General features: G+C 43.7%; 5 protein-coding genes across 5 annotated transcripts; 3 read left to right on the top strand and 2 right to left on the bottom strand.

Moving 5' to 3' along the window:
* The first annotated feature begins 131 nt into the window (after positions 1 to 131).
* LOC135555018 (leucine-rich repeat-containing protein 3B-like) lies at positions 132 to 5,843 on the top strand. The gene is made up of 2 exons (XM_064987393.1): positions 132 to 457; positions 4,104 to 5,843. Exon 2 carries the CDS (start codon positions 4,151 to 4,153, stop codon positions 5,003 to 5,005), a length of 855 nt encoding a protein of 284 aa, XP_064843465.1. The 5' UTR covers positions 132 to 457; positions 4,104 to 4,150; the 3' UTR covers positions 5,006 to 5,843.
* An 11,406-nt stretch (positions 5,844 to 17,249) lies between these two features.
* Positions 17,250 to 27,581, top strand: LOC135555822 (26S proteasome non-ATPase regulatory subunit 3-like). The gene is made up of 12 exons (XM_064988581.1): positions 17,250 to 17,320; positions 17,417 to 17,581; positions 18,248 to 18,438; positions 18,634 to 18,771; positions 18,962 to 19,098; positions 19,261 to 19,451; positions 20,202 to 20,305; positions 20,918 to 21,032; positions 21,114 to 21,233; positions 21,371 to 21,474; positions 22,995 to 23,201; positions 25,026 to 27,581. Exons 2-12 carry the CDS (start codon positions 17,422 to 17,424, stop codon positions 25,101 to 25,103), a joined length of 1,545 nt encoding a protein of 514 aa, XP_064844653.1. The 5' UTR covers positions 17,250 to 17,320; positions 17,417 to 17,421; the 3' UTR covers positions 25,104 to 27,581.
* A 2,104-nt stretch (positions 27,582 to 29,685) lies between these two features.
* Positions 29,686 to 33,564, top strand: LOC135555017 (uncharacterized). Its single transcript, XM_064987392.1, has 5 exons — positions 29,686 to 29,718; positions 30,066 to 30,202; positions 30,695 to 30,826; positions 32,876 to 33,013; positions 33,178 to 33,564. The coding sequence occupies exons 1-5, from the start codon at positions 29,703 to 29,705 to the stop codon at positions 33,370 to 33,372; spliced, it is 618 nt and encodes a 205-aa protein (XP_064843464.1). The 5' UTR covers positions 29,686 to 29,702; the 3' UTR covers positions 33,373 to 33,564.
* A 16,242-nt stretch (positions 33,565 to 49,806) lies between these two features.
* Positions 49,807 to 106,660, bottom strand: LOC135555821 (neurabin-2-like). The gene is made up of 11 exons (XM_064988579.1): positions 106,514 to 106,660; positions 102,495 to 104,021; positions 63,880 to 64,012; positions 62,753 to 62,873; positions 62,538 to 62,642; positions 59,937 to 60,072; positions 58,148 to 58,291; positions 57,928 to 57,981; positions 57,556 to 57,785; positions 53,633 to 53,729; positions 49,807 to 53,456 (listed from the first exon to the last, which is right to left on the bottom strand). The coding sequence occupies exons 2-11, from the start codon at positions 103,956 to 103,958 to the stop codon at positions 53,403 to 53,405; spliced, it is 2,538 nt and encodes an 845-aa protein (XP_064844651.1). The 5' UTR covers positions 103,959 to 104,021; positions 106,514 to 106,660; the 3' UTR covers positions 49,807 to 53,402.
* An 11,703-nt stretch (positions 106,661 to 118,363) lies between these two features.
* LOC135555820 (collagen alpha-1(I) chain-like) lies at positions 118,364 to 140,220 on the bottom strand. The gene is made up of 47 exons (XM_064988578.1): positions 139,992 to 140,220; positions 137,748 to 137,939; positions 137,200 to 137,222; positions 136,923 to 136,958; positions 135,714 to 135,806; positions 134,958 to 135,029; positions 134,402 to 134,446; positions 133,851 to 133,904; positions 133,159 to 133,212; positions 132,926 to 132,979; positions 132,696 to 132,749; positions 132,402 to 132,455; positions 132,242 to 132,286; positions 132,038 to 132,091; positions 131,441 to 131,485; positions 131,248 to 131,301; positions 130,609 to 130,707; positions 130,439 to 130,483; positions 130,162 to 130,260; positions 129,942 to 129,995; positions 129,672 to 129,779; positions 128,160 to 128,213; positions 127,893 to 127,991; positions 127,673 to 127,726; positions 127,429 to 127,527; positions 127,016 to 127,123; positions 126,681 to 126,734; positions 126,512 to 126,565; positions 126,279 to 126,323; positions 125,838 to 126,044; positions 125,457 to 125,618; positions 125,076 to 125,129; positions 124,694 to 124,801; positions 124,255 to 124,308; positions 124,062 to 124,115; positions 123,522 to 123,683; positions 123,224 to 123,331; positions 122,758 to 122,919; positions 122,433 to 122,540; positions 122,052 to 122,105; positions 121,797 to 121,904; positions 121,547 to 121,600; positions 121,301 to 121,408; positions 120,913 to 121,195; positions 120,473 to 120,663; positions 120,113 to 120,355; positions 118,364 to 119,703 (listed from the first exon to the last, which is right to left on the bottom strand). The coding sequence occupies exons 1-47, from the start codon at positions 140,071 to 140,073 to the stop codon at positions 119,557 to 119,559; spliced, it is 4,350 nt and encodes a 1,449-aa protein (XP_064844650.1). The 5' UTR covers positions 140,074 to 140,220; the 3' UTR covers positions 118,364 to 119,556.
* Between the last annotated feature and the right edge of the window lie 3,959 nt (positions 140,221 to 144,179).

Below are 144,179 nucleotides of genomic sequence, written 5' to 3'. Positions count from 1 at the left end.
ATGAATCATGGAAAGGTTTCCCGCCTCTAAGAAGTCACGACGTGGGTTCATGGACACAGCAGAGCGCACAGCGCAGCAGTAACAAATAGCCGTGTACTGTAGCAGACAGTGTGTGTGTGTTGTGAGGAGATGATATGCTTCGACGCCTGTGCCTGCGTTTGACGGCTCATATTCCAATTTAAGCCGACAAGAATAGGTTACCAATTCCCCTGTGCCCCTCTTTATATTTACAGTCGTGTTAATTTCTTCAACAACTAGATAGCGGGGAGCGGAGAGGCAACAACCATCGGTATTGAATGTTGGTAAGCAGGCTCCAGTCCATTGGGCTTTGACGCGGATTCTCGGGCTGCGCTGCATTGCTCGCGAGTACTGTAATCGCAGCTGAGATATGGACGCTGTTCTGTGAAGCATGCTGCACTGACAAATGTTCTCCTCCCGGACAACAAAAACTGAAGTGGTAAGAAAGCTCTTATGTTTGCCAGCCTTATATTTACATCTGATGATAGAATTAATGCATATGTCCTTTATACATAAGAAGCAAAAGTTTCATGGAGGAGTACCATTATATTGCATTGAGAAATATTGAATATTGTTGTCTGAAACATTGCATTGCTTTATTGTTGGGGACCTTTTCATTGTTCTTTGTCATGATGGAATATTGAGGTGCAGCTTACATAATCATATCTCAGGGGGATATGATATGCTTTTGTAAACTACATATCAATATTCATAATTAATCAGTTATATAGGGTATCCATAAAACACTTCCAAATGTAGGTCAGTGGCCTAATGAATTCAGAATTGTCTACTGTATGTGCCAAAGGAATGAACCTTTGGCACATACAGTATACTATTATGAATGCATCAATTTAGCCTGACTGTTGAGAGAGTAATGGCATATAAATGTAGGCCTACCTCTGTGTACATGAATATTTGATTATGTACATTCATATTTTGCCATATCAACATTTGATTTATAAAGTTCCCACATTTTGAATGGTTTAATGCATCAGAACTTTGTCTGCAGGGGATTTTGTGGGATGTCTGGCAGTCGGGCAGAAAGGAACTTTAATTGAGAACGGATTCAGACCAACTAATTCACATGCATAACAGAAGAATAGAGATACTTTAGCCAAAGTTGGTAACTTACACAGCTATTAAAAACCCTCATTTGAGTAGAAGGTCCATGCATCATGTACTAGGAACAAGCTGAGTATTTGTTTTTTTCTCTCCCAGTATTCCTACAATAACACTTCTAGGGGTTTTCTGACTGTGTAAACCCTGCTCGTATAGCGGCAAGCCCCGTGAGACAGGTTCTTCTATTGCACAAAGGTTAACCATGTGAACGTCAAACCAATGACTCGAGAGTATCCATCACTGCTCTGAGGAGGAGGGAGGAGGAGGAGGGAGGAATCAATAGAGGATAACAGCACGAGGCCTTCCTTCGCTCGATAATTGCAAGTTCCCCCATATCACTTACTGGGAGGATAGTCTAATCTAATGCATTCAAATTTTATTCTTGTGGTCAGACAGTGAGTGCACATTGTACACCAGGCCCTGTGGTTTGGCTGTAATTTTGCTATACTTTAACAGTTTATACAGTTGGAAATAAGTATGTAATTGCAGGACTTATAAGTAACTGAGAGAGTTAGTCAATTGGGACCAGCACATTGGTGGCATGGCAGAGTTGCAACATTTATATTCAATACTCTCTTGGCCTATATAATACTAAGCCGTTAGTATTATACTAAAACAACGGATGTAACCGAGTAAATGAACTACTGAGTCTACTCTCGGTCACACACATACACACAGTCGCACACTGTAGTACAAACACTATAGTACAGTCACACAGTATATCAATCCATTCCATTTAGATTGTGGGGTTCTGTATCGTTTGGAATTAGTGCTTGTCAAGTTAATGGTGCTATGTTGAGCCGCTCGTCATTTTCTTTATTAGGTTGTACCCCTCTCCTCCTTACGCATTCAGCAGAACCCTAATAAACCAGACTTGTTCTGATCAACTCAGACAGGGAAACTTACTGTATCACGATGACATGCTGTGACAGGTACCACTAATACGGTTGTAATATGGTCCACCCGGGCCTCCCAGACACTCGGCCATCCCTCACCCTGACTCTGAGAAGACGGTGTGCGAGACACAATCCTTCTTATTGAGCCGTGCTGCCTTTGTAATGTGAATTTAAGAGCCGCTCTTAGATTATGTCATTTGTAAACCAGCCTAAGTGGAGTCTGTCTGGCCAGATAGAGCTCATTTCCCAGAAGCTGAACGAACAGTACATTATGTTACAGTACATTATGTTACAGTACATTATGCCCATATGCAACAGGCCAATCTGATGGGATGGGAGCCAGGTTGGATATAAAGATGCCAGTTACTGTTTTATGTCTTTTCAGTTGTCATTCTTTTCTTTGACTCAGCTGGTTTTGTAAATTGGTGAATACTTTAGGAAGAATATATGTTTCCATTTTAACGTGCAAGATTTGCAATTCCATTTAACCAACATACGACGAATAAGAGCTCTCTTAAGGTTGTTAGACCTTTTAGGTCAGGGTTTTCCAAACTTTATATCCCGCCAGATCGGCCTGTTGTGTACAGGCATAATGTACTGTAACTGTTCTCATCAAGCTTTCATTATTTGAATTCGGCTGTGCAGGGCAAAAATCTAAACGTGCACCCAGGGAGTCCTCAGGACCGAGTTTGTGGAACCCCGCTCTAGGCTACAGTTGTGTTGCGGTGCAACTGTGAGCATCCCGCCCAACTCATACACTTTCTCTGGGGTTTTGTGTCAGTGGAGAAACACATTCTATGTGGCCTTTAGAGAAGATTAGTAAGATGATACTGGACTGTGGCATTTACTGCGCCTCAGCCTGCCTCAGACAGCGCTGCTCCAGAGTCTATTACCTGAGTCGGGCAGAGTACTGATGGGACCGGAAACATTACATTGATTGACCCAAGATGTACTTCCACTAAATGGTCCAAAGATTACCTACTTACCGTTGCAGATATAGCCTGCACCCAAACAGACTTAGGCCTAGATTCAATTAGTTCCAGCATTAGGGCTCTATTACAGAGTGATTGAAATGTTCCCGTGTTAGCGGAGACTGCATTCACGGTCAATGTGCATATGTCGGCTCAATCGGAAATTACCTTTACTTTTCTATCGCAACAATCTGGAACGCCGCAGCGGTACAGATTGAATAGAGCCCTTAACTTGCGATAACCGACAACTGCATAGCAATTTTATTGCTTTTATTTAGGCGATGTTGGAGGTGTAACTGCGTTGGGGCTGTCGAATCGGTGAGCGGCTGCCCTTGTCGTCATTGTCACGAAACAAACACCTGTCCTTAAATCCTACGTGTTAGACGTTCCGAACGAGAAAGTGTAGGCTATATAGAAATGACACTCATTCAATGACTTCGCCTACATAAAAGATAATACTGCTATGCAGTTGGTTATCGCGGGTTAAGGCGCGTCTGATTGAATCTAGCCCGTAGCCTACATCCAAACAGGGTTGGTGCTGTACAGTAGGTGCTAGAGGCCCAGAGATATTCACTCGGGATCCATTAGAGGCTGACAGCACTTTGCCATCTGAAATAAGCATGACCATATATCTTTTGAGCGTCAATCTCTCTAGTTCCACTGAATCCGAGCAGGATTATGGTAATGCCAAATCCCTCCACGGCAACGTTGAAGTAGGACAAGAGAGAGAAAAAACATGCCAATCAATGAGAGTTCCATCTTCCATCACAGCACTGCCAGGAAGCACCTTATCTGTAATCTGTATGCACGGATGACGCCGTCGCTGGTCACCATCCCACTCCTCCTCTACACTACAGCTGTGTTTTGTCATTTTCTGTTCGTCAGGACACAAGTGCCAATTCATTACAATTAGCCCAGTCAAGATCAAAGTGGGCCAAAAATAACACCTGGCACTTGTATGGCTATTAGGATTGCTCACACAGAGATGGTTCTGTGTTGCTTCTGCCACACTGATATTAGTGTCATTTGCAATCACTTGTTGTCCTCGTTCCTTTTCTCCATTATTTTCTCTCTGACATTTTTCCTCATTGTCTCTCAGGCTGGCTGGTTGGTGAAGCTGTGACCTATGCAGGGTTGTCTTGGCTAATGGTCCAGGGGCTGTGTCCTTCTAGGAGGGTATGCCTGTATCCCACCATGCCGCTGCTGGCAGAATGGCTGCTGTGCCACTCCTTGGTGGCATGCCTGCTGCTGCATAGCCTGGTACTCAGCTCCACCACCGCGGACCTCCACGGGGCGAACACCGGCTGCTCCGAGAGCTGCTACTGCTCCGAGTCTGCAGATGGCGGGAGGGTGGTGCGCTGCAGCAACATGCGCCTGGCGGAGGTGCCGCATGACCTGCCTAACGACACCCGCCGACTTTACCTGGACGGTAACCTCCTCACCACCATCCCCACCGACGCCTTTGCGGGGCTTCCTTTACTCAAGGAGCTGGACCTCTCCCACAATGAGCTAACTCGGATGGAGCCGGGGGCCTTCCGGGGTCTGGTCCCCTCTCTCAGGAGCCTGGACCTGTCCTCTAACAGACTGACCACCCTGGAGCCAGAGGTCCTGGGGGGCCTTAGGGCCCAGGCCAACCTCACCCACAACCCCTGGCACTGTGATTGCCGCCTCCAGGTGGCTATGCCCCGGCTGGACCTGGAACCGGCCTCACTGGCTGGCGTGGTGTGCCACACTTCGGAGCCCAAGGATGTCGGCGTAGATACAGGGGTGCCCTTTGTCATGGTGGCTGCCGACCTGGACCTGTGCGCAGGGCTCAAGAGGACCACGGACGTGGCCATGCTGGTGACCATGTTCGGCTGGTTCGCCATGGTCATCTCCTACCTGGTGTATTACGTCAGGCACAACCAGGAAGATGCACGGAGACACCTGGAGTACCTCAAGTCCCTTCCCAGCAAACTGGACAGACCAGAGGAGTCCTCTACACTGAGCACAGTGGTGTGAGAAGTAAAATACCAGACCTGGGTCAAATGCGTTTTGTCAAGTACTTTCATATTCTGAAAATGAGCATGATTGAGCTTGATTGTTGTACAAGGAGGTCGTGTTTGCACTTTTGGGTCTATTCTATTGTAGTCAGTAAGCTAAATCAAGCGAACCTGTTGTATTTAAAGTATTTGACATATATTTACCTAAGTCAGGTGGCGACAAAGGAAATAACAGCCAAACACCTCAAAAGGATCAAAAAAAAGAAATGCCCAAACTTGGAAACCGGAATACTAGTGTACTGTACAAGTTTTCAACCTGTTCATCACCAGTAATCCATTGGAAACACAATACCTCATGGTAACATTTCATTCAAACAAATTCACACTCTTTGATAAATTAAGGCCATTTAAATTAGACTTTTTTTTCCCACATAGCTGTTTGTTGAACGAAATAAGGAATTATTTGACACATACATTTGGAATATTCTACATGTATTTGCAAGTCAGTCTCAGTCTCTGTAAGATACTCTGTATTTGAAAATGATTTAATTCCAACAAGGTATTGAACGATTGTCAAATGCATAACTATTTCACAATGGACTGCCGAGGGCACCATTTTGTTGTTATTCAGGAATGCATGATGTCATCAAATGTCCCCATAATAGTGATAATACTGTGCTTGGCAGTATAACAGAGACTGTATTGTTCTTCCAGCAGCTGCACTCATTGAATGTTGGATCTTTATTTGCTGGATGAGAAGCCCCATGTAATCGTCAGACATTTTACCAGAAAGAATAAAATCATGAAATGCTCCTTCATTTTTATTTTGGCCACAATACCATATTTTTTCCACAGTTGTATTGCATGTAATGTTTCATTTCACACTAAGTCTGCCTGAACAAATCACATTTTCATTTATTTTTAAGTGAACAATGTGTTCATTATATTGACTTATGAATACTTGACAGACCGTAGTGCACGATGGCAAAACTAGTCTAGAAATATGAATTGCGCAACTTCAATCAGTGGGTCCAAAAAGTTATTTTTTTAAGACAAGAGTTCACTGTCTGAAGTCTTATTTCAATTTCCTCCAAGCCTCATGAATTCCTTTGATCTCACTAACACGTATGTCTTTTAGAATTATTCATCTGCTTTAGGGACAGACTGCACTAAATATGGCTTCTGACACACACACACACACACACACACACACACACACACACACACACACACACACACACACACACACACACACACGACTAATGGCCACAAAGCACACAGTAAAACTTCACACCCTCAGGCTGTAATAAAAATGATGGATTTGACCCTTGCTCAACGTTTGGAAACTGGGCCTGCCAATGGGATCACCCATGGCCACATTATGACGTAGGATGGGAACAAATACAGAATAGGGTTTTCCTGTCCTACTGGAACTATTAAAACCCTGCCCCTTGACCCTGGTACAGTATCTAGCCACAGTCTGTCTGCTTTCTGTCTGTCTTAGGTGCTCATTTGTGGAGGATGGGAAGATGGCTGTAACCTCTCTCTCCCTTGCGTTTATCTGTCACCCTGAGCTCTTAATGACCATGGGAACAGACACACCACCAATCTGATGCTGAACCCTGAAGGTCACTCTCACGCACGAACACACGCACACAAATAAATATAGTTTACATAATTATACAGTATAGCCTGTTCAATCTTAAAAATGTCAGTCATGAGCCTTACCAGACTCAAATACATTACCCTCATTAGCATGTGTTTACTTGCATGGACAAATGAACTCACTCACATTACCATACATCCTGTAATAGGAGAATGTTTGTACATGGGTGCTATTTAAGCAATATACCAGGGATAAGGGCTGTCCTTAGGCACGACACAGCCCTTAGCCTTGGTATATTGGCCATATATCACAAACTCCCGAGGAGCCTTATTGCTATTATAAACTGGTTACCAAAGTAATTAAAGCAGTAAAAATAAATGTTTTGTCATACCCGTGGTGTACGGTCTGATATACCACGGCTTTCAGCCAATCAGCATTCAGGGCTCAAACCACCCAGTTCTTAAGAGTGCTGAACATTATCATATTGGTAGTCTGACCTCGCCTCTGAGCTGAACATTATTACACACCCACACACACTCTCTCACTCTCTCACCTGGATGTAAGGCAGGCTTGACAGGTGACATTCAAACAGTGTCCAGGTGCCTGAGGACAACCCTGTCACCACTGTCACTGAAACCAAGTCATCGCTCTGCTCTTCAGTTACACCCTGTATTAAGTGAGAAGGCTTTCTCTCAGGAGAAGGAAACACAAATGTAATGTCTTCATTTTTAAATGCTTTGTCCTCTGGGAATTTCCTGACTGCTTTTGATTGTAAAGTGTAAAGTGGCTTATTGTCTTGTATTTAGACCTGCTGTAGTCAATTGGAAGGTATTGTTGTCTAATAAGAACTGAGGACTCATTTGCATTGTGTTAGTCGAATAGCTCATACTCCTGAAAAGTAGAAGGTGGGTATAGGAACACACAAACACACACACACACACACACACACACACACACACACACACAATGCTTCTGAGCTCATATCTAACCCTTTCAGAGTTACTAAACTCTCTCCTCCCCAGCTGGTTAATTGCAGGTGAAGGGAACAAGTCCTCTCAGTCCATCTCCCTGAATGAGCTTTGTTGTTTCACTGATTACTTCTGCAATGCAACACTCGCTCCATTGTTTACAAAAGGAAGATAATACGCAGCAGAGAGAATAACGCTTTGGTTTGCAGCTCCTGATTAGATCTCATAACCTTTTGTTCTCTGTCTCGCTCATTTCCTAAATTGCTTTGTGTTCTGTTTGCTTGATTTCACCTCTGTAATCAAGTCCGCTAATTGCTTCTAATTTCAATCTCCAGCTGTGTATGATATTATGCGGCATTGAAGGTTTAAAAATATATATATATCATTCTCTGAAAGAAACTGTCTCTCTGCGGGAGTTGTAAAGGGTCTCCACGCTTGGTGCAGCATTATCTTATTTCTTCAGATGCATCCCTAAAGTCCCTGGTTATCCCACTGACTAGCTAGCAGCATGAACACCTGCATCCAGTCAGTGTGGTGCAGTCAGTGGGGCTGCTAACCTGTGTGCGTGCGTGCGTGCGTTTACGCTCTGTCCATTGGTGTTCTGAGTGGCACTGATTCTGTATGTGCTGTTGTCTGAGATGAACTGTTTGTGTGCATTATCTCAGAGTTTGTACATCGTAGGCTTTCGTGAATGGCTGTGTATTTGTGTTAATGCCTTTGATGGAACTTGTATTTGGTGGTGTTTGTATTGGGAGATTGCATGTCAAAATACAGCTTGTTCTTTATTTATGATGTGAGCTTCAAGGAATGAGTGTGTGTGGTTTAAACTGAAAGTGTGTGTGTGTGCGTGTGCGTGCGTGTGTGTGCATGTATGGTAGGTGTGTATGTGTGAATGTGTGCGTGCGTACCCACCCTCTAAATGGGTAACCTTGCCTGGGGCAGTGTCACCACTGGGAGCTTGGCCGACCGCAGAAGCCAAATCATATCCTGCCACAGCCTCCTGCAGAACAAAACCCATTCCAGCTGGTAAGCGAGCCCACTTTGTCCCCACATCACTAATGCCATGCTTTAGCCTAGATTGATGTTATACTTACATTGTTCCCTAGCCAACGAAGAAGGAACAAGTCTTGAAAACGGAATCAAGGGTAACACCCAGCCTTGGCTAAGGACTCCCATTATCTTTTCTGTCCACCTACAATTACTGAATGGATGAGCGCTCTGACCTCATATCTCTCTCTCTCTCTCTCTCTCTCTCTCTCTCTCTCTCTCTCTCTCTCTCAGCCTTGCATTTAGACTGAATGTTGTATTTACTGCATGGTAGAACTGCAGACTCAAGGCTACAGCTCCCAGGTTTTGTGAGTGCTGGTATAATGACAGGTCTGTGTAATAATGAGCTTGGTCCACACTTCCCACACACTGTGGTAGCTGCTGTACTAGTCTGTGGCATTCCATCATCTTTGATAGATACAGGTAAAATAGCTAATCTAATCAGAATGGCCAGTGTAGTGTAGGGCTAGCCAGCCACTTAGCAATTCAAATCTAATTTTGCCTGAAGCAGCTGAATATCCTCAAATTGGTAGTAATTTCATTTTGGTTCAGCAAATGATTGCAAAATAATAATTTGTGTACTTGCAGCGTTAGGTTTTTGTGAAAGTGGCAGGATTAGTAATAGCAAATGAAGGATTACCTTTCTTGTAAAAGGTATGGGAAGGGGAATAGAATGAAGGCTGTCACTCACTGCAATTTCCTAGTGAAAAGCACGAGTTGACACACACAAACACAAATGTTTGTGAAGGGGCTGACTAAACATGAGTAAGCAGTAAAAATGTATATATATTTGTGGAAAGAAAGAAAGTTGCACACTATATGCTCCCAACAATTGAATGGGTTAACCTAACCTACTGTGAAGGCCTCTCCCCGCTCTGTCTACTGGGTGTTGCTGTGCTTACTTCCTGCAGGAGATTGGTGGGTGCAGCTGGGAGGGTCAGTCAGTGCTGATGGAGCACACCTGTGACAGCTCAGCTGTGGCATAAAGCCACTGTTTTCCTTATTCAGCTAGAGATTCCTCTCTCCATGCATGCCTTTGGTTGTTTAGTTGTGGTTTCGGCAGTTGACTCCTAATTTATATCTGTCATGCCTCATCTGATTATTATTGTGAGTGTTTACTTTATTTATGGAATAAATTCATTTTGTTATTCCTTTACCCAGTGTTTGGTTTCCCATTGTTTGTTACAATCTCGAGCCAGGTTGTAACACTACCTACCTCATTGCAAGAAAACACCACATCAGTGGTATTGTATTAAGAATTGGCAGTGGGTGCCGACCACAATATTAAAACCATGTTCCATTAATGCTGCATGTATCGTACTTGTTATCCTTGCCAAAATCATGTCAAATGTATTAATGCGTTGCTATTGTTCCCTTCATAGAGTTTCAGTCGATCCAAATGTCACGTTTGTAGAGGGGAGAGCATTTCCCCATCAGGTAATGAGACACAGGCCATTCTGGATAGGGTGTCACACATCCATCCAATTGAACGGAGCATGCTCTGTCTCCACCAACTCCCTGCTTCTCTGGCCTGCTCTGGATCAGGTGTCCTGATGGGCTACTGCAAGGTGGTCCTGCCTGTGTAGAATGACAACTGTATGTGCACTTGATTGTGTTATACAATGGTTGGGTCTAATCCTGAATTTATTTATTTTTCTTTTTATTTAACTAGGCAAGTCAGTTAAGAACAAATTCTTATTTTCAATGACGGCCTAGGAACAGTGGGTTAACTGCCTGTTCAGGGGCAGAATGACAGATTTGTACCTTCTCAGCTCGGGGGTTTGAACTTGCAACCTTCCGGTTACTTTCAGTTACTAGTCCAATGCTCTAACCACTAGGCTAGCTTGCCACCCCTGGTTAAAACCGCATTCCAGACGGTGTCTTTTTAAGCAATAAGGCCCGAGGGGGTGTGGTATGTGGGAAATATACCACGGCTCAGGGCTGTTCTTAAGCACTACGCAACGCAGAGTGCCTGGATACAGCCCTTAGCTGTGGTATATTGGCCATATACCACAAACCTCCAAGGTGCCTTATTGCTATTATAAACTGCTTACCAACATGAGAGCAGTAAAAATGAATGTTTGTCATACCCGTGGTAGACAGTCTGATATACCATGGCTGTCAGCCAATCAGCATTCAGGGCTCAAACCACCCAGTTTATAAGCAATCCACTATCCATAAAAATGATGCTCATTCATGATTTCGACTGTCTAATCCCAACTCCCAACTGGTTTATTACTATGTGACAGTTTGAGATCAAATTTTTATATTGAAACAATGTTGTAAATGTCCTAGAGACAAACAGCAAGGTTTATACAAATCAGCTTCAATTTGAAGTGATTGTGTTAGCTGTGTTGTTGGCTAGCTCCTCTGAATAACTGTCCTGACGAGAGAGCACATTTTCAAAGCCAGGCGAAGTCGCGCATCATTTGCTCATTGTTATGGATGTATCCAAATAAATGTCACTAGAAAACAGCTTAAACAAATGCAAAAGAAGCTACTGTTGTTATTCTGGCTGGACTTTTTGACGTGACTGTAAATTAGTCGTAGTTGGCTAGCTAGTTAGCAAGGGATAAGAACGTTGCCAGCCTGTATGGCAATGGAACATTTAGAACGAACGACAGGGTCGTTTCCATAGATACAGAACAAAATGAATGACTGGATTGTGTCTATAGAACAAAGGACCAGGCGGTTTGGAAAGCAGCACTAGTTCTGTGTCGGGACTATATCTTGTGGAAGGGTGCAATAGTAAGAATAAATTCATCAAAATAACGTTTTTTTTGTTGCTTCAAGTCTCAAATCAAATTGTATTTGTCACATGCGCCGAAAACAACAGGTGTAGACCTTAGTGAAATGCTTACTTACAAGCCCTTAACCAACAATGCTTTAAGTTCATACAAAAAATATAAGGGTTAAGTAAAAAATAGATAAACAAAAATAGATAAAAGAAGTAAACATTTGGAAAATAAAAATAACAAATAATTAAACAGCAGCAGTATGTGTGGGGGCACCGGTTAGTCGGGGTAATTGAGGTAATATGTACATGTAGGTAGAGTTAAAGTGACTGCATAGATTATAAACAGAGTGTAGCAGCAGCATAAAAGAGGGGTCTGGGTTGTCCTTTGATTAGCTGTTCAGGAGTCTTATGGTTTAGGAGTAGAAGCTGTCATTAATCCTCCTTGAGCTAATTTATTCTTGATTAAGGGTATTGCAGCCCAGTTGTACATGTTATGTTCTTTACACATTGTGTTGACATTGCTGTTCTATAATCACAGGATACACGCACATACACTACATGACCAAAAGTATGTGGACACCTGCTATTCAAACATCTCATTCCAAAATTATGGGAATTAATATGGAGTTGGTCCCCCTTTGCGGCCCTAACAGCCTCCACTCTTCTGGGAAGGAATTCCACAAGATGTTGGAACATTGTTGCAGGGGCTTGGTTCCATTCAACCACAAGAGCGTTGGTGAGGTCGGGCGCTGATGTTGGGCTATTTGGCCTGGCTCGCCGTCGCTGTTCCAATTCATCCCAAAAGGTGTTCGATGGGGTTGAGGTCAGGGTTCCATGAAAAACAGCCCCAGACCATTATTAATCCTCCACCAAACTTTACAGTTAGCACTATGCATTTGGACAGGCAGCGTTCTCCTGTCATCCGCCAAACCCACTTTTCTGGCTGAGCCGTTGCTGCTCCTAGACGTTTCCACTTCACAATAACAGCACTAGCAGAGCAGAAATTTGACAAACTGACTTGTTGGAAAGGTGGCATCCTATGACGGTTCCACATTGAAAGTCCCTGAGCTCTTCAGTAAGGCCATTCTAGAGCCAATGTTTGTCTATGGAGATTGCATGGCTGTGGGCTTGATTTTGTACACCTGTCAGCAACAGGTTTGGCTGAAATAACCAAAATGTATTAATTTGAACGGGTGTCCACATACTTTTTTTTACATATAGTGTGTCACACACTTTGAGCAGCAAACTGTATTATTTGACCAGATATTAATAATCTGTTTTTACTTTTCATTAAAAATATTGCCAAAGGTTATATTTGTCTGGAAGTAGGTTAATTAATTACTAGCAGCATTATGAGTATTGAGCCACTGACCAGACCCTAGTTGCTCCTTATTACTCAGATGACATTAGTAGTTATGGCAATGACCGTGTCCACTCTGACGATAGCGACACACCCCTACTGAGAAGATCTGCTGAAACAAGGTATGATCTCTCAAAGACCCCCCCCCCCCCCCCCACTTCGCCTACCCCCTCATTCAGACATGAGGAAGTCCACAGCTAGGAGGTGAACAACCCTAACCAGGACTGAGGTAATGGGCAATGATGTGATTAACACACCTGAGGCCCAATGCATTGTGGTAGAACATATTATTAGGAGTGATACCACTACAAAATAGCAGCTACGCTCCTTCTCGGGGAAAGTACCAAAGTACCAAAGCCCCCAGGTGAAGCTGACTTTGAGACATGGTGTCTGCATGTTGAACTGATGTTTCATGATTGCCCCACTACATACCTACAGGGGCGGTGGATCCTGGAGAGTCTGCTTCCTCCAGCTTCAGACGTGATGAGGCTACTTGGCTCCTCTGCATCCCCAGAGAGCATACATGAAGCTACTCGATTCATTTTATGGACTAGTAGAGGATGGTGATGAGATACTCGCCAGGTTCATGAAGAAAATCAAAGTGACAGGGCATCAGAATATCGACAGAGGCTGCAGTTGCTTCTAAGTACTGCTGTGAAGAGGAAGGGAGTGAAACGGGCTGATGCAAACCATCAGCTAGTGAAACAGTTTAGTCGTGGCTGCTGGGACCACTAACTCTAGGCTTGGGCACTATACTGTATATACCATATAACGGGGTGATGTTTTTTTCAATACCGTTTAAACTATTTATTTGAAAAATAAATTTTAATATTTGTGGCTACTTTTTGAATAAATACCTGCAGTCAAAAGATTGCGTTTTTCATTTCACCTATCATATAATTTTTTTCATTATCAAGCTAACCGCACAAAGATGAGAGACCGGAGCCTTGTGAGTCACTCACTCTTCCAAAATCAAGTTGTGAGTCACTCACTTCCAAAATCAAGTTGTGAGTCATTCACTCTTCCAAAATCAAGTTGAGTCACTCACTGTTCCAAAATCAAGCTTTGCTTGGTAACAGCAGAGAGCCCCTCCTGGATCAAGATATTTGTTTTGTGCGTACAGCAAACTGTGAGTAGCATTTTTTTGTTTTGTTACTTGTATAACTTTATGAGCTGGGATGTCAGTCCTGCAAATACTTCAAATGTTTTGAATGCATTTAGTTAGTTGTTGGATTTTACATATACTCGTTAGCATTGCTAACCTTTGAATTACTCAGTGGGGTTTGTTCAGTGCCGGTATTACTGAATATCCGGTATGGCACAAGGTCAGTATGAAGGTATGACAATCTGGATACCACCAGTTGTCGAAAAAGTACTCAATTATTGTACTTAAGTGAAAGTCGCTCATTAAAATACTACTTGAGTCTAAAATTATTTGGTTATAAATATAGTTAAGTATCAAAAGTAAATGGAATTGCTAAAATATACTTAAGTATCAAAATATCACATTTCTTATATTAAGCACCATTTTCAAGTTTTTTAAATCTATGGATAGCCAGGTGCACACTCCAACACTCAGAAATTATTTACCAAAGAAGCATGTGTGTTTAGTGAGTCCGAGAGATCAGAGATAGTAGGGATGACCAGGGATGTTCTCTTGATAAGTGCGTGAATTGGACCATTTCCCTTTTCTGCTTAGCACTCAAAATGTAATGAGTACTTTTGGATGTCAGGGAAAATGTATAGAGTAAAAACTATTTTTTTAAATTCAGGAATGTATTGAAGTAAAAGTAGTCAAAAATATAAATACCCCCAAAACAACTTAAGTAGTACTTTAAAGTATTTTTACTTAAGTACTTTACACCACTGGATACCGCCAGAGCCTAACTCACTCCTCGTTAGTCTGCAGCTGGACGTCAAGACAGAGACACCCCTTGACTCTTCAGAGCTTTGACTCCAGATGAGAACCAAAGAGGATAGGAGAGCCACCAAATTGACCCAATGACCCGCCACCTCAGGAGCACCAAAGTGAGGCCTATTGTCGGGGTCTACTCTGTGATGTCTGACGTCTCTCCCTACGATGACATTCTGTACAGTTCATTGATGGATGTATAAAATTAATGCTTGTGACAAAAAGAAAATAGGAACATTTATTGAGCTGTATTGACACAAAGCATACAAAAACAGACAATTTATAGCTTGAAACTCCATGTCAACAGTCCTATCTGTGTCTGTACCTGTTTCTCTCTACCTGTCTCTGTCCCTCTGATTCTGTGTCCCTGTTTCTCTGTCACTGTTCTGTCCCTGTTTTTCGGTCGCTGTTACTCTGTCCCTGTCACTGTTTCTGTCCTGTGTCTGTTTCTCTGTCGCTGTTACTCTGTCCCTGTCTCTGATTCTCTGTCCCTATCTCTGTTTCTCTGTTTCTGTCCTGTGTCTGTTTCTCTGTCGCTGTTACTCTGTCCCAGTCTCTGTTTCTCTGTCTCTGTCCTGTCGCTGTTACTCTGTCCCTGTCTCAAATTCTCTGTCCCTGCCCCACTTGTTGTTGTCATTGACTTGAATGGCAGATGTCACACACCTTTCTGAACACCTCACTCTTCTTTTTTTTTATTGGCCATGTAAAACATTTTCCCAAAGTGCCTGTAGTCCACCTCCTCCTGCGATGGCCCATCTACTGCCACCCTGCAACACATATCCAGCTAAAGGTATTTTAGTCTGTGCCTTTGGGGTGTCTTGACCTATTGAAAATACAAAGTGCAGGAATGTAGAAAGGGACAGAGAGAGGGACAGCATGCATTTAATCCATTTGTCATTTGGTGATGCTGTAAAAACATACAATTATATTATTTACATTAAAAAGCTCTAATTGAATTTATTATGTAACCAGAGCTGTCACATTAAGATTTGCATATACAGCGAGGGAAACAATTATTTGATCCCCTGCTGATTTTGTCCATTTGCCCACTGACAAATAAACGATCAGTCTATAATTTTAATGGTAGGTTTATTTGAACAGTGAGAGACAGAATAACAACAACAAAAAATCCAGAAAAACACATGTCAAAAATGTTTTAAATTGATTTGCACAAGGTGCACCTGTGTAATGATCATGCTGTTTAATCAGTTTCTTGATATGCCACACCTGTCAGGTGGATTGATTATTTTGTAAATGAGAAATGATCTCTAACAGGAATGTAAACAACATTTGCGAGGGAAAACAAAGCCAACAATTCAAGAATGAAGAGTACATAATTGACATATTCTCATATTGTTGAACAGGTAGTGGGTCTCCCCTTCTACAGTCTGTTTAGGTACACACACCTTTCTTCACATACACCACCCACAACATTCATATTGGATCCTATGCCACTCTGGGCTCGTGTGGGTGGAACAGGCTTTGGTTTGTGAACCTCTCTCTGTGTGAGATCGCATGTCCCCTTCTTATTGGAGAGAGAGCCACACGGTGGCAGGAGATGGCACAGCATGGGACGGGATCAAGATCGCTGCATCGCCCCTCCACTACCTCCCCCACCATCCTCCCAGCCTTTGATCTGTCTCCCATTACTCTGCTGGCATGCTAGCACTTCCTCCATTTCCATGGTGACGGCTCATTCTTGTTTACCCCCTTGTGAAAACAATACCTGATCTATCCTCTCTGTTTTCTCTTTCAAGACTGTGAAGGGAGTTGTGATTATTTGACTTTATGGCACATCTCTTGCCTTTGGTTTGGTATCTTTACAGTAGATATGTGTGGCATGTGAACATCATCTGAACATCATACTGTTCAGATGATCAAAGAAATTATGTTGAAATAGCAATCAGTGTAATTACTATATGTGTGCGCCTAAGCTTTTTCAATGGTCATAAACGTTGTGAGTGGATTGGCTCACAAAGTAAATAATCCCATTAATGATGTATACTGATCAAAAATATAAGTGCAACATGTAAAGTGTTGGTCCCATTTTTCATGAGCTGAGGAGTATTTCTGTCTGTAATAAAGCCCTTTTTTGGGGAGAAAAATAATAATTCTGATTGGCTGGGCCTGGCTCCCCAGTGGGTGGGCCTATGCCCTCGCAGGCCTACCCATGGCTGTGCCCTTGCCCAATCGTGAAATCCATAGATTAGAGCCTAATGAATGTATTTCAATTGACTGATGTCATTCTATGAACTGTAACTCAGTAAAACCTTTAAATTGTTGTATGTTGCGTTTATATTTTTGTTCAGTATGCATGTGTCAATGTGAGAAATGGACTTCATATAAACGACCACATAGGCTACAACTCTGCAAAAGCACTGTAGGTTTACAAGACATCATTGATTTAATCACAGCTCGCCATAAATTGTTTGGATTATTTAAGGAAGATGAGTGGAGCTGTAAATATATGCGATTTCTCTCTCAATTGTATTAAGAAAATTATTATTGTTACCATCTCCCTGTTTTATATCTACATCAAAACAACAATTCGTACTAAAAGCAGCGTTACGTTGAAAAGTATCACTTTCATCAGCTATCTATTACTTTTGACTGCTCGATATTGTCAGGATCAACTGGTATGAAATGTCCCCATAATCCTTTGCGCGTCACAATAGTTGCCAGTCATTCTGCCGACGAGACGAATGTGAGTGTTGAATGGAGTCAAATAAATGTGAATTCTACGTAGTTTATTTTGACATGTCTTATTGATAGTTACGTTTACTTGCACGTTTCATTTCAGACAGTATGAAAGAGACAACAGCCAAGAGACGCGAGAAATCCAAGGACTCCAAAGCTGATAAACAGAAGGATGCGGGCCCCGAGCCGCAGGATGTGGAGATGCCGGAGGAAGACTCTGCTACTGCAGAGAAGAAACCCAAGGAACTTGATACCCTCACACTTGAAGGTAGCTAGCTAGATGGTTAGCTGAGCTATAACAGAAATGCTGAAAAGGATACATTCAACCTTAATTTCAGATACTGAATATTGCAACTGTTTCGTGTTTTTGCTACCTACTGTACTTAATGTTAGTTAGTTAGTTAGCGTTAGCAAGCAGTTGTTAGCCAATGTAACTAGCTAACGTTAGCTTATTTGCCCAGTTTAATTTTCAATATTTTGTTCAAATGTAGCTATACTGGAAGAATATAGTTAGCTGACCTAGTTAGCCTGCTTACTATATGGTCTGACTAACTGCGTTAACGCAGGTCTGACTTGTATTCACTCGCTGTAGTAGTAACATTAACTAGCTAGGTAGCTAACGTTAGTAGCTAGCTGGGTATCTAACAAAAACAAAAAACCCTAGTCATAGCTAGCCAGCTAGTGAATTAATCAGTTTGCTAACAATGTTTACTTCAATGTGTGTCAGTTGGAAATCACTACTGTCAAAGCAGTACTTTTATATTTTTGTATCTCCAATTGTAGCTACCTAGCTTGCCATGTCAGTAACTACATTGTATTTTAAATTATTTTCAGTTTTGAGATGAGGGAAAGAACTGACATTAGGTGTCAGATTTTTTTTGTATCACTCTATCATAAGTCTCTCCTTATGACCTTACTCCCTCTCCCTTTGCAGACATCAAGGAGCATGTAAAGCAGATAGAGAAGGCCGTGTCGGGCAAGGAGCCTCGCTTTGTGCTGAGGGCCTTGCGTGCCCTGCCCTCCACCAGCCGCCGCCTCAACCCCAACGTGCTGCACAAGGCTGTGTCTGGCTTCTACACCTCCAATGCCGCCGGCAAGGAGTTCCTACTCAGCTTCCTGGAGGAGGTACGATCAGCACAGATAGTATCAGATAGAAAAGACTCTGCTACTACTATTACTATTGCTGAGAAACCTTGGCTATAAACTATTACTCATTGCCTTTTTCGCTCTGTCTCCTTTGGTCACTTTCTGTCCGGTTCCGTCTTTCCTTTTCCCTCCTCTACCCACACCCTCTCCCCTCCATCTATTGCATCCATCCAGCCCATGGACACCGAGGGAGATGTCCAGTTCAGGCCCCGTACAGGAAAGGCAGCTGCCACCCCCCTGATCCCTGAGGCGGAGGCCTACCTGCAGCTGCTCCTGGTGGTTTACCTCACCAACAACAAACGCTACACAGAGGTGGGCTGACTGAGCTCACACGCTCTCTCTCTCTCATGCATGCACAGTACATATTTATATATGATTGAGCTCTGATTTCTCTTTGGTTTTACATTGCTCACCATCATACCATAGTCCTTAGATAAGTCATGACTGGATTAATGCCCGACTGCCTGTCTTGGTTGTTAGCTTCTCACTTTTCTCTCTGTAGGCCCAGAAGGTGTCAGACGAGCTCTTGCAGAAGATCGGCCCTCAGAACCGGCGGGCTCTGGACCTGGTGGCTGCTAAGTGTTACTACTACCACTCCCGCGTCTACGAGTTCCTCAACCAACTGGACACCGTGCGTAGGTAAGCCCACCAATACTTTCACTGACTGTTTTTGTTTTTTTCTGACTTAAACAGATGGGGAAAAATGGAATTTGTTTCAAAAGGCAATAGGCCCGTTTGGAACCTGTCAATATGTAATGCCTTTGCTCGATTTTTAAACAAATAAAAACCCTTCTTGCACAGTTTCCTGCACACGCGCCTGAGGACAGCCACCTTGCGGCACGACGCCGACGGCCAGGCCACGTTGCTCAACCTGCTGCTGAGGAACTACCTGCAGTACAACCTGTACGACCAGGCTGAGAAGCTGGTGTCCAAGTCAGTCTTCCCCGAGCTGGCCAACAACAACGAGTGGGCCCGCTACCTCTACTATACAGGTGAGGGGGAAGAGCCCTAAGCATACCAATTTCTGTTGAAATAAAGCATCACCTGTGATAAAACTGTAAACATTTTATTATTTGACGACATCAGAAGTTTAGTTTAATAACATTAAATTGAATTATCAGGCCACTATGCCTCTACAGATTTTGAAGTGACTATAAGAAACTTCCTCAGAATATTAATTAATTTGTAGTTATGGCCTTAGTTTGCTGCTTTTCTACTCTGATCATTCTCTCCCTCCCAGTGGTGTAAATTACTTAACCCCAAAAAAACTACTTCAGTATTTTTACTTATCTGTACTTTAATTTACTATTTATATTTTTTGACAACTTGTACTTTTACTTCATTCCTAAAGAAAATAATGTACTCTGTACGCCATACATTTTCCCTGACACCCAAAAATACTCGTTACATTTTTAATGCTTAACAGGACAGAAAATTGTCAAATTCACAGTTATAGAGACCTTCCCTATTATGTTTCAGTGTTGGAGTGTGCCCCTGGCTAGCAGTAAACAAAAACATTTTTTAAAGTTATTCATACTTTTACTTTTGATACTTATGTAGATTTTAGCAATTACATTTACCTTTTGAGAAGTAATTAAGTATATTTAAAACTAAATATTTTTACTCAAGTAGGTTTTTACTGGGTGACTTTTACCTTAATAGAAAATTACTAAAGTATCTTTACTTTTACTAAACTATGACAATCGGGTACTTTTTCCACCACTGCTCAATCGCCCCTCCAGGTCGTATCAAGGCTATCCAGCTGGAATACACAGAGGCCAGGAGGACTCTGACCAACGCCTTGAGGAAGGCCCCCCAACACACAGCTGTGGGCTTCAAACAGACAGTCAGTATACACGGCATGCAGTTTTTCCCTAAGTGCAATTATTACATTTTAGTCTTTTAGCACTCTTATCCAGAGCGACTTATAGAAGCAATTTGGTTTAAGAACCTTGCTCAAGGGCATAGCCGATAGATTTTTCACCGTCACACGCATTTGAAATGGCGACCTTTTGGTTACTGGTCCAACTCTCTTAACCACTAGGCTACCTTATTTTTTTTAAATAATTTTAAAAATACACTTAAGGTTTTACGGTTGTTGCTCAAACTTGATTTATATAGCACATTTCTTACAGGGAGTGATGCATTTATTTTTTTAAATATATAATATTTCATTTTACATTTATCCTAATTTTCTTTCTCCCCTTCATACACAAACCTACACACACAAACAACTTAGACGCACGCAATATCATCTCATCTGCCAAGACCCGCATGCTCACCCCCCCCACCCCTAAAGGCCTGCATTATTGGCTGTAAATTGTATCAATTTGTTTTTCTCAGTCACCTAATGTTATGTCAATATTTTAAATAATAATTCAGCAGATGCATATCAAAGGGCTTAACAAATAAAATAGCCCACAAAAAATGTTTGTTCACATCTCTCTATCCCTATCAGGTCCACAAGTTGCTGATTGTGGTGGAGCTGTTGCTTGGGGAGATCCCAGACAGGCTGCAGTTCCGCCAGGCTCCACTGAAGAGATCCCTAGCGCCCTATTTCCTGCTCACCCAGGGTAAGTTGTTGGAAAGCTGGGTCATGAGAATGCATTTTAAGTGTGAGTAAGATTTCAACCCTGGTCTCTGTTCCCACACAGCTGTCAGGACGGGAAACCTGGCCAAGTTCAACCAGGCCCTGGATCAGTTTGGAGAGAAGTTCCAGGCAGACGGCACCTACACATTGATCATCCGCCTGCGACACAATGTCATCAAGACAGGTCAGTGACCAGGCCTTTCACTTCGGGCTCTTCTTCCACATTCTCAGATGGCTTCCTCTTTTTAAGTGTTTGGTCATGGCTCTTCTTTTTTAATACCTGAGTGACTTGTTGATATTTAAAACCATCTCTCCTTGTAGGTGTGCGTATGATCAGCCTGTCATACTCTCGTATATCCCTGGCAGACATCGCTCAGAAGCTGCAGCTGGACAGTCCAGAGGATGCTGAGTTCATAGTGGCCAAGGTAACATGACATACTACAGCCATACTCAGTTGGTGGACCTTTATCCAAACCCAGATTGGGGTCAACACGGTCTAGGGGCGTGGATCAGAAAACCAGTCAGTATCTGATGTGACCATTTGCCTCATGCAGCGAGACACATGTCTTTCGCATACAGTTGATCAGGCTGTTGATTTTGGCTTGTGGAATGTTGTCCCACTCCTCTTCAATGGCTGTGCGAAGTTGCTGGGTCTTGATGGGAACTGGATCACACTCTCATACATGTCAATCCACAACATCCCAAACGTGCTCAATGGGTGACGTGTCTGAGTATGCAGGCTATAGAAGAACTGGGACATTTTCAGCTTCCAGGAATTGTGTACAGATTCTTGCGACATGGCATTTTCATGATTTAAAAAAAGAGGTGATTGCGGCGCATGAATGGCACAACAATGGGCCTCAGGATCTCATCACGGTATCTCTGGGCATTCAAATTGACATCGATAAAGTGCAATTGTTTGTTGTCCGTAGCTTATGCCTGCCCATACCATAATCCCACCGCCACCATGGGGCATTCTCTTCACAACATTGACATCAGCAAACCGCTCGCCCACACGACTCCATACACACTTTCTGCCATCTACTCGGTACAATTGAAACCGGGATTCATCTGTGAAGAGCACACTTCTCCAGCGTACCAGTGGCCATCGAAGGTGAGCAATTATCCACCGAAGTCTGTTAGGACGCTGAACTGCAGTCAGGTCAAGATCCTGGTGAGGATGACGAGAACGCAATTGAGCTTCCCTGGGACTCTTTCTGAAGGTTTATGCAGAAATTATTTTGCTGTGCATACCCACAGTTTTATCAGCTGCCCGGGTGGCTGGTCTCAGACAATCCCGTAGGTGAAAAAGCAGAGTGTGGAGGTCCTGGGCTGGCGTGGTTACATGTGGTCTGCGGTTGTGAGGCCAGTTGGACTACCATAAGCCACCTCCGTCATTTTAGAGAATTTGTCAGAGAAATGAACATTACAGCTCTGCTGGAAATTCCTGTAGTCAGCATGCCAATTGCGCTCTCCCTTAACTTGAGACATGGCTTTGTGCGCTTGTGTAATGATCATGCTGTTTAATAATCAGCTTCTTGATATGCCAAACCTGCCAGGTGACTGGACAAAGGAGAAATGCTCAATAACAGAGATGTAAATAAATTTGCCTCACATTTGAGAGAAGCTTTTTGTGCATATAAAAAATGTCTGGGGTCTTTTATTTCAGTTAATGAAACATGGGATCAACACTTTTTTTTTTTGCGTTTTATATTTTTGTTCAGTTCACATATTGTACCATTACCTTAAGATCATGGTGTATCCCCACCTGCTCTACATCAACACATGCAAGTATTTCCTAAAGATCATTAATAGAAAAGCACACCGCTTGCTTCTGTGTGGTAAATATGGCATGCAGTCCTCAACTGTCCTAAGTCACAGGTGGCAATGGAAAACTACCTCAGTCTCTTACTGATTTTTCTCTCCTGACATCCCTCTTTTCCAGGCTATCCGTGATGGAGTGATCGAAGCCAGCATCAACCATGAGAAAGGCTATGTTCAGTCTAAAGAGACCATGGATATCTACGGTACCAGGGAGCCCCAGCTGGCCTTCCACCAGAGGATCTCCTTCTGCCTGGACATACACAATATGTCTGTCAAGGCCATGAGGTTTCCACCCAAGGCTTACAACAAGGATCTAGAATCAGCAGAGGTGTGTACCAACCTTGTACTACTCTTTGTATTAGCCCCTGAAATTGACCCTCGTGAGAGTTCTATTGGAGACGGTAGGAAATTGTTCTTTATATCTGTTCTACTGAACTACCAGTATACTATATTTTACTGTTGTGACCACAAGGGGGTAGTGTAGTCAACTACTTTTTGTCAAATGTTATATTTGGGGCTAGAATTTCAGACGAGATGCATACTATCATTTTAAAATGATTGCTATTTGCGAACTTAATCGTTTTAAAGATGCATGATGCAGAAATTACTCCGCCATTTTCTGGTTGCTGAGTCTAATAGTTCGCCTAATTTCAGTTTGTGAGAATCATTGTACCATCTAAACCACTGAAAAAGATTTTCCATAACCAAAAATATTATACACTGCTCAAAAAAATAAAGGGAACACTTAAACAACACAATGTAACTCCAAGTCAATCACACTTCTGTGAAATCAAACTGTCCACTTAGGAAGCAACACTGATTGACAATAAATTTCACATGCTGTTGTGCAAATGGAATAGACAACAGGTGGAAATTATAGGCAATTAGCAAGACACCCCCAATAAAGGAGTGGTTCTGCAGGTGGTAACCACAGACCACTTCTCAGTTCCTATGCTTCCTGGCTGATGTTTTGGTCACTTTGAATGCTGGCAGTGCTTTCACTCAAGTGGTAGCATGAGACGGAGTCTACAACCCACACAAGTGACTCAGGTAGTGCAGCTCATCCAGGATGGTACATCAATGCGAGCTGTGGCAAGAAGGTTTACTGTGTCTGTCAGCGTAGTGTCCAGAGTATGGAGGCGCTACCAGGAGACAGGCCAGTACATCAGGAGGCCGTAGGAGGGCAACAACCCAGCAGCAGGACCGCTACCTCTGCCTTTGTGCAAGGAGGAGCAGGAGAAGCACTGCCAGAGCCCTGCAAAATGATCTCCAGCAGGCCACAAATGTGCATGTGTCTGCTCAAACGGTCAGAAACCGACTCCATGAGGGTGGTATGAGGGCCTGACGTCCACAGGTGGGGGTTGTGCTTACAGCCCAACACCGTGCAGGACGTTTGGCATTTTCCAGAGAACACCAAGATTGGCACATTCGCCACTGGCGCCCTGTGCTCTTCACAGATGAAAGCAGGTTCCCACTGAGCACATGTGACAGACGTGACAGAGTCTGGAGACGCCTGGAGAATATGCTGGTGTGGTTGGCCCTGGTTCCTCCTAATGCAAGACAATGTTCTGTTGCCTGCAACATCCTCCAGCATGACCGGTTTGGCATGCCCAGGCGTCCCTGGAGACCATCCAGGGATGCCCAGTCATACAGGCACGTGGAGGCCACACACACTACTGAGCCTCATTTTGACTTGTTTTAAGGACATTACATCAAAGTTGGATCAGCCTGTAGTGTGGTTTTCCACATTAATTTTGAGTGACTCCAAATCCAGACCTCCATGGGTTGATAAATTTGATTTCCATTGATAATTTTTGTGATTTTTGTTGTCAGCACATTCAACTATGTAAAGAAAAAAGTATTTAATAAGAATATTTAATTCATTCAGATCTAGGATGTGTTATTTTAGTGTTCCCTTTATTTTTTTGAGCAGTGTATTTTCAGCTATTTGAAGCTAATGTACATAACCAAATTTAAGATTGGGATTCATAGAAATAGCACGCACAGAACAGATCTACCGCTTAAACTTGCTTTCAATGAGAGTGACAGATCTATAACATACATTTCTGTGTGAATTTGGTCAGGTCTTCCAAAAAAGAACCTATTGCAGCTTTAATGTGTTGACATGTTCTTCTGTGTGTTTACATTTCAGGAGCGCAGAGAGCGGGAGCAGCAGGACCTGGAGTTCGCCAAGGAGATGGCCGAAGATGACGACGACAGTTTCCCATGATCCTCTCAGGGGAGCAAGTGCAAGGATGCCTTGACGTTTTTTCCCTTTCTCTCCCCCTCCATCCTCCCTCTTGTAATAGTTGTTTTTGTTTATTTCTCTGCAGGCAAAATGCCATTATAAAGTTATATATCTATGTTAGCATTCTAACATATAATAAGAACACCTCTATTCAACCCTACCACTGGTCCTCGTTGTCCCTGCTTTTAGACTTTGCGTTTCACTGTTAACTTGCTGGTGGAACCATTTGGTGTATCTGTACTGAGTTTGAGGCCAGCACACAAATAAACAGTCTTTGTCAATTTAATTTCTAATTTGGGGAACACTAATTTGTACAGTGAATGTCTGGAAAACTAAGAGCTGTTTGGCACAGAGCAGCTTGTATTTGTAAGCTTTTCTGTCAGGAATGATGTTGTGTCCTTGATTTGTTATTCTTGCTGCGCAATGCAATTCAATATCTTGACAGCTGCCCTTTCTAAAATGCATAAATGGAAACTCCTATTTCAAAATACCTTGAGGAAATCAATTAATTTGTTGACCCTCTTGAGAACTGCGTGCCATTGACCTCAACTAGTTAGATTTCTCTGCCTCATTGTTCACAGCTCCTGTTCCTTCCTCTGATTTCTTCATTTAGCGCCCTCTTCCTCCTACCTCAGGGTGCATCCCAATTATCTGTTTTTCAGGAAGTCTGCACTTGTTCCATTCGCTTCATGGATTTTAAAAGAAATGACTGGTATAATGCAGTGCATTCGGAAAGTATTCAGACCCCTCATCTTTTTCCACATTTTGTTACATTGCAGCCTTATTCTATCTACACACAATGCCCCATAACAAAGCAAAAGCACGTTTTTAGAAAAGGTTGCAAAATTATAAATAAATGGAAATATCACATTTTAATTAAGTATTCAGACCCTTTACTCAGTACTTTGAGGCACCTTTGGCATCAATTACAGCCTTGAGTCTTCTTGAGTATTACGCAACAAGCTTGACAACTGTATTTGGAGTTTCTCCCATTCTCTGCACAACCTCTCCAGCTCTGTCAGGTTGGATGGTGAGTGTTACTGCACAGCTATTTTCAGGTTTCTGTGCGATTAGGGTTGTTGTCCTGAACCTTTGCCCCAGTCGGAGGTCCTGAGTACTCTGTAGCAGGTTTTCATCAATGATCTCTATGTTGCTCTGTTCATCTTTCCCTCGATTCTGACTAGTCTCCCTGTCGTTTCTGAAAAACATCCCCAAAGCATGATTCTGCCACCACCATGCTTCACCGTAGGGACAGTGCCAGGTTTCCTCCAGACGTGATGCTGTGCATTCAGGCCAAAGGGTTCAATCTTGGTTTCATCAGACCAGAGAATTTTGTTTCTCATGGTCTGAGAATCCTTTCGGTGCCTTCTGGCAAACTCCAAGTGGCTGTCATGTGCCTTTTGCTGAGGAGTGGCTTCAGTCTGGTTACTCTACCATAAAGGCCTGATTGGTGGAATGCTGAGGAGATGGTTGTCCTTCTGGAAGGTTCTCACATCTCCACAGAGGAACTTTGGCGCTCTGTCAGTGACCATTGGGTTCTTGGTTACCTCCCTGACCAAGGCCCTTCTCCCCCAATTGCTCAGTTTGGCTGGATGGCCAGCTAAGGAAGAGTCTTGGTGGTTCCAAACTTCTTCCATTTAGGAATGTGTTCTTGGGGACCTTCAATGCTGCAGGAATGTTTTGGTACCCTTCCCCAGATCTGTGCCTCGACATAATCCTGTCTCGGAGCTCTACGGACAATTCCTTCGACCACATGGCTTTGATTTTGCTCTGACATCCATTGTCGTCTGTGGGACCTTTTATATAGACAGGTGTGTGTGCCTTTCCAAATCGTGTCCAATCATTTGAATTTACCACAGGTGGACTCTCAAGTTGTAGAAACATCTCAAGGATGATGAATGGAAACAGTCTCATAGCAAAGGGTCTGAATACTTGTGTAAATAAAGTGTTATTTTTTAATTATACATTTCTAAACCCCTGTTTTCACTTTGTCATTATGGGGTATTTTGTGTAGATTGAGGAAAACATTTCATTTGATCCGTTTTAGAATAAGGCTGTAATGTAACAATGTGAACGAAGGGAATACTTTCCCGAATGCACTGTATAAGCAAATCATATAATGCATTCATCTACCAGTCATTTCCTGTCAAATTAATGAAGCGAAGTGAACAAATACCCATGCCAACACCAATCCAGTGCTTTTCAATATGTGGAGACTAGTGAATGAGTCATACTTCAGGAGGTGGGAGAGATTATTGGGACACAACCGTAGACATACAGTTAAAGGCCCTTTGCAAGGTAAGGTCATTTGTGGAAAGTCAGTTTAATTTGAACACCAATTACCATTGCATCTATGAAAATAAGAAATGTTTGTCTTTGGTAAAGCGTGACAGTAGAACCTTGGTGCATGTTTTTGGCCATTTATCAATTCATTGTATTATAAAAAAATCTATACACCTACTGGCTGCTTGTGATCATTTGTCAATGTGTTTTCATTTGTTAAATTAAGATATAGAATTTGATAATACTTCAGAAAGTTGATAGGTTCAAAGTGGACAAGATTTCAAGAGCACAAAATCTAGAGCATCTTGCTTGATTACTCAATCGCTAAGGTGACAATTGAATATTAAAATGTCAAGGTGCTCTGCAAAATGGATTGATCATATTGTCAGGGACCAGTCATAATGATTCATTTAATATTCACGAGCTTAGCATTACAGGTAGGCACAACAACTGGAAAAGGCCTAGCCTACATTAGAAAAATTTTATACCATCAAAAGAAGCATAAAGCGCTGTCATGCCAATTCTTGCAGCAATATAGGTTATTCATGAACGGCATGGTAAATGGTACACTAAGACGCTGGGAATGAGGTCAGTTATTGCCTAAGAAAATTATTTGTAGTCAAGAACAGCGAGCACACCTTGCAATCAAGATGTGTGTGGGCCTGCTGTCATTGCGCAATGCACATAGCCTGAAGGAAGACGACTTGACTTGCTGCTGATAAAACGATTTCATAAATGGGGACATTCGGCTTTAATATTTTTGAGGCAATAAAATATGGACTAAGCATTTGGTAAAGCAACCTTATATCCTTTGTATATGCCTACTCAGAGGGTAGCATACGTAAAATGTCGAATTGCTACAACTAGAGTTGTGAAATTATGTACATATATTTTTCCTGAGTAATGTAGCCCCACATGAACGTCACTGAAAATGCCATGAGGCTGTTTGAGTCATGGCTCGCCATGATGTCAACAGCTACACGTGCGAATTTTCTCCGCAGTGTATTTGGAGCGCAGATAGCTACTTTCAAGCAAAGCCTATTGTCCGCAGCGCGACTGTTTACTTCAGGCTATCGAATTTAATAAAAAACTCATGTTACATTCTTTCTGAGTTATAGGCTACAACTAATTTCCCATTCACAAATGTAAAAAAGAGTAAAAAAATGATAGCAATTATAGCCTATAGGCCTGTTTATCAAGTCAAGTCACCAGCTAGGCCTTTTTAAAGTGGATTTCATCATTTTCAACACGCTTTATAAATAAAACGTTGTTTAATAGATGGGGTTAAGACACAGACAGTTAAACATCAGGGAGTGCTGTAGGACAGGTGCGACAGTAAGTCCAGACATTGACAGCCATGTGGAGGTGGAGGGATCACCGGGTAGGACAGTGGATCCAATCAACATAAGGCAATTCATAGCTTTGTTTCATTTATTTGATTCATTGTGTGCAGCTCAAAGTGCTTCACAATAAGAAATAGGAAATAAAATAATATCGGCCTAGTTAAATACAAATAATAGCATTATAATAGATGTAAAACAGCAAAATAAAACAATTAGGCTTAGTTTCTGTATTGATAGCCTAATAGGCAAGTTGTCCTTTTTTTTTAATCATAAACGCAGTTTTAATCACATGGATTATATATTTGCTCATGTTCTGATTTTCAAATCAAATTTTATTGGTCACATAAAACATGGTTAGCATGCGAGTATAGCGAAATGCTAGTGCATCTAGTTCTGACAGTGCAGTAATATCTAACAAGTAATCTAACAATTCCGCAACTACCTAATACACACATGGATGGAATAAGAATGTGTACATATAAATATATGGATGATCGATGACTGAGCAGCATAGGCAAGATGCAATAGATGGTATAAAATACAGCATATACATATGAGATGAGTCATGTAAGATATGTAAACATTATTAAAGTGGCATTATTTAAAGTGAATGCATGCCAAGCTATTACAAGGTCAGCCGGAGGTAGTCCTATTATCTCTCAAGGGATTTGATTCAATATGTAATGTAATCTCATTTCCGATTGAGCCTACAATAGGCAGCGTTTAGCGTGAATTTAGTCTACGCTCAAGCGAGAACATTGCCTGTAAATGTCAATCACGCTGTAAAAATGGACTTCCGCAATGTAGATTGAATACCAAATTATTAGTCACTTACTATTGCAGGTTTTACAATGACCCTTCAGTGGAAATTCCCATGAATCGTACTATCATTCATATAAATACTTCAAGTCTCCTTCAAGTCTTTAGCAAAATAGACTAACCATACTGACACGGAATGAACACTCTCAAAAGTAAGTGATATTTTATCTTATATTTGTATAAATACATTTGACTAGGACACTCTTAATGAGTGCATTTGTTCTGCTTGATGCAACTTTTTTTTACTTGGAAACAATATTTTGTTTTTTAAAATTATTGTCCGAAGAAAGTCATAATAGCTTGGACATATTTTGAGTGGTTGTCTCCAGGTATTTTTTTTATTGTGCATGGATACCGCGTAACTCAATGCACTATATTTGGCACGCGCTACTTTCTTGCTTACAGTTCTGCGCCGCACTGGCTGTACGTCATAGTTCAACTTGTTAAGGATCTGGAGCATTGTAGAGTCGTTTTGCAGCTGTTTTTTCCTTTCTCAAAGTTGTAGGTCTGCTCTGCTGTTCAGCTTTTCTGGTCCGGTCCGCGCATATTCCAGATAAGTCAATGGACGCAAGGAGTTTGGTCGAAAAAATATTAGGCAACATCCCTGTTGTTCACGAGTCTAGTGTCAAAATCATGGTAAGTCTATGGGAGGGCGATGGTGTCCTGTTCTTACCTGGTGTGTATTGTCTTTACTGCATGCAATTTATCGCAAACGTCTATGGGTAAAATTACGCAGCTTTGCATGGTCTTCAATGCTCAATTTGAGTAGAAATCACGTTGACCGTTTGATGAATTTGTATCATGCAAATATTGTGGTTTGTTTTTGCAAAAAACCACCCCTAGCACGCGTCAGGCCACATTTTAAACTGAAGAATGCAAAGCATGTATCTAACAAAGATCAATATCACCTTGAGCTGCAGCTACATTTAGTCAATTCAATCATGCCTTGTAGCTGCAGGCCGATGCCGATGCATTTCTTTGTGCATTTACACTTGCAGTGGTTGGTTTTACATCCAGTTTTACAACCACTAACACCACAGATTCCAAAAGTGCACTAACCATAACTTCTCTCTGTTTTACATTTACATTGGCTCCAGCTCTATAACCATACCACTCCTGTTCTCCTAGGGCCTGACCCTTGACCCGTCCAGCCAGTCTAGGAACATGCCGTACCAGTCCATGGTGACCTCCCTGGGCATCCCCGCAGCACCAGAACTAAGGACTGTCTGCAGACCCCTAAACCAAATCGATTTCACCCTGGTGAGTGTGCGTGTGTCAGTGCTGGTCAGTGCTGTTTAAGATGAGGGAAGACAATTATTTTTTTGTAATGAGCATGGCCTTATTTCTATTACAGCGTATCTGATTACTGTCATTCAATTCCATTCACCCAGCTCAATGTAACATCGCTAAGACTACTACATGTTACAACATTTTTCCATATTCCCATCTGGAGTTTGCTACAACCTAGTCTATTAATGTAAGTTCACAACATAGGTGCACAGGTCGAGAGCCGCCTTGCACACTCTTGCCTGCATCTAGCGGATCTAGGGTGTAATCATTAGTCCAACCGTTGCACATTAGTATCTATTGGACAAATTCAGGTATGTTTATCCATGTTTCGTTCTGTTTGCCTCTGTTTAAGAAACATTTTTCAACTGAATCGGCAGAATGAATACACCCCTGATCACACGCAAACGCAGTTCACTTTCATAGCAACCACATACAAACGGCATGATCACTTTTTTTGTTGTATGATTCTATCTCACGTCTACACAATCTCCTCTCACATTTTCCCTTTGCTTGTGGACTTCAGTGCACAACACATCAGCTGAAAAAACCTTTTCAAGCAAATATATATATCATAACCACTAAACGCTACACACAGCGTACATCGTTATCATCATATTAGCTGACGTCATAGTCAACATAGCTACTATAACTAACGCGCTAGTAAACCCGCTACAATCATGCAGTACAGTGTAAAGTCAGCAAGCAGTTTAGCAGTTATATCTGCCGGCCCTGGTGGCAGTAAATATTAAAACCAAATGCTAACCTTGACTTGGAAGAGTTTCAGTGTATTATACCCATAGCCAGCGAGCTAACATAGCATCCCTCTCTGTTTCAGTCGGGTGTTTTGATTAGGCTAAACTAGCTAGCTGCATTTTCTAGCTAAGCAAGTGAAAGTGAAAAAACTACAACAAAATATAGCGCTCTCTCTCTTGCTTCACCTTCACTTTTGAGGAAATTAATTTATTCAAAACTGTTCAACTATTGTCTTTCTCTTTGAGTCAACTACCCATTTAATGCACTGCAGTGCTGGCTAGCTGTAGCGCTTGCTTTCAGTTGTAGATTATTCTCTGATCCTTTGATTGGATAGACACCATGTCAGTTCATGCTGCAAGAGCTCTGATAGGTTTGAGGGAGTTGTCATAATTACTGTGTAAGTCTGTTTGGGGGTGAGAGCCGTGACTCTCCTAGGTTTTGTATTGAAGTAAATGTACCCAGAGAAGAATGGAAACTAGCTGTCCTCCAGCTACACCATGGTGCTACCCTACTAAGTGCTGTTGAGGCTACTGTTGGGTTATCATTTGAAATACTTGCAACACCAGAAGTTAATGGATGGTTATCTGTATGAGGAATGTATATGGTGGGGTCAATTAAGGGTGGATATGAGCCCTGGGCTTGGAGAGTTACTAAGTGAAAAAGCCAATCACATGGTTGTGGTCACTGATAAGGGTGGATAGCTGTGGATTAGTGAGGAATGGGGGCCGAGGTCAGGTCACATGAAGGGAAAATTTATTAACTTTTAAGAAAGTTTATTACACACCACACTTAACTTTCTGCCTAGCAACACCGATGTCATGTTTAGAGAAAAGGAGAAGACTCAGCCTAAAGTCGGGTGTAAATACTCGTGCTGGTGGGAACATATGTCTTTTCAGCTGTCTGACCCGTTGGGTAAATAAACTTGGTTTGAGCTTTTCCTAGTTGTCCATTTAGTTTTTACTCTGTTTATTTAGAACCTAACACTACTGTAGACCTTCTTTACAAAACAGTGTGTTTTAATAAATTATTTGGTGGCGTGAATATATTTTGTATTTTTATGAAACTCACTGAGACAATGTTCCTTCCCTTCCTCCACTGGTGTGTGTGTGTGAAGGGAAAACAATGCTATGGTTCTGCTGAATGTTACAGATAGATTAATAAAGCTGACATGATTAGTTCGGACACGATTCCTTATTGGGTTGTGTCCTAGCCTACTGGACATGGTCCTGGTTAGTTGTCTGACAAGCTGTGTGCTTCTGCCTACAGGAGGTGTGTCTGAGCAGTATGTCTGCAGGGCTGCAGCTGTATCAGGATGTGCTGGGTGAGCTGAAGGAACGTGTGACCACTGACAAGGTGACAGGACTCCTGGCTGATATCAGAGACCTGCTGGCCCAGGTCAACAAGGTGAGACTGACACACACACACAAACTCACTAAGTAATAAAAAGTAGACACATGCATGCACACTGGCGGCACAAGATCATAGAGGTCCTACAATCATATCATCACACTTGAGATGTTCCTTTAGGTTAATAACCTTCTGTATGTGTTTGTTTTTGTGTTGTTCAGATGCAGGATCCTGGCCAGATGAGCAGTGTGGCCCAGTACGAGGCCTCGGGACTGGCCTCACGCCTCCCAGGGGACTATGAGGTTCAGGTTGCAACTCACTTTACCCTGCTGCAGCTCCGTGACTTCACACAGAACCTAAAACGCAGCCTGCGCAACGTCGAACACCTGACTTCCAGGCAAGGACAGAGGGGCTGAACTGTACAGCAGCAGCAACACCTGTGCAGACATGGATGGGGGACCGGAGGGGTGTCGTTCGTGCCAGAAGCCCATCAATTGGGACAATAGCAACTGGTCAAGGACTGAGTGCCTGCTTTTTTTCATCTCTTTCTCCCCATGAGGGTTTTGTTCTTAGCTTGTTCTGCCACTCATCAACACCTCTGATTGCTTTCTCAGACTTTCCTTGAGATAAAGCAACACCAATAGCTGCCATATAGTGGCAAGTCCCCGACTGTCTCTGAGATACTTATTTATACTTAAAAAATATATATATTTATGAAGTACTGCGATATCATTTGTTTGTGTATTTGAATTCATTTGTTGTGTATGCAGGTATTTATTTGTAATGTATTTATGTATTTATACTGTATGTGTTTGTTTACTGATTGATACTGTCATTCCTAGAGTAATTTCCTGATGGGTGTCAAGAGATTTGTACTGTATGTGGTTTTGCAGAGGTCATATTTATTTATATACCAGGAGCTCCGATCTCCTTCTCTTTGTTTTATTTATTATTATATATATTTTTACAGGACAATAGGAAGTTGGAAGACATGTATAGAACAAACAGTGAGGAAGGGCTTTAGACGAACGGCCGAGTTGAGACTTGATCTCGTCGCCTTGGAGGCATGTGTGTTACTGCTCGAACCAGACTCTGGCACTAGAGGGTTATTGGTCAATACAGTCACCCCTCGAGTCATTTCCTGGTAGGTGTGTTATTCCCTGTTTAGGAAGATCATATTCTAGTTTTTATTAACTCAAGTGTGAGAAGTGTGACTTGTTGTTAACTGACTGTGTGTGTTTTTTAGTCATTGCTTATAGTGTCGTAAACCTCACACTTGGTGAAAGCCTAGAAAGTTATCTATTTATTTTGTCTAACCCTGATGAACTATACTCTTCACACTGAAGTTTGTAAGACATTGAACATGTTCTAATGTGTGTAGTTTAAGAAGGTTGAATGGTACTTGTGACAACGTACTGTATTTAGATTTTAGACTGTATTTATGTCTAGTGTGTATCAAGCGTGTCCTTGTTTAAAATGGTGATGTCATCTTATTAACAGGTTTTTGTTAGTAAACCCTATGGGAACATTTACTTTCTACAATTGTACTATACTAGATCAGTTACTTGCGTTAATTGGTTGATTCCATATATTTTGCACTAAAGTGTTTTTTTTCTCCAACAGTAATAAACCTTTAAAGTGTAACAAGAAATGTGTTACTTTTCTAGTCTCTATTTCGTCAGAATGGAAGTTACCTGGAGCAATACAGTGTACTCAGTTAAATAAAGGTAAAAAGTGTGTGTGTATATATATATATATACTCAGGAAGGATTTCCTGCAAACACACTTGTGTGAAGCGTCCAGGCTGTTAGAATGTGATTTTGGCTATGAACTCCTCTCATAAATTTACAAACATTGAAAGCTTCCAGGCTGTTCACTGTTTACATGCCTTGTTGTTTTCTGGGAAGAAACAGGGAGCGATCCCATTGTTACAGCTATGGTAAGCACTTTGGTCAATCTTGAAAGCCAGAGTGATGATTCAGATGTTTCTTGCTTTCTAATGTTGTCCATGACTTGATTGACCATTTTGAACAGATTCACAACACTTTGGAGACGGCAGAGCTTTCACAAGAAGCAGGGATGTGAAGAGGGAACAAATCAAATTATATTTGTCACATGTACCGAATACAACCGGTGTAGACCTTACAGTGAAATTCTTACTTACAAGCCCTTAACCAGCAATGCAGTTTTAAGAAATTACCTACAAAAATGTAAGAGATAAAGCATAACAAATTATTAAAAAGCAATGCATAGTCTGGGTAGCCTTTTGATTAGCTGTTCAGGAGTCTTATGACTTGGTGGGTAGAATTACAGTGCCTTGCGAAAGTATTCGGCCCCATTGAACTTTGCGACCTTTTGCCACATTTCAGGCTTCAAACATAAAGATATAAAACTATTTTTTTGTGAAGAATCAACAACAAGTGGGACACAATCATGAAGTGGAACGACAACAAATCAAAAACTGAAAAATTGGGCGTGCAAAATTATTCAGCCCCTTTAAGTTAATACTTTGTAGCGCCACCTTTTGCTGCGATTACAGCTGTGTGGATTAAGTAAACAGATAAGGTAGTTAACCTATGGTTGAACCAACGAAACTGAGCTCTGGGGTGTTTTAGGTAAGGAAGTGAGTGCATTCCTAGGTTTTCTGTTAATTAGAACTGTCAGCTCAGTGGTGATCGATAATGTTGAGGGGTCAAAAAGTTAATTCAGTTGTGTTGTGTGTCCTGTGTATGTGCTGGGGTGGTCAGAATGAACTCAGAACCTCATGAACCTTTAAAGTTCCCTTTGACCCGGTATGGAGGAGGAGATTCATTTTAGGAGCAATGAAATGATGTCATGTTATTGTATATAAACTGTTGCTCGTGGTAAAGTGGCAGCGCACTCCGAGAATAAATTCTGTTACCTATTATTGAAATGGCTGGTCTCCGTCTATTTTATGCAAACAAGAATCTTACAAATTCTCATAAAATAGATTAAGGGTTTTCAATTAATGAAAGCACATTGGCATAATTAAATTACAGTAACACTGTCTTGGTGTGCTTGGACCATGTTATTTTGTTGGTGGTGTGGACGCCAAGGAACTTGAAGCTCTCAACCTGCTCCACTACATCCCCATCGATGAGAATGGGGGCATGCTCGGTCCTCCTTTTCCTGTAGTCCACAATCATCTCCTTTGTCAAATTGACAAATTTCTTCAGCCTACTGAGGTTGTGTGGGTGGACCATCAGTAATGGTTTCGCCACCCATTGGAGGGTCTGGGACTGTACCATTATTCACATGAATAATTGTACTTCATACAATCAGGCAACTATAGACAGGTAACTTACTAGGAATGGGAGTCCCTGGGAGCAATATTCCCTTCAATATTTGGGGCACTGAGCAAATTGTTGGTCTTTTGAGCGGATACTTGAACTTTGTGCAACTTCTGTACCCTTACATTTTTAGACAGTAGCCAATAGTCTATTGTGGCTATTTGAGCATAATGTAGGCCATGACAGACCAACCCTCTTCATGGAGATCTACTGTCCTGTATGTTTTCAGTCCAGCCCTAATTTAACACACCTGATTCAGCTCGTTAAGGTCTTGTTGAGCAGCCAATTAGTAGAATCAAGGTTAAATTAGGGTTGGACTGAAAACCCATAGGACGGTAGATCTCCAGGAAGAGGGTTGGGCAGCCCTGATCTAGGCCTTCCAGCAAACCAATGGCGCAAATCCCATAACATTTTCACATGGAAATAGATTTTGACTTCTATGATTTTCAATGTAGGCCTAAATTGCATGATACTTTTAAAAACATTTTTACATTATGAAGGGCTTGACATCAATTAATGATTTTTTACTTGGTCTGTAACACCATGGGCCAAATAGGTGACTGTAAATTGCATTGTATTGTGTTGAAGTATGCAAGACACCACTTTAAAAAATGTAATGTAATGATTAATTATTACCATACAGAGAATAAGGCAATGTAGACTACCCCTCTGCCTATAGGCTTATTTGCATATTCGAGCCTTTCTAAAAATAAAACACTGCCCCTTTAATTAAGACATGAGCTTTTTACCTGACTGGCTATTCAAAAACAGATTGCAATGTAGCTTACACATTTTGTGCTCTTGTAGGAAGCAGTAACTCCCCATTGCTGACCTATACTTATCTATTACTAGGCTAATAACTCGCTAATTAGCGAATAATATCAAAAATGTGTACTCGTGGGTGATTGAAAGACCACTAGTGGACCCCCTCCTTAAAATAGAATGCTACTTCGTTGCGCTCTGGCTCTGCCTACAACAAAATCACAGACTCAATCTTGCAAAGTTAGATTTGTTTCGGTTTGTTGCATTGAAAAAAGGCTGATAAAGTTGATTCAAACAGAGAAAAAGGGAAGCTCATCCAGAGGTGGCATGTTAAATGTGCAACCAGAGGGGAAAAAATTATAGACCACCTTTACTCCACACACAGAGACTCGTACAAAGCTCTCCCGCGCTCTCCATTTGGCAAATCTGACCATAATTCTATCCTTCTGATTCCTGATTACAAGCAAAACTGAAAGCAGGAAGCACCAGTGACTCTGTCTATAAGAAAGTGGTCAGATGAAGCAGATGTTAAACTACAGGACGGTTTTGCTAGCACAGACTGGAATATGTTCCGGGATTGTTCTAATGACTTTGAGGATTACACCACATCAGTCGCTGGCTTTACCAATAAGTGCATCGAGGACGTCGTCCCCACAGTGACTGTACGTACATACCCCAACCAGAAGCCATGGATTACAGGCAACATTTGCACTGAGCTAAAGGGTAGTGCTACCTCTTTCAAAGTTTGGGACTCTAACCTGGAAGCTTATAAGAAATCCCGCTATGCCCTCCGACGAACCATCAAACAGAAAAACCATCAATAAGTGGACTAAGATCGAGAAGTACGACACTGGCTCCGACGCTCGTCGGGTGTGGCAGGGCCTGCTAACTATTACAGACTACAAAGGGAAGCACAGCCGAGAGCTGGCCAGTGTCACGAGCCTACCAGACAAGCTAAATATCTTATATGCTCGCTTTGAGGCAAGTAACACTGAAACAAGCATGAGAGCATCAGCTGTTCCGGACAACTGTGTGATCACGCTCTCCGCAGCCGATGTGAATAAGACCATTAAACAGGTCAACATTCACAAGGCCACAGGGCCAGACGGATTACCAGGACGTGCACTCCGAGCATGCGATGACCAACAGGCAAGTGGCTTCACTGACATTTTCAACCTCTCCATGTCTGAGTCTGTAATAGCAAGATGTTTCAAGCAGACCACCATAGTTCCTGTGCCCAAGAACACTAACTGGATCCTGGACTACCTGACGGGCCACCCCCAGGTGATAAGGCTAGGTAACAACACGTCCGCCACTATGATCCTCAACACGGGGGCCCCTCAGGGGTGCGTGCACAGACCCCTCCTGTACTCCCTGTTCACTCATGACTGCACGGCCAGGCACGACTCCATGATGAGATAGCCTATAGTGAGGAGGTCAGAGACCTGACCATGTGGTGCAAGGACAATAATCTCTCCCTCAACATGATCAAGGCAAAGAAGGTGATTGTGGACTACCTCAAAATGAGGACCGTGCATGCCCCCATTCTCATCGACAGGGATGTAGTGGAGCAGGTTGAGAGCTTCAAGTTCCTTGGCGTCCACATCACCAACAAACTAAGATGGTCCAAGCACACCAAGACAGTCTTGAAGAGGGCACAACAAAACCGATTACCCCTCAGGAGACTGAAAAGATTTGGCATGGGTCCTCAGATCCTCAAAAGGGTTTACAGCTACACCATCGAGAGCATCCTGACGGGTTGCATCACTGCCTGGTATGGCAACTGCTCGGCCTCTGATCGCAAGGCACTACAGAGGGTAATGCGTACGACCCAGTACATCACCGGGGCCAAGCTTCCTGCCATCCAGGACCTCTATACCAGACGGTGTCAGAGGAAGGCTCTAAAAATTGTCAAAGACTCAAGCCACCCTAGTCATAGACTGTTCTCTCTGCTACCACACGGCAAGCGGTACCGCAGCACAAAATCTAGGTCCAAGAGGTTCCTAAATAGCTTCTACCCCCAAGCCATAAGACTCCTGAACAGCTAATCAAAAGGCTACCCAGACTATATGCATTGCTCTTTAATCATTTGTTATGCTTATCTCTTACTTTTTTAGGTAATTTCTTAAAACTGCATTGTTGGTTAAGTAAGGGCTTGTCAGAAAGCATTTCATTGTATTGTATTCGGTACATGTGACAAATACAATTTGATTTGATTTGTTCCCTCTTCACATCCCTGCTTCTTGTGAAAGCTCTGCCGTCTCCAACAGGTCTTCGCAGCTCTCTGGCAATGTTGTGAATCTGTTCAAAATGGTCAATCAAGTCATGGACAACATTAGAAAGCAAGAAATATCTGAATCATCACTCTGAATCATCACTCTGGCTTTCCAGATTGACCAAAGTGCTTACAATAGCTGTAACAACAATGGGAGCACTCGCTGCTTCTTCCCAGAAAACAACAAGGCATGTAAACAGTGAACAGCCTGGAAGCTTTCAATGTTTGTAAATTTATGAGAGGAGTTCATAGGAAACTTAGTCAACCAAAATCACATTCTAACAGCTTGGACGCTTCACACAAGTGTGTTTGCAGGAAATCCTTCCTGAGTACATATATACACTTTTTACCTTTATTTAACTGAGTACACTGTATTGCTCCAGGTAACTTCCATTCTGATGAAACAGAGACTAGAAAAGTAACACGTTTCCTGTTACACATTCAACGTTTATTACTGTTGGAGAAAAAAACACTTTAGTGCAAAATATATGGAATCAACCAATTAACGCAAATAACTGATCAACAATAGTACAATTGTAGAAAATTATTTTCCCCATAGTGTTCACTAACAAAACCTTTCTGTTAATAAGATGACATCACCATTTTAAACAAGGACATGATTGATACACACTAGACCTAAATACAGTCTAAAATCAAAATACAGTATGTTGTCACAAGTACAACATGTTCAATGTCTTACATACTTCAGCTTGAAGAATATATTTCACCATCATTGCTAGACTAAATAAATTGATAACTTTTCTAACTTTCTAGACTTTGTTTTGTGTTAATAAAAACTAGAATATGATCTTCCTAAACTGGTGATGACACGCCTACCAGGAAATGACTCTAGGGGTGACTGTATTGACCAATAACCCTCTCGTGCCGGAGTCTGGTTCGAGCAGTAACACACATGCCTCCAAGGCGACGAGATCAAGTCGCAACTCGGCCATTCGTCTAAAGCCCTTCCTCACTGTTTGTTCTATACATGTCTTCCGACTTCCTATTGTCCTGTAAAAAAACATATAATAATAAATAAAACAAAGGGAAGGAGATCGGAGCTCCTGGTACATAACATATGACCTCTCTGCAAAACCACATACAGTACAAATCTCTTGACACCCACCAGGAAATTACTCTAGGAATAACAGTATCCATCAGTAAACAAACACATACAGCATAAATACATTACAAATAAATAAATAACTGCATATGCAAGCAAATGAATTCAAACACACTAACAAATGATATCCCAGTACTTCATAAATATATATATTTTTAAGTATAAATAAGTATCTCAGAGACTGTCGGGGACTTGCCACTCTCTGGCAGCTATCGGTGTTGCTTTATCTCAAGGAAAGTCTGAGAAAGCAATCAGAGGTGTTGATGAGTGGCAGAACAAGCTAAGAACAAAACCCTCATGGGGAGAAAGAGATGAAGAAAAGCAGGCACTCAGTCCTTGACCAGTTGCTATTGTCCTAATTGATGGGGAACAGATAGAGCAAGGCTTGAACCAGCTACCTGCAGTTATACTATGAGGTACAGACCTTGGCAGATATAGGGACGCTACGCAATTGGTTTTGGTGCCATCCCCTATCTCAGATAAATAAAGTGCTCCATTTGCTTCATGTTTTCAAATGTCCCGTTTGACCTTGATGGACAGATTAGATAGAAAGACTGAAGCAGGCTCGAACAGAAATGAAACATGTTTCAGCAAGACTACATCACTACGCAGTTGCTTTAGAAGTCCAATAGGCTTCTGGCACGGACGACACCCCTCCGGTCCCCCATCCATGTCTGCACAGGTTTTGCTGCTGCTGTAGAGTACAGTTCAGCCCCTCTATCCTGGCCTGGAAGTCAGGTGGTCGACGTTGCGCAGGCTGCGTTTTAGGTTCTGTGTGAAGTCACGGAGCTGCAGCAGGGTAAAGTGAGTTGCACCCTGAACCTCGTAGTCCCCTGGGAGGCGTGAGGCCAGTCCCGAGGCCTCGTACTGGGCCACACTGCTCATCTGGCCAGGATCCTGCATCTGAACAACACAAAAACATACATATACAGAAGGTTATTAACCTAAAGGAACATCTCAAGTGTGATTTATGATTGTAGGACCTCTATGATCTTGTGCCAGTGTGCATGCATGTGTCTACTTCTTATTACTTAGTGAGTTTGTGTGTGTGTGTGTCAGTCTCACCTCGTTGACCTGGGCCAGCAGGTCCCTGATGTCAGCCAGGAGTCCTGTCACCTTGTCAGTGGTCACACGCTCCTTCAGCTCACCCAGCACATCCTGATACAGCTGCAGCCCCGCAGACATACTGCTCAGATTCATCTCCTGTAGGCGGAAGCACACAGCTGGTCAGACAACTAACCAGTATGCTAGGACACAACCCAGTCAAATCAAATCAAAGTTTATTTGTCACGTGCGCCGAATACAACAGGTATTCCTCTTCCCGAAGTCGGATGGAAAGCAGTTGGATTTGAAAGAGCAACAGGAGGGAGAGAGATGGAAGAGGATGAAGATTCAGTAGTCCAGCCAAAGAAAAACAGGATTGGCAGTGGAAAGACAACCTGGTCTCAGAACCTTTTGTCTTATTCTGTAAGACACTCCATTTAGTTTGATATGTTAAGTTTGGTATGGTTACATAAGACAGATGTTTACTTAGTAGGGTGGTTGGTCGGGGGTATAATGCAAATGTCTAACAACCCAAAGGTTGTGAATTCGAATCTCATCATGGACAACCTTAGCATTTTAGCTAATTTGCAACTTTTCAACAATGTACTATTTTGAGCTACTTTGCAACTACTGAGCATTTTAGGTAACCCTTCCCCTAACCATAACCTTAACCCTTTTAGCTAACCTTTCACCTAACCCTAACCTTAACCATTTTTGCTAAACCTTCCCCTAACCCTAATCTTGACCCTTTATCCTACCTCCTAAACTTAACCTTAACCTTACCCCTAATCCCTAGCCTAGCTAATATTAGCAAGCTAGAATTTGTAACATATCATACATTTTGTAAATGTGTAACATACTGTGCAAATTCGTAACATATAACATGAATTGTAATTTCTAACATATCATACGAAATGGGTGATTGACATCCACAAATGTACAGTCGTAGCCAAAATTAATTCTCACAAAGTCTGCTGCCTCAGTTTGTATGATTGCAATTTGCATAAACTCCAGAATGTTATGAAGAGTGATCTGATGAATTGCAATTAATTGCAAAGTCCCTCTTTGCCATGCAAATGAACTGAAGCCCAAAAAACATTTCCACTGCATTTCAACCCTGCCACAAAAGGACCAGCTGACATCATGTCAGTGATGCTCTCTTTAACGAGGACAAGGCTGGAGATCACTCTGTCATGCTGATTGAGTTCAAATAACAGACTGGAAGCTCAAAAGAAGGGTGATGCTTGGAATCATTGTTCTTCCTCTGTCAATCATGGTTACCTGCAAGGAAGCATGTACCGTCATCATTGCTTTGCACAAAAAGGGCTTCACAGGCAAGGATATTGCTGCCAGTAAGATTGCACCTAAATCAACCACTTATCGGACCATCAAGAACTTCAAGGAGATGCTGTTCAATTGTTGTGAAGAAGGCTTCAGGGCGCCCAAGAAGGTCCAGCAAGCGCCAGGACCGTCTCCTAAAGTTGATTCAGCTGCGGGATCGGTGCACCACCAGTACAGAGCTTGCTCAGGAATGGCAGCAGGCAGGTGTGAGTGCATCTGCATGCACAGTGAGGCGAAGACTTTTGGAGGATGGCCTGGTGTCAAGAAGGGCCGCAAAGAAGCCACTTCTCTCCAGGATAAACATCAGGGACAGACTTATATTCTGCAAAAGGTACAGGGATTGGACTGCTGAGGACTGGGGTAGTCATTTTCTATGATGAATCCCCTTTCCGATTGTTTGGGGCATCCGGAGACCGGAGACCAGAGACCTTTCCGATTGTAAAGCATCCTGAGACCATTCATGTGTGGGGTTGCTTCTCAGCCAAGGGAGTGGGCTCACTCACAATTTTGCCTAAGAACACAGCCATGAATAAAGAATGGTACCAACACATCCTTCGAGAGCAACTCCTCCCAACTATCTTGGAACAGTTTGGTGACAAACAAGGCCTTTTCCAGCATGATGGAGCACCTTGCAATAAGGCAAAAGGGATAACTAAGTGGCAAAACATGGATATTTTGGGTCCATGGCCAGGGAACTCCCCGAACCTTAATCCCATTCTGAACTTGTGGTCAATCCTCAAGAGGTGGGTGCACAAACAAAACCCCACAAATTCTGACAAACTCCAAGCATTAATTATGCAAGAATGGGCTGCCATCAGTCAGGATGTGGCCCAGAAGTTAATTGACAGCACGCCAGGATTGCAGAGGTCTTGAAAAAGAAGGGTCAACACAGCAAATATTGACTTTTTGCATCAACTTCATGTAATTGTCAATAAAAGCCTTTGACACTTATGAAATGCTTGTAATTATACTTCAGTATTCCATAGCAACATCTGACAAAAAATATCTAAAGACACTGAAGCAGCAAACTTTGTGAAAATTAATATTTGTGTCATTCTCAAAATGACGACTGTATTACATACTGTATTACATACCATACAAAACGTAACATATCATACTAAATGGAGTGTCTTGGATTTACTTACAGAATAATGTGAAATCCTCTGAGACCAGGTTGGGAAAGAAGGTAAGTGAAAATGACAACAAATACTGGTTCCTTCCTGCACTGTAACATAATAATATGAATATGAATTCAATCTTAACATTTGAGTTGGCTCATTATTGGAAATAGCACATTTACCCTCCTCTAATGCTCCATAATTTCAACAGGACCTATTATATCCAAGTATTTGAATGGATGTTAGTTCTGCATGGATGTCTGTCATAAAGTGAGATTTGTTTTCTTCTAGGCGACAAGAAAGTCAACTGTCAGGAAGCGCTCGACTGAGCAGCATGGCACAAATAGGCATTTATTTATTTGAACCTTTTTTTTAACCAGGTAGGCAAGTTGAGAACAAGTTCTCATTTACAGTTGCGATCTGGCCAAGATAAAGCAAAGTAGTTCGACACATACAACAACACAGAGTTTTCACTATTATTCTACAAATTAGAATTGGTGTTAAATTATGTGTTATTTCATAGTTCATAGTTATCCAAACTTTTGACTGCTACTGTATATACAATACCGGTCAAAAGTTTTAGGGTTTTCTTTATTTTAACTATTTTCTACATTGTAGAGTAATAGTGAAGACCTCAAAACTATGAAATAACACATATGGAATCATGTAGTAACCAAAAAATGATGTGACTTGATCTGTGTCTCACAAAGACACAGTGGTCGGAACCAAAAATCTCCAATTTGGACTCCAGAACAAAGGACAGATTTCCACCGGTCTAATGTCCATTGCTCGTGTTTCTTGGCCCAAGAAAGTCTCTTCTTCTTATTGGTGTCACTTAGAAGTGGTTTCTTTGTAGCGATTCGACCATGAAGGCCTGATTCACACGGTCTCCTCTGAACAGTTGATGTTGAGATGTGTATGCTACTTGAACTCTGTGAAGCATTTATTTGGGCTGCAATTTCTGAGGCTAGTAACTCTAATGAACTTATCCTCTGCAGCAGAGGTAACTCTGAGTCTTTCATTCCTGTGGTGGTCCTCATTAGTGCCAGTTTCATCATAGCGCTTGATGGTTTTTGCAACTGCACTTGAAGAAACTTCCAAAGTTCTTGACATTTTCCGGACTGACTGACCTTCATGTCTTAAAGTACTGATGTACTGTCCTTTCTCTTTACTTATTTGAGCTGTTCTTGCCATAATATGGACTTGGTCTTTTACCAAATAGGGCTATCTTTGGTATACTGTTGCAGGAATTAAATTGCTCTATGTTTTAACACCCAATTAAAATTAAACACTCTGTCAATTCATAAGGATTTGTAAGACCCTTATTTTATAGTAATGGACAGAGCCCAGTCTTAAAGTCAAACAGCAGATTTTATTCACAAGAGTACTGCCCCTTACACATTTTACCACAGGTTATAAACTTAAAATGACATCATTAGTTCCAGTACCAACCCGTGCCATCTCTGTTCTAGTACAAAGGCTGCATGGTTCTCACATCGTCTCTCCCTATTAAGATAATATACGACCGAGCCAAGGACATGCTTCTGAAGATACGCCTTCTGGTGATATAGTTCGTTAATTTCTACCAAGGAGCAGACAGTCATTGTTCTAATTCTTGATTATATATGCACACATTATATTCAGTACTAAGTTTAAAAAGAAAATTCATACATATACAGTAACATAATAGTATTCTGATTAGTACATATACAGTAACATAATAATATTCTGATTAGTCAGTTCTGATTGAAATGTATACATAATTAGTCATCATTGATAAAAAATTCCCTTAACATATACACCCCCCAACCTTGTCACAACACAACTGATTGGCTCAAATATTAATATATATATATATATATATATTGTCGATGCTGATTCTGATGGTATAATGGCATTATAATACTTTTTTTCTGTCAAACTGCTAATCTGTAGTTGTGTGGATTTAAAACTGTCTTGAATCTCTAACCTGCTTCTGTAGGCCTATTTGTGCCTTGCTACTCAGCCAAGCGCTTCCTGCCAGTTGACTTTCTTGTCACCTAGAAGAAAGCAAATCTCACTTTATGACAGACATCCATGCAGGAATAACATCCATTCAAATACTTGGATAGAATAGGTCCTGTTTAAATTGTGGAGCATTAGTGTAATGTCCGGGGTGTAGTGGAGGAAGGAGTCAGACGCAGGAGACATAGAGTTCAGAGTAGGCACGTCTTTAATACACCGACCAGGTGAAAAAGCAGACGCCACTCAACACAAATACCTCAAACCACAGGGGAACTAAACTGTATTCAAAAAACCGCTCACGTACACGAAACAGCCGTGACATACATGCGTGCACGACAAGTACACATAGAACAATCCCGCACAAAGAGCAGGCGGGCCGGCTGGCTAATAAAGCCCAACTAATAACCAAATTAACAACAGGTGTAACCAATAAACAGACAAGGAGGGGGAGGAAAAAAATCAGTGGCAGCTAGTAGGCCGGTGACGACTACCTCCGAGCGCCACCTGAACGGGAAGGGGAGCCACCTTCGGTAGGAGTCGTGACAATTAGAGGAGGGTGGATGTGCTATTTCCAATAATGAGCCAACTCAAATGTTGAGCTTGAGTTCATATTCATATTATTATATTACAGTGCTGGAAGGAACCAGTATTTGTTGTCATTTTAACTTAACCTCTGAGACCAGGTTGGGAAAGAAGGTAAGGTTAGGGTTTTTATTTTTATTAAAACATTTTTTTGGTAAGGTTAGTCAGGTGAAGGGTTAGCTAAAAGGGTTAAGGTTGGTGTTAGGGGAAGGGTTAGTTCAGTAGTTGCAAAGTAGCTCAAAAGTAGTACATTGTTGAAAAGTTGATAATTAGCTAAAATGCTAATGTTGAATTCACAACATTTGGGTTGCTATATGTTTGCGTTATACACCCGACCAACCACCCTAAGTAGTAACCATCTGTCTTAAGTAACCATACCAAACTTAACACATCATACTGTCAGGATTCACCTTGGGGTCATGATTTGGGGCTGTACAAGTGTTTGATGTATTAGAATAATTATGCTTATGTTATATTAATAGAAGAGGACCACTCCCTCCTTACATTTTATAGGGTCCTAGACTACAGATTAACAATAAATATTCATTATATAGTTTTAGAATTGTTCCACAGTGTCACGCCCTGACCTGAGTATTCTTTGTTTTCTTTATTGTTTTGGTTAGGTCTGGGTGTGACATGGGTGATGTATGTGTTTTTGTACTGTCTAGGGGTTTTGTAGGTTTTTAGGGTTGTTTAATATTGGTTCTCAATTAGAGGCAGGTGTGTATCGTTGTCTCTGATTAGGAACCATATTAAGTTAGCCATCTTCTTTGGGTATTTCGTGGGTTATTGTCTATGTTTAGTTGCGTGTGTCTGCACTAACGTTTATAGGTTCACGTTCGGTTTGTTGTTTTGTATAGTTAAGTGTTCTTCGTTTCATTAAAAAGTATGTATTCATCTCACGCTGCGCCTTGGTCTCCTCCATACATCGAACGTGACAGAATAACCCACCTTAAAAGATCCGGGTAACAACCTGGGAGGAGATCGAGAGTTGGTCAATCGATCCAGGGAGAGTGCGAGGAGGGATACAGAAGAATGGAGGAACGGCGAAGATATAAGGGTACATGGCTAGTACGAAAGCCCAAGAGGAGATTTTTGTTATTTACCAAATACTTATTTTCCACCATAATTTGCAAATAAATTCATTAAAAATCCTACAATGTGATTTTCTGGATTTTTTTTCTAATATTGTCTGTCATATAGTTGAAGTGTACCTATGATGAAAATGACAGGCCTCTCATATTTTTAAGTGGGAGAACTTGCACAATTGGTGGCTGACTAAATACTTTTTTGCCCCACTGTATGCATTCATCTCACGCTGCGCCTTGGTCTCCTCCATACATCCAACGTGACACACAGTTGTTTCTCTTATGTGTGACTGAGACAGAACTCTGCAGGGGAGTGTGGGAGATAAGAGACTACTCAGACATTACACAATAATGGGAGATAAGAGACTACTCAGACATTACACAATAAATCAACTTTGGGGAGAGGGCATTTATTGCCTAGCTTTTAGATAAACACTGAAACTCTGTTTGTATAGCTACAGATGCAGGGTTTTGGTCTCAGGAGTAAAAGGGTAATGAAGTAGTCAGTGACATCACTAAGGCAGGACTTGGGTTTAATAACAACTCGAGACCTTTTGTATGATGCAGAACTTACTCAAACATGCGTGCCATGTTTCTGTTTCAACTTCTGTCTGCAATTGCATTAAGGTTTTTGAATGATTTAATTAAAGATAGTCAATGAACTAATGATTGACAAGGTAGGACGTAAAGAACGAACCTAACAATACTAAATGGAGTGTCTTGGTTTTACATTATTTTACAATAATACAAAAGGCTCTGAGACCAGGTTGTCTTTCCACTGCCTGTCCTGTTTTTCTTCGGCTGGACTACTGAATCTTCATCCTCTTCCATCTCTCTCTCCTCGTTTTTTTCTATTTGCTAAAACATGTACAACCAGTACAAACCTGTTTAAACTGCACCCTGAATTTGAGAATTGCAGGTGTCATAAAGTGATCATGATAATGTCATATAGTCCTACTGCACCTGATTGGCTAGGTGCTATTCTATAATGCAATCACTATAGATAGCCTATTAGCAACAGCACTAATATAGGACTATTATGACTAATATGCCTATCAATCAATATCAGTTATGATTATTACAACTTTTAAAAATGTATTCAGACTAATGACATAGGCCCACTGCTGATTATAAAATGTTATAAACTGAATGATTGACTGACAGCAGTGGTATATCAGACTGTATACCACAGGTATGACAAAACATTTATTACCACTCTGCGTTGCGTCGTGCATAAAGAACAGCCCTTAGCAGTGGTATATTGGCCATACATCACACCCCCTGTGCCTTATTGCTTAAATAGCTTACCGATTGAGGCTATAGAGGCCTAACAGTCATTAAAACATTTGAATTATGTTCGTAAACAGTTTGCTCCACCACGATGAGAATATATAGCTAAATATGAATGATTCATGTTTTTTTGTCAGCGGTCTCACTGTTAGAGACAAGATGATGCCTAAATGAATCCTGCTCTGCAATGGGCTGAGGGAGCTCATCCCTGCCCCTGATTGTTTTAGCTACAAAACAGGAATTTGAGAAGAGCACTTATCCAAGTAAAAACAATCCAAAGGCTTCAAGCCAGTAACCATACCGCTATTGCAATATTTTAGGGCATAGCAACTTATTTCCAATGCAGTCAGTCAGATTCATCTTTCATGAAGGCAACTTTTGAAATCCCTGGCCTATGTGTAGTTCAAGGACTAAGCCTGTCTTTGTCATCCATAAGTGATCCACTTGAAGTTTCTGTCCTTGTACGTCTCAGCTCCATGGAAGAACAGTAATTACTAATGATGACTGACGAAAGGTAACAGACTTTATAACGGTATTACGTCATGCAACCTAATGTTGTGCATGACCTCATCAAGGTAGTTTTTGTTCGTGAGGAGTTGCAGGGGCTGGGAACAACATGGGGGGGGGGGGGACAAGGATATAGGCATGGTGCTGTGATAAGAGCAATAATTCAAGGATGTGTTGGCTATGTTCCTTGTTATACCTTTAGGCCAACTATTAGCCTAAAGCTCCTAGAGGACACTGAGGAAATCATTTAAAAGTGAAATAGCCTCTAATCTTTAAGAACCTCTTGACTTTTTGAACAAATTGAGTGCATAAAATTGAAACAGACACTAACGTTACTATACCTTTCATTTATGAAAATGATACCCCTTTCAGTGCATACAAAACAAGCCAACGTGACCCTTGAAGTCTTGTTCAACACATCTGCATTTATTAACAATGACAGTAAATTATGTGAGTCAAACATGATGAATTTCAGTACTTTTTCCCCCTCTTACTCATTGTGTTTGCAAACCACAAGGCAAGAATAAAAATAAATAATACAAAAAGGAATGTAACCAGTTTCCTTCCACCTCAGAGGAGGGCAATGCTATTACACTTACTAATGGGCCATGGTCAATAACGCAAGATCCTCTAGTATGAAGCAGAGATCTAGAATGAGTTTCCAACAGCATTTATCTGGCATATTGAATCTCGTGCACTCAAAGTAATGACAAAGTGTACGATGGAATGTGAAAAGATGAGACACCATACGATCAATCTGGTCTCGATCACAATATAAAGCTCCTGTTTCATGCTCTCATTGGCGTGGTTTATGTGGTTCCCCTTTCCTATTCTGAAGTACAGATATGAACATGCATTGCCCAGCATATGTACTGTATTCTAATACTGCCTCGAGGGGTACTATCATAACTGGAATCACAAAGATGCTAAATGTCGTGTCAAATTCAAAGATCCACTTCAGTAAACCACAAACCCTTTTTCACCCAGTCATTTCATTGGTCAACTATCCCATTTCTGACACGTTTCCCATGGTCGTAACTTTACTGACAGCATAGCTAGCCATGGAATGTTCATGGATGAACATATTTAATTTAGTTCAGTTTGTAGTTAAATGATACTTGTCCAGTGTCTGGCCGCCATCTGAGAGGTGAGAGAAGGAGTCCATTTTGTGATGAAGACTTTACAGGCAAGTCCGTTGGTTAGGTCCGTTTGAGAGTCATACATTAACAGACACAGTAGCAGCGTATCTATCTGAATGTGTTCTACGCAGTTCTCTCTCTTTTGGTTAAGTAGAGGTCAACAGTTTTGATTCACAACTGTAGGCAAGGTATTCACTATGAAGATGGATTTTAAAAAAGTAAACATTTACTGCATATAGCCAAGAGGAAAGCGCAAAGTAGCAATAATACCATTGGGGACAGTGGAGAAAAAAGGTCTTGTGATGAGAGAGGCACTGCTTATCTCTAAATTGGACCATGTGTGTTCCATTCTGGCACACTCACTATGTTACCGCCAGCATCCTATACAAGCATACTGTGTGGAGTTAGTAGGCCATACAGGACAAACACAGAAAAGTCATTTTTTTTGGAATGGGTTTCCTTTTGCTTAAAAAAAAGGTCAAATTCCTCCATTTCATCTCAATATGAATTCATTTCTGGGTAACATCTAAGTACCTTACTGTGATTGTTTTCAATTCAAATCATCAAAAAGAAACAAAAATACTTTCTTAGCAAAGAGCAATTTCTCAAGCAATCCTTTTTCTAGGACTGCCTGGGAGTGGTCTGAGTGGGCAGGTGGAAACTGAAAACTAGCTGTTTGGAATTCTATTAGCTAATTAGGGCAGGCCTAAACTCCATCCCACCAAAACAGGCAGAAATTCCCAAGCAGTCTTTTCAAACAACTCTTACACTAAAAGGACATTATCAGAATTTAACATTTTACAGTATTATTCCAACCGCACAGTGTGGAAATATATAATTTTACACAGGAAATCATGTTTTGACTGCACTGGGCCTTTAAGTCCCTTTAAAGTTCTGTTCAATGCCATTTCTCAGCATGTGGAAGTTGTTCACACATCGACTCCAATATTACCCAATACTGCAAAATATGGTCATAAATGTGCCAGCTTATTCCAGAGATGGCAAACCAGGAATTGTTCACGACCTGATGACCAAGTATGCCTTCTCTCAATCAAAACGCACTGAAAGTGTGACACCTACTGGCTTAGAGCAGTACTGCAACATGACAGAGCTGTACAGTAACATTGGGCCCATGAAAACACTGTCAAATACATCTGTTTTCATAGTTAAAATAATACAAATTTGACATTAAAACAAATGATATAAGATTAAAATAATAATAGGGCCATTTTTAAGATTAAAAAATGAATACATAGTGGGGGCAAATGAGTCTGACCTGTTTGTGCTACTAGGGGACAGTGAAGTAAGTGATGACAGGAAGTTCCAAATGCCTAGTCTTAGATTAAAAAAAAGACACTGTTGACAAACATGAGCAGCAAAGAGGGAGCAAGGCAGCTGACTGGTATTATTGGAGAATCAAGTGAGAGCGTCACGTCTACAGACAAAGACCTTTTTACTGCACCTCAGTAGTCCACAGTGGCCTCCTCCGGTCTCCTTCATCTGCACTGACCTGAGATACACCGCACAGGTGACAGGAGCACCTCTGGTAGGAATCAGATCAGACACACTGCTTTGCTTTCATCTTCCCTGTGTTTTTCAGATCAGATGAAGTGAAGAAAAAGAGACAAGACAGGAAGCCACTTGAGACATGCTGGACAATCCCCCCCGGTCAATCTCGCTCTCTTCCATAAAGCTGCTATGTAACAACATTTACACAAAGATTGACATCTAGTCCCCAAATTCGAAGGGCTACACCGTCTGGGGGCTAGATTTAACCCCCTTTGCTAATCTAGCAGTGATTCCAGATGCAAACGTTAGAGCGCGAGTAAGACCTTACTGGTCGGGGCGGGAAAAACCCGGATTCTGAAACTCATATAGAGTGAAGCACAAAGTCAAATAATACTGACCCTCTACATTATCAGAACCCAAGGTGAGACATACGCAAGTAAAACCACTAGTAACACATTGAACTGTTAACCGTACACATATTCACACCCTGTTTGCCATGTTGCTAATAGAAAAGGAAAATGCACCCACTTTGCGTGTCCTATATCCACTTGGAATTAGACCATCTTCTGTATACCCAGTCTTCTCGATGCTTACGTCGATTCCATTCAACACCCTCCCACCCCCCAACCCAGCCACATTGCTTAAGCTTTTTTAAGCTATTTTAAATATATGTAAAGAATATATACAAAACAAGCATATCATCACTGTACAAATGAACTCGAACCCAACCTGAGTCTTTCCATCATACAAGGGGAGCAGTTTAGCAAAAAGGGGAAGCGGACAGTTTCCTTTGTTCAGTTAGTAGAAATCAAGAGAGATCATGCCATACAGCAGAAGCACTGTCTATCACCAGTATATTCAACAGTATCGGAGGAGAGTCTCTGTCATCAATACAGTTTCTTCTGTCCGGTTCTGTTCCCCATATCCAGTAAGTCTAGAATAGACTAGAAGCATTAAGTCAGTAGGGGCTGTATTCCCTGGTTAGTTATTTTACAAGTGATTAGACAAAAAGAAGAGCATAGAAGACAAGCAAACTCCTTCACAGATTGATCAGTTGGGTAGTTAACTCGTTGAATGTGGTTCAATGTAACAAGGACTCCAGGTACTGAATAAGGAGCATATTGGGATTGTTGACGCGGCTCGAAGCAAATGACAGACAACAGTAAAAAATAAAAAAAGTATTAAATTCCCCCCCTCCTCCCCCCCTCCTCCCCACTTAAAACTGCTGCCCCTAAAGTCTTCCTTTCTCCATTATTTTCTTCTTCTTTCGTCATTCTTACAATCCGTCAGGTGCAACGTGGATTGTAAAAGTGTGAAGGCATTGTCCCTCCTTTCCCTCTCTCTGCCAGAGGTTTAGGAGGGATCAGAGGTCTTCAGAGCATCCACCTTGGTCTCCAGGTCTGTGATCTGAGGAGAGTGAGAGAAGGGGCTTTTATTACACACAAAATGTCCAGTCATAATGATCATAACTCAGTAGCATCCTCTTGCTATGCATCTTGATTAACCAAAGCAAAATGTCTTACATAATTGTTGAGAATTTCATGAAATGTTTCCACATACAGTAGAACCTAAATATACAACACCTTGTCCTGGAGGTTGTCGGCCTCTTCCTTATGAGTGGCCTCTGTCTCCTCTTGGGCTCTGCGCTGAGCCGTCTCCTTCTTCAGATACTCAATCTCCCTGAGACACAATGCGTGGTTAGGCTGAATCCTGCCCATCCATCCTCCTACAAACCCCAGAACCTCCCATTCCTTTTCCTCCTACAAAACCCAGAAACCCCCATTCCTCTCATCCTCCTACTAGTGCTGAGCATTAGTGCTTTTTTGAAGTTGGTTCGGTTACGGTTCGATTATACAAAAATTGTTCATGGTTTTCAATTTCATTTTCAATTTAAAAAAATGGGAGGGGGGGAGTCAAACCAGCGAACAGGGAACATTCAATTGCCAAAACATTGAAAACAATTCATTGTCTCTGTCAGGTCCACATTGAGAAGACATCAATATAATTACTATGATATATCAGTTGTGTATACTATTTGGTTTTTATTTTATGACTATTATTTTTCATTCAGTCATCTCATCTCAGGCAATAGCAGCCAGACAGCCAAACAAACATCCAACGTCATCTCGGTGCTCCCCATACTGTACTGTCTGACGAACCTAGTAGCTATAGCTGCCTAATAGCTGGCTAAGTACGCTGTCTGACAAAAAATCATTTTACTAGCTCCATTTCCGCCAGTCAACTTCGGTACAACATACAATGGGGGACTCGCACTCTCGTGACTTCAGTTGAGGGATCTACAACCACGGCTGACAAGGCCAATGAAAACTGCGCCTCGCTGGAAGCCCTGCTTTCCATAGGTGATAAGCGTGAGGGTAGGATTCATTCTTTCAATTATTCCGCTCAGTGTGAACTGCAATGGTTCACGCTACTAAAACAAACCACCTGAAAATGAGACTGTCTTACGTTGCGCCAACTAAACTGTCCCATAGTGGTAGAGCCGGCATCTTGCCGGGGCGGCACAGGGCGTGCGGGCGCGGCAATGTGGATTTCTACATTTATTTTGCAACGCACGTGCGACGTGTCCGGTCTGGTCAGCATTTAAGACAGAATTTGTTGCTTTATGCGTGATGTATGTTACGCCATGACACGTAACGATGTAACGTACAGAGTCGGAGGGGCCAGTTTTTGTCAAATTTTCTTCAATACTATAGACCCATTACCATGTCAATCAATGCTTGAATAGAAATGTAGTTCACACCCCAAATTTTGATGTCAACACGGTCGATACAGTCCCATTAGTTTTCTTTGCGGCCTCGTTTGAATGTCGCGGTTGCGCACATTTGTACGGAATGGGGTTAGCGTACGTTACATCCTACCGCCTGTGTCTGCCTCGGTCAAGCACCGCTTGCCTCTTTTCCCAGACTTGTTGATGGAGAGTCCGGTCCCACCTCGGTTACCCAGTCGCAGAGTGTGAGCTAGTTATTACTAGCTATTCCTGCCTCCCCACAGTGGAGTTGCTGGGTAGCTCTTTTGTTTAGTATATGTAGCGTTAAGTCGCTTGGTTATTCTAAAATGGACCATGCTGCGGTCAAAGAGGCTAGCTAGCCTAGCTTATGCTAAAAAAAAACTCCTGGCTAATGTTGGTTAGCATGCTTAACTTCCTGCGAGTGAAACTTTATATATTGTCCCCTGGCGTTATGGTAACCTCATCCCCATTTCCCTCTGGAGTTGGAGGGAGTGAAGGAAACAGTGCCAAGGCCAAAGCCATGTCAAACGGGGTGATACGTCAGCCATTGCCAGAGCCCCCTATGCCCATAAAGGGTCCAGGCTTCATGTAGGCTATACAGTCTCACGGAAGCACAACTCATGTTGGAAGCGTGTTTAATGCTGCCCCTCTGTTACACTGCGTTCCATGGGGATCAAGGGGTATATCAATCTCCCCAGGGTAACCGTGACAAGTTGGGTCGCCCCTCCCCCATAGGTTGCTCATTACTGGGAATTATTGCGGATTCCTGCTTGTAGCTCACTAGTCCCTATGAGGTGTTTAGTGATACAGGTTATGGGCTCTCTAGGTGATTAGTGGGTTGTTGGTAGCAGAGTCAAGGGAACGATCAGGGTTTGACGCAATCATACTATTATCCCACATGCAGTCTCTGGTTCATATGAGCTGTCTGTCTCCAGCTCAACACTTTTCATTCTTGGGAGTTCGATTTAATTACGAATCGCCCCCATCTGTTACAACAGAAGGGGTTTGTTTTTCCCATTCCCAGCTAGGTTACAAGGCGCTTTGGTCGCCAGACCTATGACTGGTCGGTAGGGTAACCTCTATGATAAAGTTTTCCCTGTCTATTTTTTTATGCGTGCGGTCCAGCGCTAGATGCCAGCCGGTTACCAGAACACATCTTACCGCCTAAACTGACAGACGCTTGTTGTGACAACAGTACCTCCAAGTGTCCCGGCCAATTAACTTTGGCACATAGCCGGAGCCTGTGAACCTTGGCACATGAACACTGTTTTTTTCAACCGAGTTCGTGTTCACTGGCGTTGAAAGTGTTGTCTCCCATATGCGAGTTTGATGAAAAGCGTTCCTTCATGTTCAGACACACGGTTGTCAAGAGTGGTGGAAATGGAAGTACAACCAATCTCTCCAAGTCTACAAGATCTACTTCACGGGAGTCTCACTGTCTGCTCCAACAAATGGCGCAGTGTGGCCCTGGATCATGCCAACAGTGACGTCAGGTTACAGGCTACAATTTGTTGTGCTACCCCCACGCTTCTGCAGCCTCATCACGTCGACTGTTCCCGAGGCCTCAGTGCTCGTTTTGAGAGAGGAAATATCCTCCCGTCTCCAATCCGAGTGATTCCTATGTCGAAGATCCGGGACCGCTGGTATTCCTGGTTACTAAAAGGGACAAGCGTTTGAGCTCTGGTGCCAAGATAAAGGACTTGTTTCTTTTCAGTACTCTTGGTCTCAGACGGGTCTCTAAACCCATTGCGACTACATGGGACTTGGTGTTGGTTTTGGAGGCACTATGTGCGACCCACTTTGAGCTTCTCAAGTTGGTGGACCTGAAGATTCTTTCCTACAAAACCTCCCTGCTCATGGCTTTGGCCTCGGATAAACGTGTTGTGGACCTCCCTTCCTATACTCAGTTCACCCCAGGCGACTCTAAGATGACATTGTGTAAAAATGAGTCATTTCCCCGAAAGTCATGGCCATGTCCTACAGGTCCTTAGCTTTTGAGACACTTCCCTTTTCACCACCTCCTTTTGCATACGAAGAGCAACAGAGGTTACTCTCCCACTGGATTGTGGAGGCTTTCTCCCTGGCATACAGCGGCAAGTGGCAAGGGTTACCTAGCAGTGTATGTGCGCACTCAACCAGGGGTCTGGTGGATGTCACTGTTCCCGGTATAGCACACAGTGTTCTTACGGCGGGGACGGGGGAAAGTCACTAGGCAGTGTGCCGTGTGCGCAATACCCAGACTGCCGCATCTGGTGGGGTCAGGGGCCGTTTAATTTAGTATCCGTTGGAGTCGGCTTGGGGTGTGATTATTCTTCCCCATAGTATGTTGTACCGAAGTTGACTGACTGAAAGGGAACGTACGACGTATAACTACTGTTCACTGAAAGAAGGAAACGAGGTACAACACCTGTTTGGCGCAGCACCGACCGTTCCTGGGATCGGTGAAGAGCGGTATTAAATTGAAGGAATTAATCTGAGCCTCACGTTCATCACCTGTGGAAGGCGGGGCTTCCAGCGAGATACAGATTTCGTTGGCCTCGTCAGGCATGATTGTAGATCCTTCAACCAAATGAGTTTAAGTAACTGAACCGATCTAGGTCGTCTTAATAACAAAACCCTGCAATTTTGGTTAATTGCTCAGCACTACCTCCTACAAACCCCAGAATCCTCCATTCCTCTCCCTCCTACAAACCCCAGAATCCTCCATTCCTCTCCCTCCTACAAACCCTCAGAATCCCCCTTATTTATCAGCCTTACTTCTGCTGGTATTCCTTGATGAGGCGCTTGGCCTTGCTGTACTTGCGCTCCAGGGTCTGGTACTGGGCCTGTGTCTCCTTCAGGTGTTCGTCCACCGCTTGACACAGACTCTGGGCCTCCATCCAGTAGCCCTCCAGCTTCTCCATGCGCTCCTTGTTCTCCCGAACGCTCTGTTCCAGCTGGGCACGCTCCATGCGCCAGCGCAGCTTGTCCTGCTCTGAATGCGCCAGCTACATAAGGGAAGAAAGTGTCAAGTTTACTCCTGTATACTTCTAGTTTACTCCTGGACTGTGTGTTTTAGTCAAGGGTTAACGTGGGTCTTTGAAACCAGTCCTATGTTTGTTGGTTAATTGATTTTGGAGCAGGACTAACCTTTCTCTTCAGCTGTTGAATCTCAGCCTGGGTGACCGCATGCTTTATCTGTAGCTATAGAGGGAGAGAGAGGTATAAAAGGTTAAAAAACCCCCACTGTGGTTCACTCCAGCACAATGTCTCATCTCATACGCTCTCTCAACAAGAAGTTGTATTGACTATAACTTTTTCTCCATTTCGAGATGAACATTTGCCTTTGGAAACAAGCCTCCCTGCTCACCTCTTTGAACTTGTGGGCCATTTTCTCAGGGTCCATCTCCATTGGGGAGAGCATGTCCTCATTCTCCGCCAGGTCAAACACCTCTATGGCGTTGGGGAACATGGGGCTCGTCTCCTCCTCCTCGTCCGTGGCATACTCACCTGTCTGGAGGACATTCAGAAGATTCAGAGTACATTCACAATATATTCAGGGAGTGCATATAGACAAATTCCTGTCATGTTTCGGTCTTGTTGTGAACCAACAATGTCACACACTACCCTAAAATGGCCACTAGATGGTAAAGTTGAGCTTAGAGGAAAAAGCCATCCAGGAGTAGAATGCTAGTGGGCCAGAATTGACACCCTAGAATTGGGCAACCACCATTTTATGTTTACCAGGGAAGCCTGTCAAAAGGCAAAGCTTATCAGGGGACTCCGTGGCTGCAGTGACGGGAATCTTTGTTGAGAAATAGTTTATACAAATTTGTCTAGAATCGTTCTGTTGATTGACGCAATAAATCCCACTATACCAGGTCCATATAGACGGTACAGTAAGGTCAATAACACAAAAAACACACACACACACCTCTGTTTGAAAATCCCCCTTCACACACACACACACACACACACACACACACACACACAGAATTCCAACACATTCACTCTTAACACCTCCCAACACACAGACCGACACACAGCCATTCTAAATATTCCTTTAACAACAGCCGCCCGGGACAAGCCCCAACAAAGGCTTGTCATACCAATGAGTCACTCTCTGAGGGAATGCCCCCCCCCATCAACACTGGTCTGTCTGCCCATCTGAATCCTCCCAGTTGGACCAAGCATCGAAGCCCTGAATGCGCCTGTCACAACAACACTGTCTGATGTGTCAACTCTCCAAACGTGCTGAAAATGTTTACACTGTTTGAACGTTGCATAGCCAACCAGAGTTGGGGGAGAAACAAAGCACAGAGACTGAGGGATTAGCCGGAGGACAATGCCATCAAACGACGCCTACCCATAAAAACAAGACCAAATAACAACTACTATTGATTTTTAAACGTATTAGAAAGGACTTGTATGTTAACTGGTAATGCATCTTTAGCAGGAAAGTACATTGACGCAGGCTCAGATCTGCTGGGAGGGGGGCATGTTCTGATGGGGAGACACAGTGTGATGGAATACCAGACCTGGGTCGTGGCATCTGGTCCATACTTGTCGGTCTTTCACACCCAAGCCCAGACATCTATTGAACATGATTGAATTTAACAAGGAGACGGATTAAATTATTCAAGCATTTCCGCTCCATGGAAGAGACTGAGGGGAGACACGGAACTAAGAAAATTGCTGGGCTGGGCTTCATGCCACAACACTTTCCCCTACCGCCTCTGTCCTTATTCAGCCTCTTTCAAAGATCTGAGATGACTGGGCAGGTATAAAGCACTATGTGCACCTAGGTTCCGTCACATTGCTTACACCTCTCCGGTCCTGTTAGATCAGTGAAGGGGAGGTGAACAAGGAGTGTTCTGTCTAGAATTCATAGTTGTATTATTCCATTGTGAAGGGAGCCTGATGGAACATCTGTAAGGCTTTGGGGAGGAAGTGTCAAACGCTTCATTAGCGCCATCTTGTTTTGTCATATTATTGACTGATGGAACAAGCGAATATGTTTTGGATGGGCTGAAGTAATCTTTCTCATGGTGTGTGTGTGTGTGACCAGGGCCCTATGGTAACTGGTAACTGGTCAGAAGTAGTGCACCATAGAGGGTATCGGATGCCATTTGGGACACAGAAAATTGTGAGCCCCTCACCTCCTCGTCCTCCTCCATGTACTGGCTGTAACGCTGCTCCATCATCTCTTTCTGCCAGCGCTCCTGCTCCAGGGTCTGCTGGATCAGCTGGGCCACCTCGCTCTGCTCACCTGGCTTCTCTCGGCCAATCATGAACCTGCATGTGCAACAACGACCAACGGGGTGAGTAAGGAAGGCATGTCTGTCAAGGAGTAGCCAATGGGAAACCTAGGGTAGGGTTTAAGTGGGTAGTAAGGTAAAACTAGGGTAGGGTGGTTAAGTTTAGGTCTAGTGGTTGCAACTTCAGAAGATACACTGTAGACTGTAGATAAATATGATATAATCATAGAAGGACCAGACTGTAGAGTTCAAATAACTCATCAGTTACATTTTCCAAGAAAATAGCCCCCACAGATTACAAACAAGTGCAAGCCAGGGCAGCAACATTTGGTGAGGAATGAAAATCACATCTTGTGCCTGGAAGGAACATGACACTCAATGTACATGGATGGATGAGTTGACATTGTAACGAGTAGAAAATGTGACAAGATTATGCTGAGAGAGAAAACAATTCAGTGAATAAGTATAGCATGCCATCTGAAGACTGTCTGAAATGGAACCATATTCCCTATTTAGTGCACTACTTTTGCCCAGAGCACTATATAGGGAATAGATTGCCATTTTAAAACACCCCTTTTCTATGTATCACAGAGAATAACAATGAAATAAACAAAGCATGAGAGGACATGCATGTTTTATAGAATGAGTGACTGAAGCGTCTACAGAGTTATCCTGTTGCAGATGGGACCCTTAAGACCGCGACACCAGTTCTGTCTGTCACATGTTTGTCCAATGGAATGATCGAGCGGAAAGACCTCAACTGGACGGTTGCCTGGGGATCATTTGTCACACCCAAGCCTGTGTGCAAAGCAGCCAGATGCACAGTGACACGTAAGACAAAGGAAACCATGTTGCTGTAGCTAATACCACGTTGTGCCAAAAGGGATTCTTTCAACAGAACATCATATTCCTTGATGTTGGTGCTCTAGACAATATGATGAAAACGACCATTTCTAAATCTATTCTAACGTGATATATTTTTGTACACCTAATATGGTTCACTGCAGAAAAAAAATGACACTGATCATTACATCATAAAAATCCCTTGAGTGAGATTTGAACTAACAACCCTCTGGTCACCAATCTGTATCCCTGCCTGAGACTAGACAACCACACATGCGCAATGAGACCCCAGAGAGAGGTAGCCACATCATTCAACACCACTGTGGCATTCAGTGTGGGCGGGGGTTTGGTGATGAGTGTGTGAGGGTTAAGAACCCACTAGGGTGCCCCTTTCTTGCCTGAGGAGAAATAACTCTGTGGTGGTCAAAAGGGAGGAAGAAACAGTGACTAGGAATCTAACCACTATGTGGAAAAGCCAAGCTGTGCACGGAAAAAGATGTCAAGCAAATACGACACCTAACCTCTCCAGCATTTTCAAAACAAACCACGCCATTTATTTGCTGCGACTATGTTGAAGCATAATTACCAGAGAGACGGCGCTTCTAATTTTGGACCAATCAAAACATCACCACCTGTCCGTGAAACCAGTCAGCAGCCTGTGAGGGGGATCGATGGATGTGCTAAATCAATGAATATTCACAAGCTCAGAGACACGCTCCATCCAGGATGTAGAACATGAGACGAAGTGGAAAACAACCAGGCCTTGTCTGGAACCGTCTGTACGTGTGAATCTGCAAGTGTCCCCCTGCCACCATCTGTACAAACCCATCCTACCTTGGATGAGGTCCTACATCAGCATACTCCACAGAGAATTTTGTCTACAGACAAATCCATTTCCTGGATTTTTGATTAAACAGGGCGTACAAAACTGAACAATAGGTGGCAAATTCACTTTGAACAAAGGTGCTTCCACAAGGGGAGACAAGAGTCCGATTGGGCAGGCGATAACATTTCTGGGGCACCCCTCCCTCCCTCCCTTCCTCCCTCACTCCTTTGATTACCGTCCGTAGTGTCAGACAGCAACCTGAGCTTGGTCTGAGAATCAGGTTGGACCAGGCTGTTTTATAAATAGCCTCGCCGCTCCCTCACCGACACCGGCCTCTCCGCCATCTCCCTGGGATAGAGGTTAATGTCTTAAAATCAGGCTGTTGTCCAATCTCTGGGTGGCTGTGATGTGAAGACAATGAGAGACGTCTCTGCTCGCCTAGCTACACTACAGTCAAACTGCCCCGCCAATTAACGCAAAGACCTCCACAGGCAGTTAATAATGCAGGAGAGAGGAATGAGAGCGTCAGGATGAGGGGATTAGAGGTGGGAATGGGCAGAGAGGGATTCCAATTGTGATCCAGTCTGAAGGGAGGTAGAGTTATGGTACTTGGGAGCAATAGTGTGTTTGGTTCCCCATCACCAGTCTTTATACAGTTCTGTATCTAGACCCCCTTCTCTCCAATCCCATGCTTAGTTTCTCATAACAGATTTTGTCAGGGTACTGTGGCACCATATTTGACCAGAGTGCAGTAAATACACTATAGATATTGTACCAATAGCTTGACGTTGAAACAAAGTGTTTATTGACAGCTATTGAGTGAGGGTTCTTACTTGACAGTGCCGGTGGTGTTCCTGAGGACGGAGGCAGCAAAGGCCTGGGTCACGCCCACCAGACTGGTCCCGTCCACCTCCACGATCAGGTCATTCACCTGGATCCTGCAGGGGAGGGAGGAAGAGAGTGATAGTGAACAATGGGAAAAGAGGACGAGGAGCAAGCCCCAAAAATAATTTTGGGATACACTGCTGAAACACAGATGGTTCAGAACCTTTCATCTCGGTGTGCAGCTCCTCCGTCAGTGACCGTCTTGACAAAGATGCCCAGTTTCTCCAGACCCATGTCCGCCCCGGCACCCATGCCAATGATGCTGATCCCCAGACCGTCCCCATCTGTGCAGAAGAGGGGATAGGAGATAGGAAATGGGGAAATAACCTCATAAATATGAGTGTCTTGCATCCTGTACAAGGGATTAAAGTCAACAAAAATAAATCAGTCTCTGCTCTTTTTTTGTTGAGTGCTCCTTTTGGAAGTTTTTCTTGGTAGGCCATTCTCATGATATTTGTCATGGCCGTTAATCACCCCTCCTTTCCTTTGTTTGCTGAAGCGAGAAGGCCCAACTGAACTCTACCCTCATAAATATGTTCCCTTCCCAATGTAAGGAAATAAATTGAATAAAATGGGGGTCCTTGACTGGAAGATACAGTAGCTAGCTAAAGCTACTACGCCACTTTGTATAAGCAGGTATTATCCGTATTAGAACCCAATTAGCCACTGCTAATCTAGTGTAATATAAATCCAATAAGGAGATAACGGGCGACTCTGGATTCATTGGTGACCACTAAGGTGTTTGCTCGTCATGCAAATATATGTGGCTAGCCGATTTGTGAGGAAAAAGGTAAAGGTTACTTAAAGACTTCAACTAGCTAGTTGAAGCAATTCAAGCTCCTGAGTGGCGCAACGGTCTAAGGCACTGCATCTCAGTTGAAGAGGTGTCACTACGGTTCCTGGTTCAAATCCAGGCTGTGTCACATCTGGCTGTGATTGGGAGTCCCATATATATATATATATTTTCCCAATCACAGCCAGATGTGACACAGCCTGTATATATATATTTTTTTTTGGGGGGGTTCATGGAAACTACAGACTTCACTGAAAATGTTTAGCTACTAGTTGTAACTTTAATAGTTACAGTTAATTCTTTCTGTCTTTCTGTTGTACTGGTTCATGTTATTGAACTCCAAAGCGACAGTCGTGTGCATACATTTTACGTATGCAAATCCACAGCCCTTGGTGTTGCAAGCGCCATGCTCTACCGACTGTACCATGCAGGACTAACAATATAGTGAGGATCAGTAGGGTTCTGTAATGCTCTAGAAGATTCCACCAGGTTTTTACCTTTCTCCAATTCCACAGGGAAGAGGTCCAGTCTCTCCACCCTCTTCTCCAGCTCGTACTCAGCCGACGCCGCCATGGGATCCACGTCATCATTACGCCGGTCGTAGTCCTCGTTGGAGTATGTGGTGAACACCTGCCAAGAGAAGACAAAAAGGTCATAGGTCAGTTCGACACTCACCAACACGCACGGTTTACACCACAACAGGCTTCCCATAGAAGAGACATGTCCTCTAGAACAGTAGTGCATCATCAGTTTTCCTCTTGTCATGTTAAGTCATTACATACCTTAGAGAGCTATTTAGAACTTGTCTGAAATGTCCAGATCATCTAGCCCATGTCAGCTAATGTTTTTAGCCCATAGATGTAATGGTTTTGTCACTCAAATATCACATGAACACATAGCTGTGGCAAAATGTATAGAATTGCAAGAACATTTGCTTTAAATCCGCAACATCTCCTTTGCATCCCAAGACAAAATGTGGAGAATTGCAGGGAATAAGCTTCAAACCTGCAAAATTCTCTCCATCCACTAGAGGGGTGGTGAACAGTTTGTCATGAACAGTGCTTGTGCCCATATAAATAGACGTTGGGTGTGCGCAGGATGTTCCCTGATGCTGGAAGGGCCCCCCCCCAGAGTGAAAAACTTTGGGAACCCTTGCAGTAGAAAATGATCTAAGGTCAGTTTAGCATGTTCACCACTAATGGTTGTACAAGACTACGGGAAGTGTAAGCTGATCCTAAATCTGTGCCTACAGGCCTCTACCCGGAGCTAAAAGGAGAGGCAGGCAAGGCGCTAACGGAGCGGAAGGAGACGCCTCCAACAACCAGACAGACAGGGGTGGTGTTATACGGCTCGCTGATACAAACACACACCCTCATGGCTTCTCGCTGAGCTAATGGCTTCTCATCCAACCTAATAAAGTCTATCTAGTTTCATGTGTGTGAGTGCGAGAGAGAGGAGAGAGAGCGTGTGTTTATTTAAGGCCTCTCTCCTCCCTCTGCAGCTAGCCAAATTCACTCTGGCAGCGAGGACATACTTCTGGGGGGTGTTGGAGTGCCATGTTACGCTGGCAACATGTGGGTGTGGAGAGCAGTGGTGAGGGTGCTCCAGTGAGCGGCTAGGTGGGGCGTATTTTAGTGGTACTCAGGTGATTTATATTTAACAGAGGGATGTATTTTTCATAACACCCCATCCTGCATTAGTGTATTAGAGAGGTGTCCGGGCAGGTCAGGGCGTTTTTTGGTACGTGTTCTGCTTTCAGTGGGATGAGGTTTAATATTTGAAATGGGGTCATGCATGTGGCCACACACACACACACACACACACACACAGGTCATGGCGTTTCACGTGTATTATTCATTTTATAAATTGTGAGGAATCCTTTATTCAGTTATTTGTTCTGATCCAGGGTTGCCACGACAACATTATTAATATGCATTTTGAATTCCATTGTAAAAAAAAAAAAAAAAAACACCAACTAATCAGATGAGCAACAACAGCTCTAACAGAGTTATCCACAAGCGTGCTAAGAGGGTCAAGTATAAATAAGGTGGATATCCTCTTGCTGAGGTTAAAGGATAAACACAACCCTCAACCTTTACGATTTTGTACTGCTAGAATTCTAACGCCAAATCCCATAGTGGCCTAATCCAGTTCTATGTTATCTAGGCCCAGTGAGCCAAATTTGCCCAAAGACATCTTTTCAATGTCTTGTGCTCATAGGAGGAGAGTAAAGAAAGGTAGATGGGGCACAGATGTGAGAAATAATTAAAAGTAGGCAACAAGGGAATTGAGTTCATCAGCTGGTCAGGGGAGAATGTAATGAGCCATGTGGGGTTTTTACAGGAACTGGCGGTTTACTGTGTAAGAGGCAGAAGGAGAAGAAGCTAAAAGAAAACATGACAAACAAGGTTTTGGAATTCAGCATTGGTTCAAGTCCTCAAATCTCCTCTTCAAGTTCCAGCGTTCCAGAGTGACATGAAACACCGTCTGCCTCATAAGCTCTTACGAAAAGAAGCTTGCAAGCCCCTCCCCAACAATGCAGGATTCAATATCAAAATAGTCAAACTTTTTTCATTCCAAAAAAATTAAGTGTAGGAGTGTGATGCGTCTTCTTGTCAAGTGAAAGACGTCACCCTATCAGCCACTCTATTCAGGGCTGCTAGTAGGTGTTGTCGTTCCTGTGTGCAAGCCAGATCACTACCCCTAGTAAATACCAATACCTCTTAGCTTTCTTTCACACCACTGAACCAAGCCCAACCCGTAAATCAACATGATTTTAAACTGATGAGGGCTCAATTTCATCACATCATTTGCATAACACCTCCCGAATGGAATATATAAGCCTAAAAACTATGCCTCTGATTTTACAGCTCATTTCAGCTGGTGAAAGCCCAGCGGCACCATCCAGATGTTTAAAAAACAGAAACATTTCGTCCTAAGACAGCTGTGGATGAGTTACTTTACACCACACCATAGCATAAGAAAAGGAACAGCCATTTCAAAGCACACAAACCAGAAGTGTTTTTTTGCATAATATCATAGGATTGGCCCTGTGCAGCAGCCAGAAAAGATGATTTTTTTTCTCTCTCCAGCTATTAGATAACTACAACCAGACAGTCTATGGATGTGTCCCAAACAGTCAGTCTATGGATGTCTATGGCCAGACAGTCTATGGATGTGTCCCAAACAGTCAGTCTATGGCCAGACAGTCTATGGATGTGTCCCAAACAGTCAGTCTATGGATGTCTTTGGACAGACAGTCTATGGATGTGTCCCAAACAGTCAATCTATGGATGTCTATGGACAGACAGTCTATAGATGTGTCCCAAATAGCAACATTAAAGCAGCCCCCTCCACCTCTGATTCAGCGGGGTTGGGTTAAAATGCAGAAGACACATTTCGGTAGAATGCATTCAGTTGTGTGACTGACTAGGTATCCCCTTTCTCTTTCAGAAAGTATTCATACCGCTTGAGTTATTACACATTTTGTTGAGTTACAGCCTGAATTCAAAATGGATTAAATTGACCTTTTTTTCTTCACCCAATTACACACAATACCCCATAATGACAAAGTGAAAATGTGTGTTTAGAAATGTTTGCTAATTTATTGAATAAGAAATACAGAAATATCTAAAATCTCTGTCTGTTGGAAAGCAGGCTGATCCAGGTTTTCTACGATTCACCCTGTGCTTAGCTCTATGCGCTATTTCGTTTCTTTTTATCCTAAAAAAAACAAGCTAGTCCTTGCTGTTTACAAGCATACTCATGATGCAGCCACCTCCATGCTTGAAAATATGAAGAGTGGCACTCAGTGATGTGTTGGATTTGCCCCAAACATAACACTGTGTTCAGGACATAAAGTTAATTTCTTTGCCACATTTTTTGCAGTTTTAGTTTTGTTGCCAACAGGGTGCATGTCTTAGAATATTTGTATTTTGTACAAGCTTCCTTCTTTTCACTCTTACATTTAGGTTAGTATTGCGAAGTAACTACACATCCTCAGTTCTCATATCACAGCCATTAAACTGTTTTTTTAAGTCACCATTGGCCTCACAGTGAAGTCACTGAGCGGTTTCCTTCCTCTCCAGCAACTGAGTTAGGAAGGACACCTATAGTATCTTTGTAGTGAATGAGTGTATTGATACACCACTGAAAGTCTACTAATAACTTCACCATGCTCAAAAGGATATTCAACATCTGTTTTAGTTTTTTTTTTTTACCCATCTACCCCTAGATGGTGCCCTTCTTTGTGAGGCATTGGAAAACCTCTCTGGTCTTTGTGGTTGAACCTGTGTTTGAAATTCACTGCTCGACTGAGTGACCTTACAGACAATTGTATGTGTGAGGTATAGAGACGAGGTAGTCATTCTGAAATCATGTTAAATCAAATCAAATGTATTTATATAGCCCTTCTTACATCAGCTGATATATCAAATTGCTGTACAGAAACTCAGCCTAAAACCCCAAACAGCAAGCAATGCGGGTGTAGAAGCAGTTGGCTAGGAAAACCTCCCTAGAAAGGCCAAAACCTAGGAAGAAACCTAGAGAGGAACCAGGCTATGAGCGGTGGCCAGTCCTCTTCTGGCTGTGCAAGGTGGAGATAACAGAACATGGCCAAGATCTTCAAATGTTCATAAATGACCAGCAGGGTCAAATAATAATAATAATCACAGTAGTTGTCGAGGGTGCAACAAGTCAACACAATTATTGCACAGTCCATGTAACTTATGTGACTTGTTAAGCACATTTTTACAGTATTTAGGCTTGAATATTTAAAGTGAGAGGGATATAGAATGATTGGGTCGGTCAGAGAAAATAAATAAAACAAGCATAAAAATCCTTAAATATCCCATAGGCCCTTTCTTTCGCAACCTTGTTTTTGACCTCTCCCTCCACACACATCGCATCAATCTAACTCTCTCTGCCTAGGAGCATCAATATTTTATCAAATGCATTGTAATCTTGACTCTGCTTTTCAAGAATATCTCACCTGAGCTCTCTCAACGGCTTCCCCATTCTGTGTGAATACCATCACCATGGTCACGTGATGCCCGTCGCCATAGCAACCCGCAGCTTGGCAAATGTTAGTTTGACACCAGTTTCTCTCTCTTTGTCTCCTTCTCCCCAGGCGGTAGTCAGAAGGCAGTTTTTCCCCCCCAGTCTCAGCATCACTTTCGGTCTAGACTTCAGGGAATTCATTTTACACATACACACAAACACTCACCCACTTTTTAAAACGTGCACGGCACACACATTTGAAAAAACCTGTGTGTTTTCAGTGTCGCCACTATCATGGCGTGTTGCCCAGTTAAATTGTGAATATCGAATTAAGCTATTTGACATTTGAAAACATAATCTACAATAACTTTGACAATATGGCCGAATTAGCGGAAGCTTCAATAATCGGTCAGAGTATAAAACATACTGCCCGCGCTCACTCGATATGAAAAAGCTGACCAGCTCAATGATATCTCTCTATACTAATCTCTATCTTCCTATAGAGTCAATTATGAAATGTGCTGTACTAAAACTATAATGGACAAAATCTAAGTAATGGCTTTTAGAGCTGTAATAAGAATGAGGACAGACAGAGAGAGGTATGTACTGTAGCTGTTAGTAGAGCATAACGCTTGCAATGCCAGTATAGTGGGTTTGATTCCTGGGACTACTCGTAGGTAAAATGTTTGCAAGCATGACTGTAAGTCGCTTTGGATAGAAGCATCTGCTGACTGGAATATATTACTGAACAAAAATATAAACGTTGGTCCCATGTTTCATGAGCTAAAATAAAAGATCCTATACATTTTCCATATGCACAAAACGCTACATTTCTCAATTTGTGCACAAATTTGTTTACTTCCCTGTTAGTGAGTATTTCTCCTTTGCCAAGATAATTCATCCACCTGACAGGTATGGCATATCAAGAAGCTGATTAAACAGCATGATCATTACACAGGTGCACCTTGTGCTGGGGACAAACAAAGGCCACTAAAATGTGCAGTTTTGTTACACAACGCCACAGATGTTTATCTTTTCAAGTTTAGGGGGCATGCAATTGGCATGCTGACTGGAGGAATATCCACCAGAGCTGTTGCCAGATAATTTAATGTTAATTTCTCTACCATAAGCCACCTTCAATGTCATTTTAGAGAATTTGTCAGTACGTCCAACCGGCCTCACGTGTAACCAAGCCAGCCCAGGACCTCCACTTCCCAGCTTCTTCACCTGCGGGATCATCTGAGACCAGCCACCCAGACAACTGATAAAACAGAGTAGTATTTATGTCTGTAATAAAGCCTTTTGTGGGGAAAAACTCATTCTTATTGGCTGGGCATAAAGGTATGATTTCATTTATTTCAATTGACTGATTTCCTTATATAAACTGTAAGTCAGTGACATTGTTGCATTAGATTTCTGTTCAGTATATTGGTATATAGGCCATATACACTACAAACCCCCAAGGTGCCTTATTTCTATTATAAACTGGTTTGTGGTTACCAGCATGAAATACAACATGAGAATGAGGGCGGACTGAGAGAGCAGATTCCAGATTACCTCAGAGATCAGATATGACCAGTGGAAAATGAACGCAGCTGCCCAGCATGATTTCACAGCCATAAAACACCAGCCAAATGCAAACCAGTAAAAAAAAAAAAAAAAAAAAAACTACAGCTGAGAGTGAAGTTATTGTAGTGAATAAGGGTGGCTGAGATAGTTACAGTAGCCAACAATTTTCAGATAATGTATCCATGTAGATGTGCAGTTAGCATGTGTGCCTGACTAGCTCTACATTCACAAATGCTATATTGTCATCTCACCAAAGACACACAATGACACATAGCAACATCAGGCTAGCAAGCAGGCTACTGTATAGCACACAGATGTGAATAAATCATGTTGATAGTACAGTACGAGACCAAGTCTGAATTTTGGGCCCTGCTCTGGCATCATCCCTAGCTGGCAGCTTGTCATAGTTCCCTGCCTGCCTGCCCGCCCGCCCGTCCCCTGGAGCTGTGGCAGGGAGTGTCAGAATACCTATACTTGCGTTCTAAATAGGAGACATTTGGGGTATGCAAAAATAACATTTTATAGTTTGACATTTCGAACATTTAGTATGCTTTAAAATGCCAGGATGTCATGCTCGTTTTGGCTTTTCATCTCGTAGAATTCCACAGCACACTATTGAGGAAGAGAATCGTCTTTCGAGATCCACTTGTTTGACAACTGATAATCACATAAAGCGACACGCTGTACCAAAATGAACGAATGGCTGGAATCAACGCAATTGTGCATTCGATTACGCATTCTCAGTAGGATGAGCCTAATATGGTGATGTGTCTTGCTTACTGCATTCGTTCTTACTAAACAGTGTGTTCTAAATAGTATGAAGTAGGATTAGCACACCGAATGTAGCTTTAGTAGGGAACGCAGACTTCGTACACTGCCATGGACTAACCCAATTCAGGGGGAGTCCGAGAGAAAGAAAGAAAAAAAGAGAGCGAGAGGGGGGATAAAACAGATGCTCTGGTTGTTTTCAATTTGTGGGAGCTGTTCTTAACAATTTATACAGGATCAGCTATTATTCCATCAATCTCCCAAATGGTTGAGATGAAGAGCGAGGGTAAATCTCAACCTAGATATGTTAAGGGCAACCTCTACCTTCAGCGGGTTACTTCGGGAGATGGGTAGAAAGTTTTGCATCCCAAATGGTCCTATGGGCCCAGATTAAATGTACAGGGAATAGGGTGCAATTTGGGACGCAAACAGAGACAGTGAGGAATGTGGCTGGGCTGACCACTGTGTTTACCCATCTCCTGGTTCCTGCCTCTCAGCCATTCCACAGGATTTAGCTGGCACTACGCTAGCACGTTGCTAATGCTAACAGCATAGCAATAACAACCCTAGCATAGCCTGTTACTTCTCTCTAGGCACTGCCCAGCTAGCTGTATGTGCACTTCAGTGGGGTGGAGGGGTTATGATGGCTGGCTGGGGTGAGAGTGGTGGAGGGAGAGTGAGACATGAGGTAACATTCAGAAGGCGAACACAATGGACGAATGTATGTAGAAGCTCTGGCACAGTCAGCAGTTTAGACTCCAGTGAGGCGGGGCAGAGTTTGTGCGTAGGTTGTATTTCACTAGCAGTTTTTCCGTAAAAAAAAAAAATAAGCATATGGTTTCATGCGCCTTAAGAGTGATGAAAATTGGGCATGTGGGCCCATGTTTGACACTGTTGGCCTGGTTACCATGGAACACACACACACACACACACACACAATGTGACTAGAGTATTTTCAGCATCCCTCACAGAGGAACACCATATAAAAGCAATCAGTTTGGGCAATAGGCTCATGCATGTGATTAAAGCATGGAACCCGCAGAGAGAGAGAATCCCGGAGAAGGCCAGCATCCCGGAGAAGGCCAGCATCCCGGAGTCACCTCTTCACTGTTGACGTTGAGACTAGTGTTTTGCGGGTACTATTTAATGAAGCTGCCAGTTGAGGACTTGTGAGGCGTCTGTTTCTCAAATTAGATACTCTAATGCACTTGTCCTCTTGCTCAGTTGTGCACCGGGGCCTCCCACTCCTCTTTCTATTCTGGTTAGAGACCGTTTGCGCTTTTCTGTGAAGGGAGTAGTACACAACATTGTACGAGATCTTCAGTTTCTTGGCAATTTTTCGCATGGAATAGCCTTCATTTCTCAGAACAAGAAGAGACTGACGAGTTTGAGAAGAAAGTTATTTGTTTCTGGCCAATTTGAGCCTGTAATCAAACCCACAAATGCTGATGCTCCAGATACTCAACTAGTCTAAAGAAGGCCAGTGTTATTGCTTCTTTAAATCAGAACAACAGTTTCAGCTGTGCTAACATAATTGCAAAAGGGGTTTCTAATGATCAATTAGCCTTCTAAAATGATTAGCTTGATTAACTTGGATTAGCTAACACAACGTGCCCATGGAACTCAGGAGTAATGTTTGCTGATAATGGGCCTCCTGTACGCCTATGTAGATATTCCATTAACTTCTTAGGCTAGAGGTCCTGCTAGTGGGACAACTTCCGGTGAAACTGGAGGGCACGCAATTCAAATAAATAATATGGATTTTAAATATTTTATGTACATATGTGTATTATATCGTCTGAAAGCTTAAGTTCTTGTTAATCTAACTGCACTGTCCAATTTACAGTAGCTATTACAGGGAAAACATGCCATGCGATTGTTTGAGGTTGGCATTGAAATATTTTTCGTTTCATACATTCATACATACACGTTTCATACATTCACAAATAACGATTAAATATTCACTTACTTTGAAAATCTTCCTCTGATTTGTCATCCAAAGGGTCCCAGCTATAACACGTAGCGTCATTTTAGTGTCGTTGATAGATAAAATCTTTCTTTGTATCCCAAAAAGTCTGTTTAGTTGGTGCCATTGATTTGAGTAATAATTTCTACAAACTTCAGTGTTTGTGTGTTTTCTTTCCAATGGTACCAATTATATGCACATCCTGGCTTCAGAGCCTGAGCTACAGGCAGTTTACTTTGGGCACGTCATACAGGAAGTGGAGAAAAAAAGGGGCCAATCAGCAATTTCCAGCTACAATAGTCATTTACAACATTAACAATGTCTACACTATATTTCTGATCAATTTAATGTTATTTTAAATGGACAATTTTTTTTGCGTATCTTTCAAAAACAAGGACATTTATAAGTGACCCCAAACTTTTGAACGGTAGTGTACATTTGGAGTATCTGATTGGTTTAGCTTAGCAACCAAATAGTTGCTTTTGGAAACAGTTAAAAAATGATTAATAATTGAGATTCAGATTTGTTTTAAATACATTGCTCAAGGTGAAAACTGCAGCCTTTATTTCAAAGCCCAAATTCCACATTATAACACCAACTTTGTCCCAGCCACTATTTTACATTGCTGCCTTAGGCCTAAACACGTTAGCATAGCGTGCAAACAGCTACCACAGCAGGGGCAGGAGGATTCAGAGGAGGGTGTTTGCCTAGCTAAATAATCCACTTGGTGATCTGATAATGAACCTAAGGAGACATGCTGGTTTTAACAGTGGAGGGGAGAGGGACCACACTGCTGGGGTTTAGAGAGGGAGGAAGGGAGGGAGGCGGGGGGAGTGGGGAGAGAGTAATTTGATGAAGATGTTTTCCTGTCTAGAAGTGCAGGTTTAGAGAAAGAGGGGAGAGAGAGAGAGCTCGGTGGTTTTGAGGGTTGGTTGATTTCCTTGTTGACTTGATGTGACGATGTGCTGGGGATGAAGTCTGACAGTGCCCGCACACATGCGCACACCCGCGCACCATTAGCCTCAATCTGTCTGTATGTCTCTAGGGGGTTCATGTGTCACTACATCTGACAGCTAAGGGTGCTGGGTAAAAAAATCAAAATAAATCTTTGTCGCTAAGGAGTTGCTATGGTGTCTGCCACGTTGTGGCGCAATCGCTGTATCATAGGGCCATAATCAGCAGAATACGCTCAAGACGGACTCTGCGACAGTGTCAGACACTACTGGGGAATGACAGGAAGCACAACATGGTGACAGGAAGTGGTAGATACAGATCGAGCTCGTGTTCCACCTCCCCTGTGACAGGCCTGTGTGTGTGTGCGCGTCGGTGTGTGTTTCCACTGTCAGACTTGGGGGGGGGGGGGGAGTATTCTCTTCCTGTGGGTGTGTGTGTGTTTTTCAAACGTATCTTCAATAGAGCTTTTGGGTGTTTTCCTGAAAATATAAGCCACAAATAAAGCAAAAGCATATAGCCAGTGCCCAGTCTTATGACTCAACCCAAAGAAATCCGCAGGAACCCACCATTTGGGAAACACTGGTCTGAATCACTGTACATTGTAGCCTGTATAGTAGGTCTAAGCCTACAGATAAACAGTGCACTATTCTAGTCAATGAAACCATTCAGAAGATGCACACACCAGTTGGTGTTTGAAACGACCGTTCACAGTTGAAACACAATACATGCTTTGTATGCCCTTCTGGGTTCTACAGCAGATATGTTACTATGGCATCTTACCATAGCCAGAGGGAGGGACTGGCCAGTCTATTGTGTAAGGATGATGTGCCAAGTAATGACATGGAGACTAAATCAAACCATTCACTCAATGCATTCTCAAAAGATGGCTTCAAAAACCATTAGATATTACGTACTGTATACAGAGATCCCCCTGGAAGTAGAAACAACCCTGCAGGATACTATATAGCCTACAGTATACGCCTCTGCATGTCAGTCCGATCTATGCCCATTAAAACGTAGCAACTAGCTATGTAGCTAGCCATCACTGAGATGGCACATTACTGTAGCTAGCATGGATATCCTTGGCTATCAATAGCACTGACACTAGCACAGACTATTTATTAGCTCCGTTACCATCAGATGGCATTGTAAAGTGTTACATTAGCAGTAGGACATGTAGTCGTGGTAGAACACTGCAGGCACCACAGCAGTTTCCTATGTAACAGCGGGGATATGTGTCAGAAGATGTGCATGAGGACATAGTGTGTTAAAGCCTGGCAGGGTAGCAGCTACAAGCTATTAAATCTTGTGTTGTTAACACTAGGTCAACGCTCAGCAAGTGAAATCATTCATTAGATCCATTTCTATCGTACAGCATGTCAAACGGTTAGATTAGCAGGAAGCGTACGAAATACAACATATTAAATCATATATTAGAAATATATAATAGCAGTTTTGAAAAAAAACGACGGACAGAGACAGCTTTGATCTCCTAAAAGGGATGGAATCCACATGGAGACGAGAAAATCTCACGTTCCCTTTCTCCCCGCTCTGCACCGCTCTGTCCACTTCCCTGGCCCCAGGCTCATTAGCATGGATAACCGAGTAAGCAGTGAAGGGAGGGATAGACGCTCCTCTTTCTGTGAATGGAGGAGCAGAGGAGGAGGAAAGGGAGAGGGAGCAGACTAGCTGCAGGGCTTCTGGCTGTCATCGTCATCAACACATTGAGCTAGCCAGGGCAGGGTACCAGGTTTGAGACCAGACCAGGGCTGAAGACAAAAATCAGACTTTGGGCAAGATTCAAACCAAAACAACAACGTGGCTCGTGTGCAGCACGTAAACATCATTTTTTTTGAGCTGAAGGAAAGCATTCATATAAATAACGTGTTGAGTTAATTACTGTATATGATATTGGCTGACTTGAATATCGACTCATACCAGGGCTCAAACCAGATAAACGCATGACACATAGTAGCTAAACCGCAGTAGCTAAGGACTGTGTCTGAGGCCATCGAGCTGAAGCGACGTTCAATTTCCTGTTCAATTAACCTTCCTTGGTTTTTTGTTTTACATTACACAAAAGGTCATTTGTCACAGAGTGCTTAGCCCCCCCCAAAAAAAGCCTGGAGGCCTCAAACGACAACAGATCTCCCAATGTTCCAACACCATTTGGGGTTCAAAGATCAAAGCTTAAATAAATGTTATTGATCCTATGATGTATGGCTGCTTTTAGTGGTTACCAATCAATAAAGCAATCACATTTCATTACGGTGTGTACACCCCAGCTGTAGCCAACTCAGTGGCCTTGTGTTTAGAGTGTCCGCCCTGAAAGAGTCATAACAAAGACTGTAAAAATGGGACCCAATTTGCTTGGCACTCAGCATTAAGGAGATAGATTGGGGCAAAGCCCTGTGATAGACTAGCACCCTGTCTGGGGAGGGGGGGGGGGGGGTGTACTGGTACATCAAGCTGCCTCACGCTACAGAAACAGGAGATGGGCTCCTGCTCCTACGAGGCGAACTTACTTACAACCCAGCTGTATGAGGAGGAGAGACGGCAGGGGTGGGAGCTATCCCCTCATCATGTCCCTGTCATTTCACTGTGTCTCGGTTGACAGAGAACCACTCTGTTGATGGATAAGGTGATGCAGCCGAATATGAGACTCGGTAACGCGAGGCATGTGGCAACACAATCACCGTCGGGTGAAAATTGTCAAGCCCGTCACAAAACAACTATCACACTAGTCAGCATACCGACAGGCACAGTCATCTCTGTCACATAATCAATGCATGTCCAATCAACACTCAATATGATATATATCCAATATAACAGTGTTCAATTGTGGATTTGGGGCTTTGCACTGTTAGCACACTGCACTCTCTCATCTCTGCAGGGAGAGACACACTGGAGATTGACAAGCAAATCCTCTGTGTTCTGTCCGTTTAACCCTTCCAGGGCACACAGACAGACGACGACTAGAAATGATTGAACCGATACAAAACGTGCTGAGGGAGGGACAAAAGGAGTGAGAAGAAAGATGGGGGTGGGGGGTGCTGAGGAGGGAGGGAGAGAGAGGAGGAGAGGAAAGACAAGGGGGTGGGGGTGGGGGGGAGAGGAGGAAGGGAGGGAGGAGAGGAGGAAAGACAAGGGGTGGGGGGTGGAGGAAGGGAAAGAGGAGGAGGAGAGGAAAGACAAGGGGTGGGGGTGCTGAGGAAGGGAGAGAGAGGAGGAGGAGAGGAAAGACAAGGGGTGGGGGGTGCTGAGGGAGAGGGAGGAGGAGAGGAAAGACAAGGGGTGGGGGGTGATGAGGAAGGGAGAGAGAGGAGGAGGAGGGAAAGACAAGGGGTGGGGGTGATGAGGAAGGGAGAGAGAGGAGGAGGAGAGAGGAAAGACAAGGGGTGGGGGGTGCTGAGGAAGGGGAGGGAGAGAGAGGAGGAGGGAGAGGAAAGACAAGGGGTGGGGGTGATGAGGAAGGGAGAGAGGAGGAGGAGAGGAAAGACAAGGGGTGGGGGGTGCTGAGGAAGGGAGAGAGAGGAGGAGGAGAGGAAAGACAAGGGGTGGGGGGTGCTGAGGAAGGGAGAGAGAGGAGGAGGAGAGGAAAGACAAGGGGTGGGGGTGATGAGGAAGGGAGAGAGAGGAAAGACAAGGGGAGAGGGGGGTGGGGGTGCTGAGGAGGAGGAGAGGAAAGACAAGGGGTGGGGGGTGATGAGGAAGGGAGAGGAAGAGAGGAAAGACAAGGGGTGGGGGGGTGATGAGGAAGGGAGAGAGAGGAGGAGGAGAGGAAAGACATGGGTGGGGGGTGATGAGGAAGGAGAGGAGGGAAAGACATGGGGGGGGGGGGTGGGGGGTGATGAGGAGAGCAAGGGGTGGGGGGTGATGAGGAAGGGAGAGGAAGAGGACAAGGGGTGGGGGGGTGAGGAAGGAGAGGAGGAAAGACATGGGTGGGGGGTGATGAGGAGAGCAATAGAAGGAGTGACACTCTCCTCCCTGCTAATCAGAGAGAAAGAGAAAGAGAAGAGAGAGAGAGAGAAATGCAGCATTCCCTCTGTTCTAATAACCCCCTACCTCTCGCCAGAAGGAGTGAGGGAGAAAATGAAGGATCTTCATTTCTGTTATTGGCCCTGTACATAGTGAGAAACAGAGCGAGCAGTGAGAGGGCGAGCGAGCCGTAAGAGAGAGCGAGCGAGCCGTAAGAGAGAGCGAGCGAGCGAGCCGTAAGAGAGAGCGAGCGAGCGAGCCGTAAGAGAGAGCGAGCGAGCGAGCCGTAAGAGAGAGCGAGCGAGCGAGCGAGCCGTAAGAGAGAGCGAGCGAGCGAGCCGTAAGAGAGAGCGAGCGAGCGAGCCGTAAGAGAGAGCGAGCGAGCGAGCCGTAAGAGAGACAGCGAGCAAGAACTAGGATGTGGATAGGGAGAAAGAGAGCAATACAACAAGAGGGAACTAGGTAGTGGATAGGAAGAAAGAGAGAACTACAACGAGAGAGCGTATCTGGCTGTAAACGGCATGGTACTTGAGGTGTTTGTTCCGGGTCCCTCCACCATGACGAATGGGGACAGTACTGCAGGTCAGAGCGATCCACCATCGATTTTACAAATAATAAATGACAAGTCAACATGCAGAGTTGAACACTCTCCGTTTAGAGTTTAAAAAACAATTAAGTGTTTTCCTGGCAGGCCCGGTTATCCATATTTCTAATGGTGTGAGCCTTGCTAACACCTTAAAGTTTCCCACATTCTATCCTTGCCCACCAAGAATCCAACATTGCAGAAGCCACAATAGTCAAATGCCTCCCCCAACGCCTTCTGCACAACCGCCATTGAAAATAGCAGGCCCTCGACGCACTACTACCAGCAGTAGTGTCACTGCAGAGAGAGCGAGAGAGAGAGAGAGTGTATATGAATGTCTCCTCTCTCCTCTCCATCTTTCCTCCTCCAACCTGGCAAGAAAAAAACCCATCCGTCCTTGTATTGGAGGGGTTCTGAATGCTGCAGTGTCCCCTCCCTCCTGCTCCTCCATCTTCCCCCCTCTTTCTCTCCTCCCTTCTCGCCATGCTGACCCAGTGAGCAGTACTGACGTCAAACTCCCCCCCAATTGGGACAGCCCCCGCCACTGGAGCAGCTGGACCAATCACAGCACTGCTGCCACAGAGCACACTGGCTGTCAGAGACCGTCCAATCAGCTTAGAGAGAATGGAGGAGGGCTTACACACACGCTCACCAATATAACTACACACACACATAAAGATATGAACACTCTCTCCTACATACTGGCCAGATGCCACAGATACACATTAAGAATGCACAAATGGTCTCCCCCTTTCTCACACACACACACACACACACACACACACACACCAGGGCAGTCATTGAGCTATGTCTGACGAAGAAGCAGGGGCATGTCTCTCTCGCTCTTTTAGAGGTCATGTCCTTCTCAGCCTGCATCCTTTTAATGATGAACCCCCATAAATACCCCTGCTGCTGGTGTACTGTACCGCTGGTATGGGACTACTACTGCACATTATGTCACAGGGAAACACTAGCTGTAGTACTGTCCACACATTGGGTTACTACAATGTATGTGTGTTTCCATACAGTACACACTTCCATCTCAGCCTGAGCAGCTGTAAAAGCCTGATTAGGCCCTTTATGATCCTCACAGGGCCTTTATTTCTCTCTGGCCACTGGACCGAGGCCGATAACGGGCGCATTCCACTGGCCAAAATGGCTGTCCTTTGGCCACACAAAAGAGGCTCAGTAGGGTGGAGGGAAAAGGGTCAGGGGTCAAAAGGCATGCCACCCACCCGCCTAGGGCACTGAGTCGTCTCAGCCTCTCTGTCCCATTGACTGAGACTGGCTACTGCCTCCGAGGTCACGGCTGCTAGTAGCTACTACTGTTGCGTTCACTGTAAACTCTGCACAGTTACAATTATGTTAGTGAGACAACTGCCAGTGCTTCTAGACTACGGCTACTAGCAACAATACAGCTACTTTAACTGAACTACCAAATGCCAGACGGAGAGAAAGACCCACCCCAAAGCTTCTACCAGTTACAACAAACAAACCAATCATGATATCTCTCCCCAAACCACTGCATCTCTACTTCCCCATCCCTCCTTCCTTCCTCTCTCCCTCCTTCCTCTCCACAACCACCCAGCCGGTTGCTAAATGTGTGGCTCCAGGAATCCCATTTAGAAAACAGCTAACCAAGCACACAAACAGACAGACAGACATAGACACACTTAGTGGCAAAATGGTCCCTCCTGTACAGTGTGGATCGGGACCCCCCTAAAAAAAAACAGGACCCACCAGGCACACACAGCGGAGGGACAACAACAAAACAACGCATACATAATGCAGGAGCAGTGAGTAGGCTTTCTGGGCTGGATGAGTTTGCCACCCAGAGAAAGGGTGGCAGCTTTTACAATGAGACCATTTCTTTAAATGGCTGCTTTGAGCGGATACGCAGTGAGGTGGATGCAGGAGGGGTGGAGAAAAAGACAGAGAGAGATCAAGTTAGAGGACAGCGCAAAAGGAGGAGGGTCGAGGGGTGACAGAGGGGTGACAGAAAGCGAGAGGGGAGACAGTGGCACTAACTGACAAGAGAGCTCGGGAGGTTGACAGAGAGACGGCAGACAGAGAAAGATGGAATGAGAGGAAGAAAAGAGCGAGGCAGTGGGAGAGAGTGGCAGGGAGAGGCACAGATCTCATGAGCAAAAGAGGGAAGGAGACAAGAGAGTGAAAGAGAACAAAGATGGCAGTGTGCTCTCTCCCTCACACTCTCTCTTTCTTTCTAACCATTCCACAGGCTTCTAGCCAGTGGAAGACTATCAAAGGGACGTGAACAGAAAGCGAGAGAGCGAAAGACAGAAAAGCTCTCTCTCTCTCATTTTTTCTGTCTCTTTCCACTTCAGCCTGACCCGTTGTGGCCCTCTTCACAACCAACCCCCTGTGTTTCCAGCCAAAGACAGGCGCCATTTTCTCCCAGGCGGAGGAGGAGAAGGGGAGGAAAATAGCCTGTGTGTGAGCAGCCTTAGCACTTCCTCTCCGAGACCAAAACAACCCTCTGGGACCATCCTGCAGTAAAACAAGAACAATAACAAGACAACCAGTAGAACCGCAAAAAGTCTATTCAAAGTCTGCCCGTCACGTGAAGAGATGTACCTCGCGTAAATAATTAGCATAACACAGGAAAAAAAAAACGACAAACTAAAAACGTCAAAGATCGGCTGTCATCGGAGAAGAGATACTTAGTGGAAGTTGCGAGTGTGAAAGGTAGGAAAACAGGACACGCACAAGGTGAAAGCTTGTCTTAAAAAGGTCCTCTTCACCACCCCCCCTCTCCTCCTCTCGGTCTTTTAGCCACGACACGTGAGAGCAAAAACAGCCCTGGAGGCCACTGAGCCAGAGTGACATTCCTCGCTGACGACAGCCATTTTGGGGCCAAACAATCACAATGTCGTCCAGAAAAGCCGTTCTCCGGGCGGAAGCCGTCTCAGAAAGTGTTGCACAGAAACTAAAGGACAGAGAAATAGGTCTCAGTCTACCAGTGCTAATGGGGGTCATTGCCATGGAACAGACTTTACATGTCACAATGGAGTGTGTGTGGCGCACACGCGCGCGCACACACACACACACACACACACACACAATTGATCTGTTACTCAGTATTAAAAAAAAAAGACACTGACAGTAATGTAAAAAGAATGAGGCGAAAGTCAGCTATACCACCTAACACAATTCACTTTTAGGGTAACACATTTGTAGAATTTGACATGTAGAACAGAGTAGGCATTACAACTGCCAAACAATTCAGGAAGTAAGAACAAAGCACCAAACATGTTTTCAGATCATATCTACATTGCTTGAAGAAGAGACAGTGTTGGGTGACAACAGGGCACTGAGGGCGACAGTATCACTTTCCATACAAACCTCTTCTATAGAATAAACTGTATATAAAAAGAATGTAAAATAGACCAGATAGACACATAGATCTACAATTACCAACAAAAAAAAAGACCAATCAGTCAATGGAGCTATTTCTACTTGGAAGCAATTACCACACTTTGGTTGTGGTAATACCCGAGCTATTACTTATACATCTATGTTTGGCGCTGCCTGTTGCGAAAGCCGAAACACCTTGGTTTCAGTGCACTTCCTCCTCCTCCTCCCGGGGCCTCTTGTAGCCCAGCTAGCTAAGTGACAGTAAAAGCTGTGCGTCACTAGCGCAACATGAACACAGCCCTCTCTCTCTCTCTTCAGCACTAACTGCTGTTTCCTGCCTGCCCTCGGCTCTCGTAAACAAGTTTATATTGCTAAGTCTTTCATGACCTCGGCCCTCACAAGGCGTGATTAGACCTTGAAGTCAGCAGGTACCCGTTGGATTGGCTTTTGAAATGGCCGTCGTGTTGTCACAATCTGTAACACGGTGACAATGGTAACAAATGGTTAAAGTAACCGCCCAGGGAAAATCCCACTTCTAAAAGTTCATAACAAACACTTTACTGTTTGTTGACCGTTTCCACACTGGCCCATAGGGCTCTGGCCAAAAGTGGTGCACTACACAGGGAATAGGGTGCCATTTTGGGACTTTGACATTGTCACATTATGTGCTGTGATTCCAATGGATGTCATGTCTAGCGGGCCGACTTCCAGAGAACATTCTTGTTGGAAATAGTGTTCCTTGTTGCTGTGAAACGAAGGAAACTGCGGAACCATAAAAGCAACAGAGATGCCAGGGCAGTGGGAGGACGGATGGGAGGACGCAGCATGTTTTTATAGACGTGATTACTTATGCAGGAGCATTTTCTTCACGTCTTAGTTACATTTAGTGCACATAGGCTTTTTTTCTTTTGAGATCGCGGCCTATGAAACTAGACATGCAGAACTAAGACGTGCAACAATAGGTTTTTATATACACGGTGATATCAACGGTGGTCATATTCAGTGTTCATCGACAAGGCGATCACTAAGCAGGGAGCAGGGACAGCCTGCTACAAGCCATGACGTGACAGCCATCCATTGTAAGGATCACACACACACGTGTCACATACTGTATGCCCCCCCCCCCAAAAAAAATGTCTTACACAAGAGTCCAAATATAAGTACAGGGAAGCTTATTTAAGAGGGTTGTGTAAGAACGAGAGCCAGCCACACCAGAGAGCCACACTAGATCGTCAGACATTTGAGATTTTACTGTGAGCTCACGGACCAAACCAACAACTCTCCTTATGTTTTGTTTGCATACCGCCAGAGGTGTTGGGAACACTTTTAAGGAAAGTTTCAATTAAAAAATAAAAAAGCATAATAATTACTGTTCACTTTACACTTCAAACACAACAAATGTTTGAGACTTCAACAGAAGCTCTGGCAGCGACAAATACAACCAAGGTGTGTCTGTAGTATACTAAGGCACGTTTCACTGAGGGCACGTCGAATAGGCAAAAAATATGTCAAAAACTACAAAAAAAGTGGGGTGCAACAGGGATGGAATTTACTCTAGTTGAGAAATGAAAGGCCTTGCCTCGAAATACCAGGTTGAGACAGACGTCGAAAAGTAAAGAAAAGTCTACGTTTGCTCCTATTCAAGGGATTCACTGTGGCCCTAGCGCTGCGGTATTGCATACGTAATAAAGCGAGCATAAACTGACCCAGCAGCGGTACCAGCTGACGCGTAGCTACGGCGTCACGGAAAGAGCAGAGGAGTTGTAGTGACAGGCGGTGGAGACGGTGCAGACAGCTTGAGGACAAGTGGAGAAAATAATAAGCGCTTTCTAAAAACGGAGGATGTGGGAGTTCCAGGCCGCCACACCACAACCTCGCCATCAGAGTCGGTCAGAGAGGGGAAGTGGGCTGAGAGAAGCTGGAAAGGGGAATGGGGGTGAGTGTGGATGTTGGGGGGGGGGTGCACTGCGCACTTCATTAGACTCTGCAGTCTGGGGGGACATCCTGAATCAACCCCCCTCTCTTTCTCTCATTTTCCCTCCTTCCATTCCACCAAACTCTATATCTATATCCTATCACATATCATATATCTATATAAATCATCATATATATATATAGATATATATATAGACCTCCCTCCCACCAACTTCTCCTCCTCGCCTTTCCCCCTTTATCACGGCGGGCGCGGTTCACACTTCCCCGTGCCCTCGTAGGCGCCTCTCCCAATCACCAGGAAAACAGGTCGGAGAGAAAACACAATAACACTAACAGCAGAATCTAGCCTAGCTTCTTTGTGTGTCTGAGAAAGTCATTAACTAAGCCTGTATCCAAAAGGGCTAAAAGTCTCCATGTGCCGTCCACAAAAAAAAATACAAATCCCCCACAATGCACTGTAACTGTAACATTGGAGTGTTGATGACATGTTATCTTTCAGGGCTGGGCTCAATTCCATTTCAATTCAGTCGATTCGTGGCACATTTCTTATTTTGTGACTTTTGAATTGTCTCAAGAGGGAAGAGTAAGAAAGATAAAGAAAGACAGAGAGAGAGAGACAACATGATAAAGAAAGAGAGAAAGCAGTCAGTCAGAGCCAGGTAAAGAGCTAGAAAGAGAGGACAAAAGAAATGGAGCAAAAATAAAGAGAGAGAGCTTTAGAGAAAGGAAAAAATAAATGAAAGCAGCAGGATTGAGTCATGGCTCAGGAGCATGTTGAGACAGAGACCAGGGTGTGAGTCATAACTAGTGAGAGGGTTGCCAGTTGTTCCCCTACTGTGACCTTCCTTGGACAGCCTCTATAAGAACTAGGCTAAATCAAACCCAAGAGCTTTACAAATGGTGGATTGAAAGGTTCAGTACTGGCAACCCTGCTCATTGCTTTGAGGAAGGAAGAAAAAAAAGTGAGACATAAGCAAGTCCTGCTTTAGATGGCATTGGTGTTGACATCTTGGTAAAGAGGCAGCTTAAGCATGGGGGTATTGTGCAGGAATGCATTGACAGACAGACAGGTGAATATGGTGTCAGAGAGAAGGTGTGTGTGTGTGTGCAGGGGAGAGGAAGAAGAAGCTACAGCAATTCTTAATATAAATATGTGAGTAGGAAAAAGGTTGCCACGGTTTAGACTGACAGGCAGAAGCCATTCTCCGAGAGAGAGAGAGAGAGGGAGAGAGAGAGAGAGAGAGAGAGCGAGACGAGGACAAGACAATTATTCACATTCAGTGTAGAATGTCCTTGAAGTCGTTTCATTTGCAGGGGATTGTTCTGCTTGTTAGCTCATAATGGTCATGGCCTTTGGTAAAAATCTGATCCTGAAACAGATGTCAGAGGCTGAAAGTAAGAAGGGCAGCAGCGATTGGAGTTGCCTGGGCAACAATCACATCAACAACCATTAGAAGGTGAAAGCCTTCTCTGAGTGCGATGGCTTGATTGACTGTGTTCACATGATCATCAAACTACAACGGAAACCCATGCTGGTGTAATGCTATGAACCCAGACTTCATGGTTCACAATTAGGTTACTTAAACAGGTCGCATTAACACAGAAGGGAGACAGAAGAGCCACATGCAAACCAAGGTTCCACTGTAACCAACACGCAAATGCAGAATGGAAACAATGACTAGCGTTGATCAATCACGACAGGGCTTGGTTGTTTATTGAAAAGACCACCATAACAAAGTTTGGTTACTGATCAGCTACGCTTGAATCAAAGTGCTCCAGCTTGTTGATCTTGGTTCACAGTGTATTTCTGAATCACGGATTCCAACATGGCCACCCTTCCCTGTATACACTAGTAAGTGTCGCTGTTATCGAACGGAGACATAGCAGTAATCCTATTATGACGGTTACCATGTGGCTAGCATCGCACATCGCGCCGCACCGAGAGTGGGTTAGTCATTAATCAACATACGTAGCTCACTGCAGAGGTGTTCTATAAGGCTAAGTGCTTTCATGGGTCACTTGGAGTGAATGTAAGCCAATCACATTGTCATACTTCCTTGACCAGTTACATTTAACTCAAATGTGAGAAAGTTGCTCGATTTGGAGGTTTGAGGGCTAGCTATTTTAAGGAGAAAATATAAGAAAAAAAAATTTCAGGGAATAACGTTAAATGGTCATATGGTTAAATGCTGTTCTCATCTCACCCTGACGGCAAGGCACTCAGACGCGCACACACACACACACACACACACACACACACACACACACACACACACACACACACACACTGTGCTTTACAATGTTTACCTGTGACCTGGCTTTGTGTCAGGCTTCTGACTGTGACAGCACCTGAAAGTAGATTTGTTTTGTGGGGCACATACTGAGGTAGAAGATATTGGAGTAGGCCTATGTAGAACTGCAGAACTCCCTGTTTTGGGTTGTGATTTAACCAAGTCAATATGCCAGGTCGCAGTTGTAAATGAGAACTTGTCCTCAACTGGCCTACCTGGTTAAATAAAGGTGAAATGAAAAAATATTTCATAACACCATATTCAATAACCGCTGCTTTAAATCAGATGAGTTACTGTACCATTACAGTCAGCAGCGGAATGAATACTGGGAGTAGTAGGACGTTAATCTCATTGATGGCTGAAGCACAGCCAAGACCAGTTCATACGGCCGCACACACTGACTGGGGGTACAGTACACGCTATCGCTGAAGTTAACCTCACAAAATCTATGTCATGTACAGTGTAAGAATGCCTCTACTTCCATAAATGGGGCATGTCACATCGGCCTACATCACTACCAAGATGGCCGCCTCACGGCCAGGAATTTAAAAAAAAAACACTCTTCCTCCCTCATTCTAAGCATGTTTCAGTTCATGGGCATCTACAGAGGAGTAGGCTCTCTAACACGAGGGCACAAGACAAAGACGATATAGTAACAATGGACGAGGAGCGTCATAAACTTGTGATTTTCCAGTTGGCAGAAACAAACACTGGGGTCGAATTACATTGGCTTTTACTGGTAATGTTGAAGTCATGCTATATCCTCATTTGTTACAAAGCTTCAACAGACAACAACCCCCCCCCCCCCGATTCTGTAATGGGGGATTGCAACAGCAGGCAATTCCGAAGGCATCGGAGAGATGGAATGAGGTTCGGAGATAATTAGGATCATTAGGAGCTTTCGTTCACACAGGCAGAACACTGTTAGCAGACTGGAGAGAGACTCCCAAGGTTAGGCTAATGAACCAGAACAAATACAATAGCATGTTTAAATTGAGTTAAGACCATTGGTAATACAGTAACTGGTCTGTATCAGTAAAATGGTCTAGAAGTGGCATAGAAAGAGTTCAAGACAAACAGCCTGGATGGTGGAGAACAATATTGCACTGTTGGTGAGGCAAACCAATTGAAATAAATGGAACATGCGCTCTGTCCGATTCCTGTTCTTAGAGGTTCTACTCGGAACTCAGAAGCAGTCTTCAAAGATTCTGCTAACGAGTCCGGCCCTTTGGATGCAAACCGCCGTCGGCAAAAGAGCAAACATGCCAGATGGCAACACAAAATGTCTGTTGAGGCAAAATCTGGGGAAATGATAATAGGTAATGTGAGGTTGTTTTCAAAACCGAAAAAAAAAAAACACAGTGTGGAATCAAAGACTTAAAAGCTACATTGAAATTCGGAGGTGTATTGGGTGTGAACTGGCACAATGAGGCTCACGGCATAGCCTATTTCCTGTTGAGGATTTGGGAGAAAGAAAGAAAGGGAGAGACAGGTTTTTTTATGAATCCTTCTCTCCAGGGAGAGGGGAATGGCAGACTGAGGCGAGGGAGGGAAAGCGAGGGAGGTCTGCTGTGCTGCTCAGGCATGCCATTGGTATTGTTCTCCTTCCTCTCTTTAATATGATACACCCAGTTTCTCCAAACTGACACAAAATGCACACAGATCACCATTCGAACTCCATCACACAGTCCAGCCATAAACATATAAACAATAGATTTAGACCACAAGTGTCAAACTCAAGGCCCGCGGGCCGGACCTGGTCAGTGACACATTACTATCTGGCCCGCCGAATGATTTAGGTTGTCAATTTATTTTTGGCCCGCGTTGCACTGCACTACAAGTCACAGCAAGCACTGTCAACGTGCTGCATGCCAAACGGCAGTGCATTGCCCCACACACACACACACACACACAACCTTTCTTTCTAGACCCACACACACACACACACACACCTTTCTAGACCCCCCCCACACACACACACACACACACACACACACACTTCTTTCTAGACCCACACACACGAGCCAGCCAGTGCACTGTTATATCATCACTGACCAAATCTTCTACCAGACCGAAATGTTTAAAGGTGTTGTGGCTAAATGTCCATGCCAAGTTACGGTTCCAATGGGTCATTGCCATAGCCTACAGAAGATGTAATCTTGGTTGTCAGAAACATATTGATACAACAGTAGCTAAGATGGCGAGAAGTCTGTCCACAATAAAGTGCTGCTCTACGTTCTTAACAGCACTGTCAACAAGGCAGGTCCTACAGGCCCTAGTTTTGTCGCACCTGGGCTACTGCTCAGTCGTGTGGTCAGGAGCCATAAAAAGGTACTTAGGAAAATTGCAATTGGCTCAGAACAGGGCAGCACAGCTGGCACTTGGATGTACACAGAGAGCTAATATTAATAATATGCATTTCAATCTCTCCTGGATCAAAGTGGAGAAGAGATTGACTTCATCACTACTGGTAGTTAGGAGAGGTAGTGACATGATGAATGCACCGAGCTGTCGGTTTGAACTACTGGCGCACATCCATGCATACCCCACAATACATGCCATAAGACGGCGCCAAAGAAGAAGGCAGACGTTTTACATGCCCCCAGCCGATTGTGTTTTTTTCTTTGTTTATTTGCAACTTTTTAAAAAAAACTTATTTTGTACATAATGTTGCCGCTACCCTTTCTTGTGACCGAAAATAACTTCTAGACATCAGGACTGCGATTACTCACCATGGACTAGCAGTATCCCTTTTTTCCTATCATGACTGATGTGCCCGACGCGAAGGATATACTGCTTCCTTGGGAACAGGCCCCGATCCCGGTGATCTGTTTGAAGAGGTGGTGGAGAAAAAGGGGCCGAAGTTCAGGCTGCCTTCTGAGAATTCATAGGCGATCGAATAAACCCCCACTTCCCTCCATTCTGCTCGCAAATGTGCAATCTTCGGACAATAAAACCGAGGAGTTATGTGGAAGATTAAACTACCAACGGGACATTAAAAACTGTAACATCTTATGCTTCATCATGGAGTCGTGGCAGAATGATGACAATATCAACATACAGCTGGCTGGTTAGACGATGTACCGGCAGGATAGAACAGCGGTATCTGGTAAGACAAGGGGCAGCGGTCTATGTATTTTTGTAAACAATAGCTGGTGCACGATATCTCAGGAAGTCTCAAGTTATTGCTCGCCTGAGGTATAGTATCTCATGATAAGCTGTAGACCACACTACCTACCGAGGGAGTTTTCATCTGTATTCTTTGTATTCTGTTTACATACCATCACAGTCAGAGGATGGCACTAAGCCAGCATTGAATGAGCTGTATTCCGCCATAAGCAAACAAGAAAATGCTAACCAAGAGGCCGGCTGACATTAATGCAGGGAATCTTAAACCAAATTTCTATCAGCATGTTAAAATGTGCAGAAAAAGAACTCTGGACCACCTATACTCCACACACAGAGACACATAGAATGCTCTCCCTCATCCCCCATTTGGCAAATCTTACCATAATTCTATCCTTCTAATTCCTATCAAAAATTAAAGCAGGAAACACCAGTGACTTGATCAATAAAAAAGTGGTCAGATGAAGCCGATGCTAAGCTACAAGACTGTTTTGCTAGCACAGACTGGAATATGTTTCGGAATTCCTCTGATGGCATTGAGTAGGAATTACATCAGTCACCACATCAGTCATTGGCTTCATCAATAAGTGCATCGATGACGTTGTCCCCACAGTGACCGTACGTACATACCCCAACCAGAAGCCATGGATTACAGGCAGCATCCGCACTGAGCTAAAGGCTAGAGCTGTCGCTTTCAAGGAGCGGGACTCTAACCTGGAAGCTTATAAGAAATCCCAATATGCCCTCTGACGAACAGGCAAAGCATCAATACAGGACTAAGATTGAATCGTACTACACCAACTCGGATGATCGTCAGATGTGGCAGGGCTTACAAACTGTCACAGACTACAATAGGAAGCACAGCCGAGAGCTGCCCAGTGACATAAGCCTACCAAACAAGCTAAATAACTTCTGTGCTTGATCTGAGGCAAATAACACCGAAACATGAATGAGAGCGCCAGCTGTTCCAGACGAATGTGTGATCACGCGCTCCGTAGCCGTTAGTTAGTAAAACCTTTAAACAGGTCAACATTCACAAGGCCGCAGGGACAGAAGGATTAACAGGAAGTGTACTGCGAGCATGCCCTGAACAACTGGCAAGTGTCTTCACTGACATTTCCAACCTCTCCCTGTCTGGATCTGTAATACCAACGTGTTTTAACCTGTTACATCTATGGGGGCGCTATTTCATTATTGGATAAAAAAAACGTGCCGTTTTAAGCTCAATATTTTGTCACAAAACGATGCTCGACTATGCATATAATCGACAGCTTTGGAAAGAGGACACACTGACGTTTCCAAAACTGCAAAGATATTGTCTGTGAGTGCCCCAGAACTGATGCTACAGGCAAAACCAAGATGAAACTTCAACCAGGAAATGAGCAGGATTTTTGAGGCTCTGTTTATCATTGTCTCCTTATATGGCTGTGAATGCGCAAGGAATGAACCTGCCCGATCAATCGTTTCCCCAAGGTGTCTGCAGCATTGTGACGTATTTGTAGGCATATCATTGGAAGATTGACCATAAGAGACTACATTTGCCAGGTGTCCTCCGTCGAAATTGGTGCGTCATCTTCAACTGCATGTCTTTTTCCAAGCAATTCAGAGGAGAAAGTAGACATCCACGAACGATATATCAATGAAGAGATATGTGAAAAACACCTTGAGGATTGATTCTAAACAGCGTTTGCCGTGTTTCAGTCGATATTATGGAGTTCATTTGGAAAACAGTTCGCCGTTTTGATGACTGAATTTTCGTTTTTTTTGGTACCCAAACGTGATGTACAAAACGGAGCGATTTCTCCTACACAAAGAATCTTTCAGGAAAAACTGAACATTTGCTATGTAACTGAGAGTCTCCTCATTGAAAACATCCGAAGTTCTTCAAAGGTAAATGATTTTATTTGAATCCTTTTCTGTTTGTGCAAATGTTGCCCGCTAAATGCTACGCTAAATGCTACGCTAAATGCTACGCTAAATGCTACGCTAGCTATCAATACTCTTACACAAATGCTTGTTTTGCTATGGTTCAAAAGCATATTTTGAAAATCTGAGATGACAGTGTTGTTAAGAAAAGGCTAAGCTTGAGAGCTAGCACATTCATTTCATTTGCGATTTTCATAAATAGTTAATGTTACGTTATGCTAATGAGCTTGAGGCTATAACTGGATACAGGTTTTTCATAGCCAAACGTGAACAAAACGGGAGCGATTTGTCCTACACAAATAATATTTTTTTGAAAAACTGAACATTTGCTATCTAACTGAGAGTCTCCTCATTGAAAACATCTGAAGTTCTTCAAAGGTAAATGATTTTATTTGAATGATTTTCTTGTTTTTTGAAAATGTTGCTGGCTGAATTCTAGGCTTATAGCTATGCTAGCTATCAATACTCTTACACAAATGCTTGTTTAGCTATGGTTGAAAAGCATATTTTGAAAATCTGAGATGACAGTGTTGTTAACAAAAGTCTAAGCTTGAGAGCCAATATATTTATTTAATTTCATTTGCGATTTTCATGAATAGTTAACGTTGCGTTATGCTAATGAGCTTGAGGCTATAAATAGGATCCCGGATCTGGGATTGCTCGACGCAAGAAGTTAAGCAGACCACCATAGTCCCTGTGCCCAAGAACACGAAGGTAACCTGCCTAAATGACTACCAACCCATAGCACTCATGTCTGTAGCCATTGTCCAAGCCAGTGCTTGAAAGGGTGGTCGTGGCTCACATCAACACCCTCACTGAACACATCCCTCTGCAACTAGATCCTGGACTTCCTAGCAGTCCACCCCCAGGTGGCAAGGGTAAGTAACAACACATCACCACGCTGATCCTCAACACAGGGACCCGTCAGGGGTGCGTGCTCAGTCCCCTCCGGGACTCCCTGTTCACTCATGACTGCACGGCCAGGCACGACTCCAACACCAACATTACATTTGCAGATGACAACAGTGGTAGGACTGATCACCGACAACGACGGGACAGCCTATAGGGAGGTGGTCAAAGACCTGGCCGTGTGGTGCCAGGACAACAACCTCGTTCTCTCAACATGATCAAGACAAAGGAGATGATTGTAGACTACAGGAAAAGGAGGACCGAGCACGCCCCCATTCTCATCAACAGGACTGTAGCAGAGCAGGCTGAAAGCTTCAAGTTCATTGGTGTCCACATCAGTAACATGGTCCAAGCACACCAAGACAGTCGGGAAGAGGACACGACAAAACCTATGCCCCCTCAGGAGACTGAAAATATTTTGCATGGGCCCTCAGATCCTCAAAAGGTTCTACAGCTGCACCATTGAGAGCATCCTGACTGATTGCATCACTGCCTGGTATGGCAACTGCTCGGCCTCCGACCGCAATGCACTTACAGGAGGTACTGCGAATGGCCCAGTACATCACTGGGGCCAAGATTCCTGCCATCCTGGACCTCGATACCAGGCGGTGTCAGAGGAAGGCTCTAAAAATTGTCAAAGACTCCAGCCTACCTAGTCATAGACTGTTCTCTCTGCTACTGCATGGCAAGCGGTACCTGAGCCACAAGTCTAGTTCCAAGAGGCTTCTAAACAGCTTCTACCCCCAAGCCATAAGAATCCTGAACATCTAGTCAAATGGCTACACCCCCCCCCTTACCCCCCTGTATATAGTCTCGATATTGTTATTTTACTGCTGCTCTTTAATTACTTGTTACTTTTATCTCTTATTCTTATCTGTATTTTTTTTAAACTGCATTGTTGGTTAGGGGCTCATAAGTAAACATTTTACTGTAAGATCTACACCTGTTGTATTCGGCGAATGTGACTAATAAAATTTGATTTGATTTGAAGAGGTCTCTTCACAGTCCCCAAGTCCAGAACAGACTATGGGAGGCACACAGTACTACATAGAGCCATGACTATATGGAAATCTATTCCACATCAAGTAACTCATACAAGATTTCAAACTAGATTTAAAAAACAGATTAAAAACACATTATGGAACAGCGGGGACTGTGAAGTAACACAAACACATACATACTACACACACACATGGATTTTGTACTGTGGATATGTGGTAGTGGTGGAGTATGGGCCTGAGGGCACACAGTGTGTTGTGAAATCTGTGAATGTATTGTAATGCTCTTTTAAATTGTATAAACTGCCTTAATTTTGCTGGACCCCAGCAAGGCAGCAGCGAATGTGGATCCATAATAAATACCAATAAGTTAAAGGATTCACACGTGGGTATAAATGACTACTAAAGTACAATTGGACACAAGCAAGTATAAATTAGTTATCTACTTTATGAAATAACAGCCTGACGAGGAGCTGGCATCTGTGAATTCAATGTCAATTGTGCTGCTTCGCGTGTCCTGTTTACCTCACGCAGTGGAGGGAAAGTGTACAGACATGTCACAGTCAGAGCTAGGGTACTAAAATGTTGCAGTCTGTCTTCAGTTTTTAAAGCTTGACAATGAATAACCCCCCCCCAAAAAAACTGCAACAAAACACCATGCAAAGGAGAAACATGTAGGCCTATTACAGCAACATATGAGCAGTAGCCTAGGCTGGCTACTTAGGGTTGCAAAGGGTTGGAAACTTTCCGGTAAATTTACGGAATGTTTCCAGGTAATTTTCCATGGGAAGTTAAAACTTCTTGGGGATCGATATCCAGTCCACGGGACAGTTGGGCTAACGTAGGCTAATGCAATTAGCATGAGGTTGCAAGTAACAAGAACATTTCCCAGGACATATCTGATATTGGCAGAAAGCTTAAATTCTTGTTAATCTCACTGCATTTCCAATTTACAGTAGCTATTACAGTGAAAGAATACCATGCTATTGTTTGAGGAGAGTGCACAGTTTTGAACATAAAATGTTATTTATAAACAAATTAGGCACATTTGAGCAGTCTTGATACAAAATGTTGAACAGAAATTCAACGGTTCATTGGATCAATATAAAATTTTGCACATACACTGCTGCCATTTAGTGGCCAAAATCTAATTTGCAGCTGGGCTGGAATAATACATTATGGCCTTTCTCTTGCATTTCAAAGATGGTACAAAAAAATACAAAAGAATGGTCGTTTTTTTTCTCTGTATTATCTTTTACCAGAGCTAATGTGTTATATTCTCCTACGTTCCTTCCACGAACTTCAAAGTGTTTCCTTTCAAATGGTACCAAGAATATGCATATTCTTGCTTCAGGGCCTGAGCTACAGGCAGTTAGATTTGGGTAAGTCATTTTGGGGGAAAATTGAAAAATAGGGTGGATCCTTAAGAGGTTTTTAAGCCTGCTAAACTGATGTTAATTCACCTGATTCCATACATGTTTGATTTTAAAAGATTTATCTCACAAATGAGTTGTTTAAGTTTAATGTTACAAAAGCTACGCTTTTGTTATTTGGAGTTAAATACTTTTGGATTAGGGTGTCAGCACATGATGCACATCTGCAAAGCATAGTCGCAATTGCTGGACAAATATTATTTCTCTCAAAGTTTGTTTTAATATGTAAAAATGCTACATACAAGCATCCTGAGTGGACAGTAGGCTAGGCTATGAGTGGATTTGGAACTTTGAATAGCCTCCTATATGTCACAAACACAGAACTTCAGGTCCTGTCTGGTGAGTGGTCTTATAGGCTACTAACTAGCTGAACCCAAACAATGAGTCATGAGTGTCACCCTTTTGACATTCGTATACAAATGACATTATCAGTGTCATTATCAGGTGGTGACGAGGGGACAGCAACTGGAGACGTTAAAACTTCCTGTCTACTGACATTATTGACCTGCTCCCCCCTCCTAAGCCTTAGGCAACATTGTAGCCAAGGCAGCACGTTTAAGACTATAAAAAAGCATTGTCATGGAATGCAGAAACTTTGATAACAGATAACAATCGAAACATGAACAGAAAGGCTGCTGACTGCAGAGCAGTCTGTATCGGAAAGATAAGGGCCTCTGCATAACGGGGAGAGAAACAGAAGAAAAGATCCACGGTATGGCGGCGTTACTCTCTCGTGGTACAGTGTGTCTACCTAACCTAAGTGGCTTCCAGACCTGCCCCTCCTGCAGCGCCACCCTAGCATTCTGACACAGGGAGATGTCTTTAAATAACCCCGCACGGCAGTACAGAGGCTCTAAGAACCAAGCAGTGGATTATGTGAACGTTCAGAGCAGTAGACTTCTATTTATAACCACTAGGGCATTCCGCTAATCTGTTTCAATACTTAGACTGTGGCACTGTACAAGGCCTGGGCAAGACAATGGACCAGGTTATGGTACTATATACTGCTTATACCCCGATGCTATGGATAGATGTTGATGAGAAGGTAATTTGTTCAAATAAGTAATTTCCTTTGGAATGCTAGATCTATCCACTGGGGCGACTTAGATGATGCATCAAAAACAGTACTGTTTACTAACGCAATCACATGGTAGCTGGTAGTTAGTTGGACACATAATCTACCAGATGCATTGAAGGATGCCAGCTTGTAATACTACGGATGGCAGGCAGTTGTTATTCAATGTGAGCAAGGTGAAACTAACCGCTAATGGACAAGACAGTGTCTGCCGGTTCAGATCCCTGGTCAGAGACACAAGCCCAGCTGGCTCTGGTGATGGCAGACTCATCAAGGCGCTACCCCAGAAGTGAACCAGGTGTCCACACACTGAAGTGTGATCTCTCTCCCTCCCACCTTCCTCTCGAAATTGGGCTATATCCTTCTCTGAGACATGCCCCCACCTACGGTGACCGGATTAGCACCACACCGGCGGTCACGAGTCATTATGGCAGTCAAATTCCACGTGACCGTTTAGTCACGGTAACTAGGCTTCTCCAAGCTCTGATGCTGCTGAGGGTCATTAGTAGCCTACAAAGCTCACTAACTGCTTGGTACTCAGCACTCTATTGTCCCTCTGACATCAATGCAAATGTAATCGAAAATCTAATCAAACACTTCATGAGAGCCCATGAGCCCATGTTGCGCAACATTTCTTCAGGCTATGCAATTGTGTGAGAAAACAGAGTGATGGCCTCTGGTTGTATCACAACTAAAGTGGCCAAATAACTTCATCTAAATTAAGTACATTAAATCAGCATTACAATGGGTTTAGAGCCTAACTGGCATACATAATCAGCGCGTGTTAATCAAGTTAGGGGAAGATAATTTTCACCATAGAAACGCACCTTTATAATGAAAGCATTACATGCAATCACATTTGTGGTCACGTTTGAGAATGCCGTTTTCCCGCTAATGTTAAATTTGCGCCTATAGCCTACTGCCATGTGGGCATTTCTGCGCTTATAATGTGAAGAAATAGCCTAATAGTTTCTCTAAATTGTAAGCTAAACATTCTGATCTGTAATGTCAGTCTCATTGCTTACAGTTTTTTTGATGCTAGTGGATCTATTAATTTGGGATCTATCCCATCCTACACCTGTCCCAGACCATGTTTGGAATACTTCTTTCTTGCACAGAATAGGTCAACTTTTGTACTATGAGGGACAGTAGTTTGACATAGGCTAGTGCTTTTGCTGTTCATTAGGCCTACTCATCTTGTTGGCTGACAAAAAGTACATGTCGACAGTTCTTCCAATATCCACCTCGGAATTGGATAACGACACGTGCAGTTGGGTCCCCAATGTGTCGGTCTTCACTTGTAGCCTGTGAGAAATACCTCGTCATCATGACGGAGAGCCATGTAAGTGAGGGGTGCTATGGAGCATGCAGCAGGGAATTATAACTATTATATTCAGCCCAAAGGCAACATGGCCACTGGCCACAAAAGGCCTGGATTTTGTTTTAGGGAGCATTACGGCCACACTAAGGGGATGCCACCCGGTAATTTGAGGCATTATTAAGTGCTTGTCAAATTGTGAATGATAGACTGATGAAGTGTGAGCAGCCTGTGCCAAAATCAAAGCAGAGTTCATGCATTTCATGCAACTTAAAAAAAAAATCATCGTTAGAGTCGCATCATGCAGCCTTAGAATGTATTAAGGATCAAACCATATATAGCCCAGCGTTTTTTATCACAACTAAAGTTACATAAATAACTCTAAATGAAGCATATAGGAGTACCTGTTTCTTTATTAACTGCTCAACAAAGAATAGCTGCTTTTGCGTTATTTATTCAGCTATGTTCAATTGTATTTTCATACTATGAAATAATATCACGGAATTCCAAGCAAATCTTGTCTGCTGAATGAACTTGTGTAGCCCACAGCCATATGGCACAGCCGGATCAGGGACTAACATAAGGACAACTCAGACTATGCTATTCTGTTATCTGAAATGCTATCTGAAATAGATTACATTTTCTACATATTATGTTCTATACCTGTCTACAATAAATCATGGATTTTTTTAAATGTGATGTTCCAAAGGACTGCATCAGTGGCTTATAGGCTATGCATGGTACGCAGGAGATGCTAAATGTGTTCATGTTAATTAACCGTCAATTACTGTGAGAGTGGCAGTTATTTGCTTGACAGTCACTGGCTGATTCAATTTCATGATCACAACGGTCCTAGCACCACCCAGCCCCACTTCCCCCTAAACTGCCCCCCACACTCCCAGCCCTCCTTCCCTCTCTACTGCTTCCTCCCTTTGAGAGGATAAGAGGGGCCGCCCAAGTCTGTCTGGGATCAGGAAAAAAAAACTTAACGGGGTCACAGACCCACTGGCTCCAGGTCATCTACAAGTCCATGCTAGGTAAAGCTCAGCCTTATCTCTGTTCACTGGTCACGATGGCAACACCCACCCGTAGCACGCACTCCTGCAGGTGTATCTCACTGATCATCCCTAAAGCCAACCCCTCATTTGGCCGCCTTTCCTTCCAGTTCTCTGCTGCCTGTGACTGGAACAAATTGCAAAAATCGCTGAAGTTGGAGACTTTTATCTCCCTCACCAACTTTAAACATCTGCTATCAGTGCAGCTAACCGATCGCAGCAGCTGTACATAGTCCATCGGTAAATAGCCCACCCAATTTACTTACCTCATCCCCATACTGTTTTTATTTATTTACTTTTCTGCTCTTTTGCACACCAGTATCTCTACCTGCACATGACCATCTGATCATTTATCACTCCAGTGTTAATCTGCTAAATTGTAATGATTTGCCTACCTCCTCATGCCTTTTGCACACAATCTATACACTCTTTTTTTCTACTGTGTTATTGACTTGTTTATTGTTTAGTCCATGTGTAACTCTGTGTTGTGGTCTGTTCACACTGCTATGCTTTATCTTGGCCAGGTCGCAGTTGTAAATGAGAACTTGTTCTCAACTAGCCTACCTGGTTAAATAAAGGTGAAATAAAATAAATAAATGAAAAACTCTCTCACAATCACACAAGGATGGACAGATACAAACTCTCTCATCAAATACAAATACTCAACCACACTTGAGTAGACATACACACAAAGAACATGTGTGGGCATATAAACACACAGTTGGGACCATCTCACAGAGCTGTCAGCAAATTATTTTACAAGGTAAGTTGACTGAGAACACATTTTAATTTACAGCAAAGACCTGGGAAATAGTTACAGGAGAGAGGAGGGGGGGGTGATTAGGTGGCCCTGATGGTATGAGGGTCAGATGGGGAATTTAGCCAGAACACAGGGGTTAACACCCCTACTCTTAGGATAAGTGCCATGTGATATTTAGTGAGCACAGAGTGTCAAGACACCGTTTAAAGTCCCCTTCGAAACAAGGCACCCTTCACAGGGCAATATCCCCAATAACTGCCCGGGGGCATTGGAATATTTATTTGGCCCTACGGAAAGAGTGCAAGTACAGGGTCTAGCTTGCTCTAAATGCAGAGAGACGGTGTTTATTCTCAGCTCTCCACCATGGAAAGTAAAACACTTGTCTGATAAGAATGACAGCATGCCTGCTTAGAAGAGATGGAGAACATATTACGTTTTCATGTCATATTACTGTGCTTTCACTGTCATTGAGGTATGAATGCCATATTAGTCTGAAAGAAATCTAATGAATCAATCACTGAGAAGAAAAAGCAAAGGCAGGGTTGAACAGGTTAATGGCTTTGAGTGTAACAAAGGAAGCACTACAGTTTCCCTTGGAGATTTCAGGGACTGAAAAGCCCATTCCAGTCATTGGAGCACAACAGCAGAGCTGAACTGGTTTGACATGCCCTTCTCTGGAAACCCTAAAGCACCAAGCATTTGGTCTGCCAGATCACCAGCTGATAGTAGCTACCCCTTTTTCACAAGGCTCCTGTCCTTAAACTGTCACATCTTATCCATGTCTTCATATAACGATAGAAAAGTACCTTTTCACAGAGGACTTAAGGTAGAAAATCCTGTATTACCCAAAACTGAACAAAATATGATTCAGAATAGCAAAAAAATGTGAAGGCAGACTCAAGTGTCATAACCTATAATCCTTACAAATACCCCCCAAAATGCCTTATGACCTTCACCTCGACTTCTTAACACTGTATAGCACAAACATGGACTCTTCCACTACATACTACTACCCTATGTTTTGCACAATGCCACACATATAATTAGAGGCCTATCAGGGCTCCCTCTCTCTCTTTAGACATAAAGGTCCTCCTACACCAGGCATTCATCCACCAGATTAAAATAATCTTGGCCTTACTTGAAGTAATTGCAGGACATCCCTTTCCCTGTTGTACTGTTATTATTATTATAGTTATGAAAAGCTGGTGACAGCAGGCCTCCACAATAACACACACACACACACATACATACATACATACATACATATATATATATATATATATATATATATATATATATATATGTATATATATATATATATATATATATATATATATATATATACATGTGTATACACATATACATATACATATACACATATACATATATATATATGTATGTGTTATTGTGGAGGCCTGCTGTCACCAGCTTTTCATAACTATAATAATAATAAATAAATATATATAAATAAATATATATATATATATATATAAAAATATGTTAATTGCCAGAAATATATAATTGACCCCAAACTTTTGAGTGTGTGTGTGTATATATATATAAAACACACACACACACTCAAAAGTTTGGGGTCACTTATACATTTCTGGCAATTTTGAGCCTGTAATCGAACCCCCAAATACTGATGCTCCAGATACTCAACTAGCCTAAAGGCCAGTTTTTATCGCTTCTTTAAAATCAGTACAACAGTTTTCAGCTGTGCTAACATAATTGGGTTTTCTAATGAACATTTAGCCAATTTAAAGTGATAGACTTGAATTAGCTAACACAAAGTGCCATTGGAACACATGAGTGATGGTTGCTGATAATGGGCCTCTGTACACCTATGCAGATATTCCATTAAAAATCAGCCGTTTCCAGCTACAATAGTCATTTAAAATATTAACAATGTCTACACTGTATTTCTGATCAATTTGATGTGATTTTAAATGGACAAAATGTTTTGCTTTTCTTTCAAAAACAAGGGCATTTCTAAGTGACCCCAAACTTTTGAACGGTGGTGTGTGTGACACACACACGGTAAGCACAAATAAAATCACATATCACCCAGGAAACCAGTTACATTCCTCAACAAATAAGTTCCCAGTCAATAACTTAATGCCCGGATGGCACCAGAACATCAAGATGAAATGGAATTTTGATGTATCCTATACGTCAACAACAAAGTTAGGTAAGAAGGAAGTTGATGAATTAGGGCCTTGTAAACAAAAAGGGAGTAATATACAGGTCTTTAGGGAAGTCCAGCCAACCTTTTGATGCAGGATGCGGTGACGAGTCTCAAATCTGTCGCCTGTAACATAATGAAGGCCACTATGGTGTAGATGGCATCCAAAGGTTTAAGAGTAGTAGCAGCTGCACTTTGATAAATAACATCACCATAATCAAGAACAGATAAGGTGGACTGAATATTCAGCTTCCTACTGCTTAGAGAAAGGCACAATCGGTTTCTGTCAAAAAAATACAACTCATTGGAGCAGGAGACAGCATTAGGAATTCTTCGCCCCAGCTTTTTTGAGGTCCCTTGATACAGCATACAGATCTTAGAGGAACTAAGCTGTTGAAGGGGGATTTCTACATTGGATTTCACCACAATAATTATTGCTGGTGCAAGCTGAAACGATTAATCTGACTGGCGTCAAGGCAGGTGGAACAAGTCTATCTTGCTGTCAGGACTACTGAGTAGGCCCTCAGTGTCAAGCAAACGAATGAATGCTGACCACGCCAAAAAGAGATTTCACACGTTGTCAGTCACTTAGTCATACATAGAGCAGCTCACACAGTAGTGCTAAATGTGTTCTGCAGTAAACACAGCGCTGAAGCTGCTGTGTTGAAACAGCTAAACCAATAAGTGGGCCTGATATCCAGAAGTCAAAACCTAGCTATTAGCTTCTATCTCTGAAGCACTCCGTAGAAGAGTTGGGAAGTATCCAGATTTTCATACCGTTTCTTTACCATACCGGGGTATGTGGTTATACCGGAAGTGCACACAATTGTATGATTTCTTTTTTTTTTATGCAAAAAAAAAAAAAAAAAACGCTGGCAAATTCACATAGCGAACACTAGCTAAATGCTAACAAGCGCATGAGAACATTAAACTAATTGCAAGACACCACAGGTCATGAAGTTGTACAATTATCTCAAAAAGGTTGCACGCACAAAATAAATATTAGACAGCAGGGATCTAGATCCAGGGGATTGATTGTCTCTGCTGTAACCGAGAAGCTTGATCTCGCAACCTATCGATAAAGTTAGCAAACCAAATGCATAGCTGGAGCCCTGAGCTGGAGAGAATGTATTTGGCACATCTTAGGTAGGTAAACCTACAGTTAGAAGATACTTACCTGGCAAACACTAGTAGAGAGTTTCAAATGTAACTTGATCACCTCTTAAAAAGGTTAATTAAATAGTTACCCGGACTATCTGCATGAACTATTTAGACTCCTCACATACACTGCTGCTACTGTTTATTATCTGTTACTTTATTCCTAGTAATATGTACATATCTACCTCAATTACCTCGTACCCCTGCACATCGACTCGGTACTGGTACCCCTTATAGCCAATTTATGGTTGATCATTGTGTATCTATTATTACATGTTTTACTTTTCGATTATTTCTCTATTTTATTTCTCTGCATTGTTGGAAAGGGCCCCTAAGTAAGCATTTCATTGTTAGTACACACCTGTTGTTTACAAAGCATGTGACTAATAACATTTGATTTGAAGGTGGAAGGAAGTATGTGGATGCTGATCTTTGCACCGGCTTTCACAAGATGTTTTCACCAATACAGGAAATGCAAAGTCATTCAAATGTGTAAAACCTGTAGAGGCGTGGGCCAATGTAACTGTGTGGTAGCGTCAACAAACTACTATTATAACTTCTACACAAATAAGTCATAGAGCTTAGTCTTCTGAATACTACTGTAAAACAAAAAATAATATGAACTACTATCCCTAAGGGTAAAAATAATAGTCTACCACTAGATAGCTTCTGGTCTCCACTTCAGACCAGTCTCTTCCCTTATCTCCTGATAAACTGCTCCTCATTTCTGCCCACCTGAACCAGAGACTCACCTTTATCGGTCCAGTGCTAAAGCAGATCTTCCTGTTCTCCGGCGGCGCTTCCTCCTCAGCAGGCAGTCCCGGGATCTCAGAGCAGCTCGACTCTGGCTCGTAGGGCTCATCTTCCTCCTCCTCATCCTCATCCAGCTGGCTGCCGCCGGAGTCCTCTCCGATGCCGCTGTATGCGCTGATGTCCACCAGGTCACCCTCCGAGTAATCATCCTTACGAGACTCCTCCTCCAGGCCATCCTCTTCCTTTCCCTCACATTGGGGCCCCTCCCCTGGCTCCTCCCTGTGGCCCCGCTCTCCCTCCTGCCGCCCTACCATGTCACTGGGGCCCCCAGAGGCCTCTCCATTTTCCAGTGAGGCGTGGATCTCGGCCTGCACCAGCCGGCTTCCTGCATCGGGTGCGGAGGAGTCCTCTTGGTCCCTGGGTATTGGTTCCCTGCCAGGCTCGCCTCCGGTACTTGAGCCCCTGGCTTCCTTCCCCCTCTCCCTCTCAGGCTTGGCTTCGGTAGAAGCAGAAGAGGTCCTGTCCCCTGTTTGTGGACTTCCTAAGGAGCCGTTGTCGTTTTGGGGAGCTGCTCTGTTCCTGGGGCTTCTGGGGGAACCCTCCTGGTCCAAGGGTTGGCTGGTCCCATCCTCCTGACTTCCTGGGGGCAAGACTTGCACCTTCCTGGCGATGATTTTGGAGTTGAGGCATTCCGCTGTTTTCGCCGGAGTGGGGCTTTCTCCTCGGGATGGCAATGGGGACGTGGAGGAGGGCCGGTTCAGGTTGTTCCTCAGGTCACCCTTCTCGAAGACAGCGCTTAGCTGGCTAACGGTGGGCGACACCGCCTCACCGGCTCCCCCTACCATATCCAGGCAGTCCAGGGACTCAGTGCTGCCATTGAAGCGCACTACCACATCCAGCCGACTGTCCTGGACCGCGGATGAAACCGGACGCTCCTTCTTGAGCAGGATGCGGTTGGTGGCCGACTGCTTCTCCTGCAGCTGGCGCTGCTCGAAGATCTTCCTTGTCTCCTGCAGCTTGGAGTACCCCGCTGAGACCCCTCGGGACCCGCCGACTTCGCCGCCCTTGGGGTCGAAGCGGTTGACGCGCTCGGAGACAGTGGCTCCCAGCTTGAGCAGGGCGCTGTGGTTCACGTCCTCATTGAGGCTACTGGCCCTGGGCAGGGACAGCCGCACCGCCTGGTCATTGGCCTTGGACGGGTCATCCTCATCGCCAGGCGACTGCATCTGCATGAACATGTTCTTGATGCGGTGGACATTGGAGCCGTACTGGCGGCGGCCCCTGCCGGTAGGCCGTGGCGGCTTTCCATCCTTGGCAGCATCGTCCCCATTGGCGGCATTATTCAGGGCGTCGTGGGCCTGCTTCAGAGCCTGGATGCCAGCCTCATAGGCGTTCCTGTGGGGGGACGGGCTCCGGAGGGTGGAGCTGGCACTGCCCGCCGATGGGGGTTCAGTCTTCATCATGGTTAATCAAACTGAGCCACTGAGACTTGGAAGTAACAGCATAGCTCCTCTGTCTTCCTCCCCCTGGATGAGAAAAACAAACAAAACCACTCAATTTCACCTGAGGGAGTCTGCCTGCCACATAAGGTAGACAGACACAAATGCAATAACCGCATTGAGCGATAGTGGGGAAGAGAGAGTGGGTTAGTGAAAATGAAAGGAAGATAGATAGAGATCTTGCACACAAGAAAGGAAGGGAAGGATGGATAGAAGCTTGAAAAGGAGCAAGTTAGAGAAATCCAAGAGAGAGAAAAAATAGAAAGCTACACACATGGGTGTGAGGGAAGTTTGTGCTGATGTAAATAGGAGATTTGCAGCGCCCCAGGCTGTAACCTACCTATTCACCTCCACTTAGAAAGGAGAACTGCAGTGAATGATGAGAGAAATATGATATGACTTGTCTAGGGTTTACAACAATAACACACAGATAGCAAATTGGAGTAGGCCTGGCAGAAGTTCAACTTGTGACGGATTGCTTGTGCTGTATCCCTTAGTCATTATATCATTTTGATCGCTAGGATTTCTCTCAGCTGCCTCAAGACTTCTGGTCTCACCACCGACAGCAAAAGCTGCTGCAAAGTAGAAAGACACCACAGGGTCTTAAAGCAAACTGTATAACAATAATCCTCATTCATGTAATCAGAGCCATGAGTCTGTTTGAGAGAGGACTACAAATCCAATGTCTTTACGGTCACTCAAATACAGTATATAACCAACAGTATGTAGACACCTGCTCGTCGTTTGCTGATATAACACTCTTCTGGGAAGGCTTTCCACTAAATGTTGGAACTTTGCTGTGGGCACTTGCTTCCATTCAGCCACAAGAGCATTAGTGAGGTCGGGCACTGACGTTGGGCGATTAGGCTTGTCTCACAGTCGGCGTTCCAATTCATCCCAAATGTGTTATATGGAGTTGAGGTCAGGGCTCTGTGCAGGCCAGTCAAGTTTTTACACAGCGATCCTGACAAAACATTTCTCTACGGACCTCACTTTGTGCACAGGGGCATTGTCATGCTGCAATTGGAAAGGGCCGTCCCCAAACTGTTGCCATGAAGTTGGAAACACAGAATTGTTTAGAATGTAAATTGTGTGTTGTAGCGTTAAGATTTTTTTGCGTTGCTTCCAGTGGCAGTTTGGAACTCGGTAGTGAGTGTTGCAACAAAGGACAGCCGATTTTTACACGTTATGTGCTTTAGCACTCTGCAGTCCTGTTCTGTGAGCTTGTGTGGCCTACCACTTTACGGCTGAGCCAATGTTGCTCCTAGACTCTTCACAATAACAGAACCTACAGTTGACCGGGGGCAGCTCTGGCAGGGCAGACATTTGAAACGGACTTGTTGTAAAGGTGCCATCCTATCACAGTGCCATGTTGAAAGTCACTGAGCTTGTGCTTGTGTGCTCTTGGTTACTAGTTAAACACTCTAACCACTAGTCTACCCTGCCGCACTCAGACCATGTAATAGACTAAATATGCCTAAATGTTGTTGAAAATCACGTACAACATACCAGGCTGGACCATAATTATGCAAATACCTGCCACAATGCCTTTATTCTTCAAATCAGCAGCACTGTATTGATCCAGTTTCCTGTTATCGTATATTACCATGGCGACCCCTTATCCCATGAACGTTCTCATTGTATTTACAAAGAAAGCACTGCGACCACTACACATAGGCCTATTGTATGTAAACTGATGTAGTCTACATGTCATGTATGATGTCAGTTGGATTTAAATATGATATACCTCATGCCTTTGATGAGAATCTATCCAACATTGGGCCTAATTGAAATCGGACAGAGAAGCCATATATCCGCATTTGATCAGTGACATTTCAATGAATGGAATAAGCTATTGAACAGCCTATGCATTGACAGCACAAAGGACATCCTCTACAAAACACGAACACAATCTACCCTAAATTCTTTAGTCATGGAGCATGCTATTCTGTCAGTGACTCATCTTCTCAGCGTATAGACCATTCCGCAATTTTTGAAACAAAATAGACATTTTCTCAGCTACAGTCCAACAATCGTACAATACATTGTATCAGGAAACGGCACGTTCCAAACAGGTAGTCTGTAAAATGTAGCAACGTGTCTGATGTGCAACGGAGCATCTAAAATAAACACATGTCATGTTATGATAGGTTTTTGTTGTGACTAATAGACTACCAGGCAGACAGTCAGTTAGGATTACGGAGCGCTATAGTTTAGTCTGTTCGCTATAAACGCTAGCACTGCTCAACAAACTATGTATATACAGGACATTTATTGTGGAATACACTTTCATTAAACATCCCCGACAATACCCTATGGGCGTTCGTCAAAACGCCGTGTTGTCAAAAACATTAGGACCCTGCGGAAATTAAGGGCCTCGAACACCTCGCTTGCATGATGGCTGTACATCGCTTCCTGCATCTTCTGCAGTTGGAATAGCGGTTATTGTCTCTACTAGAGCAAGATAAAAGCAAAAACATGTAATGTCGTTACATCTTTACTAGGTTTGGTTACCGTACCTTGCTCACAGTGTTTCGTTCAAGTTACAATCCGTCTATTATAGAATCCATTGTGTCCACGTTCTGTTTTCGCTTCTGTTTCCCTTGCGAGCGTAGCGAACTGATGCCTTTGCTCGTTCTCTCTCCCTCTCTCTCTCTCCCTCTCTCTCTCTCTCTCTCTCTCTCCCTCTCCCTCCCGCTCTCTCTCTCTCCAACCTCCCCCTCCTCACCACCAACAGCATATGGCATCACAGGCAACGTTAACCCTTGATGTAGAGCAAAACAAAATAGACTTGAAGATTCCCCCTAATTTATCTTGCAAAAGCCATGCCTCTCGTAGGGCTATTGGCTACAATACATTCGGGCCAATAATCGAACAGGCCGATAGATTATGTATTATCCCACTGAACCGGCAGCTAGACCTATGGGTTTATAGCCGATTAAACTGGAGCCCCGACGTCACATAAAATGAAAGTTTTTATACAAATTACTCATTTCAGCACCCAAATAATTACAAATGACATTGTATTTGCGTGTATAGCCCATTATAGCCCAAAACCATTAGACCGACTGGTGACCAAACGCCAAAAGCTGTTACACTTTCATATAGCTCGATCTGAAATAAATTAAGTCAAAGTATAGCCCAATGAAATGTTACACACATCATTAAAACATGTATTACAATGAACAGTAAAATATATATATCGAAGTGATAGTGGCTGTTACATTGTTAGGCTGTTCTTTGGAATGGAACAAAAATGTGAGAGTCGGCAGCGACCTCGTGAGTTAAATCTGTGAAGACACAAGAAGAACAATGGTTAATGCTCACGATTCAAAAGCAATCACAACATCTTCCAAAGACACAATTAACTATTTTAACGGGGTGGTATGCTAGGCCTGTTTTACTATTTGTCTGTGTGTACAGTGCACAGCAGTGTAACAACAGCCAGTGGAACCTCCAAATGACACCACTTTCCTTTTGACACTTCATCATAGGATTATCCAAACCCAATGAGGTTTTGTTCGATCATTTATCGCGATGGTGATAAGTGTGACGAGTTTCTGTTCTTGGTTTGTGGTAAAAATTGAAACAATCCTCTGCAGAATGTCCTACTTCCATGCAAACACCATTTGCCACGGGCAGTTGCTCTTTAAATGCAGGGACAAAATGGATTTCTCTTGAGCCTAATACAGTTATTCATAGATTACAACAACAAAACATCTCTTTATCGTTTATGGGTTTAGGGGGTTTAAGAAGGCCTAATCTACATGAGATCCTTGTCGAGTTTATCGGATAGGCTACAGGCGTTATCGTGCCTTTTCATTACATTAAACATATGTTGTCTAAAAGTGTTTACATTTCCTTTATCGATGTATACTGAACAAAAATATGAATGCAACATCCAACAATTTCAACGATTTTAATCAGTCAACTTAAATAATTTAATTAAACCCTAATCTATGGATTTCTCATGACTGGGCAGGAGCGCAGCCATGGGTGGGCCTGGGAAGGCATAGGCCCACCCACTGGGGAGCTAGGCCCAGACAATCAGAATTTGTTTTTTTCCACACAAAAGTGCTTTATTACAGACAGAAATACTCATCAGTTTCATGTAAAGAAGCCAGATATGGAGGTCCTGGGCTGGCTTGGTTACACGTCATCTGCGGTTGTGAGGACGGTTGGACATACTGCCAAATTGTCAGAAATTATGTAGTAGGTGGCTTTTGATAGAGAAATTAACATTAAATTATCTAGCAACAGCTCTGGTGGACATTCAGCATGCCAATTGCACGCTCTCTCAAAACTTGATACATCTGTGGCATTTTGTTGTGTGAAAAAACTGCACATTCTAGAGTGGCCTTTTATTGTCCCCAGCACAAGGTGCACCTGCATAATGATCATGCGGTTTAATCAGCTTCTTGATATGTCATACCTGTCAGATGGATGGATTATCTTGGCAAAGGATAAATGCTCACTAACAGTGACGTAAAGAAATTTGTGCACAACATTTTAGAGAAATAAGCTTTTTTGTACAAACGGAACATTTCTGGGATCTTTTATTTCAGCTCATGAAACATGGAACCAACACTTTACGTGTTGTGTTTATATTTTTGCTCAGTTTGTATTTTTGTTCAGTTGTTTTACAAACAAAATGACCTCTTGACATAAAGATGACTTATAGTAGCCTATATCACTGACCACATCAGGGAGCATGATGTTGTTAATTACCAGCCCTTTTTGCTTCGAGGTAGAACTCTTTTGGGTCCTCTGGTGAAAACCTTTTGGGTTCTAGGTAGCGTATTTTTTTCCAAAGTGTGTAGGCTACTACTAGGCTAGTTGCACATATGGACTGGAAAGCTGAATATACATGGTAGAAATGTATATAAATGAAGGTCTCTCTTGAAAAAAAAGGATTTTTATCTCAATGAGACTAACCTGGTAAAAATGAATGACAAATAGGGAATAAACCAAGCCATCTCTTAAAATGCAGGCCTATCCCACTGAACATGACAATAACATGCAGGGTTAGAGGGAAACTTGTATTCTATGAGGAATGCCATTGTTTTATGTTTTGTAAATTGATAGAGTCATCATTTTTGCACTTAGAGACACTTTGCCACCATTCTCTGGGCACCGCAGGTGGAAAGTGGCATGTTAAAGATATTTTGTAAGATATTAAATTATAGGCATCTTTTTATAGGCTCATACCCATGCGATTTGCTCACTCGCCCTCTATAGAAAGAATACCATAGGCTATATACTGAATTATAAAGGAATTGCAAAAGTGTAATTATTTTGTATTCCTTTTGTGTTGTTTATTGAAAGAACAAACACCGTCTTCATGTTCAGTCTTTCCCTAGCCTCTTATACGTGTTGCCCTTGCCTTTCTTTCTGTTCAGTTAAGGTTAGGTGGTTCCTCCTGTCAGTGTCACCACAATGGTCCTTGGGCATGTAAAACACTCCAATAACAGACCTGATGGGCACAGAGGACATGGTGAGAAAACCATGTTCTAAAATATCTGTGTGTACATATTTTTTTTTTACCTTAGAGTTTATAGTGGGATTCCATCTGTCTAGTTTCCACGGAGAGAGATCATTTCCCTCTACCACCAGGTTCTAATGTGCAGTGGCAGAATTATCATCCTTTGGGGTTAACCATGGGTCAACACAGCAGAGGAAAGTCTTAAATGGCACCCTATTCCCGACATAGCACACTACTTTTGAACATGGCCCATAGGGCTCTGGCAAAAGAAGTGCACTATTTAAGGGATAGTGTGATATTTGGGATGCAACCCCAGCTGTCTAAACCAATGACTCAACACTGCAGACTTACTGCAAGAGAAGAGGCGGGATGGTAAGAGATGTTGCCTTGACGGAACCCTATATATCCCTATATATCAGCACATTCACTATATACCATGAACATATTAAAGATTACTTGTATCATTCCTACCTATTGATAATAGGACTAGTGGTAACAATAATACAGGTAGTGGCAATATTGTTATCTTCAACCTACTCAAATGTAAAGATGCATTTCTACTGACCATATGTAGCCAGCAGATGGCAGAGCAACAAACCACACATCCCTACTCTTCTCCAGCTTGGATAACAAAAGAGAACTGTGTTCCTACAGTGTGAGTCTGTGAGAAAATGCACATTATTATTAATATTGATGGGCTTAAATTATTTATATGTAACATCCTCGAATATCCATATCCACATTGTATAATAAAATGAGTATTAGCTGCAAAGCAAGTTGTTTTATCAAACATATTCTGTATATGTGGCCCCATTCAAGATTCAAAGCCACACCTCTGGTGGTGTTACAAGCAGCATGCTGCAGCCAAGTGCCACCAGAACCAAATGATGTAGGGTCCAGACCACTGTACCTGCAGCAGGTTGGCTCACAGCAGGCACCAGTTCTCAGGGAGATTCATTGCGGCCTTGAATCTCTCAACTCGAGTGCGGCCCTCACACACACACACACACACACACACACACACACACACACACACACACACACACACACACACACACACACACACACACACACACACACACACACACACACACACACACTGTGGTGGAGTCTCCATGGCAACGCCTCCCCTGCCTGTGGTCATGTGGCTGCACAGATACACACCGGCAGTAATGACCCACATTTGTGCTGCCTGTTGTCTCTCTCTGTCTGGAGACTCACTGTGGTGAACGACTGGAGCCTCCCCAGGCAACATGTGATGCATGTGACAGACAGCCAAAAGGACTCAATAGCGACTGCGGGCGGTGGTGGTGCACATTTTGTCAGGCATCACGCCAAAATACTGTAATGACCCTGGGTTTATACGCGCGGATATCGACTCTGCCACTTGAGCATGCTTTTTGGGGCAAAGTCGATAGCGCGCTGGACTTCGGGTTTAGTAGGTCGAGAGTTTGAGGCCTGCTCCCTGCCTGTTTCATTTCAATACGTTTAATCTCACGGCTCTGATCAACAAGCAGCGATGCTTTGCCAAGCCACGCTAGCATTGTCCAGCGTGGCTCGTCATGTGGTTGCTAGCAAGCCGACAGCATGCCCGGTAGTGCTAGGTATCAACAGCCTATCCAGTAGGGTCTGGAAGTTATATTGGTAAATTGCGCTGCGATATCGCAGAGACTTTTGCATGAAGTTAATCTTTCCCCAATTTAAGTCCCGCCCAAGACTATAAATCTCCATTCTTTCTATTACTTTAGCTTTGCTTTCTATTGCCTCAGGGCAGTGGTTCCCAAACTTGTCATATGCCCCAACCCCTTCAAACATTCAACGTCCAGCTGCGTAACCCCTCGAGCACCAGGGTCAGCGCACTCTCAAATGTTGTTTTTGCCACCATTGTAAGCCTGCCACTACGATATATTTGTTCAACATAAGAATGAGTGGTGAGTTTTTGTCACAACCCGGCTTGTGGGAAGTGACAAAGAGCTCTTATTGGACCAGGGCACAAATAATAATATTATAATAATACATTATTTAGCTCTTTATTTAACCATCTTACATATAAAACCTTATTTGTTAATTGAAAATTGTGAATAACTCACCACAGGTTAATGAGAAGGGTGTGCTTGAAAGGATGCACATAACTCAATATTGGGTTGTATAGGAGAGAGTCTCAGTCTTAAATCATTTTCCACACACAGTCTGTGCCTGTATTTAGTTTTCATGCTATTAAGAGACGAGAATCTACTCTCACATAGGTACGTGGTTGCAAAGGGCATCCGTTTCTTAACAGCGCGATTTGACAAGGTATTTGACAATACTCTGCAATTCACAGAACCGCTTGTTGCAATTTCGATGAGGCTCTCTTGTTCAGATATCGGTAAGTGGACTGGAGGCAGGGCATGAAAGGGAAAACGAATCCAGTTGTTTGTGTCATCCGTTTCAGTGAGGTACCTGCGTAATTGCGCACCCAACTCACTCAGGTGATTCGCTACAACACATTTGACATTGTCCGTAGGGCTTGAGTTCATTTGCACAAAAAAAATCATACAATGATGGAAGGACCTGTGTGTTCCTTGTTAGTGCAGACAGAGAAGAGCTCCAATTTATTTATCATAGCCTCAATTTTGTCCCGCACATTGAATATAGTTGCGGAGAGTTCCTGTAATCCCAGATTCAGATCATTCAGTCAAGAAAAAACATCACCCAGAGGCCAGTCGTGTGAGAAACTCGTCATCAAACAAGTTTTGTATTTTTTCAAGTCAAACCGTTTGCGATAGTTTGACTATGATTGGTGTTAAAACAATTCAAATTAAATTATTAAATGAAATCATACTCTCCCTTAACAAACCAATCCATTGTTAAATACATTTGGTTATGAAAAATAATGCTATTAAACATTTGCATTTAAAGTATCACTTTTTAATGTACATAAACAAACTGCATATACATCTAACAATACAAAACGAATACAATCTGAACAGCAGAATAGAATATTGCACCATATCAAAGAAAAATAAATAACAATGTGCAAAACTGCAGCATCCCACTTAAAACATTAATCTGTTCCCTCTTTTCTCTCCTTTATTGCCATGTTATAACCAGCAGCACACAGCAATGCTGACCACATTTTGCTTTTATGAGAGATTTGCATTCAGAAATGCAAGCTGCCTCACTTTCGAGGGGCTGATGCGGTTTCTTCTCTCAGTAATTATTTGTCCTGTTTTTTCGAGAAGACCCTTTCAGAGGGAACGGATGTGGCCACTATGCACTATGAGTATCTCTGTCATGACTTTAGTAAGCCGTGGGTAGACAGAGGTCTTGCTCTTCCACAAGCTCAGAGGATCTGCAGATAATGCAGGAGGCATCCATTATGGCATCTGCTGAGGGATTCCTTCGTGCTGCATCCCCAGTTACTCTCTCGTCAAACAGCATTTAAACAGCAGACGTTTGTGGCGCTACTGCTGGTGATTCTGCTCCATCTGATTCCTCTTCTTCCTGTTGCCCTGGTGCCTGAGCCAGCTGACTGCTGGGGCTGTCCCTCCCTACTGCTAAGGTTATTATTTGAAGAGCCTCATCAACCACTCTGGCATCACTGAAGGCTAACTTCTTAAACCTGGGGTCAAATGCAGCGGTTTCTGATTGCACGTGATTATATTCCATTCTGTGGAACTTTCTGTCCATTGATGAGCATAGGGTGTCCATCAACTCTGTCACATGTCCTGTGGTTACATTTGCTTCTCTCTGGCGGCTGGCTGTGATTCGCTGCAGACCCTTACACAGGAGTATCATTTTTGAGGCTGTCACATAGCTGAAAAGAGAGAACAGTAACTTATTAGTTCAGGTTCATGTTTTGTCTACTGATACTACATTCTCATCTACTGCTCATATACATATATAATGTATATAGCTGCATTGTGGCTAACACAACAGACCACTTTTCTATCTACTTGCTCAAAACCAGTCCAGAACTCAAAGCAGTCCAGAAGACAGCTAGACATCGAAAAATCTTCAATGAAGTGACATGTAACCGATATGTAAGAAGTGGTTACCCTTGATGTCCAGCAGTCAGTAGTAAGGTAAACTGCAGTAGCTTTTTCGACTCTTTTCCGTGCTGAAGCCTGTGTGCTCTCATACAGTTGTGGAATAAGTGATTTTGAAAGGGTTTCCTGCTTGGAACTGTGTACATTGGATTTAGACTATTGCTATAATTTCTAAAACCTCTGTCCTCCACGAACGAAAATGGCTGGAAATCAGTGGCAATCATTTTAGCCAATGCAATATCAATTTGGCCTTGTTTTGCTACAGACATGGACTTTGGTATAAACTGGTCCATGCTGTGGGTCGCGGAGTAGGCCTACGTTCTCGAAGCTCCGCTACAGCTAGCTTCACAGTTGGGTGCACAGTTCGCATATGCCGGTGTAGGTTGTGCGTAGAACCGGCTTCAATTTTGTCAAATTCTACACTGTGCTCTAACATTGTCTACATTGTTAAAATGCATCCAAATGCTACTGTGCTTCCAACTCATTTTCCAGCTGTTGTTTTCACAACTGTCCTTCCTCTCTCTCCTCGGCTGCTAAGTGTGTGACTTTGAGTGAGTTGGCTCGGCCCTCCCTCACACATCTTTGGTTCATTGATTGACACTGCATGCCTGATTGACAGGAACAACAGGTGAGGCTGTTAGTCTGAGCAGACAGTCAGAACGAATGTGTGTGTGCTTGAGCATTTAGACCTATATTATTTAATTTCTTTTTTCGTTCTTTGAATTATTTAATTATATTCATTTAAATCTTTTGATTATTCATATCTTAATTTTTTACATATTTTTATAAATAGATTTGGCTCTTCTGATATGCGAGCCGGGTTCACGAACAACCCAGCACTTCTGTATGTTCTAAAGCATCACATGGTCGCTGCCCATATAATTGCACAGTGCAGAAAATACAGGAGGGTTCAGGGGCCTTGCTTTAACAAAGTTAAACCATTTTCATTGTAGTGCCCAAAACGTCTTTCAAGCTGTCAGGCATTCCCTTGGCTGCAAGAGCCTCTCCGTGGATGCTGCAGTGTACCCAAGTGGTGTCGGGAGCAACTGCTTGCACACGCTACTACTCCACTACGTCTCCCTGTCTTTGCTTTTGTGCCATCAGTACAGATACCAACTTTAGCAGCAGCTACAGTTTGGCTACATACGGACCATTAGTGGAATTCCTGCAGGAGAGAGTAACAGTTAATGTGATTGGATGTTAATTATTTGACTAGGCTACCTGTATTTGACGTTGTGTTGTTATTTCGCTGAACGCTAGATGGTTTAATTTTTCTCCGGGCAGTGAAACGAGAAACGAGGCTACTCAGGTGAGAGAAGAAAAACCTTGCCCAAGTGTACAGTATAGCCCAATTGGAAAACATGAATGGGCTGTTTGAAAATATGAAGATTTTTATTTTTATTTCTTTTTATTTGAATCACATTTTTATTTAGCGCACCCCCGATGGCATTGCGTCGGGGTACGCAACGCCATTCTCAGTTTGGGAATACCTGCCTCAGGGGATATATACATCTACTGTTTTTAGAGTGCCGCTAGGCCTTGTCTATATGACCCGAGCCACCTGGTTCCACAAGATGGCAGTATTTCCTCTGTTGACATTATAAAAAAAACTGCGCTCTACAAACAAACGGCACAAAAACAATATGCCCACCGTGAATCAAAGAGTTGACCACTAACAAAAATGAAAAAAACAGAGCAAATGCAAATTCATGCAATGCAAATAGTTGATCTACTTCATTTCTATGGCCAATATACAGTATCTGGGCCTGGTGCATGACATGTAATGAAAGCAATACAACTTACTAAAACAAGCATGGTTTGTGATAAAACAAGACAGTAATAATCTCATCAATTCCAATGACTGGAATTTTACATACAGAATGTGGCTTTAACGATCTTGTGTGTGTGTGTTTGTGTGTGTGTGTGTGTTTTACTAGCCTTATGGGGACCAGAAATCCTCACAGTGATTTGGGGACATTTCACCAGTCTCCCCATGGAAAAGGCTATTTTAGGTTTACGGGTTAGATTTAGAGTTAGGGTTACCATTAAGTTTATAGTTAGGTAAGGTTAGGGTTACAATTAGGGTTAGGGCTTAGGTTTAGGGTTAGATGTTATAGTTAGGGTTAGGGTTAGATGTTATAGTTAGGGTTAGGTTTAGGATTAGATGTTATAGTTAGGGTTAGGTGTAGGGGTTTGGGTTAGGGTTAGGGTTAGGTGTAGGGGTTTGGGTTAGGGTTACAATTAGGGTTAGGGCTTAGGTTTAGGGTTAGATGTTATAGTTAGGGTTATGGTTAGGTGTAGGGGTTAGGGTTACAGTTATGGGTTAGGGTTAGGGTTAGGTTTAGGGTTAGATGTTATAGTTTGGGTTCTGGTTAGGTGTAGGGGTTAGGGTTAGGGCTTGGGGTTAGGGTTAGATGTTATAGTTAGGGTTAGGTTTAGGGTTAGATGTTATAGTTAGGGTTATGGTTAGGTGTAGGGGTTAGGGCTTAGGTTTAGGGTTAGGGTTAGGGTTAGATGTTATAGTCAGGGTTAGGTTTAGGGTTAGATGTTATAGTTATGGTTAGGGTTAGGTTTAGGGTTAGATGTTATTGTTAGGGTTAGGGGTTTGGGTTAGGGTTAGGTTTAGGGTTAGGGCTTAGGGTTAGATGTTATAGTTAGGGTTAGGGTTAGGTTTAGGGTTAGATGTTATAGTTAGGGTTATGGTTAGGTGTAGGGGTTAGGGCTTAGGGCTTAGGGTTAGGGTTAGGGTTAGATGTTATAGTTAGGGTTAGGTTTAGGGTTAGATGTTATTGTTAGGGTTAGGGGTTTGGGTTAGGGTTAGGTTGAGGGTTAGGGCTTAGGGTTAGATGTTATAGTTATGGTTAGGGTTAGGTTTAGGGTTAGATGTTATTGTTAGGGTTAGGGGTTTGGGTTAGGTTTAGGGTTAGGGCTTAGGGTTAGATGTTATAGTTAGGGTTAGGGTTAGGTTTAGGGTTAGATGTTATAGTTTGGGTTATGGTTAGGTGTAGGGGTTTGGGTTAGGGTTAGATGTTATAGTTAGGGTTAGGGTTAGGTTTAGGGTTAGATGTTATAGTTAGGGTTATGGTTAGGTGTAGGGGTTAGGGTTAGGTTAGGGCTTAGGGTTAGGGTTAGATGTTATAGTTAGGGTTTGGTTTATGGTTAGATGTTATAGTTAGGGTTAGGGTTAGGTTTAGGGTTAGATGTTATAGTTAGGGTTATGGTTAGGTGTAGGGGTTAGATGTTATAGTTAGGGCTATGGTTAGGTGTAGGGGTTAGGGCTTAGGGCTTAGGGTTAGGGTTAAGGTTAGATGTTATAGTTAGGGTTTGGTTTATGGTTAGATGTTATAGTTAGGGTTAGGGTTAGGTGTAGGGGTTAGGGTTAGGGTTAGGTGTAGGGGTTAGGGTTAGGGCTTAGGGTTAGGGTTAGATGTTATAGTTAGGGTTAGGGTTAGGTTTAGGGTTAGATGTTATAGTTAGGGTTATGGTTAGGATTAGGGTTAGGGTTAGGGTTACATGTTATAGTTAGGGTTAGGTTTAGGGTTAGATGTTATAGTTAGGGTTATGGTTAGGTGTAGGGGTTAGGGCTTAGGGCTTAGGGTTAGGGTTAGATGTTATAGTTAGGGTTAGGTTTAGGGTTAGATGTTATAGTTATGGTTAGGGTTAGGTTTAGGGTTAGATGTTATTGTTAGGGTTAGGGGTTTGGGTTTGGGTTAGGGTTAGGTTTAGGGTTAGGGTTAGGGTTAGGGTTAGGGTTATTATCCAATTTCACAATATTCCTTCATGAATCTTCACCCCCCCTCAAAATCGTTACGTACCCCATCCCCAGGCCACCACTCCTTCTACAAAATTGAGTACAAGCAGGAAAACCAAAACAGACTAGCCTACCAAAACTATATTATTTAGTAAAAAAAGCTGTTATTTGTGTTTAGTATTGATGTTGCATATCCGAGAAATGTGAGTCCAAAAGTTGGAATTTACTGACTAAATAAAACCCTTCCAGTCCTCCTGAATTTGGGGGTAGTCGCCTACTATGCTGCTGCCTGCTGACACAACAGGGTGGACAATCGGTCCCTTTGTAAAGCCAACTCAGGGCTAACTGGTAGAGTAGAGCCCAGCTGAATAGTGTGCCTCTGAAAGGCAGAGATGGTTAGACTATGGTGCTGGGTCTCCACAACTGAATGCTTATCAGAGAGAATGTCTTAACGGATGGTTATCCTCTTGTATTTTTTTTCTTCTATTTCAGATCAACTATGCTTGAAACAAATTGGATTTCAATTGTGACGCGGTTCTGCTTTTGCCGACGGATGCGTAAACATCAACGCGTAAACTGTGACCACTGCATACAGAGGTGTTGTCTCCAAGGGAGCGCCAATGTGGATGGTTATCACTGGTGGATATACTTGACAGAACAGAATGGAATATCTATTTCAATTAACCCCGTAGTAAAGGGGACGAACAGCGTGGGGGACTGAGGTCAAATGTCTTGGATATTCATCTTCAAACTGGATTTTGCCCTGAGCGGATTTAAGTCCGAAAAAAGGATTAAACCATTTAGCCTATGTTGTAAAGGTAGAGTATTGAAGTATCCATCTTCTGTGCTGTGTTTGTACTATTGGACTGTCTTTAACACTAACAATGGCCACCAGGTGTTTTTACTTTAGCCTAATTGTTGACTTGGACACGGTTCCACCTTAAATGTTACCTGGTTCTGAGGAGCATATCATTTTCAGAGGCAAACATTTCTGAGATTTTCTTTAATCTTCCTTTCAGTCAAAACAACTGTAACAGGTTCAAGCTGTGCCTCATTCAAGTCCATTGGGCAGTCAGGGAAAAGTCAAGATCATGTCTGACAAACATAAGGTAGACCACTTAACATGCTTTATTTCAGCATCCAAAATAATTAAAAACATCTCAAATTTTTATACATATACAAAATAGGTACAGATCCTCTTGTTTTAATCCCCCAACGGTGTGTCTGCTTCGCTCATAATTTGATATTTCCATTTTTTCTGTGTTCAATTTTTTTTTCCAAAACCCTTCGCATAAAATAAGAAAACAAAACAAAAAAACTAAAACAATGGGGGGTGAAAGAGGGGTACTGCTAGAAGCACTTGGACAACAAAAGGGGGGATTTCAAAACGAAACAAACAACAACCAAAAAGTGTCAAAAGATGTTAAAAACAAAAGACAACAAATCCACCTGCTCATTCTACACTCGACAGGACTGTGTGCATCCTAACTACAGTATACCTCTTGCTATGCCTCTGTTGCAGAGATCTTAGCCAACACTTAAACACATCTGTTATGACTGACATCAAGATAATCTGCTAATTTAGCACCTAAGGTCCTGCAAGCAAGAATGACAACATAGTAGCACAATTTTGATCACCCTCCATTGTCAGGACCTCTTGAAGAATAGCACCTTTTGCAGCTGTTGCTTTCAACCATACTTCTGCCGTGTAAAATCTAACCTGGGCTTCACTAACACTGGGTAACGTGGATTTCTTTTTTGAGGTAGCCATAAGATTAAAAAAGAAGTTGAACCCATGTCTCTAATGCTGCTTTCGTGTGACTTCAGAAGGAACAACTGCTTCTCCAGGTGGGTACAACAACAAGACACTTCACTGTCATTTTTAAGATTTATTTGACATCACCTGAAAGTGGTACAAAGCATTTGGTTTTCTTTTTCATTGTCCTTCCACAGTGGTAAAAAATGTCACCTGTATCTGGGATGTTTTTTTTCTGTCAAACTCCAGGGGGGATTTTACACTTTACAAGTATATATTATTTTCTTTTTGCCAGTGAAACCATTGAGTCTTCTAAAGTATCCTCGGTGTTGATGGTGGTGGTAATAGTGGTCTCAAAAAAGCTTGATGACACACAACCACTGTCTTCAGAAGTGCAGTTTTAAGCAAGTGGACCATTTTTGAACGGCCAAATGAAACTCTAGGGTTTTTTAAAAATGCATAGAAAAGGGTTGAGAGGGATGACTGCTAGAAAAAAAACATACACACACACACACAAACAATTTCAAGTCCAGATTTCTTTTTTACAAGAAGCAGACTGGGCCAACTTCAATGCCAAATTCCTGATTGGGTGCACCAACGTCCATAGGAGCGATGTCAATAATAGGCAGACGGGATGTTTTCGTTGTCTTGTAGTCGATGACTGTCTTGCCCCATGCACCGGTGTGCGACTGTGATGAGAAAGAAGATGAAAAAGGCACAATCAGAATCCATAGTTGCATTTCCCAATCCATTTAAAATCATTCCCTCCCTTCCCCCATTCAAAAGACGGCTCCTGGAAAAAGCCCTTTATACCAAAGTGATGGAAGAATATCATCCCAGATCACAAAGCCCCTCACATCAAACCCTCATCTGCTTCCAACCAGTGAGACCCTTGTCCTACATTAACACCACAATCCCAAAAGCCCTTTCCAAGACGACTGCTGCTCATGCCCACAGTCTTACACCAACTACCTCGTTTAGAGGTGAGAATTCTCTCTCCAACCATCCCTGAGAGAAGGATTCTTTTGAGAGTAGTTCCTGAGCGGACACAGTCTAAGATACAGCAGAGGGTAGGTAACAGGCGGAAGGAGGACTCACCGTGCAGCCGTCCTCGGTGACGCTGTATGTGAAGCGGCTGTTGCCCTCGGCTCTGATCTCGATCTCGTTGGAGCCCTGGAGAAGCAGGGACTTCTTCAGGTTGCCGGACTGCTGGTCCATGTAGGCGATGCTGTTCTTGCAGTGGTATGTGATGTTCTGGCTGGCCTCGGTGGCCATAAGGCGCAGGAAGGTCAGCTGGATGTTAACATCCTTAGCGTTGGAGCCCTCACTGCCATACTCGAACTGTGAGGGAAAGGAGAACGAGATAAGAGTTAGCATCAAGGACTCGTCATCCGAGAGAATGGTGAGATTAGGGTCCTCTTTTCCCAACGGCCCAGGTTGTCACGCCGAGGTTCTCACCTGGAAGCCATCGGTCATTGCCTCGCCGAACCAGACGTGCTTCTTCTCCTTGATGTTCTTACTGGTGTACCAGCTCTTCTTGGGGATATCAGCCTCGGTGGGGTAGACGCAGGTCTCGCCGGTCTCCATGTTGCAGTAAACCTTGATGGCGTCCTGGGTGCAGCCCTGGTCGGGATCGATCCAGTACTCGCCTGCATGGAGAAGAGAGTGGATCGCGTCAAGAACATCCACTGTGATTGTGGTCGTTTTGAGACTCCACAGACAGCAGGACTCAACAGAAACTAAAAGAGCTTGTGTCTAATGAAGATGTCTTTACACACTACGCCAAAACTTGTCCGAACCAATACAGCTCCATGCTTTCCTTAAAGCCCAAGCAATTTCTTGACTAATGAGGAGCGAGCAACTGTAGTCTAGCGAGGGGTTATGACTCTCCAACTCACCGCTCTTCCAGTCGGGGTGGCACATCTTCAGGTCTCTGCAGGTGCGGGCGGGGTTCTTCTTGGTGCCCTCGGGAGAGCGGATGTTCTCAATCTGCTGGCTCAGGCTCTTGAGGGTGGTGTCTACCTCCAGGTCGCGGTCGCGCATCACGTTGGCGTCGTCGGCGCGGAAGTGACGGAAGGGATCGGGGGCCTTCTCCTGAGCGGGCTGAGCAATGAAGCCCATGTCGAATCCACCGCCGGGAGGTCCGGGGGGGCCAGGGGGACCGGGAGGGCCAGGGGGTCCCTATATGTAGAGGAAGCAAAGGCCAACCAAGTTAGGATGTGAAGAAGAATAAGAGAAGTACAAGGAGCAAAATATTTTGATTTTGAAGTGGTTGAAGTGACTTACGGAGGGTCCCATCTCTCCAGAGCGACCACGGGGTCCGGGAGGTCCGATGGGGCCGGGCAGACCGCTCATACCATCCTTACCGGCGGCACCAGCTGATCCAGAAGGTCCCTAGTGTAGGGAAAGCCATAGCTTAATACGACAGTGTGGACTATCCTCATCATGTTGTCACCAGAGAAGTGATCCACAGTCATAACGTTGCTGTGCTGATAGTTGTGTGACTGTTGTCATAGTGTGGGTCATACTCACTCTAGGTCCAGCGGGGCCAGAGGCTCCAGCAGGTCCTGACTCTCCAGATTGTCCCTATGGGCAGAAACAACAGATTCAGGTGCCTGTTGTATCAAACAACAATATTACAGGGAGAAGGTAGATTTTTCCCACTTGCTAGGTTTTGTGTTCTCTCTTCCTTGTGTGTAGCGACCCATTTCCCTTGATTCTGCTGGAGTCACTTGTGTGTTGTTATTATTATTGTTGATTTATAATCAGTAGGCGTACTTACAGAGGGGCCAGGGGGTCCCTGCATGCCAGTGAATCCTCTGTGTCCCTTCATGCCTCGCTCTCCAGCCTCGCCAGACTCTCCCTTGTCTCCACGGGCTCCAGCGGGTCCCTGGGTGGGAATAGGACAGGTGGGAATAGGACAGGTGGGAATAGGACAGGTGTGTTCAGTATACCCTTTCCTCAGACTCAGAGTGGAAGAGCAAACATTGTATTCATCGTGATGGTTTTAGGAATCTGTGATGGCGCATATACGTACAGATGGGCCACGGGGACCAGCAGGGCCAGCAATACCAGCGGGGCCAGCAGGACCCTGAAGAAGAGAGAAAGGGAAAGAGAGAGAAAGAGATTATGACAATCAATTCAGTTGATAAACCAAACTCGATGGCACGTCATAAAGACTATGTGGCTCAACTACTAGGAGCTCCAGTATATGCTGTATTCTAACAGGACTACAAACTAAGACATCAACCCCTTCTCAAGCCTTAAAACTAGTTACTGTGCGACGGGCGGCCATTTTGAGGCAACAACAGCTTTCAACATACAGTAAGGTCTCTGAACATTATCAAGTCTGAATTGCTCCCAGTTATGTATTCCTCGCCAGTCTAAGGGAGTAATGGCTGAGGATCTGGACACTTACAGACTCTCCACGGTCACCAGACTTTCCAGCAGGGCCGACGGGTCCAGGGGCACCAGGGGGCCCGGGGGCACCGGAAGCACCGGCAACACCAGACTCACCACGTTCTCCCTATAGGCAAGACAGAGGGGAACAGAGACGGGCCAAGAGAAGATCAAACTCCTGACATAATCCCAATACTTTACAGTATGTGATGCCTATTTCAGCCATGCAAGTAGTCGTGGTAATGGTGCCCAGTGTAGACTGTCTTACAGTATGCCAACAGGTTGGTTCCCAAAGTGAAGCGATTGACTCTGTCTTGAGGACAGTGTACGAGCAGAGCTCTCACCTTGGGTCCAGCAGCACCATCGCGACCAGAAGATCCCTCGTTACCAGGAGTTCCCTCACGACCAGGCTCACCAGGTGCTCCAGCCAGTCCAGGGGGCCCCATGGGTCCGGGGGGTCCACGCTCACCAGAGGGGCCAGCAGGTCCCTGTTTTCCAGGCTCTCCCTAAAGCAGGAAACAAGAGAACAGGGTTAGACCTCAACCATAACACCGGAGTACCACTACTGAAGTAGCGCAATGACAACGGCACTCTATGAATCAGCGACTGCAAGAGCGTTGCACTTGTCGGTTGCCATCTTGGCAGAGATAGCACAGAGGGCCTTTAGCATCACAGCGGCAGGCTTATACACCACCGAGCCACTGCCTCATTGAAAACGAGGGATATCCAGCATGAACGCTGTCTCCTCTGCAAAATCCTAACGCCCTTTAACGCAAACTTCTAGAATTATAGCACTCTTGAGGCACTGACCAGTTGTCCGGCGAGGCCGGGGAAACCGCGCTCGCCTCTCTGTCCGGGCAGACCAACAATGCCACGCTGTCCACCAATACCCTGAGGTCCGGGAGTTCCAGAGGGTCCCTGTAGGAGAGAAAGAGAGAATGGGTCATTGAGGTGTCCCTTTTCTAAAGCGTCAGATCTCAACTCCAGCGGCGTGTGTTACAGGTGCACTCCAAACTGAGTATTTGTATTGTTCTCTCTTGTCAGTTTAGGGGTCAGAGTGTTACTTTGTTAGGGTGACAGTGACAGCCCCCCCAAAAAGGGTACTTACATTGGGACCATCTCCACCAGGCTGTCCCTTCTCTCCCTGGGCACCAGGGGGTCCGGCAGCTCCAAGCTCACCAGGACGACCGGCGGGGCCAGTCTCACCACGGTTACCCTTCTGTCCTTCCTTTCCACCAGGGCCTGGGGGTCCGGGGGCTCCGTTGTTGCCCTGAAAGAAAGAGGAGAGGATGGTTGAGTGTGAGATGAGGCTGAAGTTGACCGAATAAACCTGTATCAATGGCTGTTATCGATGACAGTATTGGGATCAACCAAATGCTGAGCTAACGCCTAGCTAGATGCTTGTTTGGGCATCGGCCAATGCCGTTGTGTCTTGGGTTGGTTGCACAATAACATGTAGTATTGATAGTTGTGCCGTTGTGTTGTGGGATTGCTGTCTTAAGCTATAATTGAGCTGTTTGCTTGCTTAGTGTTAGTCTATGGTTAAATCTGGAACCTATGGCCAGATCCGGGGCATTGACTGGTATATTGATGGAGGATGGACATGGTTCAGTTCGAATGGAATGGTGGTAGAGAAAGAAGTACTTACCGATGGGCCGGGAGGTCCAACTCTACCAGCGGCACCGGGGAAACCAGTGGCACCCTAAGGAGAGAAAAGAGAGGCACTGGTCAACCTAGCGTATCAGAGTGGGAAGCATGATTCTACTTTGCAAATGCTACCTTGTACAGTCAGACAGATGAGAGATGTTGGGAGGATAAGATTTAAAAAAAAAGCTACTTACAGGGGGACCAGCAGCACCACGGGCGCCCTTAGCTCCGGTGTTCCCAGCGGGACCCTGTGTGGATACAGCAGTGCTTCAGTCAGTAAGCAAGAGCAATACAAACACCTCTGTGATACTGTGGTCTTACCGGGTAGACCAATATAACAGCCCTCCAGCTGAAGTCACTGAGAGCACCACTGTAGGGCTGTGATAGTGGAATTCATTTGAATGACTTTAATGCGTATCAATAAAGAACTACATAATAATATATGCCATTTAGCAGATGCTTTTATCTAAAGTGACTTACAGTCACGCGTGCATACATTTTACATGTGGGTGGTCCCGGGAATCAAACCCACTATCCTGGCGTTGCAACTGCTGTGCTCTACCAACTGAGCTACAGAGAACCATTTAAGATGGGTCAGGGTGGGTACCCAGTGGTCAGTCCCACGTGTTATACCTGAGGTCCAGGGGCTCCAGTAGGTCCAGCGGGTCCTTGGGCACCACCGTCACCCTTGGCACCGTTATCTCCGGCCTCTCCCTTAGCACCAGGCTGACCATCACCACCCTGAAGGAGACGAGAGAAGAAGAAGTGATTGAGTGAATGTAGAGCAGATTCGTGTGGAGGTCCCGTCTAGACTGGATGCTATGATAAGATAAGCCTGTCTCGTTTTAATGCCGGCGAATTTAGATTTGTCATAGTGTGCAAGGTGTTACGAGCCATCTTCTTGATTGACAACCGACGTCTGTTTGAACTGGCAACGGATTTCTGAGTGTTTTCTGTGTGGATTGAGTGACTTCGGTGTGAAATGAGGACAGGTGAAAGAGGTGTTTGTACTTACAGGAGGCCCAGCGAATCCGGCAGGTCCGGGGGCACCAGACTCACCGCGCTCACCCTGGGAGAGAAGGTTAGGGTTAGTCAGGCCAGGAGTGTGTTACAGGTCAGGGACTAGCATCACATGAGTGTGGGTAAGTTACATTTTCTATACGCCTTTATTTCTACTTAGGTTTCATTCTTTATTGCTCGCTTTGGTGCTCGGTACGTTCCGGCACCGGTTTTCTACTTTGCTTCGTGCATTGTGGCAACGTGGTCCCTATTCGAAGCTTCAAGGCTAACTCCCATAGAACGATGCCCGTGGTAGGGATGCATGTGGAGCTATGTTTTTAGGTCTTTGTGTCATGTCTGTGGTGAGAAGGTGACAGGGTGGGCCTGAGGTACTCACAGGTGCACCACGGGCACCAGAAGGTCCAACAGCTCCAGGAGCGCCAGTCTCTCCCTTATCACCAGGAGAGCCAGCAGGGCCGTTGGGTCCGATGGGGCCAGTCATACCACGGACGCCATCCTTACCACTGGCGCCATCAGCACCCTTGACTCCTTGGTCACCCTGTCAAACACAAGAGTAGCTGAGTTAGTATTGTAAGCTGTGGGTTATTCAGATACAGAGATGGATGGACTCAGTCAAGTCCACTGTAATGCAAGTGGAAGTTTGGATGGATGGAGGGTATGCCACCGAGTGCCACAGAAGTATGAAGTCAAGGCCTACTCAAGGCCTACTGAATTTAGGCATGGTGGATGACAAGTGAAGGGCAGCACCGGTACTCACTCTGTCTCCCTTCAGGCCTGGCAGACCACCAGCACCACGCTCTCCGGGCATTCCTTGCAGGCCAGGGGGTCCCTGGCCACCGGGGGCTCCTGCGGCACCAGCCTCTCCCTTAGCACCATCGTTACCAGCAGAGCCAGGAGAGCCACGGGCACCAGAGGGTCCAGATGGGCCGGGGGCACCACGCTCACCGGGGAAGCCTCTGTCACCCTGGGGTATGGAGAGAAGAGAGGGCATCAGCTTTGGTTCCGGTACATCACATGTATATAAGATGGAGGTTATCGATGTCAATGCTAATGTCTTTAGCCTGGGTCGGCTGGGTGCTAGTTTGTTGCTGCTTTAGCTGTTAGCCGTTGTCTTGTTTAGCTAGGCCGCTAGGCTACAGTGTAGCTGTAGCAGTCTCCCACCCAGGAAGTGATGTCATTATTATTCTGGGATACTCACTCTGGATCCAGCGGAACCAGGGGCACCACCCTCACCGGGCAGACCCTAGACAGGAGAGAGAGAGAGAGAGAGAGGAGAGAGGATATTAGAGATCACAATTAGAGATTTGAGATTAGCATTGTCAAGTCACAAATCTTGTCAGGAAGTCAAGTGTCATGTAGTGATGAGTACCAAGGACAAGGCATGGGGAAGTGAGTGACACCAAAGATGCTCTACTCCTGTAGTATTCTTACCTGCTCTCCGGGCTTGCCAGTCTCACCAATAGCACCTTGGGGTCCTGAAAGTCCCTGTTATACAAAGAGACAAGTGAGAGACAGGTGAGGCCTGGGCCAGAGGTCCTGAAGTAGGTGGAGATCTGTGATTGGTCAGATGCTGATAATTTCCCATAGTTCAGTGCTGTACCTGGAATCCAGGGGGGCCAGCGGCTCCCTGCTCGCCTCGCTCTCCAGAAGGTCCCTACGAGGAGGAGAAGAAGGAGGAGGAGAGTCGGTTAGGAAAATCAGTGTGACCGGCTTAATGGTGGATGCTACACCTTGGTAGTGGATGGAGTTACCCCCATATAATGTAAGCAAAAACAAACTGAGTGGTTTTGCAGTCTCCTAGAAGATTCCATGTTGGCTTGTATTAGTGATAGTGTGTTTGCTTGTGTGCAAGTGTGACACAGTGCAGGCAATGCTGAAGAATGAAGCACTGTGTGTGAAGCACTGTGGGATGCTGGAGGGTGGAAGTGTACTTACGGCAACACCGGGGGCACCAGGAGCACCAACATCACCATCTTTGCCGGGAGCGCCAACAGCGCCAACGGGTCCCATGACTCCTCTCTCACCAGGCTTGCCACCCTCACCCTACAGGACAAAAACAAATACCCATTAGCTGATTTCCCATCAGAGAGCAATATTGTATACTGAAACCTAGGTTTTAGGCTATGGACAACTATATCATACATTGCAGTGAAGGCTGCTGAGGTGAGAATGGCTCATAGTAATGGCTGGAATTCCATTGACCCCATTCCACTCATTGTTATGAGCCTTCCTCCCCCTCAGCAGCCTCCACTGATACATTGTTTCCTAGCATTTTCAGATCTAATTTCTTGAATTAGCCCGTAAAATATTGCGCCCGAGTGAGAGCAGCACGAGAGAGGGTTACTCACAGCGGCTCCCTTAGGTCCGGGGAATCCCATGACTCCGGGCTGGCCTCTGGCTCCAACGGGGCCGGGAGGTCCGGGGCGACCATCTTGACCACCGGCACCCTGTCACAGGAGAGAGTAGAGAGTCGGTGACCAGAGTGATATCGGGCTACCTAAGTAGCCATGGGTCTTTGTCTTTATCAGTGTATTTCAGTGTCGTTGAATTGGTGTCGTGAGGGTCAGTTGAATCTGTAGTTGAGGAACTTACAGAGGGGCCAGTCTTGCCATCGGGACCAGGGCTGCCAGGGCTACCAGTCATACCCTAGAGATGGGGGCGGGGCAAAGGTGAGAGGGCAAAGGTCAGGTACATAACATATCTTGATATGCCATATTAACATGAATATATGAGTTTCATTCATCTAGTATCTATTAGTTGTTGAGCATAACAAAGGTCCTGTGATCTGAGACCGATCCCCTGTCTAACTCACCTTGGATCCAGGCATACCAGGCTCGCCGTTGCGGCCAGGCTCACCAGTGTTACCCTTAGCTCCAGCAACTCCGGCGCCACCACGCTCACCAGGGCCGCCCTGTGATGGAGGGAGAGAGAGATGGAGAGATGAGTTTGCTGTACTTAGCTAGTGACCATAGCATGTAGCAACATTTGGTGGTGCACTGTAGTATATACATGTGAACAAGTGGGTGGGTGTTGCAGGTGTGGATGTGTGTCTGTTCCAGGTGTGTGTGTGTGTAGTCACCTTGGGGCCAGCAGCTCCATCAGAACCTGGGAAACCACGGCTACCAGGCCCACCCTGTAGGGGGCGACAAACACAACACAGGTCAATACCTCAACACCGTCACTCAGTCAGTACCAGAACATTACTGCTACCTCAGCACCATAACACAACCATTCAGTAACACCACATTACTCCTCAGCGCTCACTGCCCTCTGGTGGCCAAATGAGGTGAAACATCAGGGAGAGGGCGACAGTTACATTTAGCTGACTGGGAACCAGAGAGGTTGTTAGCTAGATATTGGTTCCAACGAGCTAAGAATTCATGAGTCAAAATGTGATTATTTATGTGATGGAATAGTCATAGAGATATCATCATTGTGAATGCGTGTGCCAACACTAGCTGTACTGTGAGGAAGTAAGCAATATATGAAAAGACTAAAAAAAGACTATAAAAAGACTAAACAGTTTATTGAGGCAGGGTAATCTAAAACTAAAATATTGGAGGACATGTGGTGTAAGAGGAAAGTGAAACTGGCTGTCCTAAGTGTAAGGGGTAAGAGGACAGTGAAACTGGCTGTCCTAAGAGTAAGGGGTAAGAGGACAGTGAAATTGGCTGTCCTAAGTGCAAGGGGTAAGATGACAGTGAAACTGGCTGTCCTAAGAGTAAGGGGTAAGAGGACAGTGAAACTGTCTGTCATAAGAGTAAGGGGTAAGAGGACAGTGAAACTGGCTGTCATAAGAGTAAGGGGTAAGAGGACAGTGAAACTGGCTGTCCTAAGAGTAAGGGATAAGAGGACAGTGAAACTGGCTGTCATAAGAGTAAGGGGTAAGAGGACAGTGAAACTGGCTGTCCAAAGTGTAAGGGATAAGAGGACAGTGAAACTGGCTGTCCTAAGTGTAAGGGGTAAGAGGACAGTGAAACTGGCTGTCCAAAGAGTAAGGGGTAAGAGGACAGTGAAACTGGCTGTCCAAAGTGTAAGGGATAAGAGGACAGTGAAACTGGCTGTCCAAAGTGTAAGGGGTAAGAGGACAGTGAAACTGGCTGTCCAAAGAGTAAGGGGTAAGAGGACAGTGAAACTGGCTGTCCTAAGAGTAAGGGATAAGAGGACAGTGAAACTGGCTGTCCTAAGAGTAAGGGGTAAGAGGACAGTGAAACTGGCTGTCCAAAGTGTAAGGGGTAAGAGGACAGTGAAACTGGCTGTCCTAAGAGTAAGGGGTAAGAGGACAGTGAAACTGGCTGTCCTAAGAGTAAGGGATAAGAGGACAGTGAAACTGGCTGTCCTAAGTGTAAGGGGTAAGAGGACAGTGAAACTGGCTGTCCTAAGAGTAAGGGGTAAGAGGACAGTGAAACTGGCTGTCCTAAGAGTAAGGGGTAAGAGGACAGTGAAACTGGCTGTCCTAAGAGTAAGGGGTAAGAGGACAGTGAAACTGTCTGTCCTAAGTGTAAGAGAAGGGGGGGGGATTCCTACATGTAAAGAACAGGAGAACAGCATTATGAAGAGGGGACAGTGTGTGACCATCTGGGTTACTTACGCGCTCGCCGGGGGCTCCACGGGCACCAGCAGCACCGGGCTCACCACGGGACCCTCTCTTGCCTTCCTCACCAGCAGGGCCAGCGGGTCCCTGGACCCCAGCGGGGCCCTGGATAATGGAGAAACAAGATGGAGGTCAGAGAAATTGAGGGTGGCAAGGCATTGTGCTGAGATGTGGATCAGACACATATAGGCTGCTGACAGAGTATGTGTGTACATGGTATGGGTGACTTGGTGGATCATATTTGAGTAAGTCAAAAGGTGTACTTACAGACTCTCCCTTAGCACCAGCCTCTCCCTTGGCTCCATTAGCACCAACCTCACCCTAGGTTGAAGAAATAACAAACATCATTATCATTATTATTATCGTCGTTATAGAAACACTCAATGGTCTATGTATTCTGACTAAATTATAACAGCAACTTTAGATAAGATATCATTATATATATTTACAATATTTAGTGATAGAAGTCAGAGAGAGCTGGACTTACAGTGTTACCCTTGGGTCCGGGAGCTCCACCAGCTCCCTGGGGTCCGGGGGGTCCACGGGGTCCAGGGAAGCCAGGAGCGCCAGCAATACCAGCAGAACCCTAAAGGAGGCAGCAGAGAGACAATCAATATCCTTCCTGGATTCATCATCACTGAGAGACCAGTCAGTGACAACAATCTTGGTTATTTCGAAAGTTGAACTCTAACAAATACCAAGACAAACCAATGACAACTAAAATGGCTAGTTCACTGAGGAGTGAGGTGAGGTGTAATACTTACAGGGGCACCCTTGGTACCGGGGTTTCCGTCAGCACCGTTGTTTCCCTACAAGAGACACAAACCAATGGGTTAGAGGGGAAAGTCTCTCACAAGGATAACAAATGTAACTTCAAGTCTCCCACACAGTCCAGAGGTGTATTTCACTAGAGGTTTCTGAGGGTGAAACTCACAGCAGGGCCAGCAGCGCCAGCGGGTCCTGGGTTACCAGCCTCTCCACGGGATCCCTGGGGTCCCTCGCCACCACGAGCTCCCTGGGCACCAACCTCTCCCTGTTGGGGTGAAGATAGATATCGTCAGGGCAAGAACAGAAATAACATGGAACTAGTATTGTACTAGTACTACCCTGCACAAGTACTACTCAAGTAGTACTACTGCTACCAAGTGAAGTACTAGTGTACTATACTACCCTACTCCCTAGTACTTCCCTATGGTAGTTCTGTACTAATACTCGACTATGCTGCCATTCAATAGAATCATATCCACATATAAATCAATGTGACCTCTGAAAGTCACAAGGTCACATGGCATGGCACAATCACAATAGTGAAGCTGGATATACTTTCAACTGGCAGCCAACTACACACAGGTTTCATGCGTTGTGCAAATGGATACCACTATCTTGGAAACCCAGCAATATGTAGATTACTATTGACATTGTTGTTTTTTTGTTTTCTTTTATCTCATCTACCTCTCCAAATACGGCCCCCAGGAAAGAACTAGAGGTGAGGGTAGAGGGTGGAGGATAGAGGACAGAAGGTAGAAGGTATACAGGTGTGTGAACACGGATTAGGTGCAAGTTGACATCTTACCTTGGCTCCGGGGCCACCGGGGAAACCGGGGGCACCAGCGGGGCCAGTGGGGCCCTAAAATACAAGAAAACAAGAGAGAGAGAGGATTGAGTTACAGTCTACATCATGAATATGGCAACAGTGTGCTTGTGTACCAATATGTTTCTGTTGATGGTTGTGTATGTGTGAATAGACAGCTGGCATTAGTACTTACAGGAGGACCAGCAGCACCAGCAGCACCATCGTTACCACGAGCACCCTGCAGGAGAGAAAGATACAAAGAGAGAGAGAGAGGCACAACTGGGTCAGATGCAACCAGCTACCACCCTTCAGGGTCAAATTCCAATATGGCTGAACTGTAAACATCAATTGTAAACAAACAAAATGGCTGACCCTTCAATGTCAGAATCCAACATGACACTGTAAAACGAATTAACTGACATACTGAATTTTTTAGAACATATAAAATATGGCTTCCTACTGAGGCCAGTATGCAAGGATGTACAAGGGCTCAACAATATAGGACATTCAGGTAAATCAGCTTGTGAGGCATTTTGTAAATTGAGAGTAAGAATGGTTGTTTCCAACAAGTTAGCCCTGGACTGACATACAAAATGACTTGGGAAATGTGATGACCTTTGAACTACGGGAACAGGGTCTCTGTCAATAGGACTATGTTGTGATGATGATATTGCACCCCTTGTTTATTGTTACAGGGGGTGGTGTAAAGTTCTTAAGTAAAAATCATTTAAAGTACTACTATTTAGGTATTTTTACTTTCCCTCCAGTATGGGGGGGGGGGTTGACTTACAGCAGCTCCGTTGGGACCAGCACGGCCTCTCTCACCAGGCAGACCACGGGGTCCCTAAAAGAGAGGGAGAGATATTGGCACGGTAAGTAATCATGGCTGCCATTCACATTGCTACTGCTGCAGAATGCTAAAAATGCTCGTGATCCTCTCTCTACACTCATATTATTTTGTAGGTCTGCTGACAAAATGGAGGGTGGGACTCACCATGGCTCCAGCGGCTCCGTTCTCACCGGATGCACCACCCTCTCCCTGAGGAAGGACAAACAGACACAGACAGGTCAGTGAATGGGGGACGAGAGAGGGGAAAGGGGGATGGTGTGTGATTTCAACATCCGTAGGAGAGATGGAGGAGAAGGAGTCTCACCTTGGGTCCAGCAGGGCCAGACTCTCCCTTAGCTCCATCAAGACCGCTGAATCCCTAGAGAAGGAAGTAGAAAGGGAGGGAGAGAGGACAAGATTAGAGGAGAGGAAAATAGGGCAGATTGTATTGCTGCTATTTGGGAAGTATAGGCTGATGTTGCCACCAGACACTGATCCAAGATCCGTTTAAAGTGCATCCCCTTCATGATTAAGGTTAGACATGGGGAGGTTTAGCTGATCGTGGATCTGTTCTGGAGAGCAACTACTACCAGGACAGTTTGGGGGTGCGGTGACTCACTCTGTGTCCCTTGATGCCGGGAAGGCCGGGGGTTCCGGGGAATCCACGAGCTCCCTGGAGAGAAAGAAAGAGATAAAAAAAGAAAGCGTGTTATGATGGTTTAACATCCCTTCAACTACAAGGTGTCTGACCATTAGGTGCTATTGCTCTTGAGACTAACGTTCCAGAGTGAGTGTATGGATGGAGTATGGAATGACATAAGGTGACATTAGAATGACATTGCGACTCACCTGTGGGCCGGAAGCACCACGCTCACCGGGGCGACCAGGCTTGCCAGACTCACCCTGGATGGGAAGAGGGTAGGAAGGAGGGAAGGAAGGAGAGAGGGATGGAGAGGAGGAGACAAGGTGAGGAATAAATGATGCTCCAAATCCATCCCCCTTATGAATATCTTACCCAGAAATTGTCCTGGGACATAGATGTTTAATGGTCGATTTTAATGATGGATATCTTGGTGACTTACATCATCTCCGTTCTTGCCAGGGGGACCAGCAGGACCACGGGGACCCATGGGACCCTGTAAGAAATAAACCACTGGGTGAGAAGGCTGTGTGTGTGTGCGTGTGTGTGTGTGTGTGTGTGTGTGTGTGTGTGTGTGTGTGTGTATGAGAAATGTGTGTGTGTGTGTGTGTGTGTGTGTGCGTGTGAGATATCTTGATATGAGAAATATCATTACAATTTGTCCGTAATGGAAATAATCTAGGACCATTTGTCATTAATCTAGAACCTATAATTAATAGGTAGGTCAGCCAAAATACAACTGGAAGGTGGTGATGTGTGTGTGTGTGTGCATCTGTGTTGTGTGTGTGTGTTTGTGTGTGTGTGTGGGGGGGGGGGGGGGGGGGGGCTGGGGCTACATTAACAAACATTGGTGACCCTGTGACTTTAGTGGAGTCCATTCCAAGCATCAGGCTAGGACGAGGCCTATGCAGCAGGTAATGGGTGGCTTAGTATTCTGGAGATTGTTTGGAAGTTGTTTTTTTACGTGTAGCTATTGTATATTGATGTATTTTTCTGCTTTTTGACATTGTATTGCCCTGCAGAATATGGTGTAGAATTAGCTCAAAGTGCGTGTTTGTGAGGGATTCAGATACTGAGATGATATTGAGATGGTGGTGTATCATTTTGTAGAAGATTCCGGAACGAGATACTCACAGAAGAACCAGCCTCACCAGGCTCACCAGGGGGGCCAGTGAAACCCTGAGGTCCCTGTAGGGGGAGACAAAGAGACAATGTCAGACTATGACGTTCATCCATCCAAAAAACAACACTGTTTAGTTGTGTTGTCAATGGGCTATGAGCATATGGGAGAATCCTGGGGGTAAAACATTCCCACAATCATTATAGTTATTGAAGACTGAAACTGAATGTAACAACAACAACAAAACTGAACAAAAAAGCAATACAAATAAGTCTAAAAGTAAAGCCAATGACAGACACTAAAACTGAAATCAAATGACAAGAACTAAACCGATACTAAATAGAAATGGTCAGGAACATATCAAATTAAACTAAGTTTACATACAGCCATATATGCTTTAAAAAACACACCTACAATTAAACAACTCGAGAGTGACTTCCACTCCCATCATGCAATTCAGCTAGGGTCATAAACTGACCTCTTTTTGACCGTTGACCCGAGGTCTTTCCCCCTACATGACAAATGTCACTTAAACAGCTAGAACACAAAGGGAAGGGATACTTACACTTGAGCCAGGAGGTCCTGGGGGACCACGGGGACCCATGGGGCCCTGTCAATCAAAAGGAAGAGAAACAATCAGTCAATTATTGACCAATCACATCAGTCTTCCTATTAGAATATATCTTTGAGAAGGAGCCAACTGACCAAAGGATCAACCAAAGGGTGGGTGGGCGAGGGTTAAAGTCCTCCCAAAGTATACATTCTAATGCCCAAAAGTCATACCAGGAAGAGTGATATTTGAATAGTGGTATCAGTAACGTTTCAAGGCATCTAAACAGTGGTAGCAGGGAGATTATGAGTCAAAGATTATGCAGATATCTCAAACATGTACATTAGTTGTTTATGGAATATGGAGGTACATAAGACATGAAAAGATCTTGTTTTTTAAGGGATAGTATTTGCTGTGACCTATGGAGTACCACAGAGGTCAATTTGTGGGACTTCTGCTGAGCAAAAGTGTCTCATGGCCATAGTTTTTGGTAGTGCCTATACATCAAACAGATTCCATGAGTGAGTGATACTACTGAGCCAACAGGCTCTATGTAGTTGTATGTCCGTACCATGGGGCCGGGCATGGACATGCCACCACCGCTCTTCTCATCAAAACCACCAGACATCTGAGGGGAGAAGTTCTGTAGGGGAGACACAAGGGAGAGATGTGTTACAGTCAGCCAGTATTGGAAATCAGGAGAACAGTGCTGTGATCTCGACATACAGTATATGGATGGGCCTAACACGGCTAGAGAATGCAAGGCACTAGGCCTGTCCATATCAATGAGAGATCTGTTCATATCCATTACATATCTACAGGGTGACTACCTCTCTGGCGTTCCCTAGCTGTGTTAGGCATGACCTCCCTGTCCACTCCTGGCTGGGCGCTGTCCACCTGCCCTGGTGCTGAAATACAGACTGCACTGCACTCTAACCAGGATAGCTTAACATTACATCTCCCGTGCTCTTGCCTGTACTCTTTTTGGAGGTTTATCATTCTGAATAGACAATAGTTTCTGTTGTATTTACTGCACTAACTGCATTTGGAGCCTGTCCAGACTACATGGAGATCAGTGAAGTTAAGATAAGTGACATCATAAGAGGGTGTTGCTGTGTTCTCCTACCATCTGTCAGAGTTAGCCACTTTCTCCCATTTCTTTAAATCTAAGTTACTAACCCCCAACAGAAGCTGCCCCTAATCACTGATCTAGGATCAATTTCCTCTGTCTAACGCATAACCGTTTAACCTTTCCACCTGGGTCAAAAAGCTGACACCGGGTCATTACTAAGTGGGCTAAACGTCCATCTTGGCCTGAGCTACTTACTCCGCCGAGGCCAGGGGGTCCAGGGGGGCCTGGGGGTCCAGGAAGGCCGGGCTGGCCGGGAATACCATCGTTGCCGGGGAAACCAGCAGGTCCCTGCAGTAGAGACGAGAGAGAGAAGCTGGTTAGTGATGAACTATCACAGAGACATAGTAGCAGTAATTGAATATGGAAAAGGGCTTGGTCGTTAACTATGGGGGATAAGGCATCAGTGAAGAGTGACAAGGGGAAAAGCTAACATAGGCTTTGGGTTTGGGGTGAACTCAAGGCATAAGGGCCCCTAGTATATTAGGAGCAAATTGATGGGTTAAATCTGTGATAACTTCAGACTACTTGTACATTAGTCTAGCGATCTATCTGTCCTTCCATACATCAACCTCTCTCTTTGTTCATCCAACTGTATAAGGATCTACCAGTCTGTCCATCCATCCATCCATCCATCCATCCAACTGTCTCAGTTATAAGACAATCCCAAGTGACTTGAGTCAGAAAGATTGTAACACTACACTGTACCCACTTAAAAGTATTTGGTTAGGGCCAACCGGTCACTGTCCCGGATATTGTGAGAACTACATTATTCTTCAAATGAATTTGAAATGGAGTAGAACTATTCAAGTTAAGAAATGGTATTTCTATTTCAATACATGTGCAATATATCTGCATATGCTGCAAATCCGCACATATCTCAAAATGCTAGTCACCAAATGGGTATCGAGACAGGTTGGGTTTTGGAGTAAGTATAGCATCTATACCAATTGAAGTATATGAATTGAGATTTAAATAATTAGCTCCACCAGTAAACCCCAAAGACTCTGGATGTACATGTCTATCCATTGCCTTCGATAATAATCTGACCTCATGTCAGACATTACCAATATAAAAGCAGAATCTACTAATGGCTTATAGGCCAAAACTCTGCTATGGGTATTACGAGATAACACAACAGTCATTATGAGAGATATGTGCAAGATGCTAGGCCTGTCCTTTAAAATGGAGACAAGAGGCACACAAGTACAAAAATACACCAGAACACAATGGCCAAATCCTAACTTGGGAAACAGGTGCAAACCTTAAAATGTCCACACACCTCCGTCAAAGGAGGATTGGTGAAAGACTGTGACTTGAGGTTTTACATGCATCTCATGTTTGTTAGGTTTTGGCACCCCAGGAAGTGAATACAAGGCATGATAGGAATAAGGAAGTGGAACGTACTGGCTCTCCCTTGGCTCCACGATCTCCCTGGGGTCCCTATTTGACGGGAAAATAGTAGCATTAGGTTATGATTGTCAATGAGGATGTGGTTCTTATTGTCCTAAGGCCTTACTAGTTTTGCCGTCAAGATCAAATAGTTTTGTTGCAATGATGTGTTTATAATGAATCAACAATAAAGAATACATGTAAAGTAGACTTTAAACGTTAACAATAATAGCAAATCTAATTATATGTTTTATCTAATAGATAATAACAATAAGGATAATATCATATTTACCTCAACCTTTGGCTCCTGGAAGCCTATGATAGCAACAAACAAAAAAACAATTAGATTAAAATGTGAAATATCTGAAATAGTCTGAACAGTAAACAACTGGAATATTTGTAGGGTGTATTCAAATTGTACATTAGGCCTATGTTATCAGATTTAGAACAAACAGGGGCCTACAATCTCTGAACTAGGCCTAACAAAAATGTACACAAAATGCCCAATTTGCGACTAGGTCAAAGTTGAACGGAAGGCCAAAGGTAGTTAGGAGGTGGCAGTGGCACCAGACTGGTCATGTGCATAATATGTGCCTGGAGCACTGAATAGTATCCCATCACATTTCGGAGGAAAAGGTAAAAAAGTGACTGTGTGTTTGGAATAAAGGTAAATCCAAGTTTATTCCTCGTTGGCCATCCATAAAATGCTGTCCAACCCCTTAAAAGTAAAAGCACATAGTCCCTCTGAGGCCTCGAAAAACTTTTCAAAACTGACTCTGGAAGCGCCTGCGCCTGTAACGTAAACTCCGTGAACGTTGCGTCGGGAGGAAATCGGCGTACCGTCATCGGGGCAGATGGGGCAGCATTCATCGTGGGGGATCACTGGATTGGGGCAGTCGGATGTGTCCTCGCAGATAACTTCGTCGCACATGACCGTGCCGCTGTCGCACACGCAGATCTGGCATGGCTCGGGTTTCCAGACATCTCTGTCGTTGTAGTATTGACCGTCCAACGTACAGCTGCCGGCGGTGCCTGAGAAAGGTGCAGAGAGGAAATAGGTCAGAACGCTGCCTTCAATGTCGACTTGGAAGGTGATGACGCCTTGACCAGGTGATGTATAGGAAAATGTATGTACTCACCAAGTCGCTCTGGATAAGTGTCTGCTAAATCAACTCCAGTCCTCGAGTACCCCCTCAGTACACATTTTATTCTAGCCCTAGACAAACTGACCTGATTCAACTTGTCAACTAGCATTAATCCCCAACAAGTTCATTCAGGTGAGTTTGTCAGGGGCAACAACAAAAATGTGTGCTGTTGGGGGTACTCAAGGACTTGGGTTAAGAAACACTGTGCTAAAGGACAAATGTATTTGTAATGCCTTGATTGGAATGAACAACAGGACAGGAGGCCTGGAAAACGATTCAAGTAAGGCCTATGTCCTACATTTATATTAACAAATATTATTGAAATGTAAAATAGCAATCCCTGAGGGGTATACTACAAAGTAGGCTCAATTAGTTACCCGGATAACTTGCCTAAATCTGAAACAATTTATTGTCTTACTGAACCAGAAAATGAACAACGTTAAGTATTTCAGTTAATTTTATTCAAATTAGCTGGCTAACTAATTGATCCTGCTTTGTAGTATACTCAGCATGTTTGACTACCTCAAAATTCGTTTTGAGCTTGTTTATTTATTGTTAGATATCCAACCAGATATTGCATTTCCAAAGTAAACCCAGCTCGCGCTCGAACTAGGCCTAAATAGCCTATATTATATATTGTATTGATGGCTAATTTGTGGTGTTCGTTTTGCCGTGGGCCCGCCTACCTGTGTCCAAACCAACAATGTTGGTCCACTGGAGTTACTACAATTTGACTGTAGAGGGCGAAACAGTCAGTGGAAAAGGTCCACGTCGTCAATGCTGTCCTCCAAACGCCGCTGAAATAATTGAAAACTATCGGCTTGGCAAGAACAATCCCTCAGTGGAAAGTTTCCGAAGTCTCAATGTGTTTTCAATTATCATAAAAAATTGAAAGGGGATGGTAGGTGGCGCGTCTAAAGCATTCCATTGTTGGAGTTGCATGTCAGAACCACATGGTGGCGCTACTAGGCCGTAGAGCGAATTTGCACATCTGTCCGCCCCAGATGCAACTAGAAACCCTATACTCAACCAGTCTAGACAAGTTGACACGATAATCCAATACATTATGTAGTTTGTCTATAGGTAATGCATTCGGTTCTTATCCTTTATCTCTATTATAAAACTTTTTGTAAGTGGCTACCTAGGCCAAATAACTGAGCTTGAAACTCTTCAAGGGAATTTGCGCATGATGATGCTTTGTCCTCTCCTTCAATGTTTAGGTCAATGTATTCTTTCCACAAAAGTAAAACAATTATATTTGAAAATATATAGCCTACATGTGATGAATGACTGTATCCTAGGCCATATGCCATTTAGAAAAACCCGAGGTTCAAGATTTTCATCGTTCAGGAATGACCCTGTTCTTTTTCTACTTGGCTGACATTTAGCCTCAGTCTATAAATGATTGTTTAATAACCAACTAAACACCTGTATCCTTTATTTCCAGACTGTTGAGCCATACAGGCCTATTCAATTCCACTCAATCCAATGGGCAGAGATTTGGCATGCCTTGTAGCATTCCCCTCTATCCCTTACTTGCATTCCAATATTTCCCGCTGTTAAAATGTACCTCCAGGGTATCAAATAATGAGTGGAAGGGAAAGCCTTGGAACCTGTACCAACTCGTTCCAAAAGCACGAGCCAAAGCGTGAGAAGGCCAACGAGCAATGATGCGCATACACTCTGCTCAAGTTGCAGGAGTTAGGCTATCCTTATTAATACCACACAACAACAAAACACACAGGGAACCAATAAACACATACCACAGATAAAGAATAGAAATGTATTCCAATATGCATATGTATCGGACTGGCTCAGTCATCAGCTAACCTTGTCCCTATGAAAACCACTTTTCTCCATCAATCCACTGTCTTTCCATATCAATTTCGTTAAGACAACACATACCAGAGGCAAGGATAGACTTAAAAGTGACACTTACGATCGTCCTCGCCTTGTCCTCTTGCCAAAAGCACTGTTGCGCTGAGCAACAGCGCTAACCGAATATCCACAAAGCTGAACATGGCTAAATATTAGACATGTAGACTCTTTGAGGCGAGGGGGAAGTTTTTTTTTCCGTTAGACTCCAATCATACAAGTAGGGTCCGGTCCTCTGTATTTCCAATCCAGACCCCGCAGAAAACTCCCTACTGCCTACAGAAACTTTTTGCCCTGCCTTTTATATTCCAAACTTTTGGGGAGGTGCTGGCTTCACCAGAAAGCTCTAGCATGGTCATGTTCATTAAAAAAAGTCCCTCCTTCCATCAGTGCAAAGGGGGTGTCTTATGCACTTTTTTCACCTTAAAGTCTCAGGAAACTTGATATTTCTAGAAAAGGTGGAGGCTTTGTTAAAAACCATCTCATCCTGGCTTAGACAGGCGACAGGCCATGACATCTCCAAACGTCGATTGGCGAGGAGGGCCCGGATACCTTGCTCACTTTCGGTAGATTCTTCAGGGTTGCAATTAAATAGAAACGAGCTGTGCACAGGAAATGGACTTAAATGATGTTCCTTACCTCGCTTGTGTGTTTCCAGGCAGATGTTATTTTGTTGTCAATAATGCTTTGCAGTTGTAGCACAGTGTTACTTTTACGAGTAAAAGTGCCACATCAACTTGGGCACTAAATTGGGCATGCACTGTAAACTCAGGAGCTGTGGTATCGTTGCCATGTATTATTCTGTGGGGATGGATTGACTGTTGCTTAGCAGGCCTATACATCTGGGTCCAGGCCAATAATATTTCTGATCGAAATGTATCTATCGGAAACGTTTGCCTACATTTTTGTGTACGGTGAAATTGCTCATCTATTGAATCCAGATGTGGGGCATTATCGAATGTATTTCTAAGATTATTTTCGTTTTTGTAGTAAATGTGGTTTGAAGGTCTATGACCGATCATATTGGGAGAGGTGTGCAGGCTTTCGATAACCTATTGCGTGTAGCCCATCATCATATCGATAAGGATCTTGATTTCTGAAAGGATGGCTGCTAGGCCTTACTGAGCTACAGTTTAGGGGAGGACTGTCGTTATGTGGCACAATGGAACGCCACAGTTTAGACTATAGTATTATTTTGGCTGTAATTTTACGTTTTTATTTCAAAATTGTTCATAGTATAGTTCATGCGATATGGGCTCGGCTTCGGAAGGTACGTGGAATGAGAGGTCGGAAAATTGAATGCCTGTGGATTGCCAGCTCATCTTTCATCTTGGCATCAACACCAAGACAGGTCGCCTGAGGATAATACCGTCAATTAACTCCCGGTTATAGCCTGTTTGAAGAATATATACCTGAATCTCTCTGTGAATGGAAACCGTCAATTATTCTACTTCTACTGGTCATATGTATGCTGCAGAACCTCTGTGCACAGCCATAAACACGCAAAAAATGTTGGCATGACAGAAACAGATGTGGAATTTCAGGGGACTTTCCAAAATGGAAACGAATTATTCAGAACGAAAAATAATGTGTTTATTTAGGACGTTTGTCTCTCTCAAGTTTGTTAAAAATCAAAACAAAAAGCATCCCAACTCCTCAGATGAAGGAATCATACAGTATCCATGCACATAATAGCAAATCAATACAACGAGATATCAGTGAATAAAGTGTAATTGTAGGTCGTCGGAGGCACTGCTCCGTAACGCCCAAACTGTAATTATTACGCGCAGAACGACAGCTCTCCATAGACGCGCCTGGGTCTGCGTCTTCCTTATGATTTTTTTTTTGCATCAATCGTCTTTTCTCTGCACTGCAGACACGTTGCAGCTTTGAACAGAACTACCCAATCCCACCCCTGCTCTTTCCCCTTCACTTCTGAGCCTCTCACATGCCTTCACATTATCAAGAAATGCGTATGTCTTTGTTTTACGAGGATGACGATGGAATGCTTTCTCTGAGATGGAAAGCGCCACCTCATCATTTCGAGTTCTGAATCAGGTGTAGTTGGGACTAAATTACAGGTGCATTGTACCATTATAAACACATAACGGGGCACGATTGGCTTCTCATAATGATGGAAAGTCAGCGAGAAAAGGAAGCTTGCTTTGCGTGAATGCACCCTCCATTTGGATAGCATTTAGGATGGACTGCTGTACAGTCCAATGTCAGTCTACAGGACCAATGGCAATGTGAATGAGATAGATTGCGGTTACGACCAAATCATCCGTCCTAAAGATAATTTCACTCAGATCAGCCGCATGTTTGATATGCTGTATATCTACAATGATCAATGCAATTCATCGTCGTTTTGTGATTTTCTTTACGAGCGTAAAATACCCTACCTTTTGTAAATGTAAGCCTTCTTGCTTTATTTTTGATGATGCAATTTTAAGCGTCACTTGTCGATCAGCAGAGTAAAATAGAAACGTAATTTGATGGAAGACTGTATATTTATGTTGAATGTTTAACAACAATGACTGAACTGCAACTTCGCATTGGTTACTGCAATTACGTATTGGGCACTTTTTCCTAGATTGGCTTGTATAGGCCTAGACTACTAATTAAAACAAAAATTGACAGACCGCAGGGTCGTGTAAAAGTAATGTCCGTCATAAATTGAGGTTATGCGGAAAGGCGTTCGCCCAAACTCTCCAGATCGAATCGTCCCTAAAATGTCAAATTGACCGTGCAGTAAGAATGTCAAGTGAAACAGCAAAAGCCACAGTGTTGTCTGCTGTGATGGACACCAATGTCTCCAGAGGGAAATGCATACAATTTTTTTGCCTACATTAAAAAAAATACATCAACATGGTCACGCTGAATGGTTTGCTAAAGAAGGAGTTGTGTGTATAACTTTAGTCCGTCCCCTCGCCCCTACCCGGGCTCGAACCAGGGACCCTCTGACCACATCAACAACAGTCACCCATGAAGCATAGTTCCCCATTGCTCCACAAAAGCCAGGGGCTTTGCAGAGCAAGGGGAACCACTAGTTCAAGGTCTCAAAGCAGGTGAGTCACCGATTGAAACGCTATTAGCGTGCACCACTGCTAACTAGCTAGCCATTTCACATCTGTTACACTCACCCCCCTTTTGACCTCCTTTTACGCCGCAACCAGTGATCCGGGTCATCAGCATCAATGTAACAGTATAGACTTTATGTCCGTCAACTCGCCCCGACCTGGGAACGAACCAGGTCAACAGTCACCCTCGAAGCATTGTTACCCATCACTCCACAAAAGTCGTGGGCCTTGCAGAGCAAGGGGAACCACTAGTTCAAGGTCTCAAAGCAGGTGAGTCACCGATTGAAACGCTATTAGCGCGCACCACCGATAACTAGCTAGCCATTTCACACACCTCCCTTTTGACCTCCTTTTCCGCAGCAACCAGTGATCCGGGTCAACAGCATCAATGTAACAGTATAGACTTTACGTCCATCCCTTCGCCCCCACCTACATTTACATTTAAGTCATTTGGCAGACGCTCTTATCCAGAGCGACTTACAAATTGGTGAATTCACCTTATGACATGTGGGCGCGAACCAGGGACGCTCTGCACACGTCAACAGTCACCCTCAAAGCATCGTTACCCATCGCTCCACAAAAGCCACAGCCCTTGAAGAGCAAGGGGAACCACTACTTCAAGGTCTCAAAGCGAGTGACGTCACCGATTGAAACGCTATTAGCGCGCACCACCGCTAACTAGCTAGCCATTTCACATCCATTACATGTGCAGGGCTACTTTTGACAAGCAAAAGTGTCAGATATCTCAAGTTAAAATGTCAAACTACAAGCCTGTAATTCAAGACCCTGTCCTTGGCTTAGTTCTTAGTATATCAAATCAAATTTGATTTGTTACATACATCAAATACCACAAGTGCAGACCTTACCGGGAAATGCTTAGTTACAAGCCCTTAACTAACAATGCAGTTCAAGAAATATAATAAATAAATAAAATAAACTAAAGTAATAAAAAACTAACACAATAAAATAACAATAATGAGGCTATATACAGGTGGTACCAGTACAGAGTCAATGTGCGGGGTACAGGTTAGTCAAGGTAATTTGTACATGTAGTTTGGCGTAAAGTGACTATGCATAGATAATAAACAGCAAGTAGCAGCAGTGGAAACACAAAGGGTGAAGGTTAGACATCACGCAGCAGCTGTTATTGACAAATAGACACACACCCCTCC

The sequence above is a fragment of the Oncorhynchus masou genome, chromosome 15 (assembly GCF_036934945.1).
Source record: "Oncorhynchus masou masou isolate Uvic2021 chromosome 15, UVic_Omas_1.1, whole genome shotgun sequence".
NCBI lineage: Eukaryota > Metazoa > Chordata > Actinopteri > Salmoniformes > Salmonidae > Oncorhynchus > Oncorhynchus masou.
Note: the sequence above shows the minus strand (reverse complement) of the source record. Positions and strands in the feature narration are given on the sequence as shown.

What these genes read in the sequence shown, in the direction of transcription:
- LOC135555017 (XM_064987392.1), top strand. An exon ending in AGTCTAGTGTCAAAATCATG is followed by an intron (nt 30,203 to 30,694) that starts GTAAGTCTATGG and finishes CTGTTCTCCTAG; the next exon opens with GGCCTGACCCTTGACCCGTC. An exon ending in TGCTGGCCCAGGTCAACAAG is followed by an intron (nt 33,014 to 33,177) that starts GTGAGACTGACA and finishes TGTGTTGTTCAG; the next exon opens with ATGCAGGATCCTGGCCAGAT.
- LOC135555018 (XM_064987393.1), top strand. Translation starts at nt 4,151, where the DNA reads ATGGTCCAGGGGCTGTGTCCTTCTAGGAGGGTATGCCTGTATCCCACC.
- LOC135555821 (XM_064988579.1), bottom strand. Translation starts at nt 103,958, where the DNA reads ATGATGAAGACTGAACCCCCATCGGCGGGCAGTGCCAGCTCCACCCTC. An exon ending in TGGCCCACAAGTTCAAAGAG is followed by an intron (nt 57,982 to 58,147) that starts GTGAGCAGGGAG and finishes CTCCCTCTATAG; the next exon opens with CTACAGATAAAGCATGCGGT. An exon ending in CCGACAACCTCCAGGACAAG is followed by an intron (nt 53,457 to 53,632) that starts GTGTTGTATATT and finishes CACTCTCCTCAG; the next exon opens with ATCACAGACCTGGAGACCAA.
- LOC135555820 (XM_064988578.1), bottom strand. Translation starts at nt 140,073, where the DNA reads ATGTTCAGCTTTGTGGATATTCGGTTAGCGCTGTTGCTCAGCGCAACA. An exon ending in CTGGTCCCAACGGAGCTGCT is followed by an intron (nt 131,486 to 132,037) that starts GTAAGTCAACCC and finishes TCTCTCCTGCAG; the next exon opens with GGTGCTCGTGGTAACGATGG. An exon ending in CTGGAGCCCCTGGACCTCAG is followed by an intron (nt 124,309 to 124,693) that starts GTATAACACGTG and finishes GTATCCACACAG; the next exon opens with GGTCCCGCTGGGAACACCGG.
- LOC135555822 (XM_064988581.1), top strand. Translation starts at nt 17,422, where the DNA reads ATGAAAGAGACAACAGCCAAGAGACGCGAGAAATCCAAGGACTCCAAA. An exon ending in ACAACAAACGCTACACAGAG is followed by an intron (nt 18,772 to 18,961) that starts GTGGGCTGACTG and finishes TTCTCTCTGTAG; the next exon opens with GCCCAGAAGGTGTCAGACGA. An exon ending in ACACAATGTCATCAAGACAG is followed by an intron (nt 21,234 to 21,370) that starts GTCAGTGACCAG and finishes CTCTCCTTGTAG; the next exon opens with GTGTGCGTATGATCAGCCTG.